This window comes from Oncorhynchus mykiss, chromosome 29 (assembly GCF_057628025.1).
Source record: "Oncorhynchus mykiss isolate SJ-2025 chromosome 29, ASM5762802v1, whole genome shotgun sequence".
NCBI classification, from domain to species: domain Eukaryota; kingdom Metazoa; phylum Chordata; class Actinopteri; order Salmoniformes; family Salmonidae; genus Oncorhynchus; species Oncorhynchus mykiss.
In genome coordinates, this window is record NC_143050.1 from 43,914,818 (window position 1) to 44,045,245 (window position 130,428).

The following is a 130,428-nucleotide window of genomic DNA, read 5'->3' on the forward strand; positions in this document are numbered from 1 at the left end:
TCAATTTTGGTTTCATCTGACCAGAGCACCTTCTTCCACATGTTTGGTGTGTCTCCCAGGTGGCTTGTGGCAAACTTTAAACGACACTTTTTATGGATATCTTTAAGAAATGGCTTTCTTCTTGCCACTCTTCCATAAAGGCCAGATTTGTGCAATATACGACTGATTGTTGTCCTATGGACAGAGTCTCCCACCTCAGCTGTAGATCTCTGCAGTTCATCCAGAGTGATCATGGGCCTCTTGGCTGCATCTCTGATCAGTCTTCTCCTTGTATGAGCTGAAAGTTTAGAGGGACGGCCAGGTCTTGGTAGATTTGCAGTGGTCCGATACTCCTTCCATTTCAATATTATCGCTTGCACAGTGCTCCTTGGGATGTTTAAAGCTTGGGAAATCGTTTTGTATCCAAATCCGGCTTTAAACTTCTTCACAACAGTATCTCGGACCTGCCTGGTGTGTTCCTTGTTCTTCATGATGCTCTCTGCGCTTTTGACGGACCTCTGAGACTATCACAGTGCAGGTGCATTTATACGGAGACTTGATTACACACAGGTGGATTGTATTTATCATCATTAGTCATTTAGGTCAACATTAGATCATTCAGAGATCCTCACTGAACTTCTGGAGAGAGTTTGCTGCACTGAAAATAAAGGGGCTGAATAATTTTGCATGCCCAATTTTTCAGTTTTTGATTTGTTAAAAAAGTTTGAAATATCCAATAAATGTCTTTCCACTTCATGATTGTGTCCCACTTGTTGTTGATTCTTAACAAAAAAATACAGTTTTATATCTTTATGTTTGAAGCCTGAAATGTGGCAAAAGGTCGCAAAGTTCAAGGGGGCCGAATACTTTCGCAAGGCACTGTATATTGGGATGAGAGCAACACCCTCTTCGTTACAGAGAGAAGCAAGCCAGAGCCACAGCTGATTAGTACAGGTCAATTTGTTGTCAGGATCCATGTGTTAGGAGGATTGAGACACTGATCAGTGACTGGCTGGAGCATAAATTTGTGTCAGTGATGTGTAATCTGTTGGACCGAGAGAGACGTGAGATTAGGAGGTGGGGATGCATTCAGAGATGCACCGTTTGTAACACAGATCTTGGGATTGACACCTGTTGCATGGGAAGGTCATGTGATCAGGTTAAACTCAGAGAGGCCTAACAGGGGGGCCTAACTTTAACAGTATTGAATCAAAGTAACAGTACCAAGTTAAATTGCAGAAAGTATCTCTATGTCTACAGGATAGTATCTGTCTCCTCAGTGAGCCATCACTCCCTACTACTTCAACAAGATCCTCACTGCAGTCCTCACAATGCTCCAAACTAACACGCAACCATCACATAACTGTTGCCCCGTGCGTCTTCACTCCTCATGGAAGGAGGGGGTTGAGGAAGGTGGCAAGGAGGGTGCAGAGGAAGCTGGCGTACAGCAGGGGGAGAGGGTTTGAAAAGGGAGCGTTGTATGGAGTCTGGCCCTAGGCACTAGGAGACCGATGGCACGGGGCTCGTATGTGTGCCAGGCTGTGGAAGGTTCTGAAAGCACGCCACGCCACGTGCTGGATAGCGGGTAACTAGTGCCCGAGGCGGCCGTGGGCGTCACACTGCTGCACAGCATCACGTTACAGCTCCTCAGGCACAGGAGCCCTGCTTCACCTGCCCCATCTGTTCCCAGAATGTGTGTTAAGTTACAGCCTTATTCTAGAATGGACTGAATTGCTCCCCCCCCCTCATCAATCTACACACAATACCCCATGCTGATAAAACAAAAACAGGTTTTCAATTCAAAATATATGTATAAATGAAAAACTAAATGAAAAACAGAGATGTGCCTCTGGCTGGGCCACTCAAGGACATGTCTCCATGTGTTTGGACCAGAACGCCTGCCAAAAAGTAGACATGTCTGAACATGATAAGGCTTTATCAGTCACAGTCACACTGACAATCATCCGTCTTAAGACCATGGGCCAACACGGGTTGTTCAAATTGCCATTTTATATTTAGTCTGATTCATATTTATGATTAACGTGTGCTGATAATTATCCTAAATGTCAATACTGCACTAAAGACGATGAGACGAAGAATGCAACTAATATTTTAAAATCGGATTATTGTATTGATACATAGGGACATTTCATGATGCTTCCCCAGAATGTGCAAATTGGATGGTTGAGTTGTACAAATTCAAATTCAAAGTTTGCTTTACAGGGTAACTGTCCATGGGTTGTCTATAAGTCTAGGTTACGGAGGAGCTTATTGTTAGCTGGCCTTGTTCTTGTTTGGCCTTGTCATTTCTGTCTTTTTCTAAAGGTCCTGTCAAGTCATGATTGTGTTTTCTGTCAAATTCTGTCAACGTGTGTTGACGATATTGGTAATGTTCAATTAATTGATTAATAATTGAAGTCTTCCCATAAGCCTATTAGCTAGGTTTGAACTATTATTACACCCATATAACTATGTTATTAGACCTGTACAACCTGCTGAAAAGGAAAGTGCTACAATTAAAACCATTCTTCTTGTCTTTTCACTCTTCGGGATCGGTGGGTCCCCCGCGGGACGGTTGAGCTAACGTAGGCTAATGCAATAAGCATGAGGTTGTAAGTAACAAAAACATTTCCCATGACATAGAAATATCTGGCAGAAAGCTTAAACTCTTGTTAATCTAATTGCACTGTCCAATTTACAGTAGCTATTACAATGAAAGAATACCATGCTATTGTTCGAGGAGAGTGCACAGTTATGAACTTGAAAATTTCACATTTCCACAAACTTCAATGTGTTTCCTTTCAAATGGTATCAAGAATATGCATATCCTTGCTTCAAGTCCTGAGCTACAGGCAGTTAGATTTGGGTGTGTCCATCTCAGTGAAAAAAGTGTTTGATCCTTAAGAGGATATTTTAATTAAGCACTTTTCAAGTATTTTCAAGGTCTGTGGTACATTTCCAGTGAAGTGAAGTTAATTGAAAATGTGCGGCATTCCGGCTTATCCCAGACCAGTCGCTCCGATGGCAATGAAATTCCCTCTGAGCTAGCGCTGCTTGTCCGGGTCCCAGCGTTGCTTTTAGAGCCATCTGTCTGACCAGCAGTTTGAAAAACATTAGACCGTAAATATTAATGCCATAATATTGTGGTGTTGGACAGCTCACTGAGCTGTGGTCTCCAGGCTGGTTCTATTTGTCACACTCCAGAAAGCACACTATTTTGTAACTAGGAAAAAAAACGTCAAGATTTGAGAGCCTCGACTAGTTAGGCAATCCGAAATGTGCCACCATGACCGAATTGACCGCACTGTCATTAGAGAGGTCATAAGATCCACTCAATGTATAGGGAGATTGTTCAAGATTGACTTCGAAATTGGACGTTTGTCCACGTCCTGAGGACATCAGGAAATACCTTCAAACATGGCCACTAGGGGCAACAGAGCGCTATTACCATCAAATCGGGTTTTGCTAGGGCTTTGTGGACGTAGTAAATCCTATGACTCTGGATCAGAAGATTGCACGTTCAATTCCAGTGGTAGACAACAAAAAATAAAAAAAATACAATTATCCTATCCCAAACCTTAACCCTTCCATTAGCAATTCTGAATGAATGCCTAAACTTAATGTTGTAACCCTATCCCAAACAATAACACTTAACTTAACATTTGACATTTGGAGGAATGTTTTAATAGTTTTGTTTCATATGTTTTTATTTCTATTAGTTTTAAGATTTATGTTTTAAATTCAGGTTAGTGTCTGTTAGTTTTCAGATCCACTTTACTGTTTTTATTTAGTTTGTATAAAAACATTTACCTATTGTTTTTATTTCAGTTTACATTCAGTTTTAGTGTTAGGGACAGAAAGTAGTCTATGCGTGGAAGGATTTGAGCCATTTACGGTATGTATTGTATAGTTTTTGTGTTGTTTGGCATGTCACTTGGCAGTAATGCATAAGATGATGGGTCATTGGTTAGGTTAGGTTTCAAGGTAGACAAAGCAAGATGACGTAGATGCACAAAGTAAACAGTAGTAGTGGGCTAATATCCGCAAACAACCAGGAGTGATGTCTTGGTCCAGTAGCTACAATTAAGCAGAACAAAGTGCACCTTTGCATATGCGCAGATACTCTGTATGACTGTGTAAGAGCAAAGTCTTGCGAAGTGCTAATCTGAATGGTTGCACTTGAGATGAGCACTTTTGTCAAATTGGTAACTATAGTTGGTCACAACTAGGGCTCTGGCGGTCATTACATTTTGTCAGCCGGTGATTGTCAAGCAGATAACTGGTGGTCTCACAGTAATTGACCGTTAATGAACATAAACACATTTAGCATTGCTTACAAGCCACTGATGCAGACTTTTGGAACATCTACACTTTAAAACATTGTCACGTTCTGACCTTAGTTCCTTTGTTATGTCTTTGTTTAAGGTTGGTCAGGGCGTGAGTTGGGGTGGGTAATGTATGTTATTTTTTCTATGTGCTTGGCCTAGTATGGTTGTCAATCAGAGGCAGGTGTCGTTCGTTGTCTCTGATTGAGAATCATACTTAGGTAGCCTTTTCCCACCTGTGTTTTGTGGGTGATTATTCTTATGTTTAGGTTGTTTCCCTGACAGAACTGTGCGCTTTCGTTTTCTCCGTTTGTCATTTTGTTTGAGTGTTTTTTTGTTAACATTAAATATGAACAAATTCCACGCTGCGCTTTGGTCTCATTCCAACGACGATCGTTACAAACGTCTAATAAATCCATGAACTTCCGGCGCCGACAGAGATGGCCGCCTCGCTTCGCGTTCCTAGGAAACTATGCAGTTTTTTGTTTTTTTACGTGTTATTTCTTACATTAGTACCCCAGGTCATCTTAGGTTTCATTTGCCCGCTTTGAGGACAATACAGTGCCACTGACACGGCCTGCAACGAAAACATGCGGTCTCTCCTTCACTGCAGCCGAGGTGAGTAAGACATTTAAACGTGTTAACCCTCGCAAGGCTGCAGGCCCAGACGGCATCCCCAGCCGCGCCCTCAGAGCATGCGCAGACCAGCTGGCCGGTGTGTTTACGGACATATTCAATCAATCCCTATACCAGTCTGCTGTTCCCACATGCTTCAAGAGGGCCACCATTGTTCCTGTTCCCAAGAAAGCTAAGGTAACTGAGCTAAATGACTACCGCCCCGTAGCACTCACTTCCGTCATCATGAAGTGCTTTGAGAGACTAGTCAAGGACCATATCACCTCCACCCTACCTGACACCCTAGACCCACTCCAATTTGCTTACCGCCCAAATAGGTCCACAGACGATGCAATCTCAACCACACTGCACACCGCCCTAACCCATCTGGACAAGAGGAATACCTATGTGAGAATGCTGTTCATTGACTACAGCTCGGCATTCAACACCATAGTACCCTCCAAGCTCGTCATCAAGCTCGAGACCCTGGGTCTCGACCCCGCCCTGTGCAACTGGGTACTGGACTTCCTGACGGGCCGCCCCCAGGTGGTGAGGGTAGGCAACAACATCTCCTCCCCGCTGATCCTCAACACTGGGGCCCCACAAGGGTGCGTTCTGAGCCCTCTCCTGTACTCCCTGTTCACCCACGACTGCGTGGCCACGCACGCCTCCAACTCAATCATCAAGTTTGCGGACGACACGACAGTGGTAGGCTTGATTACCAACAACGACGAGACGGCCTACAGGGAGGAGGTGAGGGCCCTCGGAGTGTGGTGTCAGGAAAATAACCTCACACTCAACGTCAACAAAACTAAGGAGATGATTGTGGACTTCAGGAAACAGCAGAGGGAACACCCCCCTATCCACATCGATGGAACAGTAGTGGAGAGGGTAGCAAGTTTTAAGTTCCTCGGCATACACATCACAGACAAACTGAATTGGTTAACACACACAGACAGCATTGTGAAGAAGGCGCAGCAGCGCCTCTTCAACCTCAGGAGGCTGAAGAAATTCGGCTTGTCACCAAAAGCACTCACAAACTTCTACAGATGCACAATCGAGAGCATCCTGGCGGGCTGTATCACCGCCTGGTACGGCAACTGCTCCGCCCTCAACCGTAAGGCTCTCCAGAGGGTGGTGAGGTCTGCACAACGCATCACCGGGGGCAAACTACCTGCCCTCCAGGACACCTACACCACCCGATGTCACAGGAAGGCCATAAAGATCATCAAGGACATCAACCACCCGAGCCACTGCCTGTTCACCCCGCTATCATCCAGAAGGCGAGGTCAGTACAGGTGCATCAAAGCTGGGACCGAGAGACTGAAAAACAGCTTCTATCTCAAGGCCATCAGACTGTTAAACAGCCACCACTAACATTGAGTGGCTGCTGCTAATGCAATAAGCATGAGGTTGTAAGTAACAAAAACATTTCCCATGACATAGAAATATCTGGCAGAAAGCTTAAACTCTTGTTAATCTAATTGCACTGTCCAATTTACAGTAGCTATTACAATGAAAGAATACCATGCTATTGTTCGAGGAGAGTGCACAGTTATGAACTTGAAAATTTCACATTTCCACAAACTTCAATGTGTTTCCTTTCAAATGGTATCAAGAATATGCATATCCTTGCTTCAAGTCCTGAGCTACAGGCAGTTAGATTTGGGTGTGTCCATCTCAGTGAAAAAAGTGTTTGATCCTTAAGAGGATATTTTAATTAAGCACTTTTCAAGTATTTTCAAGGTCTGTGGTACATTTCCAGTGAAGTGAAGTTAATTGAAAATGTGCGGCATTCCGGCTTATCCCAGACCAGTCGCTCCGATGGCAATGAAATTCCCTCTGAGCTAGCGCTGCTTGTCCGGGTCCCAGCGTTGCTTTTAGAGCCATCTGTCTGACCAGCAGTTTGAAAAACATTAGACCGTAAATATTAATGCCATAATATTGTGGTGTTGGACAGCTCACTGAGCTGTGGTCTCCAGGCTGGTTCTATTTGTCACACTCCAGAAAGCACACTATTTTGTAACTAGGAAAAAAAACGTCAAGATTTGAGAGCCTCGACTAGTTAGGCAATCCGAAATGTGCCACCATGACCGAATTGACCGCACTGTCATTAGAGAGGTCATAAGATCCACTCAATGTATAGGGAGATTGTTCAAGATTGACTTCGAAATTGGACGTTTGTCCACGTCCTGAGGACATCAGGAAATACCTTCAAACATGGCCACTAGGGGCAACAGAGCGCTATTACCATCAAATCGGGTTTTGCTAGGGCTTTGTGGACGTAGTAAATCCTATGACTCTGGATCAGAAGATTGCACGTTCAATTCCAGTGGTAGACAACAAAAAATAAAAAAAATACAATTATCCTATCCCAAACCTTAACCCTTCCATTAACAATTCTGAATGAATGCCTAAACTTAATGTTGTAACCCTATCCCAAACAATAACACTTAACTTAACATTTGACATTTGGAGGAATGTTTTAATAGTTTTGTTTCATATGTTTTTATTTCTATTAGTTTTAAGATTTATGTTTTAAATTCAGGTTAGTGTCTGTTAGTTTTCAGATCCACTTTACTGTTTTTATTTAGTTTGTATAAAAACATTTACCTATTGTTTTTATTTCAGTTTACATTCAGTTTTAGTGTTAGGGACAGAAAGTAGTCTATGCGTGGAAGGATTTGAGCCATTTACGGTATGTATTGTATAGTTTTTGTGTTGTTTGGCATGTCACTTGGCAGTAATGCATAAGATGATGGGTCATTGGTTAGGTTAGGTTTCAAGGTAGACAAAGCAAGATGACGTAGATGCACAAAGTAAACAGTAGTAGTGGGCTAATATCCGCAAACAACCAGGAGTGATGTCTTGGTCCAGTAGCTACAATTAAGCAGAACAAAGTGCACCTTTGCATATGCGCAGATACTCTGTATGACTGTGTAAGAGCAAAGTCTTGCGAAGTGCTAATCTGAATGGTTGCACTTGAGATGAGCACTTTTGTCAAATTGGTAACTATAGTTGGTCACAACTAGGGCTCTGGCGGTCATTACATTTTGTCAGCCGGTGATTGTCAAGCAGATAACTGGTGGTCTCACAGTAATTGACCGTTAATGAACATAAACACATTTAGCATTGCTTACAAGCCACTGATGCAGACTTTTGGAACATCTACACTTTAAAACATTGTCACGTTCTGACCTTAGTTCCTTTGTTATGTCTTTGTTTAAGGTTGGTCAGGGCGTGAGTTGGGGTGGGTAATGTATGTTATTTTTTCTATGTGCTTGGCCTAGTATGGTTGTCAATCAGAGGCAGGTGTCGTTCGTTGTCTCTGATTGAGAATCATACTTAGGTAGCCTTTTCCCACCTGTGTTTTGTGGGTGATTATTCTTATGTTTAGGTTGTTTCCCTGACAGAACTGTGCGCTTTCGTTTTCTCCGTTTGTCATTTTGTTTGAGTGTTTTTTTGTTAACATTAAATATGAACAAATTCCACGCTGCGCTTTGGTCTCATTCCAACGACGATCGTTACAAACGTCTAATAAATCCATGAACTTCCGGCGCCGACAGAGATGGCCGCCTCGCTTCGCGTTCCTAGGAAACTATGCAGTTTTTTGTTTTTTTACGTGTTATTTCTTACATTAGTACCCCAGGTCATCTTAGGTTTCATTACATACAGTCGAGAAGAACTACTGAATATAAGATCAGCATCAACTCACCATCAGTACTACCAAGAATATGTTTTTCCCGACGCGGATCCTGTGTTCTGCGTTACAAACAGGACAACGGAGTGGATTCCATGCAGCGACCCCCCCCCCCAAAAAAAAAACTTACGAAAAAGAGGGAAACGAGGCGGTCTTCTGGTCAGACTCCGGAGACGGGCACACCGTGCACCACTCCCTAGCATTCTTCTTGCCAATGTCCAGTCTCTTGACAACAAGGTTGATGAAATCCGAGCAAGGGTAGCATTCCAGAGGGACATCAGAGACTGTAACGTTCTTTGCTTCATGGAAACGTGGCTCACTGGAGAGACTCTATCCGAAGCGGTGCAGCCAACGGGTTTCTCCACGCATCGCGCAGACAGAAACAAACATCTTTCTGGTAAGAAGAGGGGCGGGGGCGTATGCCTTATGACTAACGCGACATGGTGTGATGAAAGAAACATACAGGAACTCAAATCCTTCTGTTCACCTGATTTAGAATTCCTCACAATCAAATGTAGACCGCATTATCTACCAAGAGAATTCTCTTCGATTATAATCACAGCCGTATATATCCCCCCCCAAGCAGACACATCGATGGCTCTGAACGAACTTTATTTAACTCTTTGCAAACTGGAAACCATTCATCCGGAGGCTGCATTCATTGTAGCTGGGGATTTTAACAAGGCTAATCTGAAAACAAGACTCCCTAAATTTTATCAGCATATCGATTGCGCAACCAGGGGTGGAAAGACCTTGGATCATTGTTACTCTAACTTCCGCGACGCATATAAGGCCCTGCCCCGCCCCCCTTTCGGAAAAGCTGACCACGACTCCATTTTGTTGATCCCTGCCTACAGACAGAAACTAAAGCAAGAGGCTCCCACGCTGAGGTCTGTCCAACGCTGGTCCGACCAAGCTGACTCCACACTCCAAGACTGCTTCCACCACGCGGACTGGGACATGTTTCGTATTGCGTCAGACAACAACATTGACGAATACGCTGATTCGGTGTGCGAGTTCATTAGAACGTGCGTTGAAGATGTCGTTCCCATAGCAACGATTAAAACATTCCCTAACCAGAAACCGTGGATTGATGGCAGCATTCGCGTGAAACTGAAAGCGCGAACCACTGCTTTTAATCAGGGCAAGGTGTCTGGTAACATGACCGAATACAAACAGTGCAGCTATTCCCTCCGCAAGGCTATCAAACAAGCTAATCGTCAGTACAGAGACAAAGTAGAATCTCAATTCAACGGCTCAGACACAAGAGGCATGTGGCAGGGTCTACAGTCAATCACGGACTACAGGAAGAAATCCAGCCCAGTCACGGACCAGGATGTCCTGCTCCCAGGCAGACTAAATAACTTTTTTGCCCGCTTTGAGGACAATACAGTGCCACTGACACGGCCTGCAACGAAAACATGCGGTCTCTCCTTCACTGCAGCCGAGGTGAGTAAGACATTTAAACGTGTTAACCCTCGCAAGGCTGCAGGCCCAGACGGCATCCCCAGCCGCGCCCTCAGAGCATGCGCAGACCAGCTGGCCGGTGTGTTTACGGACATATTCAATCAATCCCTATACCAGTCTGCTGTTCCCACATGCTTCAAGAGGGCCACCATTGTTCCTGTTCCCAAGAAAGCTAAGGTAACTGAGCTAAATGACTACCGCCCCGTAGCACTCACTTCCGTCATCATGAAGTGCTTTGAGAGACTAGTCAAGGACCATATCACCTCCACCCTACCTGACACCCTAGACCCACTCCAATTTGCTTACCGCCCAAATAGGTCCACAGACGATGCAATCTCAACCACACTGCACACCGCCCTAACCCATCTGGACAAGAGGAATACCTATGTGAGAATGCTGTTCATTGACTACAGCTCGGCATTCAACACCATAGTACCCTCCAAGCTCGTCATCAAGCTCGAGACCCTGGGTCTCGACCCCGCCCTGTGCAACTGGGTACTGGACTTCCTGACGGGCCGCCCCCAGGTGGTGAGGGTAGGCAACAACATCTCCTCCCCGCTGATCCTCAACACTGGGGCCCCACAAGGGTGCGTTCTGAGCCCTCTCCTGTACTCCCTGTTCACCCACGACTGCGTGGCCACGCACGCCTCCAACTCAATCATCAAGTTTGCGGACGACACGACAGTGGTAGGCTTGATTACCAACAACGACGAGACGGCCTACAGGGAGGAGGTGAGGGCCCTCGGAGTGTGGTGTCAGGAAAATAACCTCACACTCAACGTCAACAAAACTAAGGAGATGATTGTGGACTTCAGGAAACAGCAGAGGGAACACCCCCCTATCCACATCGATGGAACAGTAGTGGAGAGGGTAGCAAGTTTTAAGTTCCTCGGCATACACATCACAGACAAACTGAATTGGTTAACACACACAGACAGCATTGTGAAGAAGGCGCAGCAGCGCCTCTTCAACCTCAGGAGGCTGAAGAAATTCGGCTTGTCACCAAAAGCACTCACAAACTTCTACAGATGCACAATCGAGAGCATCCTGGCGGGCTGTATCACCGCCTGGTACGGCAACTGCTCCGCCCTCAACCGTAAGGCTCTCCAGAGGGTGGTGAGGTCTGCACAACGCATCACCGGGGGCAAACTACCTGCCCTCCAGGACACCTACACCACCCGATGTCACAGGAAGGCCATAAAGATCATCAAGGACATCAACCACCCGAGCCACTGCCTGTTCACCCCGCTATCATCCAGAAGGCGAGGTCAGTACAGGTGCATCAAAGCTGGGACCGAGAGACTGAAAAACAGCTTCTATCTCAAGGCCATCAGACTGTTAAACAGCCACCACTAACATTGAGTGGCTGCTGCCAACACACTGACACTGACTCAACTCCAGCCACTTTAATAATGGGAATTGATGGGAAATGATGTAAATATATCACTAGCCACTTTAAACAATGCTACCTTATATAATGTTACTTACCCTACATTATTCATCTCATATGCATACGTATATACTGTACTCTATATCATCGACTGTATCCTTATGTAATACATGTATCACTAGCCACTTTAACTATGCCACTTTGTTTACATACTCATCTCATATGTATATACTGTACTCGATACCATCTACTGTATCTTGCCTATGCTGCTCTGTACCATCACTCATTCATATATCCTTATGTACATATTCTTTATCCCCTTACACTGTGTACAAGACAATAGTTTTGGAATTGTTAGTTAGATTACTTGTTGGTTATTACTGCATTGTCGGAACTAGAAGCACAAGCATTTCGCTACACTCGCATTAACATCTGCTAACCATGTGTATGTGACAAATAAAATTTGATTTGATTTGATTTAATATAGCCTATACCATCACAATAAATCCATTATTTGTTTTAGACCAGTCTAAAGAAATATGACATGAAGAAAATGTAGTCTATTGTCATAAGTTGTCCTTATGTTAGGTCCTGATCTGGCTATGCTATATGGCTGTGGGCTACACGTTAATTTAGTAGACAAGATTTTCTTAGAATTACATGGCATTATTTTATACTATTTAATAGTATGAAGAATACAATTGAACATAGCTGAATAGAATACAAAGGATATTTTCGCTAAATGATTTGAGGGAGTGAGCACATGTGGCATTTCTGTGTTGAGCAGTTAACAAAGAAACAGGTACTCCTGTTATGCTTCTTAGGGCTGTCACGGCTTTCTTCCTGGGAAGGAGAGGCGGACCAAAACGCAGCATGGTTATAGTTCATGGTTCTTTAATAAGAGACACTTAAGATGAACACAACTACAAAACAAGAACTGTGAAAACCCGAAACAGTCACGTGTAGCACTGACACAGGAAACAATCACCCACAAAATACCCAAAGAATATGGCTGCCTAAATATGGCTCCCAATCAGAGACAACGATAAACACCTGCCTCTGATTGAGAACCAATCCAGGCAACCATAGACTTACCTAGACACCTAAAAGAACACAGCCCCATAAATCTACAAAAACCCCTAGACAAGACAAAACACATAAATCCCCCATGTCACACCCTGGCCTAACCAAAATAATAAAGAAAACAAATATAACTAAGGCCAGGGCGTGACAAGGGCTGAGATCCCGCTAACGGGATCCATATGACAACAGCCAGTGAAAGTGCAGGGGGCCAAATTCAAAACAACAGAAATACCATAATTAAAATTCCTCAAGCATAGAAGTATGTCACACCTTTTTAAAGATACACTTCATGTTAATCCCACCACAGTGTCCGATTTCAAATAGGCTTTACGACGAAAGCAGCACTAACGATTATGTTAGGTCAGAGCCAAGTCACAGAAAAACACAGCCATTTTTTACAGCCAAAGAGAGGAGTCACAAAAATAAGAAATAGAGATAAAATTAATCACTAACCTTTGATGATCTTCATCAGATGACACTAGGACTTCATGTTACACAATACATGTATATTTTGTTCGATAAAGTTCATATTTATGTAAAAAAAATCTCAGTATACATTGACGCGTAATGTTCAGTAGTTCCAAAAACATGCAGTGATTTTGCAGAGAGCCACATCAATTTAAAAAAATACTCATAACAAATGTTGATGAAAATGCAAGTGTTATGCATGGTACTTTAGATACACTTCTCCTTAAAACCTTTTAGGGATAGGGGCAGCATTTTCACTTTGGAGGAATTGCGTGCCCATAGTGAACTGCCTCCTACTCTGTCCCAGATGCTAATATATGCATATTATTATTACTATTGGATAGAAAACACTCTGAAGTTTCTAAAACTGTTTGGATTATGTTTGTGAGTATAACAGAACTCATAGGGCAGGCAAACTTCCAAACATGAAGTGGAAATTCTGGGGCTGGTTGATTTTCAACTCATCGCCTATGAATGGGAAACGAGTAACCAACTAGTCATCGACAACTGTCTTGAGTTTGGCATTTGTGACAATGTCCTGGGACATCCCACAAACACGTCACCTTCTAACTACGAGTGTGTGGCCTGTGAGTGGTATAGAGCGAAATCGATTACATGTACGTTTTCGTGAGAGTCCCAGCTTTCCATAGAGGGGTTACAGTAGTTTTTAGCTCTAACCATTCAGTCTATACAGATGTTTTTGTTAGAAGTGTTAAAGCCCAACACTGCAAACGTATAGTTAGTACCAATGCTCCACGTTTTTTCAGACGTCCACCACACCAGCTCCTCGTTAGTATAGTGGTGGGTCCCAGCTTTCCATAGAGGGGTCACAGTAGTTTCTAGCTCTAACCATTTGTGACAATATCCTGGGACATCCCACAAACGCGTCACCTTCTAACTTACTCATTCTCAGAAGACTTTGGTGAATCCATTGTAGATGTCCAGTGTGTGAGGTGATTTACTTTGTGCAAGGCTTAAGTTGTTAAATGGGAAACGAGTAACCAACTAGTCATCGACAACTGTCTTGAGTTTGGCATTTGTGACAATGTCCTGGGACATCCCACAAACACGTCACCTTCTAACTACGAGTGTGTGGCCTGTGAGTGGTATAGAGCGAAATCGATTACATGTACGTTTTCGTGAGAGTCCCAGCTTTCCATAGAGGGGTTACAGTAGTTTTTAGCTCTAACCATTCAGTCTATACAGATGTTTTTGTTAGAAGTGTTTAAGCCCAACACTGCAAACGTATAGTTAGTACCTATGCTCCACGTTTTTTCAGACGTCCACCACACCAGCTCCTCGTTGGTATAGTGGTGAGTATCCCCGCCTGTCACGCGGGAGACCGGGGTTCAATTCCCCGACGGGGAGAAAGGACTGCTTTTTTTTTAGGGTGAACAATGTAGCTGAGCCCACTATGCGAAAAATATGCTTGGAGATAAAGCTTTATGATACGATTTCCAGCATTATCTCAGTATTCCAAGGCATTGGTTGTTCAGTGGTAGAATTCTAGCCTGCCATGCGGGAGGCCCGGGTTCGATTCCCGGCCAATGCAGGATGTTTTGAACATGTAATTTCGAGAAGTATGCAAACCCCTGAGGGAGAAATCTGTGCTCGATTGCCAGGCCAACAGAAATCTCAACTGACTCTTGAAAAATCTGACTTTGCTTTCATTTTCAGTTTGGACATTTACTCATTCTCAGAAGACTTTGGTGAATCCATTGTAGATGTCCAGTGTGTGAGGTGATTTACTTTGTGCAAGGCTTAAGTTGTTAAATGGGAAACGAGTAACCAACTAGTCATCGACAACTGTCTTGAGTTTGGCATTTGTGACAATGTCCTGGGACATCCCACAAACACGTCACCTTCTAACTACGAGTGTGTGGCCTGTGAGTGGTATAGAGCGAAATCGATTACATGTACGTTTTCGTGAGAGTCTCAGCTTTCCATAGAGGGGTCACAGTAGTTTCTAGCTCTAACCATTCAGTCTATACATATGTTTTTGTTAGAAGTGTTAAAGCCCAACACTGCAAACGTATAGTTAGTACCAATGCTCCACGTTTTTTCAAACGTCCACCACACCAGCTCCTCGTTGGTATAGTGGTGAGTATCCCCGCCTGTCACGCGGGAGACCGGGGTTCAATTCCCCGACGGGGAGAAAGGACTGCTTTTTTTTTAGGGTGAACAATGTAGCTGAGCCCACTATGCGAAAAATATGCTTGGAGATAAAGCTTTATGATACGATTTCCAGCATTATCTCAGTATTCCAAGGCATTGGTTGTTCAGTGGTAGAATTCTAGCCTGCCATGCGGGAGGCCCGGGTTCGATTCCCGGCCAATGCAGGATGTTTTGAACATGTAATTTCGAGAAGTATGCAAACCCCTGAGGGAGAAATCTGTGCTCGATTGCCAGGCCAACAGAAATCTCAACTGACTCTTGAAAAATCTGACTTTGCTTTCATTTTCAGTTTGGACATTTACTCATTCTCAGAAGACTTTGGTGAATCCATTGTAGATGTCCAGTGTGTGAGGTGATTTACTTTGTGCAAGGCTTAAGTTGTTAAATGGGAAACGAGTAACCAACTAGTCATCGACAACTGTCTTGAGTTTGGCATTTGTGACAATGTCCTGGGACATCCCACAAACACGTCACCTTCTAACTACGAGTGTGTGGCCTGTGAGTGGTATAGAGCGAAATCGATTACATGTACGTTTTCGTGAGAGTCTCAGCTTTCCATAGAGGGGTCACAGTAGTTTCTAGCTCTAACCATTCAGTCTATACATATGTTTTTGTTAGAAGTGTTAAAGCCCAACACTGCAAACGTATAGTTAGTACCAATGCTCCACGTTTTTTCAAACGTCCACCACACCAGCTCCTCGTTGGTATAGTGGTGAGTATCCCCGCCTGTCACGCGGGAGACCGGGGTTCAATTCCCCGACGGGGAGAAAGGACTGCTTTTTTTTTAGGGTGAACAATGTAGCTGAGCCCACTATGCGAAAAATATGCTTGGAGATAAAGCTTTATGATACGATTTCCAGCATTATCTCAGTATTCCAAGGCATTGGTTGTTCAGTGGTAGAATTCTAGCCTGCCATGCGGGAGGCCCGGGTTCGATTCCCGGCCAATGCAGGATGTTTTGAACATGTAATTTCGAGAAGTATGCAAACCCCTGAGGGAGAAATCTGTGCTCGATTGCCAGGCCAACAGAAATCTCAACTGACTCTTGAAAAATCTGACTTTGCTTTCATTTTCAGTTTGGACATTTACTCATTCTCAGAAGACTTTGGTGAATCCATTGTAGATGTCCAGTGTGTGAGGTGATTTACTTTGTGCAAGGCTTAAGTTGTTAAATGGGAAACGAGTAACCAACTAGTCATCGACAACTGTCTTGAGTTTGGCATTTGTGACAATGTCCTGGGACATCCCACAAACACGTCACCTTCTAACTACGAGTGTGTGGCCTGTGAGTGGTATAGAGCGAAATCGATTACATGTACGTTTTCGTGAGAGTCCCAGCTTTCCATAGAGGGGTTACAGTAGTTTCTAGCTCTAACCATTCAGTCTATACAGATGTTTTTGTTAGAAGTGTTAAAGCCCAACACTGCAAACGTATAGTTAGTACCAATGCTCCACGTTTTTTCAAACGTCCACCACACCAGCTCCTCGTTGGTATAGTGGTGAGTATCCCCGCCTGTCACGCGGGAGACCGGGGTTCAATTCCCCGACGGGGAGAAAGGACTGCTTTTTTTTTAGGGTGAACAATGTAGCTGAGCCCACTATGCGAAAAATATGCTTGGAGATAAAGCTTTATGATACGATTTCCAGCATTATCTCAGTATTCCAAGGCATTGGTTGTTCAGTGGTAGAATTCTAGCCTGCCATGCGGGAGGCCCGGGTTCGATTCCCGGCCAATGCAGGATGTTTTGAACATGTAATTTCGAGAAGTATGCAAACCCCTGAGGGAGAAATCTGTGCTCGATTGCCAGGCCAACAGAAATCTCAACTGACTCTTGAAAAATCTGACTTTGCTTTCATTTTCAGTTTGGACATTTACTCATTCTCAGAAGACTTTGGTGAATCCATTGTAGATGTCCAGTGTGTGAGGTGATTTACTTTGTGCAAGGCTTAAGTTGTTAAATGGGAAACGAGTAACCAACTAGTCATCGACAACTGTCTTGAGTTTGGCATTTGTGACAATGTCCTGGGACATCCCACAAACACGTCACCTTCTAACTACGAGTGTGTGGCCTGTGAGTGGTATAGAGCGAAATCGATTACATGTACGTTTTCGTGAGAGTCTCAGCTTTCCATAGAGGGGTCACAGTAGTTTCTAGCTCTAACCATTCAGTCTATACATATGTTTTTGTTAGAAGTGTTAAAGCCCAACACTGCAAACGTATAGTTAGTACCAATGCTCCACGTTTTTTCAAACGTCCACCACACCAGCTCCTCGTTGGTATAGTGGTGAGTATCCCCGCCTGTCACGCGGGAGACCGGGGTTCAATTCCCCGACGGGGAGAAAGGACTGCTTTTTTTTTAGGGTGAACAATGTAGCTGAGCCCACTATGCGAAAAATATGCTTGGAGATAAAGCTTTATGATACGATTTCCAGCATTATCTCAGTATTCCAAGGCATTGGTTGTTCAGTGGTAGAATTCTAGCCTGCCATGCGGGAGGCCCGGGTTCGATTCCCGGCCAATGCAGGATGTTTTGAACATGTAATTTCGAGAAGTATGCAAACCCCTGAGGGAGAAATCTGTGCTCGATTGCCAGGCCAACAGAAATCTCAACTGACTCTTGAAAAATCTGACTTTGCTTTCATTTTCAGTTTGGACATTTACTCATTCTCAGAAGACTTTGGTGAATCCATTGTAGATGTCCAGTGTGTGAGGTGATTTACTTTGTGCAAGGCTTAAGTTGTTAAATGGGAAACGAGTAACCAACTAGTCATCGACAACTGTCTTGAGTTTGGCATTTGTGACAATGTCCTGGGACATCCCACAAACACGTCACCTTCTAACTACGAGTGTGTGGCCTGTGAGTGGTATAGAGCGAAATCGATTACATGTACGTTTTCGTGAGAGTCTCAGCTTTCCATAGAGGGGTCACAGTAGTTTCTAGCTCTAACCATTCAGTCTATACATATGTTTTTGTTAGAAGTGTTAAAGCCCAACACTGCAAACGTATAGTTAGTACCAATGCTCCACGTTTTTTCAAACGTCCACCACACCAGCTCCTCGTTGGTATAGTGGTGAGTATCCCCGCCTGTCACGCGGGAGACCGGGGTTCAATTCCCCGACGGGGAGAAAGGACTGCTTTTTTTTTAGGGTGAACAATGTAGCTGAGCCCACTATGCGAAAAATATGCTTGGAGATAAAGCTTTATGATACGATTTCCAGCATTATCTCAGTATTCCAAGGCATTGGTTGTTCAGTGGTAGAATTCTAGCCTGCCATGCGGGAGGCCCGGGTTCGATTCCCGGCCAATGCAGGATGTTTTGAACATGTAATTTCGAGAAGTATGCAAACCCCTGAGGGAGAAATCTGTGCTCGATTGCCAGGCCAACAGAAATCTCAACTGACTCTTGAAAAATCTGACTTTGCTTTCATTTTCAGTTTGGACATTTACTCATTCTCAGAAGACTTTGGTGAATCCATTGTAGATGTCCAGTGTGTGAGGTGATTTACTTTGTGCAAGGCTTAAGTTGTTAAATGGGAAACGAGTAACCAACTAGTCATCGACAACTGTCTTGAGTTTGGCATTTGTGACAATGTCCTGGGACATCCCACAAACACGTCACCTTCTAACTACGAGTGTGTGGCCTGTGAGTGGTATAGAGCGAAATCGATTACATGTACGTTTTCGTGAGAGTCCCAGCTTTCCATAGAGGGGTTACAGTAGTTTCTAGCTCTAACCATTCAGTCTATACAGATGTTTTTGTTAGAAGTGTTAAAGCCCAACACTGCAAACGTATAGTTAGTACCAATGCTCCACGTTTTTTCAGACGTCCACCACACCAGCTCCTCGTTGGTATAGTGGTGAGTATCCCCGCCTGTCACGCGGGAGACCGGGGTTCAATTCCCCGACGGGGAGAAAGGACTGCTTTTTTTTAGGGTGAACAATGTAGCTGAGCCCACTATGCGAAAAATATGCTTGGAGATAAAGCTTTATGATACGATTTCCAGCATTATCTCAGTATTCCAAGGCATTGGTTGTTCAGTGGTAGAATTCTAGCCTGCCATGCGGGAGGCCCGGGTTCGATTCCCGGCCAATGCAGGATGTTTTGAACATGTAATTTCGAGAAGTATGCAAACCCCTGAGGGAGAAATCTGTGCTCGATTGCCAGGCCAACAGAAATCTCAACTGACTCTTGAAAAATCTGACTTTGCTTTCATTTTCAGTTTGGACATTTACTCATTCTCAGAAGACTTTGGTGAATCCATTGTAGATGTCCAGTGTGTGAGGTGATTTACTTTGTGCAAGGCTTAAGTTGTTAAATGGGAAACGAGTAACCAACTAGTCATCGACAACTGTCTTGAGTTTGGCATTTGTGACAATGTCCTGGGACATCCCACAAACACGTCACCTTCTAACTACGAGTGTGTGGCCTGTGAGTGGTATAGAGCGAAATCGATTACATGTACGTTTTCGTGAGAGTCCCAGCTTTCCATAGAGGGGTTACAGTAGTTTTTAGCTCTAACCATTCAGTCTATACAGATGTTTTTGTTAGAAGTGTTTAAGCCCAACACTGCAAACGTATAGTTAGTACCTATGCTCCACGTTTTTTCAGACGTCCACCACACCAGCTCCTCGTTGGTATAGTGGTGAGTATCCCAGCCTGTCACGCGGGAGACCGGGGTTCAATTCCCCGACGGGGAGAAAGGACTGCTTTTTTTTTAGGGTGAACAATGTAGCTGAGCCCACTATGCGAAAAATATGCTTGGAGATAAAGCTTTATGATACGATTTCCAGCATTATCTCAGTATTCCAAGGCATTGGTTGTTCAGTGGTAGAATTCTAGCCTGCCATGCGGGAGGCCCGGGTTCGATTCCCGGCCAATGCAGGATGTTTTGAACATGTAATTTCGAGAAGTATGCAAACCCCTGAGGGAGAAATCTGTGCTCGATTGCCAGGCCAACAGAAATCTCAACTGACTCTTGAAAAATCTGACTTTGCTTTCATTTTCAGTTTGGACATTTACTCATTCTCAGAAGACTTTGGTGAATCCATTGTAGATGTCCAGTGTGTGAGGTGATTTACTTTGTGCAAGGCTTAAGTTGTTAAATGGGAAACGAGTAACCAACTAGTCATCGACAACTGTCTTGAGTTTGGCATTTGTGACAATGTCCTGGGACATCCCACAAACACGTCACCTTCTAACTACGAGTGTGTGGCCTGTGAGTGGTATAGAGCGAAATCGATTACATGTACGTTTTCGTGAGAGTCTCAGCTTTCCATAGAGGGGTCACAGTAGTTTCTAGCTCTAACCATTCAGTCTATACATATGTTTTTGTTAGAAGTGTTAAAGCCCAACACTGCAAACGTATAGTTAGTACCAATGCTCCACGTTTTTTCAAACGTCCACCACACCAGCTCCTCGTTGGTATAGTGGTGAGTATCCCCGCCTGTCACGCGGGAGACCGGGGTTCAATTCCCCGACGGGGAGAAAGGACTGCTTTTTTTTTAGGGTGAACAATGTAGCTGAGCCCACTATGCGAAAAATATGCTTGGAGATAAAGCTTTATGATACGATTTCCAGCATTATCTCAGTATTCCAAGGCATTGGTTGTTCAGTGGTAGAATTCTAGCCTGCCATGCGGGAGGCCCGGGTTCGATTCCCGGCCAATGCAGGATGTTTTGAACATGTAATTTCGAGAAGTATGCAAACCCCTGAGGGAGAAATCTGTGCTCGATTGCCAGGCCAACAGAAATCTCAACTGACTCTTGAAAAATCTGACTTTGCTTTCATTTTCAGTTTGGACATTTACTCATTCTCAGAAGACTTTGGTGAATCCATTGTAGATGTCCAGTGTGTGAGGTGATTTACTTTGTGCAAGGCTTAAGTTGTTAAATGGGAAACGAGTAACCAACTAGTCATCGACAACTGTCTTGAGTTTGGCATTTGTGACAATGTCCTGGGACATCCCACAAACACGTCACCTTCTAACTACGAGTGTGTGGCCTGTGAGTGGTATAGAGCGAAATCGATTACATGTACGTTTTCGTGAGAGTCCCAGCTTTCCATAGAGGGGTTACAGTAGTTTCTAGCTCTAACCATTCAGTCTATACAGATGTTTTTGTTAGAAGTGTTAAAGCCCAACACTGCAAACGTATAGTTAGTACCAATGCTCCACGTTTTTTCAGACGTCCACCACACCAGCTCCTCGTTGGTATAGTGGTGAGTATCCCCGCCTGTCACGCGGGAGACCGGGGTTCAATTCCCCGACGGGGAGAAAGGACTGCTTTTTTTTAGGGTGAACAATGTAGCTGAGCCCACTATGCGAAAAATATGCTTGGAGATAAAGCTTTATGATACGATTTCCAGCATTATCTCAGTATTCCAAGGCATTGGTTGTTCAGTGGTAGAATTCTAGCCTGCCATGCGGGAGGCCCGGGTTCGATTCCCGGCCAATGCAGGATGTTTTGAACATGTAATTTCGAGAAGTATGCAAACCCCTGAGGGAGAAATCTGTGCTCGATTGCCAGGCCAACAGAAATCTCAACTGACTCTTGAAAAATCTGACTTTGCTTTCATTTTCAGTTTGGACATTTACTCATTCTCAGAAGACTTTGGTGAATCCATTGTAGATGTCCAGTGTGTGAGGTGATTTACTTTGTGCAAGGCTTAAGTTGTTAAATGGGAAACGAGTAACCAACTAGTCATCGACAACTGTCTTGAGTTTGGCATTTGTGACAATGTCCTGGGACATCCCACAAACACGTCACCTTCTAACTACGAGTGTGTGGCCTGTGAGTGGTATAGAGCGAAATCGATTACATGTACGTTTTCGTGAGAGTCCCAGCTTTCCATAGAGGGGTTACAGTAGTTTTTAGCTCTAACCATTCAGTCTATACAGATGTTTTTGTTAGAAGTGTTTAAGCCCAACACTGCAAACGTATAGTTAGTACCTATGCTCCACGTTTTTTCAGACGTCCACCACACCAGCTCCTCGTTGGTATAGTGGTGAGTATCCCAGCCTGTCACGCGGGAGACCGGGGTTCAATTCCCCGACGGGGAGAAAGGACTGCTTTTTTTTTAGGGTGAACAATGTAGCTGAGCCCACTATGCGAAAAATATGCTTGGAGATAAAGCTTTATGATACGATTTCCAGCATTATCTCAGTATTCCAAGGCATTGGTTGTTCAGTGGTAGAATTCTAGCCTGCCATGCGGGAGGCCCGGGTTCGATTCCCGGCCAATGCAGGATGTTTTGAACATGTAATTTCGAGAAGTATGCAAACCCCTGAGGGAGAAATCTGTGCTCGATTGCCAGGCCAACAGAAATCTCAACTGACTCTTGAAAAATCTGACTTTGCTTTCATTTTCAGTTTGGACATTTACTCATTCTCAGAAGACTTTGGTGAATCCATTGTAGATGTCCAGTGTGTGAGGTGATTTACTTTGTGCAAGGCTTAAGTTGTTAAATGGGAAACGAGTAACCAACTAGTCATCGACAACTGTCTTGAGTTTGGCATTTGTGACAATGTCCTGGGACATCCCACAAACACGTCACCTTCTAACTACGAGTGTGTGGCCTGTGAGTGGTATAGAGCGAAATCGATTACATGTACGTTTTCGTGAGAGTCTCAGCTTTCCATAGAGGGGTCACAGTAGTTTCTAGCTCTAACCATTCAGTCTATACATATGTTTTTGTTAGAAGTGTTAAAGCCCAACACTGCAAACGTATAGTTAGTACCAATGCTCCACGTTTTTTCAAACGTCCACCACACCAGCTCCTCGTTGGTATAGTGGTGAGTATCCCCGCCTGTCACGCGGGAGACCGGGGTTCAATTCCCCGACGGGGAGAAAGGACTGCTTTTTTTTTAGGGTGAACAATGTAGCTGAGCCCACTATGCGAAAAATATGCTTGGAGATAAAGCTTTATGATACGATTTCCAGCATTATCTCAGTATTCCAAGGCATTGGTTGTTCAGTGGTAGAATTCTAGCCTGCCATGCGGGAGGCCCGGGTTCGATTCCCGGCCAATGCAGGATGTTTTGAACATGTAATTTCGAGAAGTATGCAAACCCCTGAGGGAGAAATCTGTGCTCGATTGCCAGGCCAACAGAAATCTCAACTGACTCTTGAAAAATCTGACTTTGCTTTCATTTTCAGTTTGGACATTTACTCATTCTCAGAAGACTTTGGTGAATCCATTGTAGATGTCCAGTGTGTGAGGTGATTTACTTTGTGCAAGGCTTAAGTTGTTAAATGGGAAACGAGTAACCAACTAGTCATCGACAACTGTCTTGAGTTTGGCATTTGTGACAATGTCCTGGGACATCCCACAAACACGTCACCTTCTAACTACGAGTGTGTGGCCTGTGAGTGGTATAGAGCGAAATCGATTACATGTACGTTTTCGTGAGAGTCTCAGCTTTCCATAGAGGGGTCACAGTAGTTTCTAGCTCTAACCATTCAGTCTATACAGATGTTTTTGTTAGAAGTGTTAAAGCCCAACACTGCAAACGTATAGTTAGTACCAATGCTCCACGTTTTTTCAAACGTCCACCACACCAGCTCCTCGTTGGTATAGTGGTGAGTATCCCCGCCTGTCACGCGGGAGACCGGGGTTCAATTCCCCGACGGGGAGAAAGGACTGCTTTTTGTTTAGGGTGAACAATGTAGCTGAGCCCACTATGCGAAAAATATGCTTGGAGATAAAGCTTTATGATACGATTTCCAGCATTATCTCAGTATTCCAAGGCATTGGTTGTTCAGTGGTAGAATTCTAGCCTGCCATGCGGGAGGCCCGGGTTCGATTCCCGGCCAATGCAGGATGTTTTGAACATGTAATTTCGAGAAGTATGCAAACCCCTGAGGGAGAAATCTGTGCTCGATTGCCAGGCCAACAGAAATCTCAACTGACTCTTGAAAAATCTGACTTTGCTTTCATTTTCAGTTTGGACATTTACTCATTCTCAGAAGACTTTGGTGAATCCATTGTAGATGTCCAGTGTGTGAGGTGATTTACTTTGTGCAAGGCTTAAGTTGTTAAATGGGAAACGAGTAACCAACTAGTCATCGACAACTGTCTTGAGTTTGGCATTTGTGACAATGTCCTGGGACATCCCACAAACACGTCACCTTCTAACTACGAGTGTGTGGCCTGTGAGTGGTATAGAGCGAAATCGATTACATGTACGTTTTCGTGAGAGTCTCAGCTTTCCATAGAGGGGTCACAGTAGTTTCTAGCTCTAACCATTCAGTCTATACATATGTTTTTGTTAGAAGTGTTAAAGCCCAACACTGCAAACGTATAGTTAGTACCAATGCTCCACGTTTTTTCAAACGTCCACCACACCAGCTCCTCGTTGGTATAGTGGTGAGTATCCCCGCCTGTCACGCGGGAGACCGGGGTTCAATTCCCCGACGGGGAGAAAGGACTGCTTTTTTTTTAGGGTGAACAATGTAGCTGAGCCCACTATGCGAAAAATATGCTTGGAGATAAAGCTTTATGATACGATTTCCAGCATTATCTCAGTATTCCAAGGCATTGGTTGTTCAGTGGTAGAATTCTAGCCTGCCATGCGGGAGGCCCGGGTTCGATTCCCGGCCAATGCAGGATGTTTTGAACATGTAATTTCGAGAAGTATGCAAACCCCTGAGGGAGAAATCTGTGCTCGATTGCCAGGCCAACAGAAATCTCAACTGACTCTTGAAAAATCTGACTTTGCTTTCATTTTCAGTTTGGACATTTACTCATTCTCAGAAGACTTTGGTGAATCCATTGTAGATGTCCAGTGTGTGAGGTGATTTACTTTGTGCAAGGCTTAAGTTGTTAAATGGGAAACGAGTAACCAACTAGTCATCGACAACTGTCTTGAGTTTGGCATTTGTGACAATGTCCTGGGACATCCCACAAACACGTCACCTTCTAACTACGAGTGTGTGGCCTGTGAGTGGTATAGAGCGAAATCGATTACATGTACGTTTTCGTGAGAGTCCCAGCTTTCCATAGAGGGGTTACAGTAGTTTCTAGCTCTAACCATTCAGTCTATACAGATGTTTTTGTTAGAAGTGTTAAAGCCCAACACTGCAAACGTATAGTTAGTACCAATGCTCCACGTTTTTTCAGACGTCCACCACACCAGCTCCTCGTTGGTATAGTGGTGAGTATCCCCGCCTGTCACGCGGGAGACCGGGGTTCAATTCCCCGACGGGGAGAAAGGACTGCTTTTTTTTAGGGTGAACAATGTAGCTGAGCCCACTATGCGAAAAATATGCTTGGAGATAAAGCTTTATGATACGATTTCCAGCATTATCTCAGTATTCCAAGGCATTGGTTGTTCAGTGGTAGAATTCTAGCCTGCCATGCGGGAGGCCCGGGTTCGATTCCCGGCCAATGCAGGATGTTTTGAACATGTAATTTCGAGAAGTATGCAAACCCCTGAGGGAGAAATCTGTGCTCGATTGCCAGGCCAACAGAAATCTCAACTGACTCTTGAAAAATCTGACTTTGCTTTCATTTTCAGTTTGGACATTTACTCATTCTCAGAAGACTTTGGTGAATCCATTGTAGATGTCCAGTGTGTGAGGTGATTTACTTTGTGCAAGGCTTAAGTTGTTAAATGGGAAACGAGTAACCAACTAGTCATCGACAACTGTCTTGAGTTTGGCATTTGTGACAATGTCCTGGGACATCCCACAAACACGTCACCTTCTAACTACGAGTGTGTGGCCTGTGAGTGGTATAGAGCGAAATCGATTACATGTACGTTTTCGTGAGAGTCCCAGCTTTCCATAGAGGGGTTACAGTAGTTTCTAGCTCTAACCATTCAGTCTATACAGATGTTTTTGTTAGAAGTGTTAAAGCCCAACACTGCAAACGTATAGTTAGTACCAATGCTCCACGTTTTTTCAGACGTCCACCACACCAGCTCCTCGTTGGTATAGTGGTGAGTATCCCCGCCTGTCACGCGGGAGACCGGGGTTCAATTCCCCGACGGGGAGAAAGGACTGCTTTTTTTTAGGGTGAACAATGTAGCTGAGCCCACTATGCGAAAAATATGCTTGGAGATAAAGCTTTATGATACGATTTCCAGCATTATCTCAGTATTCCAAGGCATTGGTTGTTCAGTGGTAGAATTCTAGCCTGCCATGCGGGAGGCCCGGGTTCGATTCCCGGCCAATGCAGGATGTTTTGAACATGTAATTTCGAGAAGTATGCAAACCCCTGAGGGAGAAATCTGTGCTCGATTGCCAGGCCAACAGAAATCTCAACTGACTCTTGAAAAATCTGACTTTGCTTTCATTTTCAGTTTGGACATTTACTCATTCTCAGAAGACTTTGGTGAATCCATTGTAGATGTCCAGTGTGTGAGGTGATTTACTTTGTGCAAGGCTTAAGTTGTTAAATGGGAAACGAGTAACCAACTAGTCATCGACAACTGTCTTGAGTTTGGCATTTGTGACAATGTCCTGGGACATCCCACAAACACGTCACCTTCTAACTACGAGTGTGTGGCCTGTGAGTGGTATAGAGCGAAATCGATTACATGTACGTTTTCGTGAGAGTCCCAGCTTTCCATAGAGGGGTTACAGTAGTTTCTAGCTCTAACCATTCAGTCTATACAGATGTTTTTGTTAGAAGTGTTAAAGCCCAACACTGCAAACGTATAGTTAGTACCAATGCTCCACGTTTTTTCAGACGTCCACCACACCAGCTCCTCGTTGGTATAGTGGTGAGTATCCCCGCCTGTCACGCGGGAGACCGGGGTTCAATTCCCCGACGGGGAGAAAGGACTGCTTTTTTTTAGGGTGAACAATGTAGCTGAGCCCACTATGCGAAAAATATGCTTGGAGATAAAGCTTTATGATACGATTTCCAGCATTATCTCAGTATTCCAAGGCATTGGTTGTTCAGTGGTAGAATTCTAGCCTGCCATGCGGGAGGCCCGGGTTCGATTCCCGGCCAATGCAGGATGTTTTGAACATGTAATTTCGAGAAGTATGCAAACCCCTGAGGGAGAAATCTGTGCTCGATTGCCAGGCCAACAGAAATCTCAACTGACTCTTGAAAAATCTGACTTTGCTTTCATTTTCAGTTTGGACATTTACTCATTCTCAGAAGACTTTGGTGAATCCATTGTAGATGTCCAGTGTGTGAGGTGATTTACTTTGTGCAAGGCTTAAGTTGTTAAATGGGAAACGAGTAACCAACTAGTCATCGACAACTGTCTTGAGTTTGGCATTTGTGACAATGTCCTGGGACATCCCACAAACACGTCACCTTCTAACTACGAGTGTGTGGCCTGTGAGTGGTATAGAGCGAAATCGATTACATGTACGTTTTCGTGAGAGTCCCAGCTTTCCATAGAGGGGTTACAGTAGTTTCTAGCTCTAACCATTCAGTCTATACAGATGTTTTTGTTAGAAGTGTTAAAGCCCAACACTGCAAACGTATAGTTAGTACCAATGCTCCACGTTTTTTCAGACGTCCACCACACCAGCTCCTCGTTGGTATAGTGGTGAGTATCCCCGCCTGTCACGCGGGAGACCGGGGTTCAATTCCCCGACGGGGAGAAAGGACTGCTTTTTTTTTAGGGTGAACAATGTAGCTGAGCCCACTATGCGAAAAATATGCTTGGAGATAAAGCTTTATGATACGATTTCCAGCATTATCTCAGTATTCCAAGGCATTGGTTGTTCAGTGGTAGAATTCTAGCCTGCCATGCGGGAGGCCCGGGTTCGATTCCCGGCCAATGCAGGATGTTTTGAACATGTAATTTCGAGAAGTATGCAAACCCCTGAGGGAGAAATCTGTGCTCGATTGCCAGGCCAACAGAAATCTCAACTGACTCTTGAAAAATCTGACTTTGCTTTCATTTTCAGTTTGGACATTTACTCATTCTCAGAAGACTTTGGTGAATCCATTGTAGATGTCCAGTGTGTGAGGTGATTTACTTTGTGCAAGGCTTAAGTTGTTAAATGGGAAACGAGTAACCAACTAGTCATCGACAACTGTCTTGAGTTTGGCATTTGTGACAATGTCCTGGGACATCCCACAAACACGTCACCTTCTAACTACGAGTGTGTGGCCTGTGAGTGGTATGGAGCGAAATCGATTACATGTACGTTTTCGTGAGAGTCCCAGCTTTCCATAGAGGGGTTACAGTAGTTTCTAGCTCTAACCATTCAGTCTATACAGATGTTTTTGTTAGAAGTGTTAAAGCCCAACACTGCAAACGTATAGTTAGTACCAATGCTCCACGTTTTTTCAGACGTCCACCACACCAGCTCCTCGTTGGTATAGTGGTGAGTATCCCCGCCTGTCACGCGGGAGACCGGGGTTCAATTCCCCGACGGGGAGAAAGGACTGCTTTTTTTTTAGGGTGAACAATGTAGCTGAGCCCACTATGCGAAAAATATGCTTGGAGATAAAGCTTTATGATACGATTTCCAGCATTATCTCAGTATTCCAAGGCATTGGTTGTTCAGTGGTAGAATTCTAGCCTGCCATGCGGGAGGCCCGGGTTCGATTCCCGGCCAATGCAGGATGTTTTGAACATGTAATTTCGAGAAGTATGCAAACCCCTGAGGGAGAAATCTGTGCTCGATTGCCAGGCCAACAGAAATCTCAACTGACTCTTGAAAAATCTGACTTTGCTTTCATTTTCAGTTTGGACATTTACTCATTCTCAGAAGACTTTGGTGAATCCATTGTAGATGTCCAGTGTGTGAGGTGATTTACTTTGTGCAAGGCTTAAGTTGTTAAATGGGAAACGAGTAACCAACTAGTCATCGACAACTGTCTTGAGTTTGGCATTTGTGACAATGTCCTGGGACATCCCACAAACACGTCACCTTCTAACTACGAGTGTGTGGCCTGTGAGTGGTATGGAGCGAAATCGATTACATGTACGTTTTCGTGAGAGTCCCAGCTTTCCATAGAGGGGTTACAGTAGTTTCTAGCTCTAACCATTCAGTCTATACAGATGTTTTTGTTAGAAGTGTTAAAGCCCAACACTGCAAACGTATAGTTAGTACCAATGCTCCACGTTTTTTCAGACGTCCACCACACCAGCTCCTCGTTGGTATAGTGGTGAGTATCCCCGCCTGTCACGCGGGAGACCGGGGTTCAATTCCCCGACGGGGAGAAAGGACTGCTTTTTTTTTAGGGTGAACAATGTAGCTGAGCCCACTATGCGAAAAATATGCTTGGAGATAAAGCTTTATGATACGATTTCCAGCATTATCTCAGTATTCCAAGGCATTGGTTGTTCAGTGGTAGAATTCTAGCCTGCCATGCGGGAGGCCCGGGTTCGATTCCCGGCCAATGCAGGATGTTTTGAACATGTAATTTCGAGAAGTATGCAAACCCCTGAGGGAGAAATCTGTGCTCGATTGCCAGGCCAACAGAAATCTCAACTGACTCTTGAAAAATCTGACTTTGCTTTCATTTTCAGTTTGGACATTTACTCATTCTCAGAAGACTTTGGTGAATCCATTGTAGATGTCCAGTGTGTGAGGTGATTTACTTTGTGCAAGGCTTAAGTTGTTAAATGGGAAACGAGTAACCAACTAGTCATCGACAACTGTCTTGAGTTTGGCATTTGTGACAATGTCCTGGGACATCCCACAAACACGTCACCTTCTAACTACGAGTGTGTGGCCTGTGAGTGGTATGGAGCGAAATCGATTACATGTACGTTTTCGTGAGAGTCCCAGCTTTCCATAGAGGGGTTACAGTAGTTTCTAGCTCTAACCATTCAGTCTATACAGATGTTTTTGTTAGAAGTGTTAAAGCCCAACACTGCAAACGTATAGTTAGTACCAATGCTCCACGTTTTTTCAGACGTCCACCACACCAGCTCCTCGTTGGTATAGTGGTGAGTATCCCCGCCTGTCACGCGGGAGACCGGGGTTCAATTCCCCGACGGGGAGAAAGGACTGCTTTTTTTTTAGGGTGAACAATGTAGCTGAGCCCACTATGCGAAAAATATGCTTGGAGATAAAGCTTTATGATACGATTTCCAGCATTATCTCAGTATTCCAAGGCATTGGTTGTTCAGTGGTAGAATTCTAGCCTGCCATGCGGGAGGCCCGGGTTCGATTCCCGGCCAATGCAGGATGTTTTGAACATGTAATTTCGAGAAGTATGCAAACCCCTGAGGGAGAAATCTGTGCTCGATTGCCAGGCCAACAGAAATCTCAACTGACTCTTGAAAAATCTGACTTTGCTTTCATTTTCAGTTTGGACATTTACTCATTCTCAGAAGACTTTGGTGAATCCATTGTAGATGTCCAGTGTGTGAGGTGATTTACTTTGTGCAAGGCTTAAGTTGTTAAATGGGAAACGAGTAACCAACTAGTCATCGACAACTGTCTTGAGTTTGGCATTTGTGACAATGTCCTGGGACATCCCACAAACACGTCACCTTCTAACTACGAGTGTGTGGCCTGTGAGTGGTATGGAGCGAAATCGATTACATGTACGTTTTCGTGAGAGTCCCAGCTTTCCATAGAGGGGTTACAGTAGTTTCTAGCTCTAACCATTCAGTCTATACAGATGTTTTTGTTAGAAGTGTTAAAGCCCAACACTGCAAACGTATAGTTAGTACCAATGCTCCACGTTTTTTCAGACGTCCACCACACCAGCTCCTCGTTGGTATAGTGGTGAGTATCCCCGCCTGTCACGCGGGAGACCGGGGTTCAATTCCCCGACGGGGAGAAAGGACTGCTTTTTTTTTAGGGTGAACAATGTAGCTGAGCCCACTATGCGAAAAATATGCTTGGAGATAAAGCTTTATGATACGATTTCCAGCATTATCTCAGTATTCCAAGGCATTGGTTGTTCAGTGGTAGAATTCTAGCCTGCCATGCGGGAGGCCCGGGTTCGATTCCCGGCCAATGCAGGATGTTTTGAACATGTAATTTCGAGAAGTATGCAAACCCCTGAGGGAGAAATCTGTGCTCGATTGCCAGGCCAACAGAAATCTCAACTGACTCTTGAAAAATCTGACTTTGCTTTCATTTTCAGTTTGGACATTTACTCATTCTCAGAAGACTTTGGTGAATCCATTGTAGATGTCCAGTGTGTGAGGTGATTTACTTTGTGCAAGGCTTAAGTTGTTAAATGGGAAACGAGTAACCAACTAGTCATCGACAACTGTCTTGAGTTTGGCATTTGTGACAATGTCCTGGGACATCCCACAAACACGTCACCTTCTAACTACGAGTGTGTGGCCTGTGAGTGGTATAGAGCGAAATCGATTACATGTACGTTTTCGTGAGAGTCCCAGCTTTCCATAGAGGGGTTACAGTAGTTTCTAGCTCTAACCATTCAGTCTATACAGATGTTTTTGTTAGAAGTGTTAAAGCCCAACACTGCAAACGTATAGTTAGTACCAATGCTCCACGTTTTTTCAGACGTCCACCACACCAGCTCCTCGTTGGTATAGTGGTGAGTATCCCCGCCTGTCACGCGGGAGACCGGGGTTCAATTCCCCGACGGGGAGAAAGGACTGCTTTTTTTTTAGGGTGAACAATGTAGCTGAGCCCACTATGCGAAAAATATGCTTGGAGATAAAGCTTTATGATACGATTTCCAGCATTATCTCAGTATTCCAAGGCATTGGTTGTTCAGTGGTAGAATTCTAGCCTGCCATGCGGGAGGCCCGGGTTCGATTCCCGGCCAATGCAGGATGTTTTGAACATGTAATTTCGAGAAGTATGCAAACCCCTGAGGGAGAAATCTGTGCTCGATTGCCAGGCCAACAGAAATCTCAACTGACTCTTGAAAAATCTGACTTTGCTTTCATTTTCAGTTTGGACATTTACTCATTCTCAGAAGACTTTGGTGAATCCATTGTAGATGTCCAGTGTGTGAGGTGATTTACTTTGTGCAAGGCTTAAGTTGTTAAATGGGAAACGAGTAACCAACTAGTCATCGACAACTGTCTTGAGTTTGGCATTTGTGACAATGTCCTGGGACATCCCACAAACACGTCACCTTCTAACTACGAGTGTGTGGCCTGTGAGTGGTATAGAGCGAAATCGATTACATGTACGTTTTCGTGAGAGTCCCAGCTTTCCATAGAGGGGTTACAGTAGTTTCTAGCTCTAACCATTCAGTCTATACAGATGTTTTTGTTAGAAGTGTTAAAGCCCAACACTGCAAACGTATAGTTAGTACCAATGCTCCACGTTTTTTCAGACGTCCACCACACCAGCTCCTCGTTGGTATAGTGGTGAGTATCCCCGCCTGTCACGCGGGAGACCGGGGTTCAATTCCCCGACGGGGAGAAAGGACTGCTTTTTTTTTAGGGTGAACAATGTAGCTGAGCCCACTATGCGAAAAATATGCTTGGAGATAAAGCTTTATGATACGATTTCCAGCATTATCTCAGTATTCCAAGGCATTGGTTGTTCAGTGGTAGAATTCTAGCCTGCCATGCGGGAGGCCCGGGTTCGATTCCCGGCCAATGCAGGATGTTTTGAACATGTAATTTCGAGAAGTATGCAAACCCCTGAGGGAGAAATCTGTGCTCGATTGCCAGGCCAACAGAAATCTCAACTGACTCTTGAAAAATCTGACTTTGCTTTCATTTTCAGTTTGGACATTTACTCATTCTCAGAAGACTTTGGTGAATCCATTGTAGATGTCCAGTGTGTGAGGTGATTTACTTTGTGCAAGGCTTAAGTTGTTAAATGGGAAACGAGTAACCAACTAGTCATCGACAACTGTCTTGAGTTTGGCATTTGTGACAATGTCCTGGGACATCCCACAAACACGTCACCTTCTAACTACGAGTGTGTGGCCTGTGAGTGGTATAGAGCGAAATCGATTACATGTACGTTTTCGTGAGAGTCCCAGCTTTCCATAGAGGGGTTACAGTAGTTTCTAGCTCTAACCATTCAGTCTATACAGATGTTTTTGTTAGAAGTGTTAAAGCCCAACACTGCAAACGTATAGTTAGTACCAATGCTCCACGTTTTTTCAGACGTCCACCACACCAGCTCCTCGTTGGTATAGTGGTGAGTATCCCCGCCTGTCACGCGGGAGACCGGGGTTCAATTCCCCGACGGGGAGAAAGGACTGCTTTTTTTTTAGGGTGAACAATGTAGCTGAGCCCACTATGCGAAAAATATGCTTGGAGATAAAGCTTTATGATACGATTTCCAGCATTATCTCAGTATTCCAAGGCATTGGTTGTTCAGTGGTAGAATTCTAGCCTGCCATGCGGGAGGCCCGGGTTCGATTCCCGGCCAATGCAGGATGTTTTGAACATGTAATTTCGAGAAGTATGCAAACCCCTGAGGGAGAAATCTGTGCTCGATTGCCAGGCCAACAGAAATCTCAACTGACTCTTGAAAAATCTGACTTTGCTTTCATTTTCAGTTTGGACATTTACTCATTCTCAGAAGACTTTGGTGAATCCATTGTAGATGTCCAGTGTGTGAGGTGATTTACTTTGTGCAAGGCTTAAGTTGTTAAATGGGAAACGAGTAACCAACTAGTCATCGACAACTGTCTTGAGTTTGGCATTTGTGACAATGTCCTGGGACATCCCACAAACACGTCACCTTCTAACTACGAGTGTGTGGCCTGTGAGTGGTATAGAGCGAAATCGATTACATGTACGTTTTCGTGAGAGTCCCAGCTTTCCATAGAGGGGTTACAGTAGTTTCTAGCTCTAACCATTCAGTCTATACAGATGTTTTTGTTAGAAGTGTTAAAGCCCAACACTGCAAACGTATAGTTAGTACCAATGCTCCACGTTTTTTCAGACGTCCACCACACCAGCTCCTCGTTGGTATAGTGGTGAGTATCCCCGCCTGTCACGCGGGAGACCGGGGTTCAATTCCCCGACGGGGAGAAAGGACTGCTTTTTTTTTAGGGTGAACAATGTAGCTGAGCCCACTATGCGAAAAATATGCTTGGAGATAAAGCTTTATGATACGATTTCCAGCATTATCTCAGTATTCCAAGGCATTGGTTGTTCAGTGGTAGAATTCTAGCCTGCCATGCGGGAGGCCCGGGTTCGATTCCCGGCCAATGCAGGATGTTTTGAACATGTAATTTCGAGAAGTATGCAAACCCCTGAGGGAGAAATCTGTGCTCGATTGCCAGGCCAACAGAAATCTCAACTGACTCTTGAAAAATCTGACTTTGCTTTCATTTTCAGTTTGGACATTTACTCATTCTCAGAAGACTTTGGTGAATCCATTGTAGATGTCCAGTGTGTGAGGTGATTTACTTTGTGCAAGGCTTAAGTTGTTAAATGGGAAACGAGTAACCAACTAGTCATCGACAACTGTCTTGAGTTTGGCATTTGTGACAATGTCCTGGGACATCCCACAAACACGTCACCTTCTAACTACGAGTGTGTGGCCTGTGAGTGGTATAGAGCGAAATCGATTACATGTACGTTTTCGTGAGAGTCCCAGCTTTCCATAGAGGGGTTACAGTAGTTTCTAGCTCTAACCATTCAGTCTATACAGATGTTTTTGTTAGAAGTGTTAAAGCCCAACACTGCAAACGTATAGTTAGTACCAATGCTCCACGTTTTTTCAGACGTCCACCACACCAGCTCCTCGTTGGTATAGTGGTGAGTATCCCCGCCTGTCACGCGGGAGACCGGGGTTCAATTCCCCGACGGGGAGAAAGGACTGCTTTTTTTTTAGGGTGAACAATGTAGCTGAGCCCACTATGCGAAAAATATGCTTGGAGATAAAGCTTTATGATACGATTTCCAGCATTATCTCAGTATTCCAAGGCATTGGTTGTTCAGTGGTAGAATTCTAGCCTGCCATGCGGGAGGCCCGGGTTCGATTCCCGGCCAATGCAGGATGTTTTGAACATGTAATTTCGAGAAGTATGCAAACCCCTGAGGGAGAAATCTGTGCTCGATTGCCAGGCCAACAGAAATCTCAACTGACTCTTGAAAAATCTGACTTTGCTTTCATTTTCAGTTTGGACATTTACTCATTCTCAGAAGACTTTGGTGAATCCATTGTAGATGTCCAGTGTGTGAGGTGATTTACTTTGTGCAAGGCTTAAGTTGTTAAATGGGAAACGAGTAACCAACTAGTCATCGACAACTGTCTTGAGTTTGGCATTTGTGACAATGTCCTGGGACATCCCACAAACACGTCACCTTCTAACTACGAGTGTGTGGCCTGTGAGTGGTATAGAGCGAAATCGATTACATGTACGTTTTCGTGAGAGTCCCAGCTTTCCATAGAGGGGTTACAGTAGTTTCTAGCTCTAACCATTCAGTCTATACAGATGTTTTTGTTAGAAGTGTTAAAGCCCAACACTGCAAACGTATAGTTAGTACCAATGCTCCACGTTTTTTCAGACGTCCACCACACCAGCTCCTCGTTGGTATAGTGGTGAGTATCCCCGCCTGTCACGCGGGAGACCGGGGTTCAATTCCCCGACGGGGAGAAAGGACTGCTTTTTTTTTAGGGTGAACAATGTAGCTGAGCCCACTATGCGAAAAATATGCTTGGAGATAAAGCTTTATGATACGATTTCCAGCATTATCTCAGTATTCCAAGGCATTGGTTGTTCAGTGGTAGAATTCTAGCCTGCCATGCGGGAGGCCCGGGTTCGATTCCCGGCCAATGCAGGATGTTTTGAACATGTAATTTCGAGAAGTATGCAAACCCCTGAGGGAGAAATCTGTGCTCGATTGCCAGGCCAACAGAAATCTCAACTGACTCTTGAAAAATCTGACTTTGCTTTCATTTTCAGTTTGGACATTTACTCATTCTCAGAAGACTTTGGTGAATCCATTGTAGATGTCCAGTGTGTGAGGTGATTTACTTTGTGCAAGGCTTAAGTTGTTAAATGGGAAACGAGTAACCAACTAGTCATCGACAACTGTCTTGAGTTTGGCATTTGTGACAATGTCCTGGGACATCCCACAAACACGTCACCTTCTAACTACGAGTGTGTGGCCTGTGAGTGGTATAGAGCGAAATCGATTACATGTACGTTTTCGTGAGAGTCCCAGCTTTCCATAGAGGGGTTACAGTAGTTTCTAGCTCTAACCATTCAGTCTATACAGATGTTTTTGTTAGAAGTGTTAAAGCCCAACACTGCAAACGTATAGTTAGTACCAATGCTCCACGTTTTTTCAGACGTCCACCACACCAGCTCCTCGTTGGTATAGTGGTGAGTATCCCCGCCTGTCACGCGGGAGACCGGGGTTCAATTCCCCGACGGGGAGAAAGGACTGCTTTTTTTTTAGGGTGAACAATGTAGCTGAGCCCACTATGCGAAAAATATGCTTGGAGATAAAGCTTTATGATACGATTTCCAGCATTATCTCAGTATTCCAAGGCATTGGTTGTTCAGTGGTAGAATTCTAGCCTGCCATGCGGGAGGCCCGGGTTCGATTCCCGGCCAATGCAGGATGTTTTGAACATGTAATTTCGAGAAGTATGCAAACCCCTGAGGGAGAAATCTGTGCTCGATTGCCAGGCCAACAGAAATCTCAACTGACTCTTGAAAAATCTGACTTTGCTTTCATTTTCAGTTTGGACATTTACTCATTCTCAGAAGACTTTGGTGAATCCATTGTAGATGTCCAGTGTGTGAGGTGATTTACTTTGTGCAAGGCTTAAGTTGTTAAATGGGAAACGAGTAACCAACTAGTCATCGACAACTGTCTTGAGTTTGGCATTTGTGACAATGTCCTGGGACATCCCACAAACACGTCACCTTCTAACTACGAGTGTGTGGCCTGTGAGTGGTATAGAGCGAAATCGATTACATGTACGTTTTCGTGAGAGTCCCAGCTTTCCATAGAGGGGTTACAGTAGTTTCTAGCTCTAACCATTCAGTCTATACAGATGTTTTTGTTAGAAGTGTTAAAGCCCAACACTGCAAACGTATAGTTAGTACCAATGCTCCACGTTTTTTCAGACGTCCACCACACCAGCTCCTCGTTGGTATAGTGGTGAGTATCCCCGCCTGTCACGCGGGAGACCGGGGTTCAATTCCCCGACGGGGAGAAAGGACTGCTTTTTTTTTAGGGTGAACAATGTAGCTGAGCCCACTATGCGAAAAATATGCTTGGAGATAAAGCTTTATGATACGATTTCCAGCATTATCTCAGTATTCCAAGGCATTGGTTGTTCAGTGGTAGAATTCTAGCCTGCCATGCGGGAGGCCCGGGTTCGATTCCCGGCCAATGCAGGATGTTTTGAACATGTAATTTCGAGAAGTATGCAAACCCCTGAGGGAGAAATCTGTGCTCGATTGCCAGGCCAACAGAAATCTCAACTGACTCTTGAAAAATCTGACTTTGCTTTCATTTTCAGTTTGGACATTTACTCATTCTCAGAAGACTTTGGTGAATCCATTGTAGATGTCCAGTGTGTGAGGTGATTTACTTTGTGCAAGGCTTAAGTTGTTAAATGGGAAACGAGTAACCAACTAGTCATCGACAACTGTCTTGAGTTTGGCATTTGTGACAATGTCCTGGGACATCCCACAAACACGTCACCTTCTAACTACGAGTGTGTGGCCTGTGAGTGGTATAGAGCGAAATCGATTACATGTACGTTTTCGTGAGAGTCCCAGCTTTCCATAGAGGGGTTACAGTAGTTTCTAGCTCTAACCATTCAGTCTATACAGATGTTTTTGTTAGAAGTGTTAAAGCCCAACACTGCAAACGTATAGTTAGTACCAATGCTCCACGTTTTTTCAGACGTCCACCACACCAGCTCCTCGTTGGTATAGTGGTGAGTATCCCCGCCTGTCACGCGGGAGACCGGGGTTCAATTCCCCGACGGGGAGAAAGGACTGCTTTTTTTTTAGGGTGAACAATGTAGCTGAGCCCACTATGCGAAAAATATGCTTGGAGATAAAGCTTTATGATACGATTTCCAGCATTATCTCAGTATTCCAAGGCATTGGTTGTTCAGTGGTAGAATTCTAGCCTGCCATGCGGGAGGCCCGGGTTCGATTCCCGGCCAATGCAGGATGTTTTGAACATGTAATTTCGAGAAGTATGCAAACCCCTGAGGGAGAAATCTGTGCTCGATTGCCAGGCCAACAGAAATCTCAACTGACTCTTGAAAAATCTGACTTTGCTTTCATTTTCAGTTTGGACATTTACTCATTCTCAGAAGACTTTGGTGAATCCATTGTAGATGTCCAGTGTGTGAGGTGATTTACTTTGTGCAAGGCTTAAGTTGTTAAATGGGAAACGAGTAACCAACTAGTCATCGACAACTGTCTTGAGTTTGGCATTTGTGACAATGTCCTGGGACATCCCACAAACACGTCACCTTCTAACTACGAGTGTGTGGCCTGTGAGTGGTATAGAGCGAAATCGATTACATGTACGTTTTCGTGAGAGTCCCAGCTTTCCATAGAGGGGTTACAGTAGTTTCTAGCTCTAACCATTCAGTCTATACAGATGTTTTTGTTAGAAGTGTTAAAGCCCAACACTGCAAACGTATAGTTAGTACCAATGCTCCACGTTTTTTCAGACGTCCACCACACCAGCTCCTCGTTGGTATAGTGGTGAGTATCCCCGCCTGTCACGCGGGAGACCGGGGTTCAATTCCCCGACGGGGAGAAAGGACTGCTTTTTTTTTAGGGTGAACAATGTAGCTGAGCCCACTATGCGAAAAATATGCTTGGAGATAAAGCTTTATGATACGATTTCCAGCATTATCTCAGTATTCCAAGGCATTGGTTGTTCAGTGGTAGAATTCTAGCCTGCCATGCGGGAGGCCCGGGTTCGATTCCCGGCCAATGCAGGATGTTTTGAACATGTAATTTCGAGAAGTATGCAAACCCCTGAGGGAGAAATCTGTGCTCGATTGCCAGGCCAACAGAAATCTCAACTGACTCTTGAAAAATCTGACTTTGCTTTCATTTTCAGTTTGGACATTTACTCATTCTCAGAAGACTTTGGTGAATCCATTGTAGATGTCCAGTGTGTGAGGTGATTTACTTTGTGCAAGGCTTAAGTTGTTAAATGGGAAACGAGTAACCAACTAGTCATCGACAACTGTCTTGAGTTTGGCATTTGTGACAATGTCCTGGGACATCCCACAAACACGTCACCTTCTAACTACGAGTGTGTGGCCTGTGAGTGGTATAGAGCGAAATCGATTACATGTACGTTTTCGTGAGAGTCCCAGCTTTCCATAGAGGGGTTACAGTAGTTTCTAGCTCTAACCATTCAGTCTATACAGATGTTTTTGTTAGAAGTGTTAAAGCCCAACACTGCAAACGTATAGTTAGTACCAATGCTCCACGTTTTTTCAGACGTCCACCACACCAGCTCCTCGTTGGTATAGTGGTGAGTATCCCCGCCTGTCACGCGGGAGACCGGGGTTCAATTCCCCGACGGGGAGAAAGGACTGCTTTTTTTTTAGGGTGAACAATGTAGCTGAGCCCACTATGCGAAAAATATGCTTGGAGATAAAGCTTTATGATACGATTTCCAGCATTATCTCAGTATTCCAAGGCATTGGTTGTTCAGTGGTAGAATTCTAGCCTGCCATGCGGGAGGCCCGGGTTCGATTCCCGGCCAATGCAGGATGTTTTGAACATGTAATTTCGAGAAGTATGCAAACCCCTGAGGGAGAAATCTGTGCTCGATTGCCAGGCCAACAGAAATCTCAACTGACTCTTGAAAAATCTGACTTTGCTTTCATTTTCAGTTTGGACATTTACTCATTCTCAGAAGACTTTGGTGAATCCATTGTAGATGTCCAGTGTGTGAGGTGATTTACTTTGTGCAAGGCTTAAGTTGTTAAATGGGAAACGAGTAACCAACTAGTCATCGACAACTGTCTTGAGTTTGGCATTTGTGACAATGTCCTGGGACATCCCACAAACACGTCACCTTCTAACTACGAGTGTGTGGCCTGTGAGTGGTATAGAGCGAAATCGATTACATGTACGTTTTCGTGAGAGTCCCAGCTTTCCATAGAGGGGTTACAGTAGTTTCTAGCTCTAACCATTCAGTCTATACAGATGTTTTTGTTAGAAGTGTTAAAGCCCAACACTGCAAACGTATAGTTAGTACCAATGCTCCACGTTTTTTCAGACGTCCACCACACCAGCTCCTCGTTGGTATAGTGGTGAGTATCCCCGCCTGTCACGCGGGAGACCGGGGTTCAATTCCCCGACGGGGAGAAAGGACTGCTTTTTTTTTAGGGTGAACAATGTAGCTGAGCCCACTATGCGAAAAATATGCTTGGAGATAAAGCTTTATGATACGATTTCCAGCATTATCTCAGTATTCCAAGGCATTGGTTGTTCAGTGGTAGAATTCTAGCCTGCCATGCGGGAGGCCCGGGTTCGATTCCCGGCCAATGCAGGATGTTTTGAACATGTAATTTCGAGAAGTATGCAAACCCCTGAGGGAGAAATCTGTGCTCGATTGCCAGGCCAACAGAAATCTCAACTGACTCTTGAAAAATCTGACTTTGCTTTCATTTTCAGTTTGGACATTTACTCATTCTCAGAAGACTTTGGTGAATCCATTGTAGATGTCCAGTGTGTGAGGTGATTTACTTTGTGCAAGGCTTAAGTTGTTAAATGGGAAACGAGTAACCAACTAGTCATCGACAACTGTCTTGAGTTTGGCATTTGTGACAATGTCCTGGGACATCCCACAAACACGTCACCTTCTAACTACGAGTGTGTGGCCTGTGAGTGGTATAGAGCGAAATCGATTACATGTACGTTTTCGTGAGAGTCCCAGCTTTCCATAGAGGGGTTACAGTAGTTTCTAGCTCTAACCATTCAGTCTATACAGATGTTTTTGCTAGAAGTGTTAAAGCCCAACACTGCAAACGTATAGTTAGTACCTATGCTCCACGTTTTTTCAGACGTCCACCACACCAGCTCCTCGTTGGTATAGTGGTGAGTATCCCCGCCTGTCACGCGGGAGACCGGGGTTCAATTCCCCGACGGGGAGAAAGGACTGCTTTTTTTTTAGGGTGAACAATGTAGCTGAGCCCACTATGCGAAAAATATGCTTGGAGATAAAGCTTTATGATACGATTTCCAGCATTATCTCAGTATTCCAAGGCATTGGTTGTTCAGTGGTAGAATTCTAGCCTGCCATGCGGGAGGCCCGGGTTCGATTCCCGGCCAATGCAGGATGTTTTGAACATGTAATTTCGAGAAGTATGCAAACCCCTGAGGGAGAAATCTGTGCTCGATTGCCAGGCCAACAGAAATCTCAACTGACTCTTGAAAAATCTGACTTTGCTTTCATTTTCAGTTTGGACATTTACTCATTCTCAGAAGACTTTGGTGAATCCATTGTAGATGTCCAGTGTGTGAGGTGATTTACTTTGTGCAAGGCTTAAGTTGTTAAATGGGAAACGAGTAACCAACTAGTCATCGACAACTGTCTTGAGTTTGGCATTTGTGACAATGTCCTGGGACATCCCACAAACACGTCACCTTCTAACTACGAGTGTGTGGCCTGTGAGTGGTATAGAGCGAAATCGATTACATGTACGTTTTCGTGAGAGTCCCAGCTTTCCATAGAGGGGTTACAGTAGTTTCTAGCTCTAACCATTCAGTCTATACAGATGTTTTTGTTAGAAGTGTTAAAGCCCAACACTGCAAACGTATAGTTAGTACCAATGCTCCACGTTTTTTCAGACGTCCACCACACCAGCTCCTCGTTGGTATAGTGGTGAGTATCCCCGCCTGTCACGCGGGAGACCGGGGTTCAATTCCCCGACGGGGAGAAAGGACTGCTTTTTTTTTAGGGTGAACAATGTAGCTGAGCCCACTATGCGAAAAATATGCTTGGAGATAAAGCTTTATGATACGATTTCCAGCATTATCTCAGTATTCCAAGGCATTGGTTGTTCAGTGGTAGAATTCTAGCCTGCCATGCGGGAGGCCCGGGTTCGATTCCCGGCCAATGCAGGATGTTTTGAACATGTAATTTCGAGAAGTATGCAAACCCCTGAGGGAGAAATCTGTGCTCGATTGCCAGGCCAACAGAAATCTCAACTGACTCTTGAAAAATCTGACTTTGCTTTCATTTTCAGTTTGGACATTTACTCATTCTCAGAAGACTTTGGTGAATCCATTGTAGATGTCCAGTGTGTGAGGTGATTTACTTTGTGCAAGGCTTAAGTTGTTAAATGGGAAACGAGTAACCAACTAGTCATCGACAACTGTCTTGAGTTTGGCATTTGTGACAATGTCCTGGGACATCCCACAAACACGTCACCTTCTAACTACGAGTGTGTGGCCTGTGAGTGGTATAGAGCGAAATCGATTACATGTACGTTTTCGTGAGAGTCCCAGCTTTCCATAGAGGGGTTACAGTAGTTTCTAGCTCTAACCATTCAGTCTATACAGATGTTTTTGTTAGAAGTGTTAAAGCCCAACACTGCAAACGTATAGTTAGTACCAATGCTCCACGTTTTTTCAGACGTCCACCACACCAGCTCCTCGTTGGTATAGTGGTGAGTATCCCCGCCTGTCACGCGGGAGACCGGGGTTCAATTCCCCGACGGGGAGAAAGGACTGCTTTTTTTTTAGGGTGAACAATGTAGCTGAGCCCACTATGCGAAAAATATGCTTGGAGATAAAGCTTTATGATACGATTTCCAGCATTATCTCAGTATTCCAAGGCATTGGTTGTTCAGTGGTAGAATTCTAGCCTGCCATGCGGGAGGCCCGGGTTCGATTCCCGGCCAATGCAGGATGTTTTGAACATGTAATTTCGAGAAGTATGCAAACCCCTGAGGGAGAAATCTGTGCTCGATTGCCAGGCCAACAGAAATCTCAACTGACTCTTGAAAAATCTGACTTTGCTTTCATTTTCAGTTTGGACATTTACTCATTCTCAGAAGACTTTGGTGAATCCATTGTAGATGTCCAGTGTGTGAGGTGATTTACTTTGTGCAAGGCTTAAGTTGTTAAATGGGAAACGAGTAACCAACTAGTCATCGACAACTGTCTTGAGTTTGGCATTTGTGACAATGTCCTGGGACATCCCACAAACACGTCACCTTCTAACTACGAGTGTGTGGCCTGTGAGTGGTATAGAGCGAAATCGATTACATGTACGTTTTCGTGAGAGTCCCAGCTTTCCATAGAGGGGTTACAGTAGTTTCTAGCTCTAACCATTCAGTCTATACAGATGTTTTTGCTAGAAGTGTTAAAGCCCAACACTGCAAACGTATAGTTAGTACCTATGCTCCACGTTTTTTCAGACGTCCACCACACCAGCTCCTCGTTGGTATAGTGGTGAGTATCCCCGCCTGTCACGCGGGAGACCGGGGTTCAATTCCCCGACGGGGAGAAAGGACTGCTTTTTTTTTAGGGTGAACAATGTAGCTGAGCCCACTATGCGAAAAATATGCTTGGAGATAAAGCTTTATGATACGATTTCCAGCATTATCTCAGTATTCCAAGGCATTGGTTGTTCAGTGGTAGAATTCTAGCCTGCCATGCGGGAGGCCCGGGTTCGATTCCCGGCCAATGCAGGATGTTTTGAACATGTAATTTCGAGAAGTATGCAAACCCCTGAGGGAGAAATCTGTGCTCGATTGCCAGGCCAACAGAAATCTCAACTGACTCTTGAAAAATCTGACTTTGCTTTCATTTTCAGTTTGGACATTTACTCATTCTCAGAAGACTTTGGTGAATCCATTGTAGATGTCCAGTGTGTGAGGTGATTTACTTTGTGCAAGGCTTAAGTTGTTAAATGGGAAACGAGTAACCAACTAGTCATCGACAACTGTCTTGAGTTTGGCATTTGTGACAATGTCCTGGGACATCCCACAAACACGTCACCTTCTAACTACGAGTGTGTGGCCTGTGAGTGGTATAGAGCGAAATCGATTACATGTACGTTTTCGTGAGAGTCTCAGCTTTCCATAGAGGGGTCACAGTAGTTTCTAGCTCTAACCATTCAGTCTATACATATGTTTTTGTTAGAAGTGTTAAAGCCCAACACTGCAAACGTATAGTTAGTACCAATGCTCCACGTTTTTTCAAACGTCCACCACACCAGCTCCTCGTTGGTATAGTGGTGAGTATCCCCGCCTGTCACGCGGGAGACCGGGGTTCAATTCCCCGACGGGGAGAAAGGACTGCTTTTTTTTTAGGGTGAACAATGTAGCTGAGCCCACTATGCGAAAAATATGCTTGGAGATAAAGCTTTATGATACGATTTCCAGCATTATCTCAGTATTCCAAGGCATTGGTTGTTCAGTGGTAGAATTCTAGCCTGCCATGCGGGAGGCCCGGGTTCGATTCCCGGCCAATGCAGGATGTTTTGAACATGTAATTTCGAGAAGTATGCAAACCCCTGAGGGAGAAATCTGTGCTCGATTGCCAGGCCAACAGAAATCTCAACTGACTCTTGAAAAATCTGACTTTGCTTTCATTTTCAGTTTGGACATTTACTCATTCTCAGAAGACTTTGGTGAATCCATTGTAGATGTCCAGTGTGTGAGGTGATTTACTTTGTGCAAGGCTTAAGTTGTTAAATGGGAAACGAGTAACCAACTAGTCATCGACAACTGTCTTGAGTTTGGCATTTGTGACAATGTCCTGGGACATCCCACAAACACGTCACCTTCTAACTACGAGTGTGTGGCCTGTGAGTGGTATAGAGCGAAATCGATTACATGTACGTTTTCGTGAGAGTCCCAGCTTTCCATAGAGGGGTTACAGTAGTTTCTAGCTCTAACCATTCAGTCTATACAGATGTTTTTGCTAGAAGTGTTAAAGCCCAACACTGCAAACGTATAGTTAGTACCTATGCTCCACGTTTTTTCAGACGTCCACCACACCAGCTCCTCGTTGGTATAGTGGTGAGTATCCCCGCCTGTCACGCGGGAGACCGGGGTTCAATTCCCCGACGGGGAGAAAGGACTGCTTTTTTTTTAGGGTGAACAATGTAGCTGAGCCCACTATGCGAAAAATATGCTTGGAGATAAAGCTTTATGATACGATTTCCAGCATTATCTCAGTATTCCAAGGCATTGGTTGTTCAGTGGTAGAATTCTAGCCTGCCATGCGGGAGGCCCGGGTTCGATTCCCGGCCAATGCAGGATGTTTTGAACATGTAATTTCGAGAAGTATGCAAACCCCTGAGGGAGAAATCTGTGCTCGATTGCCAGGCCAACAGAAATCTCAACTGACTCTTGAAAAATCTGACTTTGCTTTCATTTTCAGTTTGGACATTTACTCATTCTCAGAAGACTTTGGTGAATCCATTGTAGATGTCCAGTGTGTGAGGTGATTTACTTTGTGCAAGGCTTAAGTTGTTAAATGGGAAACGAGTAACCAACTAGTCATCGACAACTGTCTTGAGTTTGGCATTTGTGACAATGTCCTGGGACATCCCACAAACACGTCACCTTCTAACTACGAGTGTGTGGCCTGTGAGTGGTATAGAGCGAAATCGATTACATGTACGTTTTCGTGAGAGTCTCAGCTTTCCATAGAGGGGTCACAGTAGTTTCTAGCTCTAACCATTCAGTCTATACATATGTTTTTGTTAGAAGTGTTAAAGCCCAACACTGCAAACGTATAGTTAGTACCAATGCTCCACGTTTTTTCAAACGTCCACCACACCAGCTCCTCGTTGGTATAGTGGTGAGTATCCCCGCCTGTCACGCGGGAGACCGGGGTTCAATTCCCCGACGGGGAGAAAGGACTGCTTTTTTTTTAGGGTGAACAATGTAGCTGAGCCCACTATGCGAAAAATATGCTTGGAGATAAAGCTTTATGATACGATTTCCAGCATTATCTCAGTATTCCAAGGCATTGGTTGTTCAGTGGTAGAATTCTAGCCTGCCATGCGGGAGGCCCGGGTTCGATTCCCGGCCAATGCAGGATGTTTTGAACATGTAATTTCGAGAAGTATGCAAACCCCTGAGGGAGAAATCTGTGCTCGATTGCCAGGCCAACAGAAATCTCAACTGACTCTTGAAAAATCTGACTTTGCTTTCATTTTCAGTTTGGACATTTACTCATTCTCAGAAGACTTTGGTGAATCCATTGTAGATGTCCAGTGTGTGAGGTGATTTACTTTGTGCAAGGCTTAAGTTGTTAAATGGGAAACGAGTAACCAACTAGTCATCGACAACTGTCTTGAGTTTGGCATTTGTGACAATGTCCTGGGACATCCCACAAACACGTCACCTTCTAACTACGAGTGTGTGGCCTGTGAGTGGTATAGAGCGAAATCGATTACATGTACGTTTTCGTGAGAGTCCCAGCTTTCCATAGAGGGGTTACAGTAGTTTCTAGCTCTAACCATTCAGTCTATACAGATGTTTTTGTTAGAAGTGTTAAAGCCCAACACTGCAAACGTATAGTTAGTACCAATGCTCCACGTTTTTTCAGACGTCCACCACACCAGCTCCTCGTTGGTATAGTGGTGAGTATCCCCGCCTGTCACGCGGGAGACCGGGGTTCAATTCCCCGACGGGGAGAAAGGACTGCTTTTTTTTTAGGGTGAACAATGTAGCTGAGCCCACTATGCGAAAAATATGCTTGGAGATAAAGCTTTATGATACGATTTCCAGCATTATCTCAGTATTCCAAGGCATTGGTTGTTCAGTGGTAGAATTCTCGCCTGCCACGCGGGAGGCCCGGGTTCGATTCCCGGCCAATGCAGGATGTTTTGAACATGTAATTTCGAGAAGTATGCAAACCCCTGAGGGAGAAATCTGTGCTCGATTGCCAGGCCAACAGAAATCTCAACTGACTCTTGAAAAATCTGACTTTGCTTTCATTTTCAGTTTGGACATTTACTCATTCTCAGAAGACTTTGGTGAATCCATTGTAGATGTCCAGTGTGTGAGGTGATTTACTTTGTGCAAGGCTTAAGTTGTTAAATGGGAAACGAGTAACCAACTAGTCATCGACAACTGTCTTGAGTTTGGCATTTGTGACAATGTCCTGGGACATCCCACAAACACGTCACCTTCTAACTACGAGTGTGTGGCCTGTGAGTGGTATAGAGCGAAATCGATTACATGTACGTTTTCGTGAGAGTCCCAGCTTTCCATAGAGGGGTTACAGTAGTTTCTAGCTCTAACCATTCAGTCTATACAGATGTTTTTGTTAGAAGTGTTAAAGCCCAACACTGCAAACGTATAGTTAGTACCAATGCTCCACGTTTTTTCAGACGTCCACCACACCAGCTCCTCGTTGGTATAGTGGTGAGTATCCCCGCCTGTCACGCGGGAGACCGGGGTTCAATTCCCCGACGGGGAGAAAGGACTGCTTTTTTTTTAGGGTGAACAATGTAGCTGAGCCCACTATGCGAAAAATATGCTTGGAGATAAAGCTTTATGATACGATTTCCAGCATTATCTCAGTATTCCAAGGCATTGGTTGTTCAGTGGTAGAATTCTAGCCTGCCATGCGGGAGGCCCGGGTTCGATTCCCGGCCAATGCAGGATGTTTTGAACATGTAATTTCGAGAAGTATGCAAACCCCCGAGGGAGAAATCTGTGCTCGATTGCCAGGCCAACAGAAATCTCAACTGACTCTTGAAAAATCTGACTTTGCTTTCATTTTCAGTTTGGACATTTACTCATTCTCAGAAGACTTTGGTGAATCCATTGTAGATGTCCAGTGTGTGAGGTGATTTACTTTGTGCAAGGCTTAAGTTGTTAAATGGGAAACGAGTAACCAACTAGTCATCGACAACTGTCTTGAGTTTGGCATTTGTGACAATGTCCTGGGACATCCCACAAACACGTCACCTTCTAACTACGAGTGTGTGGCCTGTGAGTGGTATAGAGCGAAATCGATTACATGTACGTTTTCGTGAGAGTCCCAGCTTTCCATAGAGGGGTTACAGTAGTTTCTAGCTCTAACCATTCAGTCTATACAGATGTTTTTGTTAGAAGTGTTAAAGCCCAACACTGCAAACGTATAGTTAGTACCAATACTCCACGTTTTTTCAGACGTCCACCACACCAGCTCCTCGTTGGTATAGTGGTGAGTATCCCCGCCTGTCACGCGGGAGACCGGGGTTCAATTCCCCGACGGGGAGAAAGGACTGCTTTTTTTTTAGGGTGAACAATGTAGCTGAGCCCACTATGCGAAAAATATGCTTGGAGATAAAGCTTTATGATACGATTTCCAGCATTATCTCAGTATTCCAAGGCATTGGTTGTTCAGTGGTAGAATTCTAGCCTGCCATGCGGGAGGCCCGGGTTCGATTCCCGGCCAATGCAGGATGTTTTGAACATGTAATTTCGAGAAGTATGCAAACCCCTGAGGGAGAAATCTGTGCTCGATTGCCAGGCCAACAGAAATCTCAACTGACTCTTGAAAAATCTGACTTTGCTTTCATTTTCAGTTTGGACATTTACTCATTCTCAGAAGACTTTGGTGAATCCATTGTAGATGTCCAGTGTGTGAGGTGATTTACTTTGTGCAAGGCTTAAGTTGTTAAATGGGAAACGAGTAACCAACTAGTCATCGACAACTGTCTTGAGTTTGGCATTTGTGACAATGTCCTGGGACATCCCACAAACACGTCACCTTCTAACTACGAGTGTGTGGCCTGTGAGTGGTATAGAGCGAAATCGATTACATGTACGTTTTCGTGAGAGTCCCAGCTTTCCATAGAGGGGTTACAGTAGTTTCTAGCTCTAACCATTCAGTCTATACAGATGTTTTTGTTAGAAGTGTTAAAGCCCAACACTGCAAACGTATAGTTAGTACCAATGCTCCACGTTTTTTCAGACGTCCACCACACCAGCTCCTCGTTGGTATAGTGGTGAGTATCCCCGCCTGTCACGCGGGAGACCGGGGTTCAATTCCCCGACGGGGAGAAAGGACTGCTTTTTTTTTAGGGTGAACAATGTAGCTGAGCCCACTATGCGAAAAATATGCTTGGAGATAAAGCTTTATGATACGATTTCCAGCATTATCTCAGTATTCCAAGGCATTGGTTGTTCAGTGGTAGAATTCTCGCCTGCCACGCGGGAGGCCCGGGTTCGATTCCCGGCCAATGCAGGATGTTTTGAACATGTAATTTCGAGAAGTATGCAAACCCCTGAGGGAGAAATCTGTGCTCGATTGCCAGGCCAACAGAAATCTCAACTGACTCTTGAAAAATCTGACTTTGCTTTCATTTTCAGTTTGGACATTTACTCATTCTCAGAAGACTTTGGTGAATCCATTGTAGATGTCCAGTGTGTGAGGTGATTTACTTTGTGCAAGGCTTAAGTTGTTAAATGGGAAACGAGTAACCAACTAGTCATCGACAACTGTCTTGAGTTTGGCATTTGTGACAATGTCCTGGGACATCCCACAAACGCGTCACCTTCTAACTACGAGTGTGTGGCCTGTGAGTGGTATAGAGCGAAATCGATTACATGTACGTTTTCGTGAGAGTCTCAGCTTTCCATAGAGGGGTCACAGTAGTTTCTAGCTCTAACCATTCAGTCTATACATATGTTTTTGTTAGAAGTGTTAAAGCCCAACACTGCAAACGTATAGTTAGTACCAATGCTCCACGTTTTTTCAGACGTCCACCACACCAGCTCCTCGTTGGTATAGTGGTGAGTATCCCCGCCTGTCACGCGGGAGACCGGGGTTCAATTCCCCGACGGGGAGAAAGGACTGCTTTTTTTTTAGGGTGAACAATGTAGCTGAGCCCACTATGCGAAAAATATGCTTGGAGATAAAGCTTTATGATACGATTTCCAGCATTATCTCAGTATTCCAAGGCATTGGTTGTTCAGTGGTAGAATTCTAGCCTGCCATGCGGGAGGCCCGGGTTCGATTCCCGGCCAATGCAGGATGTTTTGAACATGTAATTTCGAGAAGTATGCAAACCCCCGAGGGAGAAATCTGTGCTCGATTGCCAGGCCAACAGAAATCTCAACTGACTCTTGAAAAATCTGACTTTGCTTTCATTTTCAGTTTGGACATTTACTCATTCTCAGAAGACTTTGGTGAATCCATTGTAGATGTCCAGTGTGTGAGGTGATTTACTTTGTGCAAGGCTTAAGTTGTTAAATGGGAAACGAGTAACCAACTAGTCATCGACAACTGTCTTGAGTTTGGCATTTGTGACAATGTCCTGGGACATCCCACAAACACGTCACCTTCTAACTACGAGTGTGTGGCCTGTGAGTGGTATAGAGCGAAATCGATTACATGTACGTTTTCGTGAGAGTCCCAGCTTTCCATAGAGGGGTTACAGTAGTTTCTAGCTCTAACCATTCAGTCTATACAGATGTTTTTGTTAGAAGTGTTAAAGCCCAACACTGCAAACGTATAGTTAGTACCAATGCTCCACGTTTTTTCAGACGTCCACCACACCAGCTCCTCGTTGGTATAGTGGTGAGTATCCCCGCCTGTCACGCGGGAGACCGGGGTTCAATTCCCCGACGGGGAGAAAGGACTGCTTTTTTTTTAGGGTGAACAATGTAGCTGAGCCCACTATGCGAAAAATATGCTTGGAGATAAAGCTTTATGATACGATTTCCAGCATTATCTCAGTATTCCAAGGCATTGGTTGTTCAGTGGTAGAATTCTAGCCTGCCATGCGGGAGGCCCGGGTTCGATTCCCGGCCAATGCAGGATGTTTTGAACATGTAATTTCGAGAAGTATGCAAACCCCTGAGGGAGAAATCTGTGCTCGATTGCCAGGCCAACAGAAATCTCAACTGACTCTTGAAAAATCTGACTTTGCTTTCATTTTCAGTTTGGACATTTACTCATTCTCAGAAGACTTTGGTGAATCCATTGTAGATGTCCAGTGTGTGAGGTGATTTACTTTGTGCAAGGCTTAAGTTGTTAAATGGGAAACGAGTAACCAACTAGTCATCGACAACTGTCTTGAGTTTGGCATTTGTGACAATGTCCTGGGACATCCCACAAACACGTCACCTTCTAACTACGAGTGTGTGGCCTGTGAGTGGTATAGAGCGAAATCGATTACATGTACGTTTTCGTGAGAGTCCCAGCTTTCCATAGAGGGGTTACAGTAGTTTCTAGCTCTAACCATTCAGTCTATACAGATGTTTTTGTTAGAAGTGTTAAAGCCCAACACTGCAAACGTATAGTTAGTACCAATGCTCCACGTTTTTTCAGACGTCCACCACACCAGCTCCTCGTTGGTATAGTGGTGAGTATCCCCGCCTGTCACGCGGGAGACCGGGGTTCAATTCCCCGACGGGGAGAAAGGACTGCTTTTTTTTTAGGGTGAACAATGTAGCTGAGCCCACTATGCGAAAAATATGCTTGGAGATAAAGCTTTATGATACGATTTCCAGCATTATCTCAGTATTCCAAGGCATTGGTTGTTCAGTGGTAGAATTCTCGCCTGCCACGCGGGAGGCCCGGGTTCGATTCCCGGCCAATGCAGGATGTTTTGAACATGTAATTTCGAGAAGTATGCAAACCCCTGAGGGAGAAATCTGTGCTCGATTGCCAGGCCAACAGAAATCTCAACTGACTCTTGAAAAATCTGACTTTGCTTTCATTTTCAGTTTGGACATTTACTCATTCTCAGAAGACTTTGGTGAATCCATTGTAGATGTCCAGTGTGTGAGGTGATTTACTTTGTGCAAGGCTTAAGTTGTTAAATGGGAAACGAGTAACCAACTAGTCATCGACAACTGTCTTGAGTTTGGCATTTGTGACAATGTCCTGGGACATCCCACAAACGCGTCACCTTCTAACTACGAGTGTGTGGCCTGTGAGTGGTATAGAGCGAAATCGATTACATGTACGTTTTCGTGAGAGTCTCAGCTTTCCATAGAGGGGTCACAGTAGTTTCTAGCTCTAACCATTCAGTCTATACATATGTTTTTGTTAGAAGTGTTAAAGCCCAACACTGCAAACGTATAGTTAGTACCAATGCTCCACGTTTTTTCAGACGTCCACCACACCAGCTCCTCGTTGGTATAGTGGTGAGTATCCCCGCCTGTCACGCGGGAGACCGGGGTTCAATTCCCCGACGGGGAGAAAGGACTGCTTTTTTTTTAGGGTGAACAATGTAGCTGAGCCCACTATGCGAAAAATATGCTTGGAGATAAAGCTTTATGATACGATTTCCAGCATTATCTCAGTATTCCAAGGCATTGGTTGTTCAGTGGTAGAATTCTAGCCTGCCATGCGGGAGGCCCGGGTTCGATTCCCGGCCAATGCAGGATGTTTTGAACATGTAATTTCGAGAAGTATGCAAACCCCCGAGGGAGAAATCTGTGCTCGATTGCCAGGCCAACAGAAATCTCAACTGACTCTTGAAAAATCTGACTTTGCTTTCATTTTCAGTTTGGACATTTACTCATTCTCAGAAGACTTTGGTGAATCCATTGTAGATGTCCAGTGTGTGAGGTGATTTACTTTGTGCAAGGCTTAAGTTGTTAAATGGGAAACGAGTAACCAACTAGTCATCGACAACTGTCTTGAGTTTGGCATTTGTGACAATGTCCTGGGACATCCCACAAACACGTCACCTTCTAACTACGAGTGTGTGGCCTGTGAGTGGTATAGAGCGAAATCGATTACATGTACGTTTTCGTGAGAGTCCCAGCTTTCCATAGAGGGGTTACAGTAGTTTCTAGCTCTAACCATTCAGTCTATACAGATGTTTTTGTTAGAAGTGTTAAAGCCCAACACTGCAAACGTATAGTTAGTACCAATGCTCCACGTTTTTTCAGACGTCCACCACACCAGCTCCTCGTTGGTATAGTGGTGAGTATCCCCGCCTGTCACGCGGGAGACCGGGGTTCAATTCCCCGACGGGGAGAAAGGACTGCTTTTTTTTTAGGGTGAACAATGTAGCTGAGCCCACTATGCGAAAAATATGCTTGGAGATAAAGCTTTATGATACGATTTCCAGCATTATCTCAGTATTCCAAGGCATTGGTTGTTCAGTGGTAGAATTCTAGCCTGCCATGCGGGAGGCCCGGGTTCGATTCCCGGCCAATGCAGGATGTTTTGAACATGTAATTTCGAGAAGTATGCAAACCCCTGAGGGAGAAATCTGTGCTCGATTGCCAGGCCAACAGAAATCTCAACTGACTCTTGAAAAATCTGACTTTGCTTTCATTTTCAGTTTGGACATTTACTCATTCTCAGAAGACTTTGGTGAATCCATTGTAGATGTCCAGTGTGTGAGGTGATTTACTTTGTGCAAGGCTTAAGTTGTTAAATGGGAAACGAGTAACCAACTAGTCATCGACAACTGTCTTGAGTTTGGCATTTGTGACAATGTCCTGGGACATCCCACAAACACGTCACCTTCTAACTACGAGTGTGTGGCCTGTGAGTGGTATAGAGCGAAATCGATTACATGTACGTTTTCGTGAGAGTCCCAGCTTTCCATAGAGGGGTTACAGTAGTTTCTAGCTCTAACCATTCAGTCTATACAGATGTTTTTGTTAGAAGTGTTAAAGCCCAACACTGCAAACGTATAGTTAGTACCAATGCTCCACGTTTTTTCAGACGTCCACCACACCAGCTCCTCGTTGGTATAGTGGTGAGTATCCCCGCCTGTCACGCGGGAGACCGGGGTTCAATTCCCCGACGGGGAGAAAGGACTGCTTTTTTTTTAGGGTGAACAATGTAGCTGAGCCCACTATGCGAAAAATATGCTTGGAGATAAAGCTTTATGATACGATTTCCAGCATTATCTCAGTATTCCAAGGCATTGGTTGTTCAGTGGTAGAATTCTCGCCTGCCACGCGGGAGGCCCGGGTTCGATTCCCGGCCAATGCAGGATGTTTTGAACATGTAATTTCGAGAAGTATGCAAACCCCTGAGGGAGAAATCTGTGCTCGATTGCCAGGCCAACAGAAATCTCAACTGACTCTTGAAAAATCTGACTTTGCTTTCATTTTCAGTTTGGACATTTACTCATTCTCAGAAGACTTTGGTGAATCCATTGTAGATGTCCAGTGTGTGAGGTGATTTACTTTGTGCAAGGCTTAAGTTGTTAAATGGGAAACGAGTAACCAACTAGTCATCGACAACTGTCTTGAGTTTGGCATTTGTGACAATGTCCTGGGACATCCCACAAACACGTCACCTTCTAACTACGAGTGTGTGGCCTGTGAGTGGTATAGAGCGAAATCGATTACATGTACGTTTTCGTGAGAGTCCCAGCTTTCCATAGAGGGGTTACAGTAGTTTCTAGCTCTAACCATTCAGTCTATACAGATGTTTTTGTTAGAAGTGTTAAAGCCCAACACTGCAAACGTATAGTTAGTACCAATGCTCCACGTTTTTTCAGACGTCCACCACACCAGCTCCTCGTTGGTATAGTGGTGAGTATCCCCGCCTGTCACGCGGGAGACCGGGGTTCAATTCCCCGACGGGGAGAAAGGACTGCTTTTTTTTTAGGGTGAACAATGTAGCTGAGCCCACTATGCGAAAAATATGCTTGGAGATAAAGCTTTATGATACGATTTCCAGCATTATCTCAGTATTCCAAGGCATTGGTTGTTCAGTGGTAGAATTCTAGCCTGCCATGCGGGAGGCCCGGGTTCGATTCCCGGCCAATGCAGGATGTTTTGAACATGTAATTTCGAGAAGTATGCAAACCCCCGAGGGAGAAATCTGTGCTCGATTGCCAGGCCAACAGAAATCTCAACTGACTCTTGAAAAATCTGACTTTGCTTTCATTTTCAGTTTGGACATTTACTCATTCTCAGAAGACTTTGGTGAATCCATTGTAGATGTCCAGTGTGTGAGGTGATTTACTTTGTGCAAGGCTTAAGTTGTTAAATGGGAAACGAGTAACCAACTAGTCATCGACAACTGTCTTGAGTTTGGCATTTGTGACAATGTCCTGGGACATCCCACAAACACGTCACCTTCTAACTACGAGTGTGTGGCCTGTGAGTGGTATAGAGCGAAATCGATTACATGTACGTTTTCGTGAGAGTCCCAGCTTTCCATAGAGGGGTTACAGTAGTTTCTAGCTCTAACCATTCAGTCTATACAGATGTTTTTGTTAGAAGTGTTAAAGCCCAACACTGCAAACGTATAGTTAGTACCAATGCTCCACGTTTTTTCAGACGTCCACCACACCAGCTCCTCGTTGGTATAGTGGTGAGTATCCCCGCCTGTCACGCGGGAGACCGGGGTTCAATTCCCCGACGGGGAGAAAGGACTGCTTTTTTTTTAGGGTGAACAATGTAGCTGAGCCCACTATGCGAAAAATATGCTTGGAGATAAAGCTTTATGATACGATTTCCAGCATTATCTCAGTATTCCAAGGCATTGGTTGTTCAGTGGTAGAATTCTAGCCTGCCATGCGGGAGGCCCGGGTTCGATTCCCGGCCAATGCAGGATGTTTTGAACATGTAATTTCGAGAAGTATGCAAACCCCTGAGGGAGAAATCTGTGCTCGATTGCCAGGCCAACAGAAATCTCAACTGACTCTTGAAAAATCTGACTTTGCTTTCATTTTCAGTTTGGACATTTACTCATTCTCAGAAGACTTTGGTGAATCCATTGTAGATGTCCAGTGTGTGAGGTGATTTACTTTGTGCAAGGCTTAAGTTGTTAAATGGGAAACGAGTAACCAACTAGTCATCGACAACTGTCTTGAGTTTGGCATTTGTGACAATGTCCTGGGACATCCCACAAACACGTCACCTTCTAACTACGAGTGTGTGGCCTGTGAGTGGTATAGAGCGAAATCGATTACATGTACGTTTTCGTGAGAGTCCCAGCTTTCCATAGAGGGGTTACAGTAGTTTCTAGCTCTAACCATTCAGTCTATACAGATGTTTTTGTTAGAAGTGTTAAAGCCCAACACTGCAAACGTATAGTTAGTACCAATGCTCCACGTTTTTTCAGACGTCCACCACACCAGCTCCTCGTTGGTATAGTGTTGAGTATCCCCGCCTGTCACGCGGGAGACCGGGGTTCAATTCCCCGACGGGGAGAAAGGACTGCTTTTTTTTTAGGGTGAACAATGTAGCTGAGCCCACTATGCGAAAAATATGCTTGGAGATAAAGCTTTATGATACGATTTCCAGCATTATCTCAGTATTCCAAGGCATTGGTTGTTCAGTGGTAGAATTCTAGCCTGCCATGCGGGAGGCCCGGGTTCGATTCCCGGCCAATGCAGGATGTTTTGAACATGTAATTTCGAGAAGTATGCAAACCCCTGAGGGAGAAATCTGTGCTCGATTGCCAGGCCAACAGAAATCTCAACTGACTCTTGAAAAATCTGACTTTGCTTTCATTTTCAGTTTGGACATTTACTCATTCTCAGAAGACTTTGGTGAATCCATTGTAGATGTCCAGTGTGTGAGGTGATTTACTTTGTGCAAGGCTTAAGTTGTTAAATGGGAAACGAGTAACCAACTAGTCATCGACAACTGTCTTGAGTTTGGCATTTGTGACAATGTCCTGGGACATCCCACAAACACGTCACCTTCTAACTACGAGTGTGTGGCCTGTGAGTGGTATAGAGCGAAATCGATTACATGTACGTTTTCGTGAGAGTCCCAGCTTTCCATAGAGGGGTTACAGTAGTTTCTAGCTCTAACCATTCAGTCTATACAGATGTTTTTGTTAGAAGTGTTAAAGCCCAACACTGCAAACGTATAGTTAGTACCAATGCTCCACGTTTTTTCAGACGTCCACCACACCAGCTCCTCGTTGGTATAGTGGTGAGTATCCCCGCCTGTCACGCGGGAGACCGGGGTTCAATTCCCCGACGGGGAGAAAGGACTGCTTTTTTTTTAGGGTGAACAATGTAGCTGAGCCCACTATGCGAAAAATATGCTTGGAGATAAAGCTTTATGATACGATTTCCAGCATTATCTCAGTATTCCAAGGCATTGGTTGTTCAGTGGTAGAATTCTAGCCTGCCATGCGGGAGGCCCGGGTTCGATTCCCGGCCAATGCAGGATGTTTTGAACATGTAATTTCGAGAAGTATGCAAACCCCTGAGGGAGAAATCTGTGCTCGATTGCCAAGCCAACAGAAATCTCAACTGACTCTTGAAAAATCTGACTTTGCTTTCATTTTCAGTTTGGACATTTACTCATTCTCAGAAGACTTTGGTGAATCCATTGTAGATGTCCAGTGTGTGAGGTGATTTACTTTGTGCAAGGCTTAAGTTGTTAAATGGGAAACGAGTAACCAACTAGTCATCGACAACTGTCTTGAGTTTGGCATTTGTGACAATGTCCTGGGACATCCCACAAACACGTCACCTTCTAACTACGAGTGTGTGGCCTGTGAGTGGTATAGAGCGAAATCGATTACATGTACGTTTTCGTGAGAGTCCCAGCTTTCCATAGAGGGGTTACAGTAGTTTCTAGCTCTAACCATTCAGTCTATACAGATGTTTTTGTTAGAAGTGTTAAAGCCCAACACTGCAAACGTATAGTTAGTACCAATGCTCCACGTTTTTTCAGACGTCCACCACACCAGCTCCTCGTTGGTATAGTGGTGAGTATCCCCGCCTGTCACGCGGGAGACCGGGGTTCAATTCCCCGACGGGGAGAAAGGACTGCTTTTTTTTTAGGGTGAACAATGTAGCTGAGCCCACTATGCGAAAAATATGCTTGGAGATAAAGCTTTATGATACGATTTCCAGCATTATCTCAGTATTCCAAGGCATTGGTTGTTCAGTGGTAGAATTCTAGCCTGCCATGCGGGAGGCCCGGGTTCGATTCCCGGCCAATGCAGGATGTTTTGAACATGTAATTTCGAGAAGTATGCAAACCCCTGAGGGAGAAATCTGTGCTCGATTGCCAGGCCAACAGAAATCTCAACTGACTCTTGAAAAATCTGACTTTGCTTTCATTTTCAGTTTGGACATTTACTCATTCTCAGAAGACTTTGGTGAATCCATTGTAGATGTCCAGTGTGTGAGGTGATTTACTTTGTGCAAGGCTTAAGTTGTTAAATGGGAAACGAGTAACCAACTAGTCATCGACAACTGTCTTGAGTTTGGCATTTGTGACAATGTCCTGGGACATCCCACAAACACGTCACCTTCTAACTACGAGTGTGTGGCCTGTGAGTGGTATAGAGCGAAATCGATTACATGTACGTTTTCGTGAGAGTCCCAGCTTTCCATAGAGGGGTTACAGTAGTTTCTAGCTCTAACCATTCAGTCTATACAGATGTTTTTGTTAGAAGTGTTAAAGCCCAACACTGCAAACGTATAGTTAGTACCAATGCTCCACGTTTTTTCAGACGTCCACCACACCAGCTCCTCGTTGGTATAGTGGTGAGTATCCCCGCCTGTCACGCGGGAGACCGGGGTTCAATTCCCCGACGGGGAGAAAGGACTGCTTTTTTTTTAGGGTGAACAATGTAGCTGAGCCCACTATGCGAAAAATATGCTTGGAGATAAAGCTTTATGATACGATTTCCAGCATTATCTCAGTATTCCAAGGCATTGGTTGTTCAGTGGTAGAATTCTAGCCTGCCATGCGGGAGGCCCGGGTTCGATTCCCGGCCAATGCAGGATGTTTTGAACATGTAATTTCGAGAAGTATGCAAACCCCCGAGGGAGAAATCTGTGCTCGATTGCCAGGCCAACAGAAATCTCAACTGACTCTTGAAAAATCTGACTTTGCTTTCATTTTCAGTTTGGACATTTACTCATTCTCAGAAGACTTTGGTGAATCCATTGTAGATGTCCAGTGTGTGAGGTGATTTACTTTGTGCAAGGCTTAAGTTGTTAAATGGGAAACGAGTAACCAACTAGTCATCGACAACTGTCTTGAGTTTGGCATTTGTGACAATGTCCTGGGACATCCCACAAACACGTCACCTTCTAACTACGAGTGTGTGGCCTGTGAGTGGTATAGAGCGAAATCGATTACATGTACGTTTTCGTGAGAGTCCCAGCTTTCCATAGAGGGGTTACAGTAGTTTCTAGCTCTAACCATTCAGTCTATACAGATGTTTTTGTTAGAAGTGTTAAAGCCCAACACTGCAAACGTATAGTTAGTACCAATGCTCCACGTTTTTTCAGACGTCCACCACACCAGCTCCTCGTTGGTATAGTGGTGAGTATCCCCGCCTGTCACGCGGGAGACCGGGGTTCAATTCCCCGACGGGGAGAAAGGACTGCTTTTTTTTTAGGGTGAACAATGTAGCTGAGCCCACTATGCGAAAAATATGCTTGGAGATAAAGCTTTATGATACGATTTCCAGCATTATCTCAGTATTCCAAGGCATTGGTTGTTCAGTGGTAGAATTCTAGCCTGCCATGCGGGAGGCCCGGGTTCGATTCCCGGCCAATGCAGGATGTTTTGAACATGTAATTTCGAGAAGTATGCAAACCCCTGAGGGAGAAATCTGTGCTCGATTGCCAGGCCAACAGAAATCTCAACTGACTCTTGAAAAATCTGACTTTGCTTTCATTTTCAGTTTGGACATTTACTCATTCTCAGAAGACTTTGGTGAATCCATTGTAGATGTCCAGTGTGTGAGGTGATTTACTTTGTGCAAGGCTTAAGTTGTTAAATGGGAAACGAGTAACCAACTAGTCATCGACAACTGTCTTGAGTTTGGCATTTGTGACAATGTCCTGGGACATCCCACAAACACGTCACCTTCTAACTACGAGTGTGTGGCCTGTGAGTGGTATAGAGCGAAATCGATTACATGTACGTTTTCGTGAGAGTCCCAGCTTTCCATAGAGGGGTTACAGTAGTTTCTAGCTCTAACCATTCAGTCTATACAGATGTTTTTGTTAGAAGTGTTAAAGCCCAACACTGCAAACGTATAGTTAGTACCAATGCTCCACGTTTTTTCAGACGTCCACCACACCAGCTCCTCGTTGGTATAGTGTTGAGTATCCCCGCCTGTCACGCGGGAGACCGGGGTTCAATTCCCCGACGGGGAGAAAGGACTGCTTTTTTTTTAGGGTGAACAATGTAGCTGAGCCCACTATGCGAAAAATATGCTTGGAGATAAAGCTTTATGATACGATTTCCAGCATTATCTCAGTATTCCAAGGCATTGGTTGTTCAGTGGTAGAATTCTAGCCTGCCATGCGGGAGGCCCGGGTTCGATTCCCGGCCAATGCAGGATGTTTTGAACATGTAATTTCGAGAAGTATGCAAACCCCTGAGGGAGAAATCTGTGCTCGATTGCCAGGCCAACAGAAATCTCAACTGACTCTTGAAAAATCTGACTTTGCTTTCATTTTCAGTTTGGACATTTACTCATTCTCAGAAGACTTTGGTGAATCCATTGTAGATGTCCAGTGTGTGAGGTGATTTACTTTGTGCAAGGCTTAAGTTGTTAAATGGGAAACGAGTAACCAACTAGTCATCGACAACTGTCTTGAGTTTGGCATTTGTGACAATGTCCTGGGACATCCCACAAACACGTCACCTTCTAACTACGAGTGTGTGGCCTGTGAGTGGTATAGAGCGAAATCGATTACATGTACGTTTTCGTGAGAGTCCCAGCTTTCCATAGAGGGGTTACAGTAGTTTCTAGCTCTAACCATTCAGTCTATACAGATGTTTTTGTTAGAAGTGTTAAAGCCCAACACTGCAAACGTATAGTTAGTACCAATGCTCCACGTTTTTTCAGACGTCCACCACACCAGCTCCTCGTTGGTATAGTGGTGAGTATCCCCGCCTGTCACGCGGGAGACCGGGGTTCAATTCCCCGACGGGGAGAAAGGACTGCTTTTTTTTTAGGGTGAACAATGTAGCTGAGCCCACTATGCGAAAAATATGCTTGGAGATAAAGCTTTATGATACGATTTCCAGCATTATCTCAGTATTCCAAGGCATTGGTTGTTCAGTGGTAGAATTCTAGCCTGCCATGCGGGAGGCCCGGGTTCGATTCCCGGCCAATGCAGGATGTTTTGAACATGTAATTTCGAGAAGTATGCAAACCCCTGAGGGAGAAATCTGTGCTCGATTGCCAAGCCAACAGAAATCTCAACTGACTCTTGAAAAATCTGACTTTGCTTTCATTTTCAGTTTGGACATTTACTCATTCTCAGAAGACTTTGGTGAATCCATTGTAGATGTCCAGTGTGTGAGGTGATTTACTTTGTGCAAGGCTTAAGTTGTTAAATGGGAAACGAGTAACCAACTAGTCATCGACAACTGTCTTGAGTTTGGCATTTGTGACAATGTCCTGGGACATCCCACAAACACGTCACCTTCTAACTACGAGTGTGTGGCCTGTGAGTGGTATAGAGCGAAATCGATTACATGTACGTTTTCGTGAGAGTCCCAGCTTTCCATAGAGGGGTTACAGTAGTTTCTAGCTCTAACCATTCAGTCTATACAGATGTTTTTGTTAGAAGTGTTAAAGCCCAACACTGCAAACGTATAGTTAGTACCAATGCTCCACGTTTTTTCAGACGTCCACCACACCAGCTCCTCGTTGGTATAGTGGTGAGTATCCCCGCCTGTCACGCGGGAGACCGGGGTTCAATTCCCCGACGGGGAGAAAGGACTGCTTTTTTTTTAGGGTGAACAATGTAGCTGAGCCCACTATGCGAAAAATATGCTTGGAGATAAAGCTTTATGATACGATTTCCAGCATTATCTCAGTATTCCAAGGCATTGGTTGTTCAGTGGTAGAATTCTAGCCTGCCATGCGGGAGGCCCGGGTTCGATTCCCGGCCAATGCAGGATGTTTTGAACATGTAATTTCGAGAAGTATGCAAACCCCTGAGGGAGAAATCTGTGCTCGATTGCCAGGCCAACAGAAATCTCAACTGACTCTTGAAAAATCTGACTTTGCTTTCATTTTCAGTTTGGACATTTACTCATTCTCAGAAGACTTTGGTGAATCCATTGTAGATGTCCAGTGTGTGAGGTGATTTACTTTGTGCAAGGCTTAAGTTGTTAAATGGGAAACGAGTAACCAACTAGTCATCGACAACTGTCTTGAGTTTGGCATTTGTGACAATGTCCTGGGACATCCCACAAACACGTCACCTTCTAACTACGAGTGTGTGGCCTGTGAGTGGTATAGAGCGAAATCGATTACATGTACGTTTTCGTGAGAGTCCCAGCTTTCCATAGAGGGGTTACAGTAGTTTCTAGCTCTAACCATTCAGTCTATACAGATGTTTTTGTTAGAAGTGTTAAAGCCCAACACTGCAAACGTATAGTTAGTACCAATGCTCCACGTTTTTTCAGACGTCCACCACACCAGCTCCTCGTTGGTATAGTGGTGAGTATCCCCGCCTGTCACGCGGGAGACCGGGGTTCAATTCCCCGACGGGGAGAAAGGACTGCTTTTTTTTTAGGGTGAACAATGTAGCTGAGCCCACTATGCGAAAAATATGCTTGGAGATAAAGCTTTATGATACGATTTCCAGCATTATCTCAGTATTCCAAGGCATTGGTTGTTCAGTGGTAGAATTCTAGCCTGCCATGCGGGAGGCCCGGGTTCGATTCCCGGCCAATGCAGGATGTTTTGAACATGTAATTTCGAGAAGTATGCAAACCCCTGAGGGAGAAATCTGTGCTCGATTGCCAGGCCAACAGAAATCTCAACTGACTCTTGAAAAATCTGACTTTGCTTTCATTTTCAGTTTGGACATTTACTCATTCTCAGAAGACTTTGGTGAATCCATTGTAGATGTCCAGTGTGTGAGGTGATTTACTTTGTGCAAGGCTTAAGTTGTTAAATGGGAAACGAGTAACCAACTAGTCATCGACAACTGTCTTGAGTTTGGCATTTGTGACAATGTCCTGGGACATCCCACAAACGCGTCACCTTCTAACTACGAGTGTGTGGCCTGTGAGTGGTATAGAGCGAAATCGATTACATGTACGTTTTCGTGAGAGTCTCAGCTTTCCATAGAGGGGTCACAGTAGTTTCTAGCTCTAACCATTCAGTCTATACATATGTTTTTGTTAGAAGTGTTAAAGCCCAACACTGCAAACGTATAGTTAGTACCAATGCTCCACGTTTTTTCAGACGTCCACCACACCAGCTCCTCGTTGGTATAGTGGTGAGTATCCCCGCCTGTCACGCGGGAGACCGGGGTTCAATTCCCCGACGGGGAGAAAGGACTGCTTTTTTTTTAGGGTGAACAATGTAGCTGAGCCCACTATGCGAAAAATATGCTTGGAGATAAAGCTTTATGATACGATTTCCAGCATTATCTCAGTATTCCAAGGCATTGGTTGTTCAGTGGTAGAATTCTAGCCTGCCATGCGGGAGGCCCGGGTTCGATTCCCGGCCAATGCAGGATGTTTTGAACATGTAATTTCGAGAAGTATGCAAACCCCTGAGGGAGAAATCTGTGCTCGATTGCCAGGCCAACAGAAATCTCAACTGACTCTTGAAAAATCTGACTTTGCTTTCATTTTCAGTTTGGACATTTACTCATTCTCAGAAGACTTTGGTGAATCCATTGTAGATGTCCAGTGTGTGAGGTGATTTACTTTGTGCAAGGCTTAAGTTGTTAAATGGGAAACGAGTAACCAACTAGTCATCGACAACTGTCTTGAGTTTGGCATTTGTGACAATGTCCTGGGACATCCCACAAACACGTCACCTTCTAACTACGAGTGTGTGGCCTGTGAGTGGTATAGAGCGAAATCGATTACATGTACGTTTTCGTGAGAGTCCCAGCTTTCCATAGAGGGGTTACAGTAGTTTCTAGCTCTAACCATTCAGTCTATACAGATGTTTTTGTTAGAAGTGTTAAAGCCCAACACTGCAAACGTATAGTTAGTACCAATGCTCCACGTTTTTTCAGACGTCCACCACACCAGCTCCTCGTTGGTATAGTGGTGAGTATCCCCGCCTGTCACGCGGGAGACCGGGGTTCAATTCCCCGACGGGGAGAAAGGACTGCTTTTTTTTTAGGGTGAACAATGTAGCTGAGCCCACTATGCGAAAAATATGCTTGGAGATAAAGCTTTATGATACGATTTCCAGCATTATCTCAGTATTCCAAGGCATTGGTTGTTCAGTGGTAGAATTCTAGCCTGCCATGCGGGAGGCCCGGGTTCGATTCCCGGCCAATGCAGGATGTTTTGAACATGTAATTTCGAGAAGTATGCAAACCCCTGAGGGAGAAATCTGTGCTCGATTGCCAGGCCAACAGAAATCTCAACTGACTCTTGAAAAATCTGACTTTGCTTTCATTTTCAGTTTGGACATTTACTCATTCTCAGAAGACTTTGGTGAATCCATTGTAGATGTCCAGTGTGTGAGGTGATTTACTTTGTGCAAGGCTTAAGTTGTTAAATGGGAAACGAGTAACCAACTAGTCATCGACAACTGTCTTGAGTTTGGCATTTGTGACAATGTCCTGGGACATCCCACAAACACGTCACCTTCTAACTACGAGTGTGTGGCCTGTGAGTGGTATAGAGCGAAATCGATTACATGTACGTTTTCGTGAGAGTCCCAGCTTTCCATAGAGGGGTTACAGTAGTTTCTAGCTCTAACCATTCAGTCTATACAGATGTTTTTGTTAGAAGTGTTAAAGCCCAACACTGCAAACGTATAGTTAGTACCAATGCTCCACGTTTTTTCAGACGTCCACCACACCAGCTCCTCGTTGGTATAGTGGTGAGTATCCCCGCCTGTCACGCGGGAGACCGGGGTTCAATTCCCCGACGGGGAGAAAGGACTGCTTTTTTTTTAGGGTGAACAATGTAGCTGAGCCCACTATGCGAAAAATATGCTTGGAGATAAAGCTTTATGATACGATTTCCAGCATTATCTCAGTATTCCAAGGCATTGGTTGTTCAGTGGTAGAATTCTCGCCTGCCACGCGGGAGGCCCGGGTTCGATTCCCGGCCAATGCAGGATGTTTTGAACATGTAATTTCGAGAAGTATGCAAACCCCTGAGGGAGAAATCTGTGCTCGATTGCCAGGCCAACAGAAATCTCAACTGACTCTTGAAAAATCTGACTTTGCTTTCATTTTCAGTTTGGACATTTACTCATTCTCAGAAGACTTTGGTGAATCCATTGTAGATGTCCAGTGTGTGAGGTGATTTACTTTGTGCAAGGCTTAAGTTGTTAAATGGGAAACGAGTAACCAACTAGTCATCGACAACTGTCTTGAGTTTGGCATTTGTGACAATGTCCTGGGACATCCCACAAACACGTCACCTTCTAACTACGAGTGTGTGGCCTGTGAGTGGTATAGAGCGAAATCGATTACATGTACGTTTTCGTGAGAGTCCCAGCTTTCCATAGAGGGGTTACAGTAGTTTCTAGCTCTAACCATTCAGTCTATACAGATGTTTTTGTTAGAAGTGTTAAAGCCCAACACTGCAAACGTATAGTTAGTACCAATGCTCCACGTTTTTTCAGACGTCCACCACACCAGCTCCTCGTTGGTATAGTGGTGAGTATCCCCGCCTGTCACGCGGGAGACCGGGGTTCAATTCCCCGACGGGGAGAAAGGACTGCTTTTTTTTTAGGGTGAACAATGTAGCTGAGCCCACTATGCGAAAAATATGCTTGGAGATAAAGCTTTATGATACGATTTCCAGCATTATCTCAGTATTCCAAGGCATTGGTTGTTCAGTGGTAGAATTCTAGCCTGCCATGCGGGAGGCCCGGGTTCGATTCCCGGCCAATGCAGGATGTTTTGAACATGTAATTTCGAGAAGTATGCAAACCCCTGAGGGAGAAATCTGTGCTCGATTGCCAGGCCAACAGAAATCTCAACTGACTCTTGAAAAATCTGACTTTGCTTTCATTTTCAGTTTGGACATTTACTCATTCTCAGAAGACTTTGGTGAATCCATTGTAGATGTCCAGTGTGTGAGGTGATTTACTTTGTGCAAGGCTTAAGTTGTTAAATGGGAAACGAGTAACCAACTAGTCATCGACAACTGTCTTGAGTTTGGCATTTGTGACAATGTCCTGGGACATCCCACAAACGCGTCACCTTCTAACTACGAGTGTGTGGCCTGTGAGTGGTATAGAGCGAAATCGATTACATGTACGTTTTCGTGAGAGTCTCAGCTTTCCATAGAGGGGTCACAGTAGTTTCTAGCTCTAACCATTCAGTCTATACAGATGTTTTTGTTAGAAGTGTTAAAGCCCAACACTGCAAACGTATAGTTAGTACCAATGCTCCACGTTTTTTCAGACGTCCACCACACCAGCTCCTCGTTGGTATAGTGGTGAGTATCCCCGCCTGTCACGCGGGAGACCGGGGTTCAATTCCCCGAAGGGGAGAAAGGACTGCTTTTTTTTTAGGGTGAACAATGTAGCTGAGCCCACTATGCGAAAAATATGCTTGGAGATAAAGCTTTATGATACGATTTCCAGCATTATCTCAGTATTCCAAGGCATTGGTTGTTCAGTGGTAGAATTCTAGCCTGCCATGCGGGAGGCCCGGGTTCGATTCCCGGCCAATGCAGGATGTTTTGAACATGTAATTTCGAGAAGTATGCAAACCCCTGAGGGAGAAATCTGTGCTCGATTGCCAGGCCAACAGAAATCTCAACTGACTCTTGAAAAATCTGACTTTGCTTTCATTTTCAGTTTGGACATTTACTCATTCTCAGAAGACTTTGGTGAATCCATTGTAGATGTCCAGTGTGTGAGGTGATTTACTTTGTGCAAGGCTTAAGTTGTTAAATGGGAAACGAGTAACCAACTAGTCATCGACAACTGTCTTGAGTTTGGCATTTGTGACAATGTCCTGGGACATCCCACAAACACGTCACCTTCTAACTACGAGTGTGTGGCCTGTGAGTGGTATAGAGCGAAATCGATTACATGTACGTTTTCGTGAGAGTCCCAGCTTTCCATAGAGGGGTTACAGTAGTTTCTAGCTCTAACCATTCAGTCTATACAGATGTTTTTGTTAGAAGTGTTAAAGCCCAACACTGCAAACGTATAGTTAGTACCAATGCTCCACTTTTTTTCAGACGTCCACCACACCAGCTCCTCGTTGGTATAGTGGTGAGTATCCCCGCCTGTCACGCGGGAGACCGGGGTTCAATTCCCCGACGGGGAGAAAGGACTGCTTTTTTTTTAGGGTGAACAATGTAGCTGAGCCCACTATGCGAAAAATATGCTTGGAGATAAAGCTTTATGATACGATTTCCAGCATTATCTCAGTATTCCAAGGCATTGGTTGTTCAGTGGTAGAATTCTAGCCTGCCATGCGGGAGGCCCGGGTTTGATTCCCGGCCAATGCAGGATGTTTTGAACATGTAATTTCGAGAAGTATGCAAACCCCTGAGGGAGAAATCTGTGCTCGATTGCCAGGCCAACAGAAATCTCAACTGACTCTTGAAAAATCTGACTTTGCTTTCATTTTCAGTTTGGACATTTACTCATTCTCAGAAGACTTTGGTGAATCCATTGTAGATGTCCAGTGTGTGAGGTGATTTACTTTGTGCAAGGCTTAAGTTGTTAAATGGGAAACGAGTAACCAACTAGTCATCGACAACTGTCTTGAGTTTGGCATTTGTGACAATGTCCTGGGACATCCCACAAACACGTCACCTTCTAACTACGAGTGTGTGGCCTGTGAGTGGTATAGAGCGAAATCGATTACATGTACGTTTTCGTGAGAGTCCCAGCTTTCCATAGAGGGGTTACAGTAGTTTCTAGCTCTAACCATTCAGTCTATACAGATGTTTTTGTTAGAAGTGTTAAAGCCCAACACTGCAAACGTATAGTTAGTACCAATGCTCCACGTTTTTTCAGACGTCCACCACACCAGCTCCTCGTTGGTATAGTGGTGAGTATCCCCGCCTGTCACGCGGGAGACCGGGGTTCAATTCCCCGACGGGGAGAAAGGACTGCTTTTTTTTTAGGGTGAACAATGTAGCTGAGCCCACTATGCGAAAAATATGCTTGGAGATAAAGCTTTATGATACGATTTCCAGCATTATCTCAGTATTCCAAGGCATTGGTTGTTCAGTGGTAGAATTCTAGCCTGCCATGCGGGAGGCCCGGGTTCGATTCCCGGCCAATGCAGGATGTTTTGAACATGTAATTTCGAGAAGTATGCAAACCCCTGAGGGAGAAATCTGTGCTCGATTGCCAGGCCAACAGAAATCTCAACTGACTCTTGAAAAATCTGACTTTGCTTTCATTTTCAGTTTGGACATTTACTCATTCTCAGAAGACTTTGGTGAATCCATTGTAGATGTCCAGTGTGTGAGGTGATTTACTTTGTGCAAGGCTTAAGTTGTTAAATGGGAAACGAGTAACCAACTAGTCATCGACAACTGTCTTGAGTTTGGCATTTGTGACAATGTCCTGGGACATCCCACAAACACGTCACCTTCTAACTACGAGTGTGTGGCCTGTGAGTGGTATAGAGCGAAATCGATTACATGTACGTTTTCGTGAGAGTCCCAGCTTTCCATAGAGGGGTTACAGTAGTTTCTAGCTCTAACCATTCAGTCTATACAGATGTTTTTGTTAGAAGTGTTAAAGCCCAACACTGCAAACGTATAGTTAGTACCAATGCTCCACGTTTTTTCAGACGTCCACCACACCAGCTCCTCGTTGGTATAGTGGTGAGTATCCCCGCCTGTCACGCGGGAGACCGGGGTTCAATTCCCCGACGGGGAGAAAGGACTGCTTTTTTTTTAGGGTGAACAATGTAGCTGAGCCCACTATGCGAAAAATATGCTTGGAGATAAAGCTTTATGATACGATTTCCAGCATTATCTCAGTATTCCAAGGCATTGGTTGTTCAGTGGTAGAATTCTAGCCTGCCATGCGGGAGGCCCGGGTTCGATTCCCGGCCAATGCAGGATGTTTTGAACATGTAATTTCGAGAAGTATGCAAACCCCTGAGGGAGAAATCTGTGCTCGATTGCCAGGCCAACAGAAATCTCAACTGACTCTTGAAAAATCTGACTTTGCTTTCATTTTCAGTTTGGACATTTACTCATTCTCAGAAGACTTTGGTGAATCCATTGTAGATGTCCAGTGTGTGAGGTGATTTACTTTGTGCAAGGCTTAAGTTGTTAAATGGGAAACGAGTAACCAACTAGTCATCGACAACTGTCTTGAGTTTGGCATTTGTGACAATGTCCTGGGACATCCCACAAACGCGTCACCTTCTAACTACGAGTGTGTGGCCTGTGAGTGGTATAGAGCGAAATCGATTACATGTACGTTTTCGTGAGAGTCTCAGCTTTCCATAGAGGGGTCACAGTAGTTTCTAGCTCTAACCATTCAGTCTATACATATGTTTTTGTTAGAAGTGTTAAAGCCCAACACTGCAAACGTATAGTTAGTACCAATGCTCCACGTTTTTTCAGACGTCCACCACACCAGCTCCTCGTTGGTATAGTGGTGAGTATCCCCGCCTGTCACGCGGGAGACCGGGGTTCAATTCCCCGACGGGGAGAAAGGACTGCTTTTTTTTTAGGGTGAACAATGTAGCTGAGCCCACTATGCGAAAAATATGCTTGGAGATAAAGCTTTATGATACGATTTCCAGCATTATCTCAGTATTCCAAGGCATTGGTTGTTCAGTGGTAGAATTCTAGCCTGCCATGCGGGAGGCCCGGGTTCGATTCCCGGCCAATGCAGGATGTTTTGAACATGTAATTTCGAGAAGTATGCAAACCCCTGAGGGAGAAATCTGTGCTCGATTGCCAGGCCAACAGAAATCTCAACTGACTCTTGAAAAATCTGACTTTGCTTTCATTTTCAGTTTGGACATTTACTCATTCTCAGAAGACTTTGGTGAATCCATTGTAGATGTCCAGTGTGTGAGGTGATTTACTTTGTGCAAGGCTTAAGTTGTTAAATGGGAAACGAGTAACCAACTAGTCATCGACAACTGTCTTGAGTTTGGCATTTGTGACAATGTCCTGGGACATCCCACAAACGCGTCACCTTCTAACTACGAGTGTGTGGCCTGTGAGTGGTATAGAGCGAAATCGATTACATGTACGTTTTCGTGAGAGTCTCAGCTTTCCATAGAGGGGTCACAGTAGTTTCTAGCTCTAACCATTCAGTCTATACAGATGTTTTTGTTAGAAGTGTTAAAGCCCAACACTGCAAACGTATAGTTAGTACCAATGCTCCACGTTTTTTCAGACGTCCACCACACCAGCTCCTCGTTGGTATAGTGGTGAGTATCCCCGCCTGTCACGCGGGAGACCGGGGTTCAATTCCCCGACGGGGAGAAAGGACTGCTTTTTTTTTAGGGTGAACAATGTAGCTGAGCCCACTATGCGAAAAATATGCTTGGAGATAAAGCTTTATGATACGATTTCCAGCATTATCTCAGTATTCCAAGGCATTGGTTGTTCAGTGGTAGAATTCTAGCCTGCCATGCGGGAGGCCCGGGTTCGATTCCCGGCCAATGCAGGATGTTTTGAACATGTAATTTCGAGAAGTATGCAAACCCCTGAGGGAGAAATCTGTGCTCGATTGCCAGGCCAACAGAAATCTCAACTGACTCTTGAAAAATCTGACTTTGCTTTCATTTTCAGTTTGGACATTTACTCATTCTCAGAAGACTTTGGTGAATCCATTGTAGATGTCCAGTGTGTGAGGTGATTTACTTTGTGCAAGGCTTAAGTTGTTAAATGGGAAACGAGTAACCAACTAGTCATCGACAACTGTCTTGAGTTTGGCATTTGTGACAATGTCCTGGGACATCCCACAAACACGTCACCTTCTAACTACGAGTGTGTGGCCTGTGAGTGGTATAGAGCGAAATCGATTACATGTACGTTTTCGTGAGAGTCCCAGCTTTCCATAGAGGGGTTACAGTAGTTTCTAGCTCTAACCATTCAGTCTATACAGATGTTTTTGTTAGAAGTGTTAAAGCCCAACACTGCAAACGTATAGTTAGTACCAATGCTCCACGTTTTTTCAGACGTCCACCACACCAGCTCCTCGTTGGTATAGTGGTGAGTATCCCCGCCTGTCACGCGGGAGACCGGGGTTCAATTCCCCGACGGGGAGAAAGGACTGCTTTTTTTTTAGGGTGAACAATGTAGCTGAGCCCACTATGCGAAAAATATGCTTGGAGATAAAGCTTTATGATACGATTTCCAGCATTATCTCAGTATTCCAAGGCATTGGTTGTTCAGTGGTAGAATTCTAGCCTGCCATGCGGGAGGCCCGGGTTCGATTCCCGGCCAATGCAGGATGTTTTGAACATGTAATTTCGAGAAGTATGCAAACCCCTGAGGGAGAAATCTGTGCTCGATTGCCAGGCCAACAGAAATCTCAACTGACTCTTGAAAAATCTGACTTTGCTTTCATTTTCAGTTTGGACATTTACTCATTCTCAGAAGACTTTGGTGAATCCATTGTAGATGTCCAGTGTGTGAGGTGATTTACTTTGTGCAAGGCTTAAGTTGTTAAATGGGAAACGAGTAACCAACTAGTCATCGACAACTGTCTTGAGTTTGGCATTTGTGACAATGTCCTGGGACATCCCACAAACACGTCACCTTCTAACTACGAGTGTGTGGCCTGTGAGTGGTATAGAGCGAAATCGATTACATGTACGTTTTCGTGAGAGTCCCAGCTTTCCATAGAGGGGTTACAGTAGTTTCTAGCTCTAACCATTCAGTCTATACAGATGTTTTTGTTAGAAGTGTTAAAGCCCAACACTGCAAACGTATAGTTAGTACCAATGCTCCACGTTTTTTCAGACGTCCACCACACCAGCTCCTCGTTGGTATAGTGGTGAGTATCCCCGCCTGTCACGCGGGAGACCGGGGTTCAATTCCCCGACGGGGAGAAAGGACTGCTTTTTTTTTAGGGTGAACAATGTAGCTGAGCCCACTATGCGAAAAATATGCTTGGAGATAAAGCTTTATGATACGATTTCCAGCATTATCTCAGTATTCCAAGGCATTGGTTGTTCAGTGGTAGAATTCTAGCCTGCCATGCGGGAGGCCCGGGTTCGATTCCCGGCCAATGCAGGATGTTTTGAACATGTAATTTCGAGAAGTATGCAAACCCCTGAGGGAGAAATCTGTGCTCGATTGCCAGGCCAACAGAAATCTCAACTGACTCTTGAAAAATCTGACTTTGCTTTCATTTTCAGTTTGGACATTTACTCATTCTCAGAAGACTTTGGTGAATCCATTGTAGATGTCCAGTGTGTGAGGTGATTTACTTTGTGCAAGGCTTAAGTTGTTAAATGGGAAACGAGTAACCAACTAGTCATCGACAACTGTCTTGAGTTTGGCATTTGTGACAATGTCCTGGGACATCCCACAAACACGTCACCTTCTAACTACGAGTGTGTGGCCTGTGAGTGGTATAGAGCGAAATCGATTACATGTACGTTTTCGTGAGAGTCCCAGCTTTCCATAGAGGGGTTACAGTAGTTTCTAGCTCTAACCATTCAGTCTATACAGATGTTTTTGTTAGAAGTGTTAAAGCCCAACACTGCAAACGTATAGTTAGTACCAATGCTCCACGTTTTTTCAGACGTCCACCACACCAGCTCCTCGTTGGTATAGTGGTGAGTATCCCCGCCTGTCACGCGGGAGACCGGGGTTCAATTCCCCGACGGGGAGAAAGGACTGCTTTTTTTTTAGGGTGAACAATGTAGCTGAGCCCACTATGCGAAAAATATGCTTGGAGATAAAGCTTTATGATACGATTTCCAGCATTATCTCAGTATTCCAAGGCATTGGTTGTTCAGTGGTAGAATTCTAGCCTGCCATGCGGGAGGCCCGGGTTCGATTCCCGGCCAATGCAGGATGTTTTGAACATGTAATTTCGAGAAGTATGCAAACCCCTGAGGGAGAAATCTGTGCTCGATTGCCAGGCCAACAGAAATCTCAACTGACTCTTGAAAAATCTGACTTTGCTTTCATTTTCAGTTTGGACATTTACTCATTCTCAGAAGACTTTGGTGAATCCATTGTAGATGTCCAGTGTGTGAGGTGATTTACTTTGTGCAAGGCTTAAGTTGTTAAATGGGAAACGAGTAACCAACTAGTCATCGACAACTGTCTTGAGTTTGGCATTTGTGACAATGTCCTGGGACATCCCACAAACACGTCACCTTCTAACTACGAGTGTGTGGCCTGTGAGTGGTATAGAGCGAAATCGATTACATGTACGTTTTCGTGAGAGTCCCAGCTTTCCATAGAGGGGTTACAGTAGTTTCTAGCTCTAACCATTCAGTCTATACAGATGTTTTTGTTAGAAGTGTTAAAGCCCAACACTGCAAACGTATAGTTAGTACCAATGCTCCACGTTTTTTCAGACGTCCACCACACCAGCTCCTCGTTGGTATAGTGGTGAGTATCCCCGCCTGTCACGCGGGAGACCGGGGTTCAATTCCCCGACGGGGAGAAAGGACTGCTTTTTTTTTAGGGTGAACAATGTAGCTGAGCCCACTATGCGAAAAATATGCTTGGAGATAAAGCTTTATGATACGATTTCCAGCATTATCTCAGTATTCCAAGGCATTGGTTGTTCAGTGGTAGAATTCTAGCCTGCCATGCGGGAGGCCCGGGTTCGATTCCCGGCCAATGCAGGATGTTTTGAACATGTAATTTCGAGAAGTATGCAAACCCCTGAGGGAGAAATCTGTGCTCGATTGCCAGGCCAACAGAAATCTCAACTGACTCTTGAAAAATCTGACTTTGCTTTCATTTTCAGTTTGGACATTTACTCATTCTCAGAAGACTTTGGTGAATCCATTGTAGATGTCCAGTGTGTGAGGTGATTTACTTTGTGCAAGGCTTAAGTTGTTAAATGGGAAACGAGTAACCAACTAGTCATCGACAACTGTCTTGAGTTTGGCATTTGTGACAATGTCCTGGGACATCCCACAAACGCGTCACCTTCTAACTACGAGTGTGTGGCCTGTGAGTGGTATAGAGCGAAATCGATTACATGTACGTTTTCGTGAGAGTCTCAGCTTTCCATAGAGGGGTCACAGTAGTTTCTAGCTCTAACCATTCAGTCTATACATATGTTTTTGTTAGAAGTGTTAAAGCCCAACACTGCAAACGTATAGTTAGTACCAATGCTCCACGTTTTTTCAGACGTCCACCACACCAGCTCCTCGTTGGTATAGTGGTGAGTATCCCCGCCTGTCACGCGGGAGACCGGGGTTCAATTCCCCGACGGGGAGAAAGGACTGCTTTTTTTTTAGGGTGAACAATGTAGCTGAGCCCACTATGCGAAAAATATGCTTGGAGATAAAGCTTTATGATACGATTTCCAGCATTATCTCAGTATTCCAAGGCATTGGTTGTTCAGTGGTAGAATTCTAGCCTGCCATGCGGGAGGCCCGGGTTCGATTCCCGGCCAATGCAGGATGTTTTGAACATGTAATTTCGAGAAGTATGCAAACCCCTGAGGGAGAAATCTGTGCTCGATTGCCAGGCCAACAGAAATCTCAACTGACTCTTGAAAAATCTGACTTTGCTTTCATTTTCAGTTTGGACATTTACTCATTCTCAGAAGACTTTGGTGAATCCATTGTAGATGTCCATTGTGTGAGGTGATTTACTTTGTGCAAGGCTTAAGTTGTTAAATGGGAAACGAGTAACCAACTAGTCATCGACAACTGTCTTGAGTTTGGCATTTGTGACAATGTCCTGGGACATCCCACAAACACGTCACCTTCTAACTACGAGTGTGTGGCCTGTGAGTGGTATAGAGCGAAATCGATTACATGTACGTTTTCGTGAGAGTCCCAGCTTTCCATAGAGGGGTTACAGTAGTTTCTAGCTCTAACCATTCAGTCTATACAGATGTTTTTGTTAGAAGTGTTAAAGCCCAACACTGCAAACGTATAGTTAGTACCAATGCTCCACGTTTTTTCAGACGTCCACCACACCAGCTCCTCGTTGGTATAGTGGTGAGTATCCCCGCCTGTCACGCGGGAGACCGGGGTTCAATTCCCCGACGGGGAGAAAGGACTGCTTTTTTTTTAGGGTGAACAATGTAGCTGAGCCCACTATGCGAAAAATATGCTTGGAGATAAAGCTTTATGATACGATTTCCAGCATTATCTCAGTATTCCAAGGCATTGGTTGTTCAGTGGTAGAATTCTAGCCTGCCATGCGGGAGGCCCGGGTTCGATTCCCGGCCAATGCAGGATGTTTTGAACATGTAATTTCGAGAAGTATGCAAACCCCTGAGGGAGAAATCTGTGCTCGATTGCCAGGCCAACAGAAATCTCAACTGACTCTTGAAAAATCTGACTTTGCTTTCATTTTCAGTTTGGACATTTACTCATTCTCAGAAGACTTTGGTGAATCCATTGTAGATGTCCAGTGTGTGAGGTGATTTACTTTGTGCAAGGCTTAAGTTGTTAAATGGGAAACGAGTAACCAACTAGTCATCGACAACTGTCTTGAGTTTGGCATTTGTGACAATGTCCTGGGACATCCCACAAACACGTCACCTTCTAACTACGAGTGTGTGGCCTGTGAGTGGTATAGAGCGAAATCGATTACATGTACGTTTTCGTGAGAGTCCCAGCTTTCCATAGAGGGGTTACAGTAGTTTCTAGCTCTAACCATTCAGTCTATACAGATGTTTTTGTTAGAAGTGTTAAAGCCCAACACTGCAAACGTATAGTTAGTACCAATGCTCCACGTTTTTTCAGACGTCCACCACACCAGCTCCTCGTTGGTATAGTGGTGAGTATCCCCGCCTGTCACGCGGGAGACCGGGGTTCAATTCCCCGACGGGGAGAAAGGACTGCTTTTTTTTTAGGGTGAACAATGTAGCTGAGCCCACTATGCGAAAAATATGCTTGGAGATAAAGCTTTATGATACGATTTCCAGCATTATCTCAGTATTCCAAGGCATTGGTTGTTCAGTGGTAGAATTCTCGCCTGCCACGCGGGAGGCCCGGGTTCGATTCCCGGCCAATGCAGGATGTTTTGAACATGTAATTTCGAGAAGTATGCAAACCCCTGAGGGAGAAATCTGTGCTCGATTGCCAGGCCAACAGAAATCTCAACTGACTCTTGAAAAATCTGACTTTGCTTTCATTTTCAGTTTGGACATTTACTCATTCTCAGAAGACTTTGGTGAATCCATTGTAGATGTCCAGTGTGTGAGGTGATTTACTTTGTGCAAGGCTTAAGTTGTTAAATGGGAAACGAGTAACCAACTAGTCATCGACAACTGTCTTGAGTTTGGCATTTGTGACAATGTCCTGGGACATCCCACAAACGCGTCACCTTCTAACTACGAGTGTGTGGCCTGTGAGTGGTATAGAGCGAAATCGATTACATGTACGTTTTCGTGAGAGTCTCAGCTTTCCATAGAGGGGTCACAGTAGTTTCTAGCTCTAACCATTCAGTCTATACAGATGTTTTTGTTAGAAGTGTTAAAGCCCAACACTGCAAACGTATAGTTAGTACCAATGCTCCACGTTTTTTCAGACGTCCACCACACCAGCTCCTCGTTGGTATAGTGGTGCGTATCCCCGCCTGTCACGCGGGAGACCGGGGTTCAATTCCCCGACGGGGAGAAAGGACTGCTTTTTTTTTAGGGTGAACAATGTAGCTGAGCCCACTATGCGAAAAATATGCTTGGAGATAAAGCTTTATGATACGATTTCCAGCATTATCTCAGTATTCCAAGGCATTGGTTGTTCAGTGGTAGAATTCTAGCCTGCCATGCGGGAGGCCCGGGTTCGATTCCCGGCCAATGCAGGATGTTTTGAACATGTAATTTCGAGAAGTATGCAAACCCCTGAGGGAGAAATCTGTGCTCGATTGCCAGGCCAACAGAAATCTCAACTGACTCTTGAAAAATCTGACTTTGCTTTCATTTTCAGTTTGGACATTTACTCATTCTCAGAAGACTTTGGTGAATCCATTGTAGATGTCCAGTGTGTGAGGTGATTTACTTTGTGCAAGGCTTAAGTTGTTAAATGGGAAACGAGTAACCAACTAGTCATCGACAACTGTCTTGAGTTTGGCATTTGTGACAATGTCCTGGGACATCCCACAAACACGTCACCTTCTAACTACGAGTGTGTGGCCTGTGAGTGGTATAGAGCGAAATCGATTACATGTACGTTTTCGTGAGAGTCCCAGCTTTCCATAGAGGGGTTACAGTAGTTTCTAGCTCTAACCATTCAGTCTATACAGATGTTTTTGTTAGAAGTGTTAAAGCCCAACACTGCAAACGTATAGTTAGTACCAATGCTCCACGTTTTTTCAGACGTCCACCACACCAGCTCCTCGTTGGTATAGTGGTGAGTATCCCCGCCTGTCACGCGGGAGACCGGGGTTCAATTCCCCGACGGGGAGAAAGGACTGCTTTTTTTTTAGGGTGAACAATGTAGCTGAGCCCACTATGCGAAAAATATGCTTGGAGATAAAGCTTTATGATACGATTTCCAGCATTATCTCAGTATTCCAAGGCATTGGTTGTTCAGTGGTAGAATTCTCGCCTGCCACGCGGGAGGCCCGGGTTCGATTCCCGGCCAATGCAGGATGTTTTGAACATGTAATTTCGAGAAGTATGCAAACCCCTGAGGGAGAAATCTGTGCTCGATTGCCAGGCCAACAGAAATCTCAACTGACTCTTGAAAAATCTGACTTTGCTTTCATTTTCAGTTTGGACATTTACTCATTCTCAGAAGACTTTGATGAATCCATTGTAGATGTCCAGTGTGTGAGGTGATTTACTTTGTGCAAGGCTTTAGTTGTTAAATGGGAAACGAGTAACCAACTAGTCATCGACAACTGTCTTGAGTTTGGCATTTGTGACAATGTCCTGGGACATCCCACAAACGCGTCACCTTCTAACTACGAGTGTGTGGCCTGTGAGTGGTATAGAGCGAAATCGATTACATGTACGTTTTCGTGAGAGTCCCAGCTTTCCATAGAGGGGTCACAGTAGTTTCTAGCTCTAACCATTCAGTCTATACAGATGTTTTTGTTAGAAGTGTTAAAGCCCAACACTGCAAACGTATAGTTAGTACCAATGCTCCACGTTTTTTCAAACGTCCACCACACCAGCTCCTCGTTAGTATAGTGGTGAGTATCCCCGCCTGTCACGCGGGAGACCGGGGTTCAATTCCCCGACGGGGAGAAAGGACTGCTTTTTTTTTAGGGTGAACAATGTAGCTGAGCCCACTATGCGAAAAATATGCTTGGAGATAAAGCTTTATGATACGATTTCCAGCATTATCTCAGTATTCCAAGGCATTGGTTGTTCAGTGGTAGAATTCTCGCCTGCCACGCGGGAGGCCTGGGTTCGATTCCCGGCCAATGCAGGATGTTTTGAACATGTAATTTCGAGAAACCCCTGAGGAAGAAATCTGTGCTCGATTGCCAGGCCAACAGAAATCTCAACTCTCTTGAAAAATCTGACTTTGCTTTCATTTTCAGTTTGGACATTTACTCATTCTCAGAAGACTTTGATGAATCCATTGTAGATGTCCAGTGTGTGAGGTGATTTACTTTGTGCAAGGCTTTAGTTGTTAAATGGGAAACGAGTAACCAACTAGTCATCGACAACTGTCTTGAGTTTGGCATTTGTGACAATGTCCTGGGACATCCCACAAACGCGTCACCTTCTAACTACGAGTGTGTGGCCTGTGAGTGGTATAGAGCGAAATCGATTACATGTACGTTTTCGTGAGAGTCCCAGCTTTCCATAGAGGGGTCACAGTAGTTTCTAGCTCTAACCATTCAGTCTATACAGATGTTTTTGTTAGAAGTGTTAAAGCCCAACACTGCAAACGTATAGTTAGTACCAATGCTCCACGTTTTTTCAAACGTCCACCACACCAGCTCCTCGTTAGTATAGTGGTGAGTATCCCCGCCTGTCACGCGGGAGACCGGGGTTCAATTCCCCGACGGGGAGAAAGGACTGCTTTTTTTTTAGGGTGAACAATGTAGCTGAGCCCACTATGCGAAAAATATGCTTGGAGATAAAGCTTTATGATACGATTTCCAGCATTATCTCAGTATTCCAAGGCATTGGTTGTTCAGTGGTAGAATTCTCGCCTGCCACGCGGGAGGCCTGGGTTCGATTCCCGGCCAATGCAGGATGTTTTGAACATGTAATTTCGAGAAACCCCTGAGGAAGAAATCTGTGCTCGATTGCCAGGCCAACAGAAATCTCAACTCTCTTGAAAAATCTGACTTTGCTTTCATTTTCAGTTTGGACATTTACTCATTCTCAGAAGACTTTGATGAATCCATTGTAGATGTCCAGTGTGTGAGGTGATTTACTTTGTGCAAGGCTTTAGTTGTTAAATGGGAAACGAGTAACCAACTAGTCATCGACAACTGTCTTGAGTTTGGCATTTGTGACAATGTCCTGGGACATCCCACAAACGCGTCACCTTCTAACTACGAGTGTGTGGCCTGTGAGTGGTATAGAGCGAAATCGATTACATGTACGTTTTCGTGAGAGTCCCAGCTTTCCATAGAGGGGTCACAGTAGTTTCTAGCTCTAACCATTCAGTCTATACAGATGTTTTTGTTAGAAGTGTTAAAGCCCAACACTGCAAACGTATAGTTAGTACCAATGCTCCACGTTTTTTCAAACGTCCACCACACCAGCTCCTCGTTAGTATAGTGGTGAGTATCCCCGCCTGTCACGCGGGAGACCGGGGTTCAATTCCCCGACGGGGAGAAAGGACTGCTTTTTTTTTAGGGTGAACAATGTAGCTGAGCCCACTATGCGAAAAATATGCTTGGAGATAAAGCTTTATGATACGATTTCCAGCATTATCTCAGTATTCCAAGGCATTGGTTGTTCAGTGGTAGAATTCTCGCCTGCCACGCGGGAGGCCTGGGTTCGATTCCCGGCCAATGCAGGATGTTTTGAACATGTAATTTCGAGAAACCCCTGAGGAAGAAATCTGTGCTCGATTGCCAGGCCAACAGAAATCTCAACTCTCTTGAAAAATCTGACTTTGCTTTCATTTTCAGTTTGGACATTTACTAATTCTCAGAAGACTTTGATGAATCCATTGTAGATGTCCAGTGTGTGAGGTGATTTACTTTGTGCAAGGCTTTAGTTGTTAAATGGGAAACGAGTAACCAACTAGTCATCGACAACTGTCTTGAGTTTGGCATTTGTGACAATGTCCTGGGACATCCCACAAACGCGTCACCTTCTAACTACGAGTGTGTGGCCTGTGAGTGGTATAGAGCGAAATCGATTACATGTACGTTTTCGTGAGAGTCCCAGCTTTCCATAGAGGGGTCACAGTAGTTTCTAGCTCTAACCATTCAGTCTATACAGATGTTTTTGTTAGAAGTGTTAAAGCCCAACACTGCAAACGTATAGTTAGTACCAATGCTCCACGTTTTTTCAAACGTCCACCACACCAGCTCCTCGTTAGTATAGTGGTGAGTATCCCCGCCTGTCACGCGGGAGACCGGGGTTCAATTCCCCGACGGGGAGAAAGGACTGCTTTTTTTTTAGGGTGAACAATGTAGCTGAGCCCACTATGCGAAAAATATGCTTGGAGATAAAGCTTTATGATACGATTTCCAGCATTATCTCAGTATTCCAAGGCATTGGTTGTTCAGTGGTAGAATTCTCGCCTGCCACGCGGGAGGCCTGGGTTCGATTCCCGGCCAATGCAGGATGTTTTGAACATGTAATTTCGAGAAACCCCTGAGGAAGAAATCTGTGCTCGATTGCCAGGCCAACAGAAATCTCAACTCTCTTGAAAAATCTGACTTTGCTTTCATTTTCAGTTTGGACATTTACTCATTCTCAGAAGACTTTGATGAATCCATTGTAGATGTCCAGTGTGTGAGGTGATTTACTTTGTGCAAGGCTTTAGTTGTTAAATGGGAAACGAGTAACCAACTAGTCATCGACAACTGTCTTGAGTTTGGCATTTGTGACAATGTCCTGGGACATCCCACAAACGCGTCACCTTCTAACTACGAGTGTGTGGCCTGTGAGTGGTATAGAGCGAAATCGATTACATGTACGTTTTCGTGAGAGTCCCAGCTTTCCATAGAGGGGTCACAGTAGTTTCTAGCTCTAACCATTCAGTCTATACAGATGTTTTTGTTAGAAGTGTTAAAGCCCAACACTGCAAACGTATAGTTAGTACCAATGCTCCACGTTTTTTCAAACGTCCACCACACCAGCTCCTCGTTAGTATAGTGGTGAGTATCCCCGCCTGTCACGCGGGAGACCGGGGTTCAATTCCCCGACGGGGAGAAAGGACTGCTTTTTTTTTAGGGTGAACAATGTAGCTGAGCCCACTATGCGAAAAATATGCTTGGAGATAAAGCTTTATGATACGATTTCCAGCATTATCTCAGTATTCCAAGGCATTGGTTGTTCAGTGGTAGAATTCTCGCCTGCCACGCGGGAGGCCTGGGTTCGATTCCCGGCCAATGCAGGATGTTTTGAACATGTAATTTCGAGAAACCCCTGAGGAAGAAATCTGTGCTCGATTGCCAGGCCAACAGAAATCTCAACTCTCTTGAAAAATCTGACTTTGCTTTCATTTTCAGTTTGGACATTTACTCATTCTCAGAAGACTTTGATGAATCCATTGTAGATGTCCAGTGTGTGAGGTGATTTACTTTGTGCAAGGCTTTAGTTGTTAAATGGGAAACGAGTAACCAACTAGTCATCGACAACTGTCTTGAGTTTGGCATTTGTGACAATGTCCTGGGACATCCCACAAACGCGTCACCTTCTAACTACGAGTGTGTGGCCTGTGAGTGGTATAGAGCGAAATCGATTACATGTACGTTTTCGTGAGAGTCCCAGCTTTCCATAGAGGGGTCACAGTAGTTTCTAGCTCTAACCATTCAGTCTATACAGATGTTTTTGTTAGAAGTGTTAAAGCCCAACACTGCAAACGTATAGTTAGTACCAATGCTCCACGTTTTTTCAAACGTCCACCACACCAGCTCCTCGTTAGTATAGTGGTGAGTATCCCCGCCTGTCACGCGGGAGACCGGGGTTCAATTCCCCGACGGGGAGAAAGGACTGCTTTTTTTTTAGGGTGAACAATGTAGCTGAGCCCACTATGCGAAAAATATGCTTGGAGATAAAGCTTTATGATACGATTTCCAGCATTATCTCAGTATTCCAAGGCATTGGTTGTTCAGTGGTAGAATTCTCGCCTGCCACGCGGGAGGCCTGGGTTCGATTCCCGGCCAATGCAGGATGTTTTGAACATGTAATTTCGAGAAACCCCTGAGGAAGAAATCTGTGCTCGATTGCCAGGCCAACAGAAATCTCAACTCTCTTGAAAAATCTGACTTTGCTTTCATTTTCAGTTTGGACATTTACTCATTCTCAGAAGACTTTGATGAATCCATTGTAGATGTCCAGTGTGTGAGGTGATTTACTTTGTGCAAGGCTTTAGTTGTTAAATGGGAAACGAGTAACCAACTAGTCATCGACAACTGTCTTGAGTTTGGCATTTGTGACAATGTCCTGGGACATCCCACAAACGCGTCACCTTCTAACTACGAGTGTGTGGCCTGTGAGTGGTATAGAGCGAAATCGATTACATGTACGTTTTCGTGAGAGTCCCAGCTTTCCATAGAGGGGTCACAGTAGTTTCTAGCTCTAACCATTCAGTCTATACAGATGTTTTTGTTAGAAGTGTTAAAGCCCAACACTGCAAACGTATAGTTAGTACCAATGCTCCACGTTTTTTCAAACGTCCACCACACCAGCTCCTCGTTAGTATAGTGGTGAGTATCCCCGCCTGTCACGCGGGAGACCGGGGTTCAATTCCCCGACGGGGAGAAAGGACTGCTTTTTTTTTAGGGTGAACAATGTAGCTGAGCCCACTATGCGAAAAATATGCTTGGAGATAAAGCTTTATGATACGATTTCCAGCATTATCTCAGTATTCCAAGGCATTGGTTGTTCAGTGGTAGAATTCTCGCCTGCCACGCGGGAGGCCTGGGTTCGATTCCCGGCCAATGCAGGATGTTTTGAACATGTAATTTCGAGAAACCCCTGAGGAAGAAATCTGTGCTCGATTGCCAGGCCAACAGAAATCTCAACTCTCTTGAAAAATCTGACTTTGCTTTCATTTTCAGTTTGGACATTTACTCATTCTCAGAAGACTTTGATGAATCCATTGTAGATGTCCAGTGTGTGAGGTGATTTACTTTGTGCAAGGCTTTAGTTGTTAAATGGGAAACGAGTAACCAACTAGTCATCGACAACTGTCTTGAGTTTGGCATTTGTGACAATGTCCTGGGACATCCCACAAACGCGTCACCTTCTAACTACGAGTGTGTGGCCTGTGAGTGGTATAGAGCGAAATCGATTACATGTACGTTTTCGTGAGAGTCCCAGCTTTCCATAGAGGGGTCACAGTAGTTTCTAGCTCTAACCATTCAGTCTATACAGATGTTTTTGTTAGAAGTGTTAAAGCCCAACACTGCAAACGTATAGTTAGTACCAATGCTCCACGTTTTTTCAAACGTCCACCACACCAGCTCCTCGTTAGTATAGTGGTGAGTATCCCCGCCTGTCACGCGGGAGACCGGGGTTCAATTCCCCGACGGGGAGAAAGGACTGCTTTTTTTTTAGGGTGAACAATGTAGCTGAGCCCACTATGCGAAAAATATGCTTGGAGATAAAGCTTTATGATACGATTTCCAGCATTATCTCAGTATTCCAAGGCATTGGTTGTTCAGTGGTAGAATTCTCGCCTGCCACGCGGGAGGCCTGGGTTCGATTCCCGGCCAATGCAGGATGTTTTGAACATGTAATTTCGAGAAACCCCTGAGGAAGAAATCTGTGCTCGATTGCCAGGCCAACAGAAATCTCAACTCTCTTGAAAAATCTGACTTTGCTTTCATTTTCAGTTTGGACATTTACTCATTCTCAGAAGACTTTGATGAATCCATTGTAGATGTCCAGTGTGTGAGGTGATTTACTTTGTGCAAGGCTTTAGTTGTTAAATGGGAAACGAGTAACCAACTAGTCATCGACAACTGTCTTGAGTTTGGCATTTGTGACAATGTCCTGGGACATCCCACAAACGCGTCACCTTCTAACTACGAGTGTGTGGCCTGTGAGTGGTATAGAGCGAAATCGATTACATGTACGTTTTCGTGAGAGTCCCAGCTTTCCATAGAGGGGTCACAGTAGTTTCTAGCTCTAACCATTCAGTCTATACAGATGTTTTTGTTAGAAGTGTTAAAGCCCAACACTGCAAACGTATAGTTAGTACCAATGCTCCACGTTTTTTCAAACGTCCACCACACCAGCTCCTCGTTAGTATAGTGGTGAGTATCCCCGCCTGTCACGCGGGAGACCGGGGTTCAATTCCCCGACGGGGAGAAAGGACTGCTTTTTTTTTAGGGTGAACAATGTAGCTGAGCCCACTATGCGAAAAATATGCTTGGAGATAAAGCTTTATGATACGATTTCCAGCATTATCTCAGTATTCCAAGGCATTGGTTGTTCAGTGGTAGAATTCTCGCCTGCCACGCGGGAGGCCTGGGTTCGATTCCCGGCCAATGCAGGATGTTTTGAACATGTAATTTCGAGAAACCCCTGAGGAAGAAATCTGTGCTCGATTGCCAGGCCAACAGAAATCTCAACTCTCTTGAAAAATCTGACTTTGCTTTCATTTTCAGTTTGGACATTTACTCATTCTCAGAAGACTTTGATGAATCCATTGTAGATGTCCAGTGTGTGAGGTGATTTACTTTGTGCAAGGCTTTAGTTGTTAAATGGGAAACGAGTAACCAACTAGTCATCGACAACTGTCTTGAGTTTGGCATTTGTGACAATGTCCTGGGACATCCCACAAACGCGTCACCTTCTAACTACGAGTGTGTGGCCTGTGAGTGGTATAGAGCGAAATCGATTACATGTACGTTTTCGTGAGAGTCCCAGCTTTCCATAGAGGGGTCACAGTAGTTTCTAGCTCTAACCATTCAGTCTATACAGATGTTTTTGTTAGAAGTGTTAAAGCCCAACACTGCAAACGTATAGTTAGTACCAATGCTCCACGTTTTTTCAAACGTCCACCACACCAGCTCCTCGTTAGTATAGTGGTGAGTATCCCCGCCTGTCACGCGGGAGACCGGGGTTCAATTCCCCGACGGGGAGAAAGGACTGCTTTTTTTTTAGGGTGAACAATGTAGCTGAGCCCACTATGCAAAAAATATGCTTGGAGATAAAGCTTTATGATACGATTTCCAGCATTATCTCAGTATTCCAAGGCATTGGTTGTTCAGTGGTAGAATTCTCGCCTGCCACGCGGGAGGCCTGGGTTCGATTCCCGGCCAATGCAGGATGTTTTGAACATGTAATTTCGAGAAACCCCTGAGGAAGAAATCTGTGCTCGATTGCCAGGCCAACAGAAATCTCAACTCTCTTGAAAAATCTGACTTTGCTTTCATTTTCAGTTTGGACATTTACTCATTCTCAGAAGACTTTGATGAATCCATTGTAGATGTCCAGTGTGTGAGGTGATTTACTTTGTGCAAGGCTTTAGTTGTTAAATGGGAAACGAGTAACCAACTAGTCATCGACAACTGTCTTGAGTTTGGCATTTGTGACAATGTCCTGGGACATCCCACAAACGCGTCACCTTCTAACTACGAGTGTGTGGCCTGTGAGTGGTATAGAGCGAAATCGATTACATGTACGTTTTCGTGAGAGTCCCAGCTTTCCATAGAGGGGTCACAGTAGTTTCTAGCTCTAACCATTCAGTCTATACAGATGTTTTTGTTAGAAGTGTTAAAGCCCAACACTGCAAACGTATAGTTAGTACCAATGCTCCACGTTTTTTCAAACGTCCACCACACCAGCTCCTCGTTAGTATAGTGGTGAGTATCCCCGCCTGTCACGCGGGAGACCGGGGTTCAATTCCCCGACGGGGAGAAAGGACTGCTTTTTTTTTAGGGTGAACAATGTAGCTGAGCCCACTATGCGAAAAATATGCTTGGAGATAAAGCTTTATGATACGATTTCCAGCATTATCTCAGTATTCCAAGGCATTGGTTGTTCAGTGGTAGAATTCTCGCCTGCCACGCGGGAGGCCTGGGTTCGATTCCCGGCCAATGCAGGATGTTTTGAACATGTAATTTCGAGAAACCCCTGAGGAAGAAATCTGTGCTCGATTGCCAGGCCAACAGAAATCTCAACTCTCTTGAAAAATCTGACTTTGCTTTCATTTTCAGTTTGGACATTTACTCATTCTCAGAAGACTTTGATGAATCCATTGTAGATGTCCAGTGTGTGAGGTGATTTACTTTGTGCAAGGCTTTAGTTGTTAAATGGGAAACGAGTAACCAACTAGTCATCGACAACTGTCTTGAGTTTGGCATTTGTGACAATGTCCTGGGACATCCCACAAACGCGTCACCTTCTAACTACGAGTGTGTGGCCTGTGAGTGGTATAGAGCGAAATCGATTACATGTACGTTTTCGTGAGAGTCCCAGCTTTCCATAGAGGGGTCACAGTAGTTTCTAGCTCTAACCATTCAGTCTATACAGATGTTTTTGTTAGAAGTGTTAAAGCCCAACACTGCAAACGTATAGTTAGTACCAATGCTCCACGTTTTTTCAAACGTCCACCACACCAGCTCCTCGTTAGTATAGTGGTGAGTATCCCCGCCTGTCACGCGGGAGACCGGGGTTCAATTCCCCGACGGGGAGAAAGGACTGCTTTTTTTTTAGGGTGAACAATGTAGCTGAGCCCACTATGCGAAAAATATGCTTGGAGATAAAGCTTTATGATACGATTTCCAGCATTATCTCAGTATTCCAAGGCATTGGTTGTTCAGTGGTAGAATTCTCGCCTGCCACGCGGGAGGCCTGGGTTCGATTCCCGGCCAATGCAGGATGTTTTGAACATGTAATTTCGAGAAACCCCTGAGGAAGAAATCTGTGCTCGATTGCCAGGCCAACAGAAATCTCAACTCTCTTGAAAAATCTGACTTTGCTTTCATTTTCAGTTTGGACATTTACTCATTCTCAGAAGACTTTGATGAATCCATTGTAGATGTCCAGTGTGTGAGGTGATTTACTTTGTGCAAGGCTTTAGTTGTTAAATGGGAAACGAGTAACCAACTAGTCATCGACAACTGTCTTGAGTTTGGCATTTGTGACAATGTCCTGGGACATCCCACAAACGCGTCACCTTCTAACTACGAGTGTGTGGCCTGTGAGTGGTATAGAGCGAAATCGATTACATGTACGTTTTCGTGAGAGTCCCAGCTTTCCATAGAGGGGTCACAGTAGTTTCTAGCTCTAACCATTCAGTCTATACAGATGTTTTTGTTAGAAGTGTTAAAGCCCAACACTGCAAACGTATAGTTAGTACCAATGCTCCACGTTTTTTCAAACGTCCACCACACCAGCTCCTCGTTAGTATAGTGGTGAGTATCCCCACCTGTCACGCGGGAGACCGGGGTTCAATTCCCCGATGGGGAGAAAGGACTGCTTTTTTTTTAGGGTGAACAATGTAGCTGAGCCCACTATGCGAAAAATATGCTTGGAGATAAAGCTTTATGATACGATTTCCAGCATTATCTCAGTATTCCAAGGCATTGGTTGTTCAGTGGTAGAATTCTCGCCTGCCACGCGGGAGGCCTGGGTTCGATTCCCGGCCAATGCAGGATGTTTTGAACATGTAATTTCGAGAAACCCCTGAGGAAGAAATCTGTGCTCGATTGCCAGGCCAACAGAAATCTCAACTCTCTTGAAAAATCTGACTTTGCTTTCATTTTCAGTTTGGACATTTACTCATTCTCAGAAGACTTTGATGAATCCATTGTAGATGTCCAGTGTGTGAGGTGATTTACTTTGTGCAAGGCTTTAGTTGTTAAATGGGAAACGAGTAACCAACTAGTCATCGACAACTGTCTTGAGTTTGGCATTTGTGACAATGTCCTGGGACATCCCACAAACACGTCACCTTCTAACTACGAGTGTGTGGCCTGTGAGTGGTATAGAGCGAAATCGATTACATGTACGTTTTCGTGAGAGTCCCAGCTTTCCATAGAGGGGTCACAGTAGTTTCTAGCTCTAACCATTCAGTCTATACAGATGTTTTTGTTAGAAGTGTTAAAGCCCAACACTACAAACGTATAGTTAGTACCAATGCTCCACGTTTTTTCAAACGTCCACCACACCAGCTCCTCGTTAGTATAGTGGTGAGTATCCCCGCCTGTCACGCGGGAGACCGGGGTTCAATTCCCCGACGGGGAGAAAGGACTGCTTTTTTTTTAGGGTGAACAATGTAGCTGAGCCCACTATGCGAAAAATATGCTTGGAGATAAAGCTTTATGATACGATTTCCAGCATTATCTCAGTATTCCAAGGCATTGGTTGTTCAGTGGTAGAATTCTCGCCTGCCACGCGGGAGGCCTGGGTTCGATTCCCGGCCAATGCAGGATGTTTTGAACATGTAATTTCGAGAAACCCCTGAGGAAGAAATCTGTGCTCGATTGCCAGGCCAACAGAAATCTCAACTCTCTTGAAAAATCTGACTTTGCTTTCATTTTCAGTTTGGACATTTACTCATTCTCAGAAGACTTTGATGAATCCATTGTAGATGTCCAGTGTGTGAGGTGATTTACTTTGTGCAAGGCTTTAGTTGTTAAATGGGAAACGAGTAACCAACTAGTCATCGACAACTGTCTTGAGTTTGGCATTTGTGACAATGTCCTGGGACATCCCACAAACACGTCACCTTCTAACTACGAGTGTGTGGCCTGTGAGTGGTATAGAGCGAAATCGATTACATGTACGTTTTCGTGAGAGTCCCAGCTTTCCATAGAGGGGTCACAGTAGTTTCTAGCTCTAACCATTCAGTCTATACAGATGTTTTTGTTAGAAGTGTTAAAGCCCAACACTGCAAACGTATAGTTAGTACCAATGCTCCACGTTTTTTCAAACGTCCACCACACCAGCTCCTCGTTAGTATAGTGGTGAGTATCCCGGCCTGTCACGCGGGAGACCGGGGTTCAATTCCCCGACGGGGAGAAAGGACTGATTTTTTTTTAGGGTGAACAATGTAGCTGAGCCCACTATGCGAAAAATATGCTTGGAGATAAAGCTTTATGATACGATTTCCAGCATTATCGCAGTATTCCAAGGCATTGGTTGTTCAGTGGTAGAATTCTCGCCTGCCACGCGGGAGGCCTGGGTTCGATTCCCGGCCAATGCAGGATGTTTTGAACATGTAATTTCGAGAAACCCCTGAGGAAGAAATCTGTGCTCGATTGCCAGGCCAACAGAAATCTCAACTCTCTTGAAAAATCTGACTTTGCTTTCATTTTCAGTTTGGACATTTACTCATTCTCAGAAGACTTTGATGAATCCATTGTAGATGTCCAGTGTGTGAGGTGATTTACTTTGTGCAAGGCTTTAGTTGTTAAATGGGAAACGAGTAACCAACTAGTCATCGACAACTGTCTTGAGTTTGGCATTTGTGACAATGTCCTGGGACATCCCACAAACGCGTCACCTTCTAACTACGAGTGTGTGGCCTGTGAGTGGTATAGAGCGAAATCGATTACATGTACGTTTTCGTGAGAGTCCCAGCTTTCCATAGAGGGGTCACAGTAGTTTCTAGCTCTAACCATTCAGTCTATACAGATGTTTTTGTTAGAAGTGTTAAAGCCCAACACTGCAAACGTATAGTTAGTACCAATGCTCCACGTTTTTTCAAACGTCCACCACACCAGCTCCTCGTTAGTATAGTGGTGAGTATCCCCGCCTGTCACGCGGGAGACCGGGGTTCAATTCCCCGACGGGGAGAAAGGACTGCTTTTTTTTTAGGGTGAACAATGTAGCTGAGCCCACTATGCGAAAAATATGCTTGGAGATAAAGCTTTATGATACGATTTCCAGCATTATCTCAGTATTCCAAGGCATTGGTTGTTCAGTGGTAGAATTCTCGCCTGCCACGCGGGAGGCCTGGGTTCGATTCCCGGCCAATGCAGGATGTTTTGAACATGTAATTTCGAGAAACCCCTGAGGAAGAAATCTGTGCTCGATTGCCAGGCCAACAGAAATCTCAACTCTCTTGAAAAATCTGACTTTGCTTTCATTTTCAGTTTGGACATTTACTCATTCTCAGAAGACTTTGATGAATCCATTGTAGATGTCCAGTGTGTGAGGTGATTTACTTTGTGCAAGGCTTTAGTTGTTAAATGGGAAACGAGTAACCAACTAGTCATCGACAACTGTCTTGAGTTTGGCATTTGTGACAATGTCCTGGGACATCCCACAAACACGTCACCTTCTAACTACGAGTGTGTGGCCTGTGAGTGGTATAGAGCGAAATCGATTACATGTACGTTTTCGTGAGAGTCCCAGCTTTCCATAGAGGGGTCACAGTAGTTTCTAGCTCTAACCATTCAGTCTATACAGATGTTTTTGTTAGAAGTGTTAAAGCCCAACACTGCAAACGTATAGTTAGTACCAATGCTCCACGTTTTTTCAAACGTCCACCACACCAGCTCCTCGTTAGTATAGTGGTGAGTATCCCGGCCTGTCACGCGGGAGACCGGGGTTCAATTCCCCGACGGGGAGAAAGGACTGATTTTTTTTTAGGGTGAACAATGTAGCTGAGCCCACTATGCGAAAAATATGCTTGGAGATAAAGCTTTATGATACGATTTCCAGCATTATCTCAGTATTCCAAGGCATTGGTTGTTCAGTGGTAGAATTCTCGCCTGCCACGCGGGAGGTCTGGGTTCGATTCCCGGCCAATGCAGGATGTTTTGAACATGTAATTTCGAGAAACCCCTGAGGAAGAAATCTGTGCTCGATTGCCAGGCCAACAGAAATCTCAACTCTCTTGAAAAATCTGACTTTGCTTTCATTTTCAGTTTGGACATTTACTCATTCTCAGAAGACTTTGATGAATCCATTGTAGATGTCCAGTGTGTGAGGTGATTTACTTTGTGCAAGGCTTTAGTTGTTAAATGGGAAACGAGTAACCAACTAGTCATCGACAACTGTCTTGAGTTTGGCATTTGTGACAATGTCCTGGGACATCCCACAAACGCGTCACCTTCTAACTACGAGTGTGTGGCCTGTGAGTGGTATAGAGCGAAATCGATTACATGTACGTTTTCGTGAGAGTCCCAGCTTTCCATAGAGGGGTCACAGTAGTTTCTAGCTCTAACCATTCAGTCTATACAGATGTTTTTGTTAGAAGTGTTAAAGCCCAACACTGCAAACGTATAGTTAGTACCAATGCTCCACGTTTTTTCAAACGTCCACCACACCAGCTCCTCGTTAGTATAGTGGTGAGTATCCCCGCCTGTCACGCGGGAGACCGGGGTTCAATTCCCCGACGGGGAGAAAGGACTGCTTTTTTTTTAGGGTGAACAATGTAGCTGAGCCCACTATGCGAAAAATATGCTTGGAGATAAAGCTTTATGATACGATTTCCAGCATTATCTCAGTATTCCAAGGCATTGGTTGTTCAGTGGTAGAATTCTCGCCTGCCACGCGGGAGGCCTGGGTTCGATTCCCGGCCAATGCAGGATGTTTTGAACATGTAATTTCGAGAAACCCCTGAGGAAGAAATCTGTGCTCGATTGCCAGGCCAACAGAAATCTCAACTCTCTTGAAAAATCTGACTTTGCTTTCATTTTCAGTTTGGACATTTACTCATTCTCAGAAGACTTTGATGAATCCATTGTAGATGTCCAGTGTGTGAGGTGATTTACTTTGTGCAAGGCTTTAGTTGTTAAATGGGAAACGAGTAACCAACTAGTCATCGACAACTGTCTTGAGTTTGGCATTTGTGACAATGTCCTGGGACATCCCACAAACGCGTCACCTTCTAACTACGAGTGTGTGGCCTGTGAGTGGTATAGAGCGAAATCGATTACATGTACGTTTTCGTGAGAGTCCCAGCTTTCCATAGAGGGGTCACAGTAGTTTCTAGCTCTAACCATTCAGTCTATACAGATGTTTTTGTTAGAAGTGTTAAAGCCCAACACTGCAAACGTATAGTTAGTACCAATGCTCCACGTTTTTTCAAACGTCCACCACACCAGCTCCTCGTTAGTATAGTGGTGAGTATCCCCGCCTGTCACGCGGGAGACCGGGGTTCAATTCCCCGACGGGGAGAAAGGACTGCTTTTTTTTTAGGGTGAACAATGTAGCTGAGCCCACTATGCGAAAAATATGCTTGGAGATAAAGCTTTATGATACGATTTCCAGCATTATCTCAGTATTCCAAGGCATTGGTTGTTCAGTGGTAGAATTCTCGCCTGCCACGCGGGAGGCCTGGGTTCGATTCCCGGCCAATGCAGGATGTTTTGAACATGTAATTTCGAGAAACCCCTGAGGAAGAAATCTGTGCTCGATTGCCAGGCCAACAGAAATCTCAACTCTCTTGAAAAATCTGACTTTGCTTTCATTTTCAGTTTGGACATTTACTCATTCTCAGAAGACTTTGATGAATCCATTGTAGATGTCCAGTGTGTGAGGTGATTTACTTTGTGCAAGGCTTTAGTTGTTAAATGGGAAACGAGTAACCAACTAGTCATCGACAACTGTCTTGAGTTTGGCATTTGTGACAATGTCCTGGGACATCCCACAAACGCGTCACCTTCTAACTACGAGTGTGTGGCCTGTGAGTGGTATAGAGCGAAATCGATTACATGTACGTTTTCGTGAGAGTCCCAGCTTTCCATAGAGGGGTCACAGTAGTTTCTAGCTCTAACCATTCAGTCTATACAGATGTTTTTGTTAGAAGTGTTAAAGCCCAACACTGCAAACGTATAGTTAGTACCAATGCTCCACGTTTTTTCAAACGTCCACCACACCAGCTCCTCGTTAGTATAGTGGTGAGTATCCCCGCCTGTCACGCGGGAGACCGGGGTTCAATTCCCCGACGGGGAGAAAGGACAGATTTTTTTTTAGGGTGAACAATGTAGCTGAGCCCACTATGCGAAAAATATGCTTGGAGATAAAGCTTTATGATACGATTTCCAGCATTATCTCAGTATTCCAAGGCATTGGTTGTTCAGTGGTAGAATTCTCGCCTGCCACGCGGGAGGCCTGGGTTCGATTCCCGGCCAATGCAGGATGTTTTGAACATGTAATTTCGAGAAACCCCTGAGGAAGAAATCTGTGCTCGATTGCCAGGCCAACAGAAATCTCAACTCTCTTGAAAAATCTGACTTTGCTTTCATTTTCAGTTTGGACATTTACTCATTCTCAGAAGACTTTGATGAATCCATTGTAGATGTCCAGTGTGTGAGGTGATTTACTTTGTGCAAGGCTTTAGTTGTTAAATGGGAAACGAGTAACCAACTAGTCATCGACAACTGTCTTGAGTTTGGCATTTGTGACAATGTCCTGGGACATCCCACAAACGCGTCACCTTCTAACTACGAGTGTGTGGCCTGTGAGTGGTATAGAGCGAAATCGATTACATGTACGTTTTCGTGAGAGTCCCAGCTTTCCATAGAGGGGTCACAGTAGTTTCTAGCTCTAACCATTCAGTCTATACAGATGTTTTTGTTAGAAGTGTTAAAGCCCAACACTACAAACGTATAGTTAGTACCAATGCTCCACGTTTTTTCAAACGTCCACCACACCAGCTCCTCGTTAGTATAGTGGTGAGTATCCCCGCCTGTCACGCGGGAGACCGGGGTTCAATTCCCCGACGGGGAGAAAGGACTGCTTTTTTTTTAGGGTGAACAATGTAGCTGAGCCCACTATGCGAAAAATATGCTTGGAGATAAAGCTTTATGATACGATTTCCAGCATTATCTCAGTATTCCAAGGCATTGGTTGTTCAGTGGTAGAATTCTCGCCTGCCACGCGGGAGGCCTGGGTTCGATTCCCGGCCAATGCAGGATGTTTTGAACATGTAATTTCGAGAAACCCCTGAGGAAGAAATCTGTGCTCGATTGCCAGGCCAACAGAAATCTCAACTCTCTTGAAAAATCTGACTTTGCTTTCATTTTCAGTTTGGACATTTACTCATTCTCAGAAGACTTTGATGAATCCATTGTAGATGTCCAGTGTGTGAGGTGATTTACTTTGTGCAAGGCTTTAGTTGTTAAATGGGAAACGAGTAACCAACTAGTCATCGACAACTGTCTTGAGTTTGGCATTTGTGACAATGTCCTGGGACATCCCACAAACGCGTCACCTTCTAACTACGAGTGTGTGGCCTGTGAGTGGTATAGAGCGAAATCGATTACATGTACGTTTTCGTGAGAGTCCCAGCTTTCCATAGAGGGGTCACAGTAGTTTCTAGCTCTAACCATTCAGTCTATACAGATGTTTTTGTTAGAAGTGTTAAAGCCCAACACTGCAAACGTATAGTTAGTACCAATGCTCCACGTTTTTTCAAACGTCCACCACACCAGCTCCTCGTTAGTATAGTGGTGAGTATCCCCGCCTGTCACGCGGGAGACCGGGGTTCAATTCCCCGACGGGGAGAAAGGACTGCTTTTTTTTTAGGGTGAACAATGTAGCTGAGCCCACTATGCGAAAAATATGCTTGGAGATAAAGCTTTATGATACGATTTCCAGCATTATCTCAGTATTCCAAGGCATTGGTTGTTCAGTGGTAGAATTCTCGCCTGCCACGCGGGAGGCCTGGGTTCGATTCCCGGCCAATGCAGGATGTTTTGAACATGTAATTTCGAGAAACCCCTGAGGAAGAAATCTGTGCTCGATTGCCAGGCCAACAGAAATCTCAACTCTCTTGAAAAATCTGACTTTGCTTTCATTTTCAGTTTGGACATTTACTCATTCTCAGAAGACTTTGATGAATCCATTGTAGATGTCCAGTGTGTGAGGTGATTTACTTTGTGCAAGGCTTTAGTTGTTAAATGGGAAACGAGTAACCAACTAGTCATCGACAACTGTCTTGAGTTTGGCATTTGTGACAATGTCCTGGGACATCCCACAAACGCGTCACCTTCTAACTACGAGTGTGTGGCCTGTGAGTGGTATAGAGCGAAATCGATTACATGTACGTTTTCGTGAGAGTCCCAGCTTTCCATAGAGGGGTCACAGTAGTTTCTAGCTCTAACCATTCAGTCTATACAGATGTTTTTGTTAGAAGTGTTAAAGCCCAACACTACAAACGTATAGTTAGTACCAATGCTCCACGTTTTTTCAAACGTCCACCACACCAGCTCCTCGTTAGTATAGTGGTGAGTATCCCCGCCTGTCACGCGGGAGACCGGGGTTCAATTCCCCGACGGGGAGAAAGGACTGCTTTTTTTTTAGGGTGAACAATGTAGCTGAGCCCACTATGCGAAAAATATGCTTGGAGATAAAGCTTTATGATACGATTTCCAGCATTATCTCAGTATTCCAAGGCATTGGTTGTTCAGTGGTAGAATTCTCGCCTGCCACGCGGGAGGCCTGGGTTCGATTCCCGGCCAATGCAGGATGTTTTGAACATGTAATTTCGAGAAACCCCTGAGGAAGAAATCTGTGCTCGATTGCCAGGCCAACAGAAATCTCAACTCTCTTGAAAAATCTGACTTTGCTTTCATTTTCAGTTTGGACATTTACTCATTCTCAGAAGACTTTGATGAATCCATTGTAGATGTCCAGTGTGTGAGGTGATTTACTTTGTGCAAGGCTTTAGTTGTTAAATGGGAAACGAGTAACCAACTAGTCATCGACAACTGTCTTGAGTTTGGCATTTGTGACAATGTCCTGGGACATCCCACAAACGCGTCACCTTCTAACTACGAGTGTGTGGCCTGTGATTGGTATAGAGCGAAATCGATTACATGTACGTTTTCGTGAGAGTCCCAGCTTTCCATAGAGGGGTCACAGTAGTTTCTAGCTCTAACCATTCAGTCTATACAGATGTTTTTGTTAGAAGTGTTAAAGCCCAACACTGCAAACGTATAGTTAGTACCAATGCTCCACGTTTTTTCAAACGTCCACCACACCAGCTCCTCGTTAGTATAGTGGTGAGTATCCCCGCCTGTCACGCGGGAGACCGGGGTTCAATTCCCCGACGGGGAAAAAGGACTGCTTTTTTTTTAGGGTGAACAATGTAGCTGAGCCCACTATGCGAAAAATATGCTTGGAGATAAAGCTTTATGATACGATTTCCAGCATTATCTCAGTATTCCAAGGCATTGGTTGTTCAGTGGTAGAATTCTCGCCTGCCACGCGGGAGGCCTGGGTTCGATTCCCGGCCAATGCAGGATGTTTTGAACATGTAATTTCGAGAAACCCCTGAGGAAGAAATCTGTGCTCGATTGCCAGGCCAACAGAAATCTCAACTCTCTTGAAAAATCTGACTTTGCTTTCATTTTCAGTTTGGACATTTACTCATTCTCAGAAGACTTTGATGAATCCATTGTAGATGTCCAGTGTGTGAGGTGATTTACTTTGTGCAAGGCTTTAGTTGTTAAATGGGAAACGAGTAACCAACTAGTCATCGACAACTGTCTTGAGTTTGGCATTTGTGACAATGTCCTGGGACATCCCACAAACGCGTCACCTTCTAACTACGAGTGTGTGGCCTGTGAGTGGTATAGAGCGAAATCGATTACATGTACGTTTTCGTGAGAGTCCCAGCTTTCCATAGAGGGGTCACAGTAGTTTCTAGCTCTAACCATTCAGTCTATACAGATGTTTTTGTTAGAAGTGTTAAAGCCCAACACTGCAAACGTATAGTTAGTACCAATGCTCCACGTTTTTTCAAACGTCCACCACACCAGCTCCTCGTTAGTATAGTGGTGAGTATCCCCGCCTGTCACGCGGGAGACCGGGGTTCAATTCCCCGACGGGGAGAAAGGACTGCTTTTTTTTTAGGGTGAACAATGTAGCTGAGCCCACTATGCGAAAAATATGCTTGGAGATAAAGCTTTATGATACGATTTCCAGCATTATCTCAGTATTCCAAGGCATTGGTTGTTCAGTGGTAGAATTCTCGCCTGCCACGCGGGAGGCCTGGGTTCGATTCCCGGCCAATGCAGGATGTTTTGAACATGTAATTTCGAGAAACCCCTGAGGAAGAAATCTGTGCTCGATTGCCAGGCCAACAGAAATCTCAACTCTCTTGAAAAATCTGACTTTGCTTTCATTTTCAGTTTGGACATTTACTCATTCTCAGAAGACTTTGATGAATCCATTGTAGATGTCCAGTGTGTGAGGTGATTTACTTTGTGCAAGGCTTTAGTTGTTAAATGGGAAACGAGTAACCAACTAGTCATCGACAACTGTCTTGAGTTTGGCATTTGTGACAATGTCCTGGGACATCCCACAAACACGTCACCTTCTAACTACGAGTGTGTGGCCTGTGAGTGGTATAGAGCGAAATCGATTACATGTACGTTTTCGTGAGAGTCCCAGCTTTCCATAGAGGGGTCACAGTAGTTTCTAGCTCTAACCATTCAGTCTATACAGATGTTTTTGTTAGAAGTGTTAAAGCCCAACACTGCAAACGTATAGTTAGTACCAATGCTCCACGTTTTTTCAAACGTCCACCACACCAGCTCCTCGTTAGTATAGTGGTGAGTATCCCCACCTGTCACGCGGGAGACCGGGGTTCAATTCCCCGATGGGGAGAAAGGACTGCTTTTTTTTTAGGGTGAACAATGTAGCTGAGCCCACTATGCGAAAAATATGCTTGGAGATAAAGCTTTATGATACGATTTCCAGCATTATCTCAGTATTCCAAGGCATTGGTTGTTCAGTGGTAGAATTCTCGCCTGCCACGCGGGAGGCCTGGGTTCGATTCCCGGCCAATGCAGGATGTTTTGAACATGTAATTTCGAGAAACCCCTGAGGAAGAAATCTGTGCTCGATTGCCAGGCCAACAGAAATCTCAACTCTCTTGAAAAATCTGACTTTGCTTTCATTTTCAGTTTGGACATTTACTCATTCTCAGAAGACTTTGATGAATCCATTGTAGATGTCCAGTGTGTGAGGTGATTTACTTTGTGCAAGGCTTTAGTTGTTAAATGGGAAACGAGTAACCAACTAGTCATCGACAACTGTCTTGAGTTTGGCATTTGTGACAATGTCCTGGGACATCCCACAAACGCGTCACCTTCTAACTACGAGTGTGTGGCCTGTGAGTGGTATAGAGCGAAATCGATTACATGTACGTTTTCGTGAGAGTCCCAGCTTTCCATAGAGGGGTCACAGTAGTTTCTAGCTCTAACCATTCAGTCTATACAGATGTTTTTGTTAGAAGTGTTAAAGCCCAACACTGCAAACGTATAGTTAGTACCAATGCTCCACGTTTTTTCAAACGTCCACCACACCAGCTCCTCGTTAGTATAGTGGTGAGTATCCCCGCCTGTCACGCGGGAGACCGGGGTTCAATTCCCCGACGGGGAGAAAGGACTGCTTTTTTTTTAGGGTGAACAATGTAGCTGAGCCCACTATGCGAAAAATATGCTTGGAGATAAAGCTTTATGATACGATTTCCAGCATTATCTCAGTATTCCAAGGCATTGGTTGTTCAGTGGTAGAATTCTCGCCTGCCACGCGGGAGGCCTGGGTTCGATTCCCGGCCAATGCAGGATGTTTTGAACATGTAATTTCGAGAAACCCCTGAGGAAGAAATCTGTGCTCGATTGCCAGGCCAACAGAAATCTCAACTCTCTTGAAAAATCTGACTTTGCTTTCATTTTCAGTTTGGACATTTACTCATTCTCAGAAGACTTTGATGAATCCATTGTAGATGTCCAGTGTGTGAGGTGATTTACTTTGTGCAAGGCTTTAGTTGTTAAATGGGAAACGAGTAACCAACTAGTCATCGACAACTGTCTTGAGTTTGGCATTTGTGACAATGTCCTGGGACATCCCACAAACGCGTCACCTTCTAACTACGAGTGTGTGGCCTGTGAGTGGTATAGAGCGAAATCGATTACATGTACGTTTTCGTGAGAGTCCCAGCTTTCCATAGAGGGGTCACAGTAGTTTCTAGCTCTAACCATTCAGTCTATACAGATGTTTTTGTTAGAAGTGTTAAAGCCCAACACTACAAACGTATAGTTAGTACCAATGCTCCACGTTTTTTCAAACGTCCACCACACCAGCTCCTCGTTAGTATAGTGGTGAGTATCCCCGCCTGTCACGCGGGAGACCGGGGTTCAATTCCCCGACGGGGAGAAAGGACTGCTTTTTTTTTAGGGTGAACAATGTAGCTGAGCCCACTATGCGAAAAATATGCTTGGAGATAAAGCTTTATGATACGATTTCCAGCATTATCTCAGTATTCCAAGGCATTGGTTGTTCAGTGGTAGAATTCTCGCCTGCCACGCGGGAGGCCTGGGTTCGATTCCCGGCCAATGCAGGATGTTTTGAACATGTAATTTCGAGAAACCCCTGAGGAAGAAATCTGTGCTCGATTGCCAGGCCAACAGAAATCTCAACTCTCTTGAAAAATCTGACTTTGCTTTCATTTTCAGTTTGGACATTTACTCATTCTCAGAAGACTTTGATGAATCCATTGTAGATGTCCAGTGTGTGAGGTGATTTACTTTGTGCAAGGCTTTAGTTGTTAAATGGGAAACGAGTAACCAACTAGTCATCGACAACTGTCTTGAGTTTGGCATTTGTGACAATGTCCTGGGACATCCCACAAACGCGTCACCTTCTAACTACGAGTGTGTGGCCTGTGATTGGTATAGAGCGAAATCGATTACATGTACGTTTTCGTGAGAGTCCCAGCTTTCCATAGAGGGGTCACAGTAGTTTCTAGCTCTAACCATTCAGTCTATACAGATGTTTTTGTTAGAAGTGTTAAAGCCCAACACTGCAAACGTATAGTTAGTACCAATGCTCCACGTTTTTTCAAACGTCCACCACACCAGCTCCTCGTTAGTATAGTGGTGAGTATCCCCGCCTGTCACGCGGGAGACCGGGGTTCAATTCCCCGACGGGGAAAAAGGACTGCTTTTTTTTTAGGGTGAACAATGTAGCTGAGCCCACTATGCGAAAAATATGCTTGGAGATAAAGCTTTATGATACGATTTCCAGCATTATCTCAGTATTCCAAGGCATTGGTTGTTCAGTGGTAGAATTCTCGCCTGCCACGCGGGAGGCCTGGGTTCGATTCCCGGCCAATGCAGGATGTTTTGAACATGTAATTTCGAGAAACCCCTGAGGAAGAAATCTGTGCTCGATTGCCAGGCCAACAGAAATCTCAACTCTCTTGAAAAATCTGACTTTGCTTTCATTTTCAGTTTGGACATTTACTCATTCTCAGAAGACTTTGATGAATCCATTGTAGATGTCCAGTGTGTGAGGTGATTTACTTTGTGCAAGGCTTTAGTTGTTAAATGGGAAACGAGTAACCAACTAGTCATCGACAACTGTCTTGAGTTTGGCATTTGTGACAATGTCCTGGGACATCCCACAAACGCGTCACCTTCTAACTACGAGTGTGTGGCCTGTGAGTGGTATAGAGCGAAATCGATTACATGTACGTTTTCGTGAGAGTCCCAGCTTTCCATAGAGGGGTCACAGTAGTTTCTAGCTCTAACCATTCAGTCTATACAGATGTTTTTGTTAGAAGTGTTAAAGCCCAACACTGCAAACGTATAGTTAGTACCAATGCTCCACGTTTTTTCAAACGTCCACCACACCAGCTCCTCGTTAGTATAGTGGTGAGTATCCCCGCCTGTCACGCGGGAGACCGGGGTTCAATTCCCCGACGGGGAGAAAGGACTGCTTTTTTTTTAGGGTGAACAATGTAGCTGAGCCCACTATGCGAAAAATATGCTTGGAGATAAAGCTTTATGATACGATTTCCAGCATTATCTCAGTATTCCAAGGCATTGGTTGTTCAGTGGTAGAATTCTCGCCTGCCACGCGGGAGGCCTGGGTTCGATTCCCGGCCAATGCAGGATGTTTTGAACATGTAATTTCGAGAAACCCCTGAGGAAGAAATCTGTGCTCGATTGCCAGGCCAACAGAAATCTCAACTCTCTTGAAAAATCTGACTTTGCTTTCATTTTCAGTTTGGACATTTACTCATTCTCAGAAGACTTTGATGAATCCATTGTAGATGTCCAGTGTGTGAGGTGATTTACTTTGTGCAAGGCTTTAGTTGTTAAATGGGAAACGAGTAACCAACTAGTCATCGACAACTGTCTTGAGTTTGGCATTTGTGACAATGTCCTGGGACATCCCACAAACACGTCACCTTCTAACTACGAGTGTGTGGCCTGTGAGTGGTATAGAGCGAAATCGATTACATGTACGTTTTCGTGAGAGTCCCAGCTTTCCATAGAGGGGTCACAGTAGTTTCTAGCTCTAACCATTCAGTCTATACAGATGTTTTTGTTAGAAGTGTTAAAGCCCAACACTGCAAACGTATAGTTAGTACCAATGCTCCACGTTTTTTCAAACGTCCACCACACCAGCTCCTCGTTAGTATAGTGGTGAGTATCCCCACCTGTCACGCGGGAGACCGGGGTTCAATTCCCCGATGGGGAGAAAGGACTGCTTTTTTTTTAGGGTGAACAATGTAGCTGAGCCCACTATGCGAAAAATATGCTTGGAGATAAAGCTTTATGATACGATTTCCAGCATTATCTCAGTATTCCAAGGCATTGGTTGTTCAGTGGTAGAATTCTCGCCTGCCACGCGGGAGGCCTGGGTTCGATTCCCGGCCAATGCAGGATGTTTTGAACATGTAATTTCGAGAAACCCCTGAGGAAGAAATCTGTGCTCGATTGCCAGGCCAACAGAAATCTCAACTCTCTTGAAAAATCTGACTTTGCTTTCATTTTCAGTTTGGACATTTACTCATTCTCAGAAGACTTTGATGAATCCATTGTAGATGTCCAGTGTGTGAGGTGATTTACTTTGTGCAAGGCTTTAGTTGTTAAATGGGAAACGAGTAACCAACTAGTCATCGACAACTGTCTTGAGTTTGGCATTTGTGACAATGTCCTGGGACATCCCACAAACGCGTCACCTTCTAACTACGAGTGTGTGGCCTGTGAGTGGTATAGAGCGAAATCGATTACATGTACGTTTTCGTGAGAGTCCCAGCTTTCCATAGAGGGGTCACAGTAGTTTCTAGCTCTAACCATTCAGTCTATACAGATGTTTTTGTTAGAAGTGTTAAAGCCCAACACTGCAAACGTATAGTTAGTACCAATGCTCCACGTTTTTTCAAACGTCCACCACACCAGCTCCTCGTTAGTATAGTGGTGAGTATCCCCACCTGTCACGCGGGAGACCGGGGTTCAATTCCCCGATGGGGAGAAAGGACTGCTTTTTTTTTAGGGTGAACAATGTAGCTGAGCCCACTATGCGAAAAATATGCTTGGAGATAAAGCTTTATGATACGATTTCCAGCATTATCTCAGTATTCCAAGGCATTGGTTGTTCAGTGGTAGAATTCTCGCCTGCCACGCGGGAGGCCTGGGTTCGATTCCCGGCCAATGCAGGATGTTTTGAACATGTAATTTCGAGAAACCCCTGAGGAAGAAATCTGTGCTCGATTGCCAGGCCAACAGAAATCTCAACTCTCTTGAAAAATCTGACTTTGCTTTCATTTTCAGTTTGGACATTTACTCATTCTCAGAAGACTTTGATGAATCCATTGTAGATGTCCAGTGTGTGAGGTGATTTACTTTGTGCAAGGCTTTAGTTGTTAAATGGGAAACGAGTAACCAACTAGTCATCGACAACTGTCTTGAGTTTGGCATTTGTGACAATGTCCTGGGACATCCCACAAACGCGTCACCTTCTAACTACGAGTGTGTGGCCTGTGAGTGGTATAGAGCGAAATCGATTACATGTACGTTTTCGTGAGAGTCCCAGCTTTCCATAGAGGGGTCACAGTAGTTTCTAGCTCTAACCATTCAGTCTATACAGATGTTTTTGTTAGAAGTGTTAAAGCCCAACACTGCAAACGTATAGTTAGTACCAATGCTCCACGTTTTTTCAAACGTCCACCACACCAGCTCCTCGTTAGTATAGTGGTGAGTATCCCCACCTGTCACGCGGGAGACCGGGGTTCAATTCCCCGATGGGGAGAAAGGACTGCTTTTTTTTTAGGGTGAACAATGTAGCTGAGCCCACTATGCGAAAAATATGCTTGGAGATAAAGCTTTATGATACGATTTCCAGCATTATCTCAGTATTCCAAGGCATTGGTTGTTCAGTGGTAGAATTCTCGCCTGCCACGCGGGAGTCCTGGGTTCGATTCCCGGCCAATGCAGGATGTTTTGAACATGTAATTTCGAGAAACCCCTGAGGAAGAAATCTGTGCTCGATTGCCAGGCCAACAGAAATCTCAACTCTCTTGAAAAATCTGACTTTGCTTTCATTTTCAGTTTGGACATTTACTCATTCTCAGAAGACTTTGATGAATCCATTGTAGATGTCCAGTGTGTGAGGTGATTTACTTTGTGCAAGGCTTTAGTTGTTAAATGGGAAACGAGTAACCAACTAGTCATCGACAACTGTCTTGAGTTTGGCATTTGTGACAATGTCCTGGGACATCCCACAAACGCGTCACCTTCTAACTACGAGTGTGTGGCCTGTGAGTGGTATAGAGCGAAATCGATTACATGTACGTTTTCGTGAGAGTCCCAGCTTTCCATAGAGGGGTCACAGTAGTTTCTAGCTCTAACCATTCAGTCTATACAGATGTTTTTGTTAGAAGTGTTAAAGCCCAACACTGCAAACGTATAGTTAGTACCAATGCTCCACGTTTTTTCAAACGTCCACCACACCAGCTCCTCGTTAGTATAGTGGTGAGTATCCCCACCTGTCACGCGGGAGACCGGGGTTCAATTCCCCGATGGGGAGAAAGGACTGCTTTTTTTTTAGGGTGAACAATGTAGCTGAGCCCACTATGCGAAAAATATGCTTGGAGATAAAGCTTTATGATACGATTTCCAGCATTATCTCAGTATTCCAAGGCATTGGTTGTTCAGTGGTAGAATTCTCGCCTGCCACGCGGGAGTCCTGGGTTCGATTCCCGGCCAATGCAGGATGTTTTGAACATGTAATTTCGAGAAACCCCTGAGGAAGAAATCTGTGCTCGATTGCCAGGCCAACAGAAATCTCAACTGACTCTTGAAAAATCTGACTTTGCTTTCATTTTCAGTTTGGACATTTACTCATTCTCAGAAGACTTTGATGAATCCATTGTAGATGTCCAGTGTGTGAGGTGATTTACTTTGTGCAAGGCTTTAGTTGTTAAATGGGAAACGAGTAACCAACTAGTCATCGTCAACTGTCTTGAGTTTGGCATTTGTGACAATGTCCTGGGACATCCCACAAACGCGTCACCTTCTAACTACGAGTGTGTGGCCTGTGAGTGGTATAGAGCGAAATCGATTACATGTACGTTTTCGTGAGAGTCCCAGCTTTCCATAGAGGGGTCACAGTAGTTTCTAGCTCTAACCATTCAGTCTATACAGATGTTTTTGTTAGAAGTGTTAAAGCCCAACACTGCAAACGTATAGTTAGTACCAATGCTCCACGTTTTTTCAAACGTCCACCACACCAGCTCCTCGTTAGTATAGTGGTGAGTATCCCCACCTGTCACGCGGGAGACCGGGGTTCAATTCCCCGATGGGGAGAAAGGACTGCTTTTTTTTTAGGGTGAACAATGTAGCTGAGCCCACTATGCGAAAAATATGCTTGGAGATAAAGCTTTATGATACGATTTCCAGCATTATCTCAGTATTCCAAGGCATTGGTTGTTCAGTGGTAGAATTCTCGCCTGCCACGCGGGAGTCCTGGGTTCGATTCCCGGCCAATGCAGGATGTTTTGAACATGTAATTTCGAGAAACCCCTGAGGAAGAAATCTGTGCTCGATTGCCAGGCCAACAGAAATCTCAACTGACTCTTGAAAAATCTGACTTTGCTTTCATTTTCAGTTTGGACATTTACTCATTCTCAGAAGACTTTGATGAATCCATTGTAGATGTCCAGTGTGTGAGGTGATTTACTTTGTGCAAGGCTTTAGTTGTTAAATGGGAAACGAGTAACCAACTAGTCATCGACAACTGTCTTGAGTTTGGCATTTGTGACAATGTCCTGGGACATCCCACAAACGCGTCACCTTCTAACTACGAGTGTGTGGCCTGTGAGTGGTATAGAGCGAAATCGATTACATGTACGTTTTCGTGAGAGTCCCAGCTTTCCATAGAGGGGTCACAGTAGTTTCTAGCTCTAACCATTCAGTCTATACAGATGTTTTTGTTAGAAGTGTTAAAGCCCAACACTGCAAACGTATAGTTAGTACCAATGCTCCACGTTTTTTCAAACGTCCACCACACCAGCTCCTCGTTAGTATAGTGGTGAGTATCCCCGCCTGTCACGCGGGAGACCGGGGTTCAATTCCCCGACGGGGAGAAAGGACTGCTTTTTTTTTAGGGTGAACAATGTAGCTGAGCCCACTATGCGAAAAATATGCTTGGAGATAAAGCTTTATGATACGATTTCCAGCATTATCTCAGTATTCCAAGGCATTGGTTGTTCAGTGGTAGAATTCTCGCCTGCCACGCGGGAGGCCTGGGTTCGATTCCCGGCCAATGCAGGATGTTTTGAACATGTAATTTCGAGAAACCCCTGAGGAAGAAATCTGTGCTCGATTGCCAGGCCAACAGAAATCTCAACTCTCTTGAAAAATCTGACTTTGCTTTCATTTTCAGTTTGGACATTTACTCATTCTCAGAAGACTTTGATGAATCCATTGTAGATGTCCAGTGTGTGAGGTGATTTACTTTGTGCAAGGCTTTAGTTGTTAAATGGGAAACGAGTAACCAACTAGTCATCGACAACTGTCTTGAGTTTGGCATTTGTGACAATGTCCTGGGACATCCCACAAACGCGTCACCTTCTAACTACGAGTGTGTGGCCTGTGAGTGGTATAGAGCGAAATCGATTACATGTACGTTTTCGTGAGAGTCCCAGCTTTCCATAGAGGGGTCACAGTAGTTTCTAGCTCTAACCATTCAGTCTATACAGATGTTTTTGTTAGAAGTGTTAAAGCCCAACACTGCAAACGTATAGTTAGTACCAATGCTCCACGTTTTTTCAAACGTCCACCACACCAGCTCCTCGTTAGTATAGTGGTGAGTATCCCCACCTGTCACGCGGGAGACCGGGGTTCAATTCCCCGATGGGGAGAAAGGACTGCTTTTTTTTTAGGGTGAACAATGTAGCTGAGCCCACTATGCGAAAAATATGCTTGGAGATAAAGCTTTATGATACGATTTCCAGCATTATCTCAGTATTCCAAGGCATTGGTTGTTCAGTGGTAGAATTCTCGCCTGCCACGCGGGAGTCCTGGGTTCGATTCCCGGCCAATGCAGGATGTTTTGAACATGTAATTTCGAGAAACCCCTGAGGAAGAAATCTGTGCTCGATTGCCAGGCCAACAGAAATCTCAACTGACTCTTGAAAAATCTGACTTTGCTTTCATTTTCAGTTTGGACATTTACTCATTCTCAGAAGACTTTGATGAATCCATTGTAGATGTCCAGTGTGTGAGGTGATTTACTTTGTGCAAGGCTTTAGTTGTTAAATGGGAAACGAGTAACCAACTAGTCATCGACAACTGTCTTGAGTTTGGCATTTGTGACAATGTCCTGGGACATCCCACAAACGCGTCACCTTCTAACTACGAGTGTGTGGCCTGTGAGTGGTATAGAGCGAAATCGATTACATGTACGTTTTCGTGAGAGTCCCAGCTTTCCATAGAGGGGTCACAGTAGTTTCTAGCTCTAACCATTCAGTCTATACAGATGTTTTTGTTAGAAGTGTTAAAGCCCAACACTGCAAACGTATAGTTAGTACCAATGCTCCACGTTTTTTCAAACGTCCACCACACCAGCTCCTCGTTAGTATAGTGGTGAGTATCCCCACCTGTCACGCGGGAGACCGGGGTTCAATTCCCCGATGGGGAGAAAGGACTGCTTTTTTTTTAGGGTGAACAATGTAGCTGAGCCCACTATGCGAAAAATATGCTTGGAGATAAAGCTTTATGATACGATTTCCAGCATTATCTCAGTATTCCAAGGCATTGGTTGTTCAGTGGTAGAATTCTCGCCTGCCACGCGGGAGTCCTGGGTTCGATTCCCGGCCAATGCAGGATGTTTTGAACATGTAATTTCGAGAAACCCCTGAGGAAGAAATCTGTGCTCGATTGCCAGGCCAACAGAAATCTCAACTGACTCTTGAAAAATCTGACTTTGCTTTCATTTTCAGTTTGGACATTTACTCATTCTCAGAAGACTTTGATGAATCCATTGTAGATGTCCAGTGTGTGAGGTGATTTACTTTGTGCAAGGCTTTAGTTGTTAAATGGGAAACGAGTAACCAACTAGTCATCGACAACTGTCTTGAGTTTGGCATTTGTGACAATGTCCTGGGACATCCCACAAACGCGTCACCTTCTAACTACGAGTGTGTGGCCTGTGAGTGGTATAGAGCGAAATCGATTACATGTACGTTTTCGTGAGAGTCCCAGCTTTCCATAGAGGGGTCACAGTAGTTTCTAGCTCTAACCATTCAGTCTATACAGATGTTTTTGTTAGAAGTGTTAAAGCCCAACACTGCAAACGTATAGTTAGTACCAATGCTCCACGTTTTTTCAAACGTCCACCACACCAGCTCCTCGTTAGTATAGTGGTGAGTATCCCCACCTGTCACGCGGGAGACCGGGGTTCAATTCCCCGATGGGGAGAAAGGACTGCTTTTTTTTTAGGGTGAACAATGTAGCTGAGCCCACTATGCGAAAAATATGCTTGGAGATAAAGCTTTATGATACGATTTCCAGCATTATCTCAGTATTCCAAGGCATTGGTTGTTCAGTGGTAGAATTCTCGCCTGCCACGCGGGAGTCCTGGGTTCGATTCCCGGCCAATGCAGGATGTTTTGAACATGTAATTTCGAGAAACCCCTGAGGAAGAAATCTGTGCTCGATTGCCAGGCCAACAGAAATCTCAACTGACTCTTGAAAAATCTGACTTTGCTTTCATTTTCAGTTTGGACATTTACTCATTCTCAGAAGACTTTGATGAATCCATTGTAGATGTCCAGTGTGTGAGGTGATTTACTTTGTGCAAGGCTTTAGTTGTTAAATGGGAAACGAGTAACCAACTAGTCATCGACAACTGTCTTGAGTTTGGCATTTGTGACAATGTCCTGGGACATCCCACAAACGCGTCACCTTCTAACTACGAGTGTGTGGCCTGTGAGTGGTATAGAGCGAAATCGATTACATGTACGTTTTCGTGAGAGTCCCAGCTTTCCATAGAGGGGTCACAGTAGTTTCTAGCTCTAACCATTCAGTCTATACAGATGTTTTTGTTAGAAGTGTTAAAGCCCAACACTGCAAACGTATAGTTAGTACCAATGCTCCACGTTTTTTCAAACGTCCACCACACCAGCTCCTCGTTAGTATAGTGGTGAGTATCCCCGCCTGTCACGCGGGAGACCGGGGTTCAATTCCCCGACGGGGAGAAAGGACTGCTTTTTTTTTAGGGTGAACAATGTAGCTGAGCCCACTATGCGAAAAATATGCTTGGAGATAAAGCTTTATGATACGATTTCCAGCATTATCTCAGTATTCCAAGGCATTGGTTGTTCAGTGGTAGAATTCTCGCCTGCCACGCGGGAGTCCTGGGTTCGATTCCCGGCCAATGCAGGATGTTTTGAACATGTAATTTCGAGAAACCCCTGAGGAAGAAATCTGTGCTCGATTGCCAGGCCAACAGAAATCTCAACTGACTCTTGAAAAATCTGACTTTGCTTTCATTTTCAGTTTGGACATTTACTCATTCTCAGAAGACTTTGATGAATCCATTGTAGATGTCCAGTGTGTGAGGTGATTTACTTTGTGCAAGGCTTTAGTTGTTAAATGGGAAACGAGTAACCAACTAGTCATCGACAACTGTCTTGAGTTTGGCATTTGTGACAATGTCCTGGGACATCCCACAAACGCGTCACCTTCTAACTACGAGTGTGTGGCCTGTGAGTGGTATAGAGCGAAATCGATTACATGTACGTTTTCGTGAGAGTCCCAGCTTTCCATAGAGGGGTCACAGTAGTTTCTAGCTCTAACCATTCAGTCTATACAGATGTTTTTGTTAGAAGTGTTAAAGCCCAACACTGCAAACGTATAGTTAGTACCAATGCTCCACGTTTTTTCAAACGTCCACCACACCAGCTCCTCGTTAGTATAGTGGTGAGTATCCCCGCCTGTCACGCGGGAGACCGGGGTTCAATTCCCCGACGGGGAGAAAGGACTGCTTTTTTTTTAGGGTGAACAATGTAGCTGAGCCCACTATGCGAAAAATATGCTTGGAGATAAAGCTTTATGATACGATTTCCAGCATTATCTCAGTATTCCAAGGCATTGGTTGTTCAGTGGTAGAATTCTCGCCTGCCACGCGGGAGTCCTGGGTTCGATTCCCGGCCAATGCAGGATGTTTTGAACATGTAATTTCGAGAAACCCCTGAGGAAGAAATCTGTGCTCGATTGCCAGGCCAACAGAAATCTCAACTGACTCTTGAAAAATCTGACTTTGCTTTCATTTTCAGTTTGGACATTTACTCATTCTCAGAAGACTTTGATGAATCCATTGTAGATGTCCAGTGTGTGAGGTGATTTACTTTGTGCAAGGCTTTAGTTGTTAAATGGGAAACGAGTAACCAACTAGTCATCGACAACTGTCTTGAGTTTGGCATTTGTGACAATGTCCTGGGACATCCCACAAACGCGTCACCTTCTAACTACGAGTGTGTGGCCTGTGAGTGGTATAGAGCGAAATCGATTACATGTACGTTTTCGTGAGAGTCCCAGCTTTCCATAGAGGGGTCACAGTAGTTTCTAGCTCTAACCATTCAGTCTATACAGATGTTTTTGTTAGAAGTGTTAAAGCCCAACACTGCAAACGTATAGTTAGTACCAATGCTCCACGTTTTTTCAAACGTCCACCACACCAGCTCCTCGTTAGTATAGTGGTGAGTATCCCCGCCTGTCACGCGGGAGACCGGGGTTCAATTCCCCGACGGGGAGAAAGGACTGCTTTTTTTTTAGGGTGAACAATGTAGCTGAGCCCACTATGCGAAAAATATGCTTGGAGATAAAGCTTTATGATACGATTTCCAGCATTATCTCAGTATTCCAAGGCATTGGTTGTTCAGTGGTAGAATTCTCGCCTGCCACGCGGGAGGCCTGGGTTCGATTCCCGGCCAATGCAGGATGTTTTGAACATGTAATTTCGAGAAACCCCTGAGGAAGAAATCTGTGCTCGATTGCCAGGCCAACAGAAATCTCAACTCTCTTGAAAAATCTGACTTTGCTTTCATTTTCAGTTTGGACATTTACTCATTCTCAGAAGACTTTGATGAATCCATTGTAGATGTCCAGTGTGTGAGGTGATTTACTTTGTGCAAGGCTTTAGTTGTTAAATGGGAAACGAGTAACCAACTAGTCATCGACAACTGTCTTGAGTTTGGCATTTGTGACAATGTCCTGGGACATCCCACAAACGCATCACCTTCTAACTACGAGTGTGTGGCCTGTGAGTGGTATAGAGCGAAATCGATTACATGTACGTTTTCGTGAGAGTCCCAGCTTTCCATAGAGGGGTCACAGTAGTTTCTAGCTCTAACCATTCAGTCTATACAGATGTTTTTGTTAGAAGTGTTAAAGCCCAACACTGCAAACGTATAGTTAGTACCAATGCTCCACGTTTTTTCAAACGTCCACCACACCAGCTCCTCGTTAGTATAGTGGTGAGTATCCCCACCTGTCACGCGGGAGACCGGGGTTCAATTCCCCGATGGGGAGAAAGGACTGCTTTTTTTTTAGGGTGAACAATGTAGCTGAGCCCACTATGCGAAAAATATGCTTGGAGATAAAGCTTTATGATACGATTTCCAGCATTATCTCAGTATTCCAAGGCATTGGTTGTTCAGTGGTAGAATTCTCGCCTGCCACGCGGGAGTCCTGGGTTCGATTCCCGGCCAATGCAGGATGTTTTGAACATGTAATTTCGAGAAACCCCTGAGGAAGAAATCTGTGCTCGATTGCCAGGCCAACAGAAATCTCAACTGACTCTTGAAAAATCTGACTTTGCTTTCATTTTCAGTTTGGACATTTACTCATTCTCAGAAGACTTTGATGAATCCATTGTAGATGTCCAGTGTGTGAGGTGATTTACTTTGTGCAAGGCTTTAGTTGTTAAATGGGAAACGAGTAACCAACTAGTCATCGACAACTGTCTTGAGTTTGGCATTTGTGACAATGTCCTGGGACATCCCACAAACGCGTCACCTTCTAACTACGAGTGTGTGGCCTATGAGTGGTATAGAGCGAAATCGATTACATGTACGTTTTCGTGAGAGTCCCAGATTTCCATAGAGGGGTCACAGTAGTTTCTAGCTCTAACCATTCAGTCTATACAGATGTTTTTGTTAGAAGTGTTAAAGCCCAACACTGCAAACGTATAGTTAGTACCAATGCTCCACGTTTTTTCAAACGTCCACCACACCAGCTCCTCGTTAGTATAGTGGTGAGTATCCCCACCTGTCACGCGGGAGACCGGGGTTCAATTCCCCGATGGGGAGAAAGGACTGCTTTTTTTTTAGGGTGAACAATGTAGCTGAGCCCACTATGCGAAAAATATGCTTGGAGATAAAGCTTTATGATACGATTTCCAGCATTATCTCAGTATTCCAAGGCATTGGTTGTTCAGTGGTAGAATTCTCGCCTGCCACGCGGGAGTCCTGGGTTCGATTCCCGGCCAATGCAGGATGTTTTGAACATGTAATTTCGAGAAACCCCTGAGGAAGAAATCTGTGCTCGATTGCCAGGCCAACAGAAATCTCAACTGACTCTTGAAAAATCTGACTTTGCTTTCATTTTCAGTTTGGACATTTACTCATTCTCAGAAGACTTTGATGAATCCATTGTAGATGTCCAGTGTGTGAGGTGATTTACTTTGTGCAAGGCTTTAGTTGTTAAATGGGAAACGAGTAACCAACTAGTCATCGACAACTGTCTTGAGTTTGGCATTTGTGACAATGTCCTGGGACATCCCACAAACGCGTCACCTTCTAACTACGAGTGTGTGGCCTGTGAGTGGTATAGAGCGAAATCGATTACATGTACGTTTTCGTGAGAGTCCCAGCTTTCCATAGAGGGGTCACAGTAGTTTCTAGCTCTAACCATTCAGTCTATACAGATGTTTTTGTTAGAAGTGTTAAAGCCCAACACTGCAAACGTATAGTTAGTACCAATGCTCCACGTTTTTTCAAACGTCCACCACACCAGCTCCTCGTTAGTATAGTGGTGAGTATCCCCACCTGTCACGCGGGAGACCGGGGTTCAATTCCCCGATGGGGAGAAAGGACTGCTTTTTTTTTAGGGTGAACAATGTAGCTGAGCCCACTATGCGAAAAATATGCTTGGAGATAAAGCTTTATGATACGATTTCCAGCATTATCTCAGTATTCCAAGGCATTGGTTGTTCAGTGGTAGAATTCTCGCCTGCCACGCGGGAGTCCTGGGTTCGATTCCCGGCCAATGCAGGATGTTTTGAACATGTAATTTCGAGAAACCCCTGAGGAAGAAATCTGTGCTCGATTGCCAGGCCAACAGAAATCTCAACTGACTCTTGAAAAATCTGACTTTGCTTTCATTTTCAGTTTGGACATTTACTCATTCTCAGAAGACTTTGATGAATCCATTGTAGATGTCCAGTGTGTGAGGTGATTTACTTTGTGCAAGGCTTTAGTTGTTAAATGGGAAACGAGTAACCAACTAGTCATCGACAACTGTCTTGAGTTTGGCATTTGTGACAATGTCCTGGGACATCCCACAAACGCGTCACCTTCTAACTACGAGTGTGTGGCCTGTGAGTGGTATAGAGCGAAATCGATTACATGTACGTTTTCGTGAGAGTCCCAGCTTTCCATAGAGGGGTCACAGTAGTTTCTAGCTCTAACCATTCAGTCTATACAGATGTTTTTGTTAGAAGTGTTAAAGCCCAACACTGCAAACGTATAGTTAGTACCAATGCTCCACGTTTTTTCAAACGTCCACCACACCAGCTCCTCGTTAGTATAGTGGTGAGTATCCCCGCCTGTCACGCGGGAGACCGGGGTTCAATTCCCCGACGGGGAGAAAGGACTGCTTTTTTTTTAGGGTGAACAATGTAGCTGAGCCCACTATGCGAAAAATATGCTTGGAGATAAAGCTTTATGATACGATTTCCAGCATTATCTCAGTATTCCAAGGCATTGGTTGTTCAGTGGTAGAATTCTCGCCTGCCACGCGGGAGGCCTGGGTTCGATTCCCGGCCAATGCAGGATGTTTTGAACATGTAATTTCGAGAAACCCCTGAGGAAGAAATCTGTGCTCGATTGCCAGGCCAACAGAAATCTCAACTCTCTTGAAAAATCTGACTTTGCTTTCATTTTCAGTTTGGACATTTACTCATTCTCAGAAGACTTTGATGAATCCATTGTAGATGTCCAGTGTGTGAGGTGATTTACTTTGTGCAAGGCTTTAGTTGTTAAATGGGAAACGAGTAACCAACTAGTCATCGACAACTGTCTTGAGTTTGGCATTTGTGACAATGTCCTGGGACATCCCACAAACGCGTCACCTTCTAACTACGAGTGTGTGGCCTGTGAGTGGTATAGAGCGAAATCGATTACATGTACGTTTTCGTGAGAGTCCCAGCTTTCCATAGAGGGGTCACAGTAGTTTCTAGCTCTAACCATTCAGTCTATACAGATGTTTTTGTTAGAAGTGTTAAAGCCCAACACTGCAAACGTATAGTTAGTACCAATGCTCCACGTTTTTTCAAACGTCCACCACACCAGCTCCTCGTTAGTATAGTGGTGAGTATCCCCGCCTGTCACGCGGGAGACCGGGGTTCAATTCCCCGACGGGGAGAAAGGACTGCTTTTTTTTTAGGGTGAACAATGTAGCTGAGCCCACTATGCGAAAAATATGCTTGGAGATAAAGCTTTATGATACGATTTCCAGCATTATCTCAGTATTCCAAGGCATTGGTTGTTCAGTGGTAGAATTCTCGCCTGCCACGCGGGAGGCCTGGGTTCGATTCCCGGCCAATGCAGGATGTTTTGAACATGTAATTTCGAGAAACCCCTGAGGAAGAAATCTGTGCTCGATTGCCAGGCCAACAGAAATCTCAACTCTCTTGAAAAATCTGACTTTGCTTTCATTTTCAGTTTGGACATTTACTCATTCTCAGAAGACTTTGATGAATCCATTGTAGATGTCCAGTGTGTGAGGTGATTTACTTTGTGCAAGGCTTTAGTTGTTAAATGGGAAACGAGTAACCAACTAGTCATCGACAACTGTCTTGAGTTTGGCATTTGTGACAATGTCCTGGGACATCCCACAAACGCGTCACCTTCTAACTACGAGTGTGTGGCCTGTGAGTGGTATAGAGCGAAATCGATTACATGTACGTTTTCGTGAGAGTCCCAGCTTTCCATAGAGGGGTCACAGTAGTTTCTAGCTCTAACCATTCAGTCTATACAGATGTTTTTGTTAGAAGTGTTAAAGCCCAACACTGCAAACGTATAGTTAGTACCAATGCTCCACGTTTTTTCAAACGTCCACCACACCAGCTCCTCGTTAGTATAGTGGTGAGTATCCCCACCTGTCACGCGGGAGACCGGGGTTCAATTCCCCGATGGGGAGAAAGGACTGCTTTTTTTTTAGGGTGAACAATGTAGCTGAGCCCACTATGCGAAAAATATGCTTGGAGATAAAGCTTTATGATACGATTTCCAGCATTATCTCAGTATTCCAAGGCATTGGTTGTTCAGTGGTAGAATTCTCGCCTGCCACGCGGGAGTCCTGGGTTCGATTCCCGGCCAATGCAGGATGTTTTGAACATGTAATTTCGAGAAACCCCTGAGGAAGAAATCTGTGCTCGATTGCCAGGCCAACAGAAATCTCAACTGACTCTTGAAAAATCTGACTTTGCTTTCATTTTCAGTTTGGACATTTACTCATTCTCAGAAGACTTTGATGAATCCATTGTAGATGTCCAGTGTGTGAGGTGATTTACTTTGTGCAAGGCTTTAGTTGTTAAATGGGAAACGAGTAACCAACTAGTCATCGACAACTGTCTTGAGTTTGGCATTTGTGACAATGTCCTGGGACATCCCACAAACGCGTCACCTTCTAACTACGAGTGTGTGGCCTGTGAGTGGTATAGAGCGAAATCGATTACATGTACGTTTTCGTGAGAGTCCCAGCTTTCCATAGAGGGGTCACAGTAGTTTCTAGCTCTAACCATTCAGTCTATACAGATGTTTTTGTTAGAAGTGTTAAAGCCCAACACTGCAAACGTATAGTTAGTACCAATGCTCCACGTTTTTTCAAACGTCCACCACACCAGCTCCTCGTTAGTATAGTGGTGAGTATCCCCGCCTGTCACGCGGGAGACCGGGGTTCAATTCCCCGACAGGGAGAAAGGACTGCTTTTTTTTTAGGGTGAACAATGTAGCTGAGCCCACTATGCGAAAAATATGCTTGGAGATAAAGCTTTATGATACGATTTCCAGCATTATCTCAGTATTCCAAGGCATTGGTTGTTCAGTGGTAGAATTCTCGCCTGCCACGCGGGAGGCCTGGGTTCGATTCCCGGCCAATGCAGGATGTTTTGAACATGTAATTTCGAGAAACCCCTGAGGAAGAAATCTGTGCTCGATTGCCAGGCCAACAGAAATCTCAACTCTCTTGAAAAATCTGACTTTGCTTTCATTTTCAGTTTGGACATTTACTCATTCTCAGAAGACTTTGATGAATCCATTGTAGATGTCCAGTGTGTGAGGTGATTTACTTTGTGCAAGGCTTTAGTTGTTAAATGGGAAACGAGTAACCAACTAGTCATCGACAACTGTCTTGAGTTTGGCATTTGTGACAATGTCCTGGGACATCCCACAAACGCGTCACCTTCTAACTACGAGTGTGTGGCCTGTGAGTGGTATAGAGCGAAATCGATTACATGTACGTTTTCGTGAGAGTCCCAGCTTTCCATAGAGGGGTCACAGTAGTTTCTAGCTCTAACCATTCAGTCTATACAGATGTTTTTGTTAGAAGTGTTAAAGCCCAACACTGCAAACGTATAGTTAGTACCAATGCTCCACGTTTTTTCAAACGTCCACCACACCAGCTCCTCGTTAGTATAGTGGTGAGTATCCCCGCCTGTCACGCGGGAGACCGGGGTTCAATTCCCCGACAGGGAGAAAGGACTGCTTTTTTTTTAGGGTGAACAATGTAGCTGAGCCCACTATGCGAAAAATATGCTTGGAGATAAAGCTTTATGATACGATTTCCAGCATTATCTCAGTATTCCAAGGCATTGGTTGTTCAGTGGTAGAATTCTCGCCTGCCACGCGGGAGGCCTGGGTTCGATTCCCGGCCAATGCAGGATGTTTTGAACATGTAATTTCGAGAAACCCCTGAGGAAGAAATCTGTGCTCGATTGCCAGGCCAACAGAAATCTCAACTGACTCTTGAAAAATCTGACTTTGCTTTCATTTTCAGTTTGGACATTTACTCATTCTCAGAAGACTTTGATGAATCCATTGTAGATGTCCAGTGTGTGAGGTGATTTACTTTGTGCAAGGCTTTAGTTGTTAAATGGGAAACGAGTAACCAACTAGTCATCGACAACTGTCTTGAGTTTGGCATTTGTGACAATGTCCTGGGACATCCCACAAACGCGTCACCTTCTAACTACGAGTGTGTGGCCTGTGAGTGGTATAGAGCGAAATCGATTACATGTACGTTTTCGTGAGAGTCCCAGCTTTCCATAGAGGGGTCACAGTAGTTTCTAGCTCTAACCATTCAGTCTATACAGATGTTTTTGTTAGAAGTGTTAAAGCCCAACACTGCAAACGTATAGTTAGTACCAATGCTCCACGTTTTTTCAAACGTCCACCACACCAGCTCCTCGTTAGTATAGTGGTGAGTATCCCCGCCTGTCACGCGGGAGACCGGGGTTCAATTCCCCGACAGGGAGAAAGGACTGCTTTTTTTTTAGGGTGAACAATGTAGCTGAGCCCACTATGCGAAAAATATGCTTGGAGATAAAGCTTTATGATACGATTTCCAGCATTATCTCAGTATTCCAAGGCATTGGTTGTTCAGTGGTAGAATTCTCGCCTGCCACGCGGGAGGCCTGGGTTCGATTCCCGGCCAATGCAGGATGTTTTGAACATGTAATTTCGAGAAACCCCTGAGGAAGAAATCTGTGCTCGATTGCCAGGCCAACAGAAATCTCAACTCTCTTGAAAAATCTGACTTTGCTTTCATTTTCAGTTTGGACATTTACTCATTCTCAGAAGACTTTGATGAATCCATTGTAGATGTCCAGTGTGTGAGGTGATTTACTTTGTGCAAGGCTTTAGTTGTTAAATGGGAAACGAGTAACCAACTAGTCATCGACAACTGTCTTGAGTTTGGCATTTGTGACAATGTCCTGGGACATCCCACAAACGCGTCACCTTCTAACTACGAGTGTGTGGCCTGTGAGTGGTATAGAGCGAAATCGATTACATGTACGTTTTCGTGAGAGTCCCAGCTTTCCATAGAGGGGTCACAGTAGTTTCTAGCTCTAACCATTCAGTCTATACAGATGTTTTTGTTAGAAGTGTTAAAGCCCAACACTGCAAACGTATAGTTAGTACCAATGCTCCACGTTTTTTCAAACGTCCACCACACCAGCTCCTCGTTAGTATAGTGGTGAGTATCCCCGCCTGTCACGCGGGAGACCGGGGTTCAATTCCCCGACAGGGAGAAAGGACTGCTTTTTTTTTAGGGTGAACAATGTAGCTGAGCCCACTATGCGAAAAATATGCTTGGAGATAAAGCTTTATGATACGATTTCCAGCATTATCTCAGTATTCCAAGGCATTGGTTGTTCAGTGGTAGAATTCTCGCCTGCCACGCGGGAGGCCTGGGTTCGATTCCCGGCCAATGCAGGATGTTTTGAACATGTAATTTCGAGAAACCCCTGAGGAAGAAATCTGTGCTCGATTGCCAGGCCAACAGAAATCTCAACTCTCTTGAAAAATCTGACTTTGCTTTCATTTTCAGTTTGGACATTTACTCATTCTCAGAAGACTTTGATGAATCCATTGTAGATGTCCAGTGTGTGAGGTGATTTACTTTGTGCAAGGCTTTAGTTGTTAAATGGGAAACGAGTAACCAACTAGTCATCGACAACTGTCTTGAGTTTGGCATTTGTGACAATGTCCTGGGACATCCCACAAACACGTCACCTTCTAACTACGAGTGTGTGGCCTGTGAGTGGTATAGAGCGAAATCGATTACATGTACGTTTTCGTGAGAGTCCCAGCTTTCCATAGAGGGGTCACAGTAGTTTCTAGCTCTAACCATTCAGTCTATACAGATGTTTTTGTTAGAAGTGTTAAAGCCCAACACTGCAAACGTATAGTTAGTACCAATGCTCCACGTTTTTTCAAACGTCCACCACACCAGCTCCTCGTTAGTATAGTGGTGAGTATCCCCGCCTGTCACGCGGGAGACCGGGGTTCAATTCCCCGACAGGGAGAAAGGACTGCTTTTTTTTTAGGGTGAACAATGTAGCTGAGCCCACTATGCGAAAAATATGCTTGGAGATAAAGCTTTATGATACGATTTCCAGCATTATCTCAGTATTCCAAGGCATTGGTTGTTCAGTGGTAGAATTCTCGCCTGCCACGCGGGAGGCCTGGGTTCGATTCCCGGCCAATGCAGGATGTTTTGAACATGTAATTTCGAGAAACCCCTGAGGAAGAAATCTGTGCTCGATTGCCAGGCCAACAGAAATCTCAACTCTCTTGAAAAATCTGACTTTGCTTTCATTTTCAGTTTGGACATTTACTCATTCTCAGAAGACTTTGATGAATCCATTGTAGATGTCCAGTGTGTGAGGTGATTTACTTTGTGCAAGGCTTTAGTTGTTAAATGGGAAACGAGTAACCAACTAGTCATCGACAACTGTCTTGAGTTTGGCATTTGTGACAATGTCCTGGGACATCCCACAAACACGTCACCTTCTAACTACGAGTGTGTGGCCTGTGAGTGGTATAGAGCGAAATCGATTACATGTACGTTTTCGTGAGAGTCCCAGCTTTCCATAGAGGGGTCACAGTAGTTTCTAGCTCTAACCATTCAGTCTATACAGATGTTTTTGTTAGAAGTGTTAAAGCCCAACACTGCAAACGTATAGTTAGTACCAATGCTCCACGTTTTTTCAAACGTCCACCACACCAGCTCCTCGTTAGTATAGTGGTGAGTATCCCCGCCTGTCACGCGGGAGACCGGGGTTCAATTCCCCGACAGGGAGAAAGGACTGCTTTTTTTTTAGGGTGAACAATGTAGCTGAGCCCACTATGCGAAAAATATGCTTGGAGATAAAGCTTTATGATACGATTTCCAGCATTATCTCAGTATTCCAAGGCATTGGTTGTTCAGTGGTAGAATTCTCGCCTGCCACGCGGGAGGCCTGGGTTCGATTCCCGGCCAATGCAGGATGTTTTGAACATGTAATTTCGAGAAACCCCTGAGGAAGAAATCTGTGCTCGATTGCCAGGCCAACAGAAATCTCAACTCTCTTGAAAAATCTGACTTTGCTTTCATTTTCAGTTTGGACATTTACTCATTCTCAGAAGACTTTGATGAATCCATTGTAGATGTCCAGTGTGTGAGGTGATTTACTTTGTGCAAGGCTTTAGTTGTTAAATGGGAAACGAGTAACCAACTAGTCATCGACAACTGTCTTGAGTTTGGCATTTGTGACAATGTCCTGGGACATCCCACAAACGCGTCACCTTCTAACTACGAGTGTGTGGCCTGTGAGTGGTATAGAGCGAAATCGATTACATGTACGTTTTCGTGAGAGTCCCAGCTTTCCATAGAGGGGTCACAGTAGTTTCTAGCTCTAACCATTCAGTCTATACAGATGTTTTTGTTAGAAGTGTTAAAGCCCAACACTGCAAACGTATAGTTAGTACCAATGCTCCACGTTTTTTCAAACGTCCACCACACCAGCTCCTCGTTAGTATAGTGGTGAGTATCCCCGCCTGTCACGCGGGAGACCGGGGTTCAATTCCCCGACAGGGAGAAAGGACTGCTTTTTTTTTAGGGTGAACAATGTAGCTGAGCCCACTATGCGAAAAATATGCTTGGAGATAAAGCTTTATGATACGATTTCCAGCATTATCTCAGTATTCCAAGGCATTGGTTGTTCAGTGGTAGAATTCTCGCCTGCCACGCGGGAGGCCTGGGTTCGATTCCCGGCCAATGCAGGATGTTTTGAACATGTAATTTCGAGAAACCCCTGAGGAAGAAATCTGTGCTCGATTGCCAGGCCAACAGAAATCTCAACTCTCTTGAAAAATCTGACTTTGCTTTCATTTTCAGTTTGGACATTTACTCATTCTCAGAAGACTTTGATGAATCCATTGTAGATGTCCAGTGTGTGAGGTGATTTACTTTGTGCAAGGCTTTAGTTGTTAAATGGGAAACGAGTAACCAACTAGTCATCGACAACTGTCTTGAGTTTGGCATTTGTGACAATGTCCTGGGACATCCCACAAACGCGTCACCTTCTAACTACGAGTGTGTGGCCTGTGAGTGGTATAGAGCGAAATCGATTACATGTACGTTTTCGTGAGAGTCCCAGCTTTCCATAGAGGGGTCACAGTAGTTTCTAGCTCTAACCATTCAGTCTATACAGATGTTTTTGTTAGAAGTGTTAAAGCCCAACACTGCAAACGTATAGTTAGTACCAATGCTCCACGTTTTTTCAAACGTCCACCACACCAGCTCCTCGTTAGTATAGTGGTGAGTATCCCCACCTGTCACGCGTGAGACCGGGGTTCAATTCCCCGATGGGGAGAAAGGACTGCTTTTTTTTTAGGGTGAACAATGTAGCTGAGCCCACTATGCGAAAAATATGCTTGGAGATAAAGCTTTATGATACGATTTCCAGCATTATCTCAGTATTCCAAGGCATTGGTTGTTCAGTGGTAGAATTCTCGCCTGCCACGCGGGAGGCCTGGGTTCGATTCCCGGCCAATGCAGGATGTTTTGAACATGTAATTTCGAGAAACCCCTGAGGAAGAAATCTGTGCTCGATTGCCAGGCCAACAGAAATCTCAACTCTCTTGAAAAATCTGACTTTGCTTTCATTTTCAGTTTGGACATTTACTCATTCTCAGAAGACTTTGATGAATCCATTGTAGATGTCCAGTGTGTGAGGTGATTTACTTTGTGCAAGGCTTTAGTTGTTAAATGGGAAACGAGTAACCAACTAGTCATCGACAACTGTCTTGAGTTTGGCATTTGTGACAATGTCCTGGGACATCCCACAAACGCGTCACCTTCTAACTACGAGTGTGTGGCCTGTGAGTGGTATAGAGCGAAATCGATTACATGTACGTTTTCGTGAGAGTCCCAGCTTTCCATAGAGGGGTCACAGTAGTTTCTAGCTCTAACCATTCAGTCTATACAGATGTTTTTGTTAGAAGTGTTAAAGCCCAACACTGCAAACGTATAGTTAGTACCAATGCTCCACGTTTTTTCAAACGTCCACCACACCAGCTCCTCGTTAGTATAGTGGTGAGTATCCCCGCCTGTCACGCGGGAGACCGGGGTTCAATTCCCCGACAGGGAGAAAGGACTGCTTTTTTTTTAGGGTGAACAATGTAGCTGAGCCCACTATGCGAAAAATATGCTTGGAGATAAAGCTTTATGATACGATTTCCAGCATTATCTCAGTATTCCAAGGCATTGGTTGTTCAGTGGTAGAATTCTCGCCTGCCACGCGGGAGGCCTGGGTTCGATTCCCGGCCAATGCAGGATGTTTTGAACATGTAATTTCGAGAAACCCCTGAGGAAGAAATCTGTGCTCGATTGCCAGGCCAACAGAAATCTCAACTCTCTTGAAAAATCTGACTTTGCTTTCATTTTCAGTTTGGACATTTACTCATTCTCAGAAGACTTTGATGAATCCATTGTAGATGTCCAGTGTGTGAGGTGATTTACTTTGTGCAAGGCTTTAGTTGTTAAATGGGAAACGAGTAACCAACTAGTCATCGACAACTGTCTTGAGTTTGGCATTTGTGACAATGTCCTGGGACATCCCACAAACGCGTCACCTTCTAACTACGAGTGTGTGGCCTGTGAGTGGTATAGAGCGAAATCGATTACATGTACGTTTTCGTGAGAGTCCCAGCTTTCCATAGAGGGGTCACAGTAGTTTCTAGCTCTAACCATTCAGTCTATACAGATGTTTTTGTTAGAAGTGTTAAAGCCCAACACTGCAAACGTATAGTTAGTACCAATGCTCCACGTTTTTTCAAACGTCCACCACACCAGCTCCTCGTTAGTATAGTGGTGAGTATCCCCACCTGTCACGCGTGAGACCGGGGTTCAATTCCCCGATGGGGAGAAAGGACTGCTTTTTTTTTAGGGTGAACAATGTAGCTGAGCCCACTATGCGAAAAATATGCTTGGAGATAAAGCTTTATGATACGATTTCCAGCATTATCTCAGTATTCCAAGGCATTGGTTGTTCAGTGGTAGAATTCTCGCCTGCCACGCGGGAGGCCTGGGTTCGATTCCCGGCCAATGCAGGATGTTTTGAACATGTAATTTCGAGAAACCCCTGAGGAAGAAATCTGTGCTCGATTGCCAGGCCAACAGAAATCTCAACTCTCTTGAAAAATCTGACTTTGCTTTCATTTTCAGTTTGGACATTTACTCATTCTCAGAAGACTTTGATGAATCCATTGTAGATGTCCAGTGTGTGAGGTGATTTACTTTGTGCAAGGCTTTAGTTGTTAAATGGGAAACGAGTAACCAACTAGTCATCGACAACTGTCTTGAGGTTGGCATTTGTGACAATGTCCTGGGACATCCCACAAACGCGTCACCTTCTAACTACGAGTGTGTGGCCTGTGAGTGGTATAGAGCGAAATCGATTACATGTACGTTTTCGTGAGAGTCCCAGCTTTCCATAGAGGGGTCACAGTAGTTTCTAGCTCTAACCATTCAGTCTATACAGATGTTTTTGTTAGAAGTGTTAAAGCCCAACACTGCAAACGTATAGTTAGTACCAATGCTCCACGTTTTTTCAAACGTCCACCACACCAGCTCCTCGTTAGTATAGTGGTGAGTATCCCCACCTGTCACGCGTGAGACCGGGGTTCAATTCCCCGATGGGGAGAAAGGACTGCTTTTTTTTTAGGGTGAACAATGTAGCTGAGCCCACTATGCGAAAAATATGCTTGGAGATAAAGCTTTATGATACGATTTCCAGCATTATCTCAGTATTCCAAGGCATTGGTTGTTCAGTGGTAGAATTCTCGCCTGCCACGCGGGAGGCCTGGGTTCGATTCCCGGCCAATGCAGGATGTTTTGAACATGTAATTTCGAGAAACCCCTGAGGAAGAAATCTGTGCTCGATTGCCAGGCCAACAGAAATCTCAACTCTCTTGAAAAATCTGACTTTGCTTTCATTTTCAGTTTGGACATTTACTCATTCTCAGAAGACTTTGATGAATCCATTGTAGATGTCCAGTGTGTGAGGTGATTTACTTTGTGCAAGGCTTTAGTTGTTAAATGGGAAACGAGTAACCAACTAGTCATCGACAACTGTCTTGAGTTTGGCATTTGTGACAATGTCCTGGGACATCCCACAAACGCGTCACCTTCTAACTACGAGTGTGTGGCCTGTGAGTGGTATAGAGCGAAATCGATTACATGTACGTTTTCGTGAGAGTCCCAGCTTTCCATAGAGGGGTCACAGTAGTTTCTAGCTCTAACCATTCAGTCTATACAGATGTTTTTGTTAGAAGTGTTAAAGCCCAACACTGCAAACGTATAGTTAGTACCAATGCTCCACGTTTTTTCAAACGTCCACCACACCAGCTCCTCGTTAGTATAGTGGTGAGTATCCCCGCCTGTCACGCGGGAGACCGGGGTTCAATTCCCCGACAGGGAGAAAGGACTGCTTTTTTTTTAGGGTGAACAATGTAGCTGAGCCCACTATGCGAAAAATATGCTTGGAGATAAAGCTTTATGATACGATTTCCAGCATTATCTCAGTATTCCAAGGCATTGGTTGTTCAGTGGTAGAATTCTCGCCTGCCACGCGGGAGGCCTGGGTTCGATTCCCGGCCAATGCAGGATGTTTTGAACATGTAATTTCGAGAAACCCCTGAGGAAGAAATCTGTACTCGATTGCCAGGCCAACAGAAATCTCAACTCTCTTGAAAAATCTGACTTTGCTTTCATTTTCAGTTTGGACATTTACTCATTCTCAGAAGACTTTGATGAATCCATTGTAGATGTCCAGTGTGTGAGGTGATTTACTTTGTGCAAGGCTTTAGTTGTTAAATGGGAAACGAGTAACCAACTAGTCATCGACAACTGTCTTGAGTTTGGCATTTGTGACAATGTCCTGGGACATCCCACAAACGCGTCACCTTCTAACTACGAGTGTGTGGCCTGTGAGTGGTATAGAGCGAAATCGATTACATGTACGTTTTCGTGAGAGTCCCAGCTTTCCATAGAGGGGTCAAAGTAGTTTCTAGCTCTAACCATTCAGTCTATACAGATGTTTTTGTTAGAAGTGTTAAAGCCCAACACTGCAAACGTATAGTTAGTACCAATGCTCCACGTTTTTTCAAACGTCCACCACACCAGCTCCTCGTTAGTATAGTGGTGAGTATCCCCACCTGTCATGCGTGAGACCGGGGTTCAATTCCCCGATGGGGAGAAAGGACTGCTTTTTTTTAGGGTGAACAATGTAGCTGAGCCCACTATGCGAAAAATATGCTTGGAGATAAAGCTTTATGATACGATTTCCAGCATTATCTCAGTATTCCAAGGCATTGGTTGTTCAGTGGTAGAATTCTCGCCTGCCACGCGGGAGGCCTGGGTTCGATTCCCGGCCAATGCAGGATGTTTTGAACATGTAATTTCGAGAAACCCCTGAGGAAGAAATCTGTGCTCGATTGCCAGGCCAACAGAAATCTCAACTCTCTTGAAAAATCTGACTTTGCTTTCATTTTCAGTTTGGACATTTACTCATTCTCAGAAGACTTTGATGAATCCATTGTAGATGTCCAGTGTGTGAGGTGATTTACTTTGTGCAAGGCTTTAGTTGTTAAATGGGAAACGAGTAACCAACTAGTCATCGACAACTGTCTTGAGTTTGGCATTTGTGACAATGTCCTGGGACATCCCACAAACGCGTCACCTTCTAACTACGAGTGTGTGGCCTGTGAGTGGTATAGAGCGAAATCGATTACATGTACGTTTTCGTGAGAGTCCCAGCTTTCCATAGAGGGGTCACAGTAGTTTCTAGCTCTAACCATTCAGTCTATACAGATGTTTTTGTTAGAAGTGTTAAAGCCCAACACTGCAAACGTATAGTTAGTACCAATGCTCCACGTTTTTTCAAACGTCCACCACACCAGCTCCTCGTTAGTATAGTGGTGAGTATCCCCGCCTGTCACGCGGGAGACCGGGGTTCAATTCCCCGACAGGGAGAAAGGACTGCTTTTTTTTTAGGGTGAACAATGTAGCTGAGCCCACTATGCGAAAAATATGCTTGGAGATAAAGCTTTATGATACGATTTCCAGCATTATCTCAGTATTCCAAGGCATTGGTTGTTCAGTGGTAGAATTCTCGCCTGCCACGCGGGAGGCCTGGGTTCGATTCCCGGCCAATGCAGGATGTTTTGAACATGTAATTTCGAGAAACCCCTGAGGAAGAAATCTGTGCTCGATTGCCAGGCCAACAGAAATCTCAACTCTCTTGAAAAATCTGACTTTGCTTTCATTTTCAGTTTGGACATTTACTCATTCTCAGAAGACTTTGATGAATCCATTGTAGATGTCCAGTGTGTGAGGTGATTTACTTTGTGCAAGGCTTTAGTTGTTAAATGGGAAACGAGTAACCAACTAGTCATCGACAACTGTCTTGAGTTTGGCATTTGTGACAATGTCCTGGGACATCCCACAAACGCGTCACCTTCTAACTACGAGTGTGTGGCCTGTGAGTGGTATAGAGCGAAATCGATTACATGTACGTTTTCGTGAGAGTCCCAGCTTTCCATAGAGGGGTCACAGTAGTTTCTAGCTCTAACCATTCAGTCTATACAGATGTTTTTGTTAGAAGTGTTAAAGCCCAACACTGCAAACGTATAGTTAGTACCAATGCTCCACGTTTTTTCAAACGTCCACCACACCAGCTCCTCGTTAGTATAGTGGTGAGTATCCCCACCTGTCACGCGTGAGACCGGGGTTCAATTCCCCGATGGGGAGAAAGGACTGCTTTTTTTTTAGGGTGAACAATGTAGCTGAGCCCACTATGCGAAAAATATGCTTGGAGATAAAGCTTTATGATACGATTTCCAGCATTATCTCAGTATTCCAAGGCATTGGTTGTTCAGTGGTAGAATTCTCGCCTGCCACGCGGGAGGCCTGGGTTCGATTCCCGGCCAATGCAGGATGTTTTGAACATGTAATTTCGAGAAACCCCTGAGGAAGAAATCTGTGCTCGATTGCCAGGCCAACAGAAATCTCAACTCTCTTGAAAAATCTGACTTTGCTTTCATTTTCAGTTTGGACATTTACTCATTCTCAGAAGACTTTGATGAATCCATTGTAGATGTCCAGTGTGTGAGGTGATTTACTTTGTGCAAGGCTTTAGTTGTTAAATGGGAAACGAGTAACCAACTAGTCATCGACAACTGTCTTGAGGTTGGCATTTGTGACAATGTCCTGGGACATCCCACAAACGCGTCACCTTCTAACTACGAGTGTGTGGCCTGTGAGTGGTATAGAGCGAAATCGATTACATGTACGTTTTCGTGAGAGTCCCAGCTTTCCATAGAGGGGTCACAGTAGTTTCTAGCTCTAACCATTCAGTCTATACAGATGTTTTTGTTAGAAGTGTTAAAGCCCAACACTGCAAACGTATAGTTAGTACCAATGCTCCACGTTTTTTCAAACGTCCACCACACCAGCTCCTCGTTAGTATAGTGGTGAGTATCCCCACCTGTCACGCGTGAGACCGGGGTTCAATTCCCCGATGGGGAGAAAGGACTGCTTTTTTTTTAGGGTGAACAATGTAGCTGAGCCCACTATGCGAAAAATATGCTTGGAGATAAAGCTTTATGATACGATTTCCAGCATTATCTCAGTATTCCAAGGCATTGGTTGTTCAGTGGTAGAATTCTCGCCTGCCACGCGGGAGGCCTGGGTTCGATTCCCGGCCAATGCAGGATGTTTTGAACATGTAATTTCGAGAAACCCCTGAGGAAGAAATCTGTGCTCGATTGCCAGGCCAACAGAAATCTCAACTCTCTTGAAAAATCTGACTTTGCTTTCATTTTCAGTTTGGACATTTACTCATTCTCAGAAGACTTTGATGAATCCATTGTAGATGTCCAGTGTGTGAGGTGATTTACTTTGTGCAAGGCTTTAGTTGTTAAATGGGAAACGAGTAACCAACTAGTCATCGACAACTGTCTTGAGTTTGGCATTTGTGACAATGTCCTGGGACATCCCACAAACGCGTCACCTTCTAACTACGAGTGTGTGGCCTGTGAGTGGTATAGAGCGAAATCGATTACATGTACGTTTTCGTGAGAGTCCCAGCTTTCCATAGAGGGGTCACAGTAGTTTCTAGCTCTAACCATTCAGTCTATACAGATGTTTTTGTTAGAAGTGTTAAAGCCCAACACTGCAAACGTATAGTTAGTACCAATGCTCCACGTTTTTTCAAACGTCCACCACACCAGCTCCTCGTTAGTATAGTGGTGAGTATCCCCGCCTGTCACGCGGGAGACCGGGGTTCAATTCCCCGACAGGGAGAAAGGACTGCTTTTTTTTTAGGGTGAACAATGTAGCTGAGCCCACTATGCGAAAAATATGCTTGGAGATAAAGCTTTATGATACGATTTCCAGCATTATCTCAGTATTCCAAGGCATTGGTTGTTCAGTGGTAGAATTCTCGCCTGCCACGCGGGAGGCCTGGGTTCGATTCCCGGCCAATGCAGGATGTTTTGAACATGTAATTTCGAGAAACCCCTGAGGAAGAAATCTGTACTCGATTGCCAGGCCAACAGAAATCTCAACTCTCTTGAAAAATCTGACTTTGCTTTCATTTTCAGTTTGGACATTTACTCATTCTCAGAAGACTTTGATGAATCCATTGTAGATGTCCAGTGTGTGAGGTGATTTACTTTGTGCAAGGCTTTAGTTGTTAAATGGGAAACGAGTAACCAACTAGTCATCGACAACTGTCTTGAGTTTGGCATTTGTGACAATGTCCTGGGACATCCCACAAACGCGTCACCTTCTAACTACGAGTGTGTGGCCTGTGAGTGGTATAGAGCGAAATCGATTACATGTACGTTTTCGTGAGAGTCCCAGCTTTCCATAGAGGGGTCAAAGTAGTTTCTAGCTCTAACCATTCAGTCTATACAGATGTTTTTGTTAGAAGTGTTAAAGCCCAACACTGCAAACGTATAGTTAGTACCAATGCTCCACGTTTTTTCAAACGTCCACCACACCAGCTCCTCGTTAGTATAGTGGTGAGTATCCCCACCTGTCATGCGTGAGACCGGGGTTCAATTCCCCGATGGGGAGAAAGGACTGCTTTTTTTTAGGGTGAACAATGTAGCTGAGCCCACTATGCGAAAAATATGCTTGGAGATAAAGCTTTATGATACGATTTCCAGCATTATCTCAGTATTCCAAGGCATTGGTTGTTCAGTGGTAGAATTCTCGCCTGCCACGCGGGAGGCCTGGGTTCGATTCCCGGCCAATGCAGGATGTTTTGAACATGTAATTTCGAGAAACCCCTGAGGAAGAAATCTGTGCTCGATTGCCAGGCCAACAGAAATCTCAACTCTCTTGAAAAATCTGACTTTGCTTTCATTTTCAGTTTGGACATTTACTCATTCTCAGAAGACTTTGATGAATCCATTGTAGATGTCCAGTGTGTGAGGTGATTTACTTTGTGCAAGGCTTTAGTTGTTAAATGGGAAACGAGTAACCAACTAGTCATCGACAACTGTCTTGAGTTTGGCATTTGTGACAATGTCCTGGGACATCCCACAAACGCGTCACCTTCTAACTACGAGTGTGTGGCCTGTGAGTGGTATAGAGCGAAATCGATTACATGTACGTTTTCGTGAGAGTCCCAGCTTTCCATAGAGGGGTCACAGTAGTTTCTAGCTCTAACCATTCAGTCTATACAGATGTTTTTGTTAGAAGTGTTAAAGCCCAACACTGCAAACGTATAGTTAGTACCAATGCTCCACGTTTTTTCAAACGTCCACCACACCAGCTCCTCGTTAGTATAGTGGTGAGTATCCCCGCCTGTCACGCGGGAGACCGGGGTTCAATTCCCCGACAGGGAGAAAGGACTGCTTTTTTTTTAGGGTGAACAATGTAGCTGAGCCCACTATGCGAAAAATATGCTTGGAGATAAAGCTTTATGATACGATTTCCAGCATTATCTCAGTATTCCAAGGCATTGGTTGTTCAGTGGTAGAATTCTCGCCTGCCACGCGGGAGGCCTGGGTTCGATTCCCGGCCAATGCAGGATGTTTTGAACATGTAATTTCGAGAAACCCCTGAGGAAGAAATCTGTGCTCGATTGCCAGGCCAACAGAAATCTCAACTCTCTTGAAAAATCTGACTTTGCTTTCATTTTCAGTTTGGACATTTACTCATTCTCAGAAGACTTTGATGAATCCATTGTAGATGTCCAGTGTGTGAGGTGATTTACTTTGTGCAAGGCTTTAGTTGTTAAATGGGAAACGAGTAACCAACTAGTCATCGACAACTGTCTTGAGTTTGGCATTTGTGACAATGTCCTGGGACATCCCACAAACGCGTCACCTTCTAACTACGAGTGTGTGGCCTGTGAGTGGTATAGAGCGAAATCGATTACATGTACGTTTTCGTGAGAGTCCCAGCTTTCCATAGAGGGGTCAAAGTAGTTTCTAGCTCTAACCATTCAGTCTATACAGATGTTTTTGTTAGAAGTGTTAAAGCCCAACACTGCAAACGTATAGTTAGTACCAATGCTCCACGTTTTTTCAAACGTCCACCACACCAGCTCCTCGTTAGTATAGTGGTGAGTATCCCCACCTGTCATGCGTGAGACCGGGGTTCAATTCCCCGATGGGGAGAAAGGACTGCTTTTTTTTAGGGTGAACAATGTAGCTGAGCCCACTATGCGAAAAATATGCTTGGAGATAAAGCTTTATGATACGATTTCCAGCATTATCTCAGTATTCCAAGGCATTGGTTGTTCAGTGGTAGAATTCTCGCCTGCCACGCGGGAGGCCTGGGTTCGATTCCCGGCCAATGCAGGATGTTTTGAACATGTAATTTCGAGA

At 44.5% G+C, this 130,428-nt stretch overlaps 114 non-coding genes across 114 annotated transcripts; all 114 read left to right on the forward strand.

Annotated features, from left to right (window-relative positions):
- The first annotated feature begins 14,323 nt into the window (after positions 1-14,323).
- On the forward strand, positions 14,324-14,395 carry trnad-guc (transfer RNA aspartic acid (anticodon GUC)). Its single transcript has one exon. It is a non-coding gene; the product is annotated as a tRNA-Asp (tRNA).
- A 715-nt stretch (positions 14,396-15,110) lies between these two features.
- trnad-guc (transfer RNA aspartic acid (anticodon GUC)) lies at positions 15,111-15,182 on the forward strand. Its single transcript has one exon. It is a non-coding gene; the product is annotated as a tRNA-Asp (tRNA).
- Positions 15,183-15,897: 715 nt separating this feature from the next.
- On the forward strand, positions 15,898-15,969 carry trnad-guc (transfer RNA aspartic acid (anticodon GUC)). Its single transcript has one exon. It is a non-coding gene; the product is annotated as a tRNA-Asp (tRNA).
- Positions 15,970-16,684: 715 nt separating this feature from the next.
- Positions 16,685-16,756, forward strand: trnad-guc (transfer RNA aspartic acid (anticodon GUC)). Its single transcript has one exon. It is a non-coding gene; the product is annotated as a tRNA-Asp (tRNA).
- Positions 16,757-17,471: 715 nt separating this feature from the next.
- On the forward strand, positions 17,472-17,543 carry trnad-guc (transfer RNA aspartic acid (anticodon GUC)). The gene has a single exon. It is a non-coding gene; the product is annotated as a tRNA-Asp (tRNA).
- A 715-nt stretch (positions 17,544-18,258) lies between these two features.
- On the forward strand, positions 18,259-18,330 carry trnad-guc (transfer RNA aspartic acid (anticodon GUC)). The gene has a single exon. It is a non-coding gene; the product is annotated as a tRNA-Asp (tRNA).
- A 715-nt stretch (positions 18,331-19,045) lies between these two features.
- Positions 19,046-19,117, forward strand: trnad-guc (transfer RNA aspartic acid (anticodon GUC)). Its single transcript has one exon. It is a non-coding gene; the product is annotated as a tRNA-Asp (tRNA).
- A 1,501-nt stretch (positions 19,118-20,618) lies between these two features.
- trnad-guc (transfer RNA aspartic acid (anticodon GUC)) lies at positions 20,619-20,690 on the forward strand. The gene has a single exon. It is a non-coding gene; the product is annotated as a tRNA-Asp (tRNA).
- Positions 20,691-21,405: 715 nt separating this feature from the next.
- On the forward strand, positions 21,406-21,477 carry trnad-guc (transfer RNA aspartic acid (anticodon GUC)). Its single transcript has one exon. It is a non-coding gene; the product is annotated as a tRNA-Asp (tRNA).
- Positions 21,478-22,978: 1,501 nt separating this feature from the next.
- trnad-guc (transfer RNA aspartic acid (anticodon GUC)) lies at positions 22,979-23,050 on the forward strand. The gene has a single exon. It is a non-coding gene; the product is annotated as a tRNA-Asp (tRNA).
- Positions 23,051-23,765: 715 nt separating this feature from the next.
- Positions 23,766-23,837, forward strand: trnad-guc (transfer RNA aspartic acid (anticodon GUC)). The gene has a single exon. It is a non-coding gene; the product is annotated as a tRNA-Asp (tRNA).
- Positions 23,838-24,552: 715 nt separating this feature from the next.
- Positions 24,553-24,624, forward strand: trnad-guc (transfer RNA aspartic acid (anticodon GUC)). The gene has a single exon. It is a non-coding gene; the product is annotated as a tRNA-Asp (tRNA).
- A 715-nt stretch (positions 24,625-25,339) lies between these two features.
- On the forward strand, positions 25,340-25,411 carry trnad-guc (transfer RNA aspartic acid (anticodon GUC)). The gene has a single exon. It is a non-coding gene; the product is annotated as a tRNA-Asp (tRNA).
- A 714-nt stretch (positions 25,412-26,125) lies between these two features.
- On the forward strand, positions 26,126-26,197 carry trnad-guc (transfer RNA aspartic acid (anticodon GUC)). The gene has a single exon. It is a non-coding gene; the product is annotated as a tRNA-Asp (tRNA).
- A 714-nt stretch (positions 26,198-26,911) lies between these two features.
- trnad-guc (transfer RNA aspartic acid (anticodon GUC)) lies at positions 26,912-26,983 on the forward strand. Its single transcript has one exon. It is a non-coding gene; the product is annotated as a tRNA-Asp (tRNA).
- Positions 26,984-27,697: 714 nt separating this feature from the next.
- Positions 27,698-27,769, forward strand: trnad-guc (transfer RNA aspartic acid (anticodon GUC)). The gene has a single exon. It is a non-coding gene; the product is annotated as a tRNA-Asp (tRNA).
- Positions 27,770-28,484: 715 nt separating this feature from the next.
- On the forward strand, positions 28,485-28,556 carry trnad-guc (transfer RNA aspartic acid (anticodon GUC)). Its single transcript has one exon. It is a non-coding gene; the product is annotated as a tRNA-Asp (tRNA).
- A 715-nt stretch (positions 28,557-29,271) lies between these two features.
- trnad-guc (transfer RNA aspartic acid (anticodon GUC)) lies at positions 29,272-29,343 on the forward strand. The gene has a single exon. It is a non-coding gene; the product is annotated as a tRNA-Asp (tRNA).
- A 715-nt stretch (positions 29,344-30,058) lies between these two features.
- Positions 30,059-30,130, forward strand: trnad-guc (transfer RNA aspartic acid (anticodon GUC)). Its single transcript has one exon. It is a non-coding gene; the product is annotated as a tRNA-Asp (tRNA).
- Positions 30,131-30,845: 715 nt separating this feature from the next.
- On the forward strand, positions 30,846-30,917 carry trnad-guc (transfer RNA aspartic acid (anticodon GUC)). Its single transcript has one exon. It is a non-coding gene; the product is annotated as a tRNA-Asp (tRNA).
- Positions 30,918-31,632: 715 nt separating this feature from the next.
- Positions 31,633-31,704, forward strand: trnad-guc (transfer RNA aspartic acid (anticodon GUC)). The gene has a single exon. It is a non-coding gene; the product is annotated as a tRNA-Asp (tRNA).
- Positions 31,705-32,419: 715 nt separating this feature from the next.
- On the forward strand, positions 32,420-32,491 carry trnad-guc (transfer RNA aspartic acid (anticodon GUC)). The gene has a single exon. It is a non-coding gene; the product is annotated as a tRNA-Asp (tRNA).
- Positions 32,492-33,206: 715 nt separating this feature from the next.
- On the forward strand, positions 33,207-33,278 carry trnad-guc (transfer RNA aspartic acid (anticodon GUC)). The gene has a single exon. It is a non-coding gene; the product is annotated as a tRNA-Asp (tRNA).
- A 715-nt stretch (positions 33,279-33,993) lies between these two features.
- On the forward strand, positions 33,994-34,065 carry trnad-guc (transfer RNA aspartic acid (anticodon GUC)). Its single transcript has one exon. It is a non-coding gene; the product is annotated as a tRNA-Asp (tRNA).
- Positions 34,066-34,780: 715 nt separating this feature from the next.
- Positions 34,781-34,852, forward strand: trnad-guc (transfer RNA aspartic acid (anticodon GUC)). The gene has a single exon. It is a non-coding gene; the product is annotated as a tRNA-Asp (tRNA).
- Positions 34,853-35,567: 715 nt separating this feature from the next.
- trnad-guc (transfer RNA aspartic acid (anticodon GUC)) lies at positions 35,568-35,639 on the forward strand. The gene has a single exon. It is a non-coding gene; the product is annotated as a tRNA-Asp (tRNA).
- Positions 35,640-36,354: 715 nt separating this feature from the next.
- trnad-guc (transfer RNA aspartic acid (anticodon GUC)) lies at positions 36,355-36,426 on the forward strand. Its single transcript has one exon. It is a non-coding gene; the product is annotated as a tRNA-Asp (tRNA).
- A 715-nt stretch (positions 36,427-37,141) lies between these two features.
- On the forward strand, positions 37,142-37,213 carry trnad-guc (transfer RNA aspartic acid (anticodon GUC)). The gene has a single exon. It is a non-coding gene; the product is annotated as a tRNA-Asp (tRNA).
- Positions 37,214-37,928: 715 nt separating this feature from the next.
- On the forward strand, positions 37,929-38,000 carry trnad-guc (transfer RNA aspartic acid (anticodon GUC)). Its single transcript has one exon. It is a non-coding gene; the product is annotated as a tRNA-Asp (tRNA).
- A 715-nt stretch (positions 38,001-38,715) lies between these two features.
- On the forward strand, positions 38,716-38,787 carry trnad-guc (transfer RNA aspartic acid (anticodon GUC)). The gene has a single exon. It is a non-coding gene; the product is annotated as a tRNA-Asp (tRNA).
- A 715-nt stretch (positions 38,788-39,502) lies between these two features.
- Positions 39,503-39,574, forward strand: trnad-guc (transfer RNA aspartic acid (anticodon GUC)). The gene has a single exon. It is a non-coding gene; the product is annotated as a tRNA-Asp (tRNA).
- A 715-nt stretch (positions 39,575-40,289) lies between these two features.
- On the forward strand, positions 40,290-40,361 carry trnad-guc (transfer RNA aspartic acid (anticodon GUC)). The gene has a single exon. It is a non-coding gene; the product is annotated as a tRNA-Asp (tRNA).
- A 715-nt stretch (positions 40,362-41,076) lies between these two features.
- Positions 41,077-41,148, forward strand: trnad-guc (transfer RNA aspartic acid (anticodon GUC)). The gene has a single exon. It is a non-coding gene; the product is annotated as a tRNA-Asp (tRNA).
- Positions 41,149-41,863: 715 nt separating this feature from the next.
- Positions 41,864-41,935, forward strand: trnad-guc (transfer RNA aspartic acid (anticodon GUC)). Its single transcript has one exon. It is a non-coding gene; the product is annotated as a tRNA-Asp (tRNA).
- Positions 41,936-42,650: 715 nt separating this feature from the next.
- trnad-guc (transfer RNA aspartic acid (anticodon GUC)) lies at positions 42,651-42,722 on the forward strand. The gene has a single exon. It is a non-coding gene; the product is annotated as a tRNA-Asp (tRNA).
- Positions 42,723-43,437: 715 nt separating this feature from the next.
- On the forward strand, positions 43,438-43,509 carry trnad-guc (transfer RNA aspartic acid (anticodon GUC)). The gene has a single exon. It is a non-coding gene; the product is annotated as a tRNA-Asp (tRNA).
- A 715-nt stretch (positions 43,510-44,224) lies between these two features.
- Positions 44,225-44,296, forward strand: trnad-guc (transfer RNA aspartic acid (anticodon GUC)). The gene has a single exon. It is a non-coding gene; the product is annotated as a tRNA-Asp (tRNA).
- Positions 44,297-45,011: 715 nt separating this feature from the next.
- Positions 45,012-45,083, forward strand: trnad-guc (transfer RNA aspartic acid (anticodon GUC)). Its single transcript has one exon. It is a non-coding gene; the product is annotated as a tRNA-Asp (tRNA).
- Positions 45,084-45,798: 715 nt separating this feature from the next.
- Positions 45,799-45,870, forward strand: trnad-guc (transfer RNA aspartic acid (anticodon GUC)). The gene has a single exon. It is a non-coding gene; the product is annotated as a tRNA-Asp (tRNA).
- A 715-nt stretch (positions 45,871-46,585) lies between these two features.
- On the forward strand, positions 46,586-46,657 carry trnad-guc (transfer RNA aspartic acid (anticodon GUC)). Its single transcript has one exon. It is a non-coding gene; the product is annotated as a tRNA-Asp (tRNA).
- Positions 46,658-46,770: 113 nt separating this feature from the next.
- On the forward strand, positions 46,771-46,841 carry trnag-gcc (transfer RNA glycine (anticodon GCC)). Its single transcript has one exon. It is a non-coding gene; the product is annotated as a tRNA-Gly (tRNA).
- Positions 46,842-47,372: 531 nt separating this feature from the next.
- On the forward strand, positions 47,373-47,444 carry trnad-guc (transfer RNA aspartic acid (anticodon GUC)). The gene has a single exon. It is a non-coding gene; the product is annotated as a tRNA-Asp (tRNA).
- Positions 47,445-48,159: 715 nt separating this feature from the next.
- On the forward strand, positions 48,160-48,231 carry trnad-guc (transfer RNA aspartic acid (anticodon GUC)). The gene has a single exon. It is a non-coding gene; the product is annotated as a tRNA-Asp (tRNA).
- A 715-nt stretch (positions 48,232-48,946) lies between these two features.
- trnad-guc (transfer RNA aspartic acid (anticodon GUC)) lies at positions 48,947-49,018 on the forward strand. The gene has a single exon. It is a non-coding gene; the product is annotated as a tRNA-Asp (tRNA).
- Positions 49,019-49,131: 113 nt separating this feature from the next.
- On the forward strand, positions 49,132-49,202 carry trnag-gcc (transfer RNA glycine (anticodon GCC)). Its single transcript has one exon. It is a non-coding gene; the product is annotated as a tRNA-Gly (tRNA).
- A 531-nt stretch (positions 49,203-49,733) lies between these two features.
- trnad-guc (transfer RNA aspartic acid (anticodon GUC)) lies at positions 49,734-49,805 on the forward strand. The gene has a single exon. It is a non-coding gene; the product is annotated as a tRNA-Asp (tRNA).
- Positions 49,806-50,520: 715 nt separating this feature from the next.
- On the forward strand, positions 50,521-50,592 carry trnad-guc (transfer RNA aspartic acid (anticodon GUC)). The gene has a single exon. It is a non-coding gene; the product is annotated as a tRNA-Asp (tRNA).
- A 715-nt stretch (positions 50,593-51,307) lies between these two features.
- trnad-guc (transfer RNA aspartic acid (anticodon GUC)) lies at positions 51,308-51,379 on the forward strand. Its single transcript has one exon. It is a non-coding gene; the product is annotated as a tRNA-Asp (tRNA).
- A 113-nt stretch (positions 51,380-51,492) lies between these two features.
- On the forward strand, positions 51,493-51,563 carry trnag-gcc (transfer RNA glycine (anticodon GCC)). The gene has a single exon. It is a non-coding gene; the product is annotated as a tRNA-Gly (tRNA).
- Positions 51,564-52,094: 531 nt separating this feature from the next.
- trnad-guc (transfer RNA aspartic acid (anticodon GUC)) lies at positions 52,095-52,166 on the forward strand. Its single transcript has one exon. It is a non-coding gene; the product is annotated as a tRNA-Asp (tRNA).
- A 715-nt stretch (positions 52,167-52,881) lies between these two features.
- On the forward strand, positions 52,882-52,953 carry trnad-guc (transfer RNA aspartic acid (anticodon GUC)). The gene has a single exon. It is a non-coding gene; the product is annotated as a tRNA-Asp (tRNA).
- Positions 52,954-53,668: 715 nt separating this feature from the next.
- On the forward strand, positions 53,669-53,740 carry trnad-guc (transfer RNA aspartic acid (anticodon GUC)). The gene has a single exon. It is a non-coding gene; the product is annotated as a tRNA-Asp (tRNA).
- A 113-nt stretch (positions 53,741-53,853) lies between these two features.
- trnag-gcc (transfer RNA glycine (anticodon GCC)) lies at positions 53,854-53,924 on the forward strand. Its single transcript has one exon. It is a non-coding gene; the product is annotated as a tRNA-Gly (tRNA).
- A 531-nt stretch (positions 53,925-54,455) lies between these two features.
- On the forward strand, positions 54,456-54,527 carry trnad-guc (transfer RNA aspartic acid (anticodon GUC)). The gene has a single exon. It is a non-coding gene; the product is annotated as a tRNA-Asp (tRNA).
- A 715-nt stretch (positions 54,528-55,242) lies between these two features.
- trnad-guc (transfer RNA aspartic acid (anticodon GUC)) lies at positions 55,243-55,314 on the forward strand. The gene has a single exon. It is a non-coding gene; the product is annotated as a tRNA-Asp (tRNA).
- A 1,502-nt stretch (positions 55,315-56,816) lies between these two features.
- Positions 56,817-56,888, forward strand: trnad-guc (transfer RNA aspartic acid (anticodon GUC)). The gene has a single exon. It is a non-coding gene; the product is annotated as a tRNA-Asp (tRNA).
- A 715-nt stretch (positions 56,889-57,603) lies between these two features.
- trnad-guc (transfer RNA aspartic acid (anticodon GUC)) lies at positions 57,604-57,675 on the forward strand. The gene has a single exon. It is a non-coding gene; the product is annotated as a tRNA-Asp (tRNA).
- A 715-nt stretch (positions 57,676-58,390) lies between these two features.
- On the forward strand, positions 58,391-58,462 carry trnad-guc (transfer RNA aspartic acid (anticodon GUC)). Its single transcript has one exon. It is a non-coding gene; the product is annotated as a tRNA-Asp (tRNA).
- A 715-nt stretch (positions 58,463-59,177) lies between these two features.
- trnad-guc (transfer RNA aspartic acid (anticodon GUC)) lies at positions 59,178-59,249 on the forward strand. Its single transcript has one exon. It is a non-coding gene; the product is annotated as a tRNA-Asp (tRNA).
- Positions 59,250-60,751: 1,502 nt separating this feature from the next.
- trnad-guc (transfer RNA aspartic acid (anticodon GUC)) lies at positions 60,752-60,823 on the forward strand. Its single transcript has one exon. It is a non-coding gene; the product is annotated as a tRNA-Asp (tRNA).
- A 715-nt stretch (positions 60,824-61,538) lies between these two features.
- On the forward strand, positions 61,539-61,610 carry trnad-guc (transfer RNA aspartic acid (anticodon GUC)). The gene has a single exon. It is a non-coding gene; the product is annotated as a tRNA-Asp (tRNA).
- Positions 61,611-62,325: 715 nt separating this feature from the next.
- Positions 62,326-62,397, forward strand: trnad-guc (transfer RNA aspartic acid (anticodon GUC)). Its single transcript has one exon. It is a non-coding gene; the product is annotated as a tRNA-Asp (tRNA).
- A 715-nt stretch (positions 62,398-63,112) lies between these two features.
- On the forward strand, positions 63,113-63,184 carry trnad-guc (transfer RNA aspartic acid (anticodon GUC)). The gene has a single exon. It is a non-coding gene; the product is annotated as a tRNA-Asp (tRNA).
- Positions 63,185-63,899: 715 nt separating this feature from the next.
- On the forward strand, positions 63,900-63,971 carry trnad-guc (transfer RNA aspartic acid (anticodon GUC)). Its single transcript has one exon. It is a non-coding gene; the product is annotated as a tRNA-Asp (tRNA).
- A 715-nt stretch (positions 63,972-64,686) lies between these two features.
- On the forward strand, positions 64,687-64,758 carry trnad-guc (transfer RNA aspartic acid (anticodon GUC)). The gene has a single exon. It is a non-coding gene; the product is annotated as a tRNA-Asp (tRNA).
- Positions 64,759-64,871: 113 nt separating this feature from the next.
- Positions 64,872-64,942, forward strand: trnag-gcc (transfer RNA glycine (anticodon GCC)). Its single transcript has one exon. It is a non-coding gene; the product is annotated as a tRNA-Gly (tRNA).
- Positions 64,943-65,473: 531 nt separating this feature from the next.
- trnad-guc (transfer RNA aspartic acid (anticodon GUC)) lies at positions 65,474-65,545 on the forward strand. The gene has a single exon. It is a non-coding gene; the product is annotated as a tRNA-Asp (tRNA).
- Positions 65,546-67,047: 1,502 nt separating this feature from the next.
- Positions 67,048-67,119, forward strand: trnad-guc (transfer RNA aspartic acid (anticodon GUC)). Its single transcript has one exon. It is a non-coding gene; the product is annotated as a tRNA-Asp (tRNA).
- Positions 67,120-67,834: 715 nt separating this feature from the next.
- On the forward strand, positions 67,835-67,906 carry trnad-guc (transfer RNA aspartic acid (anticodon GUC)). Its single transcript has one exon. It is a non-coding gene; the product is annotated as a tRNA-Asp (tRNA).
- A 715-nt stretch (positions 67,907-68,621) lies between these two features.
- trnad-guc (transfer RNA aspartic acid (anticodon GUC)) lies at positions 68,622-68,693 on the forward strand. Its single transcript has one exon. It is a non-coding gene; the product is annotated as a tRNA-Asp (tRNA).
- Positions 68,694-69,408: 715 nt separating this feature from the next.
- trnad-guc (transfer RNA aspartic acid (anticodon GUC)) lies at positions 69,409-69,480 on the forward strand. The gene has a single exon. It is a non-coding gene; the product is annotated as a tRNA-Asp (tRNA).
- A 715-nt stretch (positions 69,481-70,195) lies between these two features.
- Positions 70,196-70,267, forward strand: trnad-guc (transfer RNA aspartic acid (anticodon GUC)). Its single transcript has one exon. It is a non-coding gene; the product is annotated as a tRNA-Asp (tRNA).
- A 715-nt stretch (positions 70,268-70,982) lies between these two features.
- trnad-guc (transfer RNA aspartic acid (anticodon GUC)) lies at positions 70,983-71,054 on the forward strand. Its single transcript has one exon. It is a non-coding gene; the product is annotated as a tRNA-Asp (tRNA).
- A 715-nt stretch (positions 71,055-71,769) lies between these two features.
- trnad-guc (transfer RNA aspartic acid (anticodon GUC)) lies at positions 71,770-71,841 on the forward strand. The gene has a single exon. It is a non-coding gene; the product is annotated as a tRNA-Asp (tRNA).
- Positions 71,842-72,556: 715 nt separating this feature from the next.
- trnad-guc (transfer RNA aspartic acid (anticodon GUC)) lies at positions 72,557-72,628 on the forward strand. The gene has a single exon. It is a non-coding gene; the product is annotated as a tRNA-Asp (tRNA).
- Positions 72,629-73,343: 715 nt separating this feature from the next.
- trnad-guc (transfer RNA aspartic acid (anticodon GUC)) lies at positions 73,344-73,415 on the forward strand. The gene has a single exon. It is a non-coding gene; the product is annotated as a tRNA-Asp (tRNA).
- Positions 73,416-74,130: 715 nt separating this feature from the next.
- trnad-guc (transfer RNA aspartic acid (anticodon GUC)) lies at positions 74,131-74,202 on the forward strand. The gene has a single exon. It is a non-coding gene; the product is annotated as a tRNA-Asp (tRNA).
- Positions 74,203-74,917: 715 nt separating this feature from the next.
- trnad-guc (transfer RNA aspartic acid (anticodon GUC)) lies at positions 74,918-74,989 on the forward strand. Its single transcript has one exon. It is a non-coding gene; the product is annotated as a tRNA-Asp (tRNA).
- Positions 74,990-75,704: 715 nt separating this feature from the next.
- trnad-guc (transfer RNA aspartic acid (anticodon GUC)) lies at positions 75,705-75,776 on the forward strand. The gene has a single exon. It is a non-coding gene; the product is annotated as a tRNA-Asp (tRNA).
- A 113-nt stretch (positions 75,777-75,889) lies between these two features.
- On the forward strand, positions 75,890-75,960 carry trnag-gcc (transfer RNA glycine (anticodon GCC)). Its single transcript has one exon. It is a non-coding gene; the product is annotated as a tRNA-Gly (tRNA).
- Positions 75,961-77,278: 1,318 nt separating this feature from the next.
- trnad-guc (transfer RNA aspartic acid (anticodon GUC)) lies at positions 77,279-77,350 on the forward strand. Its single transcript has one exon. It is a non-coding gene; the product is annotated as a tRNA-Asp (tRNA).
- A 113-nt stretch (positions 77,351-77,463) lies between these two features.
- Positions 77,464-77,534, forward strand: trnag-gcc (transfer RNA glycine (anticodon GCC)). Its single transcript has one exon. It is a non-coding gene; the product is annotated as a tRNA-Gly (tRNA).
- A 531-nt stretch (positions 77,535-78,065) lies between these two features.
- Positions 78,066-78,137, forward strand: trnad-guc (transfer RNA aspartic acid (anticodon GUC)). Its single transcript has one exon. It is a non-coding gene; the product is annotated as a tRNA-Asp (tRNA).
- Positions 78,138-78,842: 705 nt separating this feature from the next.
- trnad-guc (transfer RNA aspartic acid (anticodon GUC)) lies at positions 78,843-78,914 on the forward strand. The gene has a single exon. It is a non-coding gene; the product is annotated as a tRNA-Asp (tRNA).
- Positions 78,915-79,619: 705 nt separating this feature from the next.
- Positions 79,620-79,691, forward strand: trnad-guc (transfer RNA aspartic acid (anticodon GUC)). The gene has a single exon. It is a non-coding gene; the product is annotated as a tRNA-Asp (tRNA).
- A 705-nt stretch (positions 79,692-80,396) lies between these two features.
- On the forward strand, positions 80,397-80,468 carry trnad-guc (transfer RNA aspartic acid (anticodon GUC)). Its single transcript has one exon. It is a non-coding gene; the product is annotated as a tRNA-Asp (tRNA).
- A 705-nt stretch (positions 80,469-81,173) lies between these two features.
- On the forward strand, positions 81,174-81,245 carry trnad-guc (transfer RNA aspartic acid (anticodon GUC)). The gene has a single exon. It is a non-coding gene; the product is annotated as a tRNA-Asp (tRNA).
- A 705-nt stretch (positions 81,246-81,950) lies between these two features.
- trnad-guc (transfer RNA aspartic acid (anticodon GUC)) lies at positions 81,951-82,022 on the forward strand. The gene has a single exon. It is a non-coding gene; the product is annotated as a tRNA-Asp (tRNA).
- A 705-nt stretch (positions 82,023-82,727) lies between these two features.
- On the forward strand, positions 82,728-82,799 carry trnad-guc (transfer RNA aspartic acid (anticodon GUC)). Its single transcript has one exon. It is a non-coding gene; the product is annotated as a tRNA-Asp (tRNA).
- A 705-nt stretch (positions 82,800-83,504) lies between these two features.
- On the forward strand, positions 83,505-83,576 carry trnad-guc (transfer RNA aspartic acid (anticodon GUC)). The gene has a single exon. It is a non-coding gene; the product is annotated as a tRNA-Asp (tRNA).
- Positions 83,577-84,281: 705 nt separating this feature from the next.
- Positions 84,282-84,353, forward strand: trnad-guc (transfer RNA aspartic acid (anticodon GUC)). Its single transcript has one exon. It is a non-coding gene; the product is annotated as a tRNA-Asp (tRNA).
- A 705-nt stretch (positions 84,354-85,058) lies between these two features.
- Positions 85,059-85,130, forward strand: trnad-guc (transfer RNA aspartic acid (anticodon GUC)). The gene has a single exon. It is a non-coding gene; the product is annotated as a tRNA-Asp (tRNA).
- Positions 85,131-85,835: 705 nt separating this feature from the next.
- trnad-guc (transfer RNA aspartic acid (anticodon GUC)) lies at positions 85,836-85,907 on the forward strand. Its single transcript has one exon. It is a non-coding gene; the product is annotated as a tRNA-Asp (tRNA).
- Positions 85,908-86,612: 705 nt separating this feature from the next.
- On the forward strand, positions 86,613-86,684 carry trnad-guc (transfer RNA aspartic acid (anticodon GUC)). The gene has a single exon. It is a non-coding gene; the product is annotated as a tRNA-Asp (tRNA).
- Positions 86,685-88,166: 1,482 nt separating this feature from the next.
- trnad-guc (transfer RNA aspartic acid (anticodon GUC)) lies at positions 88,167-88,238 on the forward strand. Its single transcript has one exon. It is a non-coding gene; the product is annotated as a tRNA-Asp (tRNA).
- Positions 88,239-89,720: 1,482 nt separating this feature from the next.
- trnad-guc (transfer RNA aspartic acid (anticodon GUC)) lies at positions 89,721-89,792 on the forward strand. Its single transcript has one exon. It is a non-coding gene; the product is annotated as a tRNA-Asp (tRNA).
- A 1,482-nt stretch (positions 89,793-91,274) lies between these two features.
- Positions 91,275-91,346, forward strand: trnad-guc (transfer RNA aspartic acid (anticodon GUC)). Its single transcript has one exon. It is a non-coding gene; the product is annotated as a tRNA-Asp (tRNA).
- Positions 91,347-92,051: 705 nt separating this feature from the next.
- trnad-guc (transfer RNA aspartic acid (anticodon GUC)) lies at positions 92,052-92,123 on the forward strand. The gene has a single exon. It is a non-coding gene; the product is annotated as a tRNA-Asp (tRNA).
- Positions 92,124-92,828: 705 nt separating this feature from the next.
- Positions 92,829-92,900, forward strand: trnad-guc (transfer RNA aspartic acid (anticodon GUC)). The gene has a single exon. It is a non-coding gene; the product is annotated as a tRNA-Asp (tRNA).
- Positions 92,901-93,605: 705 nt separating this feature from the next.
- On the forward strand, positions 93,606-93,677 carry trnad-guc (transfer RNA aspartic acid (anticodon GUC)). The gene has a single exon. It is a non-coding gene; the product is annotated as a tRNA-Asp (tRNA).
- Positions 93,678-94,382: 705 nt separating this feature from the next.
- On the forward strand, positions 94,383-94,454 carry trnad-guc (transfer RNA aspartic acid (anticodon GUC)). Its single transcript has one exon. It is a non-coding gene; the product is annotated as a tRNA-Asp (tRNA).
- A 705-nt stretch (positions 94,455-95,159) lies between these two features.
- On the forward strand, positions 95,160-95,231 carry trnad-guc (transfer RNA aspartic acid (anticodon GUC)). The gene has a single exon. It is a non-coding gene; the product is annotated as a tRNA-Asp (tRNA).
- Positions 95,232-95,936: 705 nt separating this feature from the next.
- Positions 95,937-96,008, forward strand: trnad-guc (transfer RNA aspartic acid (anticodon GUC)). Its single transcript has one exon. It is a non-coding gene; the product is annotated as a tRNA-Asp (tRNA).
- A 705-nt stretch (positions 96,009-96,713) lies between these two features.
- trnad-guc (transfer RNA aspartic acid (anticodon GUC)) lies at positions 96,714-96,785 on the forward strand. The gene has a single exon. It is a non-coding gene; the product is annotated as a tRNA-Asp (tRNA).
- A 1,482-nt stretch (positions 96,786-98,267) lies between these two features.
- On the forward strand, positions 98,268-98,339 carry trnad-guc (transfer RNA aspartic acid (anticodon GUC)). The gene has a single exon. It is a non-coding gene; the product is annotated as a tRNA-Asp (tRNA).
- Positions 98,340-99,044: 705 nt separating this feature from the next.
- On the forward strand, positions 99,045-99,116 carry trnad-guc (transfer RNA aspartic acid (anticodon GUC)). Its single transcript has one exon. It is a non-coding gene; the product is annotated as a tRNA-Asp (tRNA).
- Positions 99,117-99,821: 705 nt separating this feature from the next.
- On the forward strand, positions 99,822-99,893 carry trnad-guc (transfer RNA aspartic acid (anticodon GUC)). The gene has a single exon. It is a non-coding gene; the product is annotated as a tRNA-Asp (tRNA).
- A 705-nt stretch (positions 99,894-100,598) lies between these two features.
- On the forward strand, positions 100,599-100,670 carry trnad-guc (transfer RNA aspartic acid (anticodon GUC)). Its single transcript has one exon. It is a non-coding gene; the product is annotated as a tRNA-Asp (tRNA).
- Positions 100,671-105,264: 4,594 nt separating this feature from the next.
- On the forward strand, positions 105,265-105,336 carry trnad-guc (transfer RNA aspartic acid (anticodon GUC)). The gene has a single exon. It is a non-coding gene; the product is annotated as a tRNA-Asp (tRNA).
- Positions 105,337-108,378: 3,042 nt separating this feature from the next.
- On the forward strand, positions 108,379-108,450 carry trnad-guc (transfer RNA aspartic acid (anticodon GUC)). The gene has a single exon. It is a non-coding gene; the product is annotated as a tRNA-Asp (tRNA).
- Positions 108,451-109,157: 707 nt separating this feature from the next.
- Positions 109,158-109,229, forward strand: trnad-guc (transfer RNA aspartic acid (anticodon GUC)). The gene has a single exon. It is a non-coding gene; the product is annotated as a tRNA-Asp (tRNA).
- Positions 109,230-109,936: 707 nt separating this feature from the next.
- trnad-guc (transfer RNA aspartic acid (anticodon GUC)) lies at positions 109,937-110,008 on the forward strand. Its single transcript has one exon. It is a non-coding gene; the product is annotated as a tRNA-Asp (tRNA).
- Positions 110,009-113,050: 3,042 nt separating this feature from the next.
- Positions 113,051-113,122, forward strand: trnad-guc (transfer RNA aspartic acid (anticodon GUC)). Its single transcript has one exon. It is a non-coding gene; the product is annotated as a tRNA-Asp (tRNA).
- Positions 113,123-113,827: 705 nt separating this feature from the next.
- trnad-guc (transfer RNA aspartic acid (anticodon GUC)) lies at positions 113,828-113,899 on the forward strand. The gene has a single exon. It is a non-coding gene; the product is annotated as a tRNA-Asp (tRNA).
- Positions 113,900-130,428: the final 16,529 nt, after the last annotated feature.